The sequence below is a fragment of the Diceros bicornis genome, chromosome 28 (assembly GCF_020826845.1).
Source record: "Diceros bicornis minor isolate mBicDic1 chromosome 28, mDicBic1.mat.cur, whole genome shotgun sequence".
NCBI lineage: Eukaryota > Metazoa > Chordata > Mammalia > Perissodactyla > Rhinocerotidae > Diceros > Diceros bicornis.
Genome location: NC_080767.1, coordinates 4,459,361 through 4,591,365, shown reverse-complemented (window position 1 = coordinate 4,591,365; position 132,005 = coordinate 4,459,361). Strand labels below are relative to the sequence as shown.

Genomic DNA, 132,005 nt, shown 5'->3' with positions numbered 1-132,005 from the left:
CTCTGTCCTTTCAAGTCCTACCCATCCTTCGGGGTCTGTGGGTCCCTTCAACTTGCAGAGGCCCGACCTTTCCTGACCTTGGGGGCAGCGGTCACTATGCACCTGGCACTGCGAGACTTGGTCTCAGTCGTGGCTGCGCCCGCGTGAGAAGAGCCCTTGCACGAAGGTGTAGCCTGGGACGCCTGTGTGAGACTGCCCAAGGGCGCAGGAAACCCCGATGGAAGGAAGCTAATTTCAATAACTGCGCCCTGAAGGGAGCTGACTTGCTGATTATAAGGGTAGAATCTGCAATACCAATGGTTTCAGAAGTCCAGTGGGGCAACAGCAGGGCTGGGCACTGCCCTTTCTACTCCCTCCCCCTATGCCAGGTAAGTACTTTCAGACAGTGTTAGAGTGGGCCCCGCGGGCGGCCACTCTGAATCAAAAGGGACTTCTGGTGCTAGGTGGGGTTCTTACCCGTTCTGTTCAATTCTCTCTCCCACTTCGCCAACAAATCCCATTGAAGTGACCAAATGAACCCAGGAGGAAGAATTCCACACGGCCTCTAGAATCTCTAGAAGGCTATTTCCATGTAACCCAAACTTCAGGGCTTGAGCACAGTGGAGCCACTCTCTGCATGCAGAGGGAAGCCCATCTGGGGACCACCAAGTTTCACTCACACTCCTTGTACAGAGGTGAGGGCTGGAGGTGAGAGAGGGGCCCTAGAGTGGGTGGGGGACAAAATCCTAACTTAGAGGCATCTTTGGAGTCTGTGTCGGGTGGGACGCTGTGGACCTTAGAGCTGGCATTAGCAGCAGGCACGTGGAAGGGACAGCGTGCTGAATGGAGTTAGGGCAATGCCAAAGGCGACCCCTATCAAGGGCCGTGGGCTGGTTGGAGGGGGGTCACTGCCCAGCTGGTGCCCAGGCTGCAGACAGAGACAAGAGAAATGGCCACAGAGGTCAGCCGCAAAGAATGTTTGACCCAAGTTATTATTTCTTTATGTCCTATTTAAGAACTCCTTACCTACTCTGAGACTGAACATTTTCTATGTTTTCTTCCAGAAGTTTCACACTACTCTTACATTAATTATGGTGTATGGTGTGAGGTCAGGGTTGTGGTCCTCTCCCTCTCTTTTCTTCTTTGGCATATGAATATCAATTGCTCCAGCATCTAGAGGTTTATCAATGCAGTCAATCTCCATTATTTGTGGATTCTATATCTATGAATTCGCCTACTTGCTAAGATTTATATGTAACCCTGAAATCAATACTTGTGATGTTTTCATCATTCGAGGACATGCGCAGAGCAGTGAAAAATTTGAGTTGCCCAACACACAAGTTCCCAGCTGAGGTTGAACGAGGAGATGCTCTTCTTGTTTTAGTTCTCATACTGTAAACAAGTAGTCTACTTAGTCCCATGTTTGTGGGGTTTTTGTTCGTGGTGGTGATTTTGATGTTTAAAATGGTCCCCAAGTGTAGTGCTGAAGTGCTGTCTAGTGTTCCTAAGTGCAAGAAGGCTGCGATGGGCCTTATGGGGAAAATGTATGAGTTAGATTATCTTCTAATCTAAGAAGGTAACGTATGGCCGTGAGTCTGATGTTAATGAATCAACAATATATATTAAAATGTCTTTAAATAGAAGCACACATAGAACAAGGTTATTATTGATCAGTCAACCAGAAGGTTGTGACTAGAGGCTTGAAGGAACCTAGCCCTGCATTTCCCCTAGGAGCAATGGTCCAGGATTCGCTAGGTCAGTGTTCCTGGCAGTGTTCCTGATGGTTGATAGAACAGAACCGCCACAAATAATGAGAATCAGCTGTGCTACTACTGATCTCAAAAAACTAGCTTTTGGTTTCATTGATTTTCTCTATTGTTTTCCCATTTACTATTTCATTGATTTCTCTTTTTATATTTATTATTTTCTCTTCTGCTTCCTTTGGGTTCAGTTTGCTCTTCTTTCTCCAGTTTCTTCAGGTGGAAGCTGAGCTCGTTGATTTCAAGCCTTTCTTCTTTTCTGATACGAGCATTTAGTGCTACCAATTTGCCTCCAGGACTGTCTCTTCAGTAAGACTGTGTGTCACCAAATGTGGTATGTTGTTTTCATTTTCAGTCAGTTCAAAAGGATTTCTAATTTCCCTCATGATTTATTCTCTTGTGACTTATGGGTTCTGTAAGAATGTTGTTTAGTTTCCAGATATTTGGGAAATATCTTTTTGTTACTGATTCCCACTTTAATTCTGTGTGGACAGAGAATATACTTTGTATGATTTCAAATCCTTTCTTACATTTACTGTACTAAGAATTGTTTTATGGCCCAGAATATGGCTTATCTTGGTAAATATTCTGTCTGCACTTGAAAAGGTTGTGTGTTCCGTTGTTATTGGGTAGAATGTTCCATAAATGCCGATTAGATAAAGTTGGTTGATAGTGTTGTTCAAGTCTTTTGTATCCTTACTGATTTTCTGTCTACTTGTTCTATCAAATATTGAGAGAGGGATGTTGAAATCTTCAGCTATAAATGTAAATTTGTCTATTTCTTCTTTATATTCTAATCAGTTTTGCTTCATGTACTTTGAACCTTCTTATTTGGAGCATAAACATTGACAATTCTTATATCATTTTGATGAACTGACTCTTTTATCATTATGAAAGGATTCTATCTCTGCTAATATCCTTTCCTGTGAAATCTACTTTGTCAAATATTAATATAGTCATTCTGGCTTTCTTTTAATCAGTATTAGTATGTTCATCTAATTTCCATCCTTTAACTTTTTTTCCTTCTTTCAGCAACTCAGAAGACTACTGTTTTACATAGCAAAATACCATTTTGGCTTTATGTTTCATAGTATTATAGCTTTATTGGCTTAAAACTTGTATTTTGATGTATTTTATGTATATTGAGTAGTATAGAATTGGTGCACACATGCAATAAATGGATGCTTTTTGCTTTATTGCAACATTGTTCACACTAAATCCCTTGTAACTGAATGCTCTGTAAATATAAAAATACAAACTTGAAGTGACCAATGTGTGACCTTGGACAAGTTACTTGACTCAGCTTTCTCCTCTGTAAAATGGGGATGGTAAGAGTGTCTCCCTCGCAGGATGGTTGTGAAGAGAAACGAGCTAATAGTACCTAGAACAGTTCTTGGCACATAATAAGCACTACAGACATGTTTGTCACCACTCCATCCTTGACTTTTAACCTAGCTGTGTCTTTACATTACAAGTGGGCAGCTTGTAGTTGACAAGATGTAGCTGGGTCTTTCCTTTTATCCAGTCTGACAATATCTGTCTTTTAATTTGTGTTAAGACCTTTATATTGATAACATTATTTTCAAATTTCTATGGAATAAATATAAAAATTGACAAAATAGTAGGCCTTAAAGTAAACTGAGATAAATTCTTAAAAGTAGAAACTATTCAGTCAAATTTTCTGAACACAATGTAATAAAACTAAAACTTAGTAACAAAAAGTTAACTGAAAAATTTTGAACCATTTAGAAAAATTTTACAAATCCCTCTTAGAGCACTGAAAGGTGAAATCAAAGTGGATATTTAGAGATGAGTGACAATCAGAATACTGGGTCAAGAGCGTGGGGCAGGGACTTGAAGTCACGTGGCCCAAGTCCACGTTCTGGCTCTGCTGCCCACTCACTGTGATTCTGGTCACGTGCTGGAAACGAAGATAGTAATACCTACCTTAGAGGATCTTTTTTTAGATTAAATGAGACGATACTTTAAAAGCATTGTTTAAACATCACTTATTTTTGTGTGTATAATATTTTGCAGTCACAATTTAGATATGTAAAAAGGTAACTGTTTCTTTGTATAGATCAAACCCCAATTCTGCTGATGGCGGAAAACTTGCGCATTGAAGGAAACCCTACTAAGTCACATTTACTTTAGTCTCTCAGGGATAAATATTCAAGCAATCCAGAATCTTTCCCAGCCCCTCTCCACACCTCTGGGTCAGCTCCTCCAGACTCAGATTCTTGGGCAGGAGCATCTGTTGGGCTGAGCCAGGGTCACATGCCTTCACACAATTTTTCAGAAAGAGAACAGCGGGATGTCTGCACCCCTTCAGCTTCCGTAGAGAGGTACAGGATCTTTTACACTCAAATAGAGACTTCTCCACATGCTGAGCAGCCAAAACCCAGCAAATGTCTACCCTATCGCCCTTTTCAGAAGGGGGAATTTTGTTTTTCTCCTATGTCTGTTTCCCCAGAGAGTTCTACACTCCATGACTCAGCAGTTTTCAGTGTCTAAGCTCTTACATCATTATGAAGTCTTCCCCAAACTACGGCTTAAGATACAACTATGCTTTAAGCCCTTCAGGCTTTGGCTGTTGATCAGCAGTGGTTTTTGAATAAAAAATTCATTGTAATAGCTGCATGTGTGGAAGGCCATGGCAACTAGAAAAGTTGGGGAAAGAAAAAACCTGGCAGGAAATCTCCTTTTATCCTCTTATACTCTCTTTATTATTAGGAAATAATAATATTGTTAGGAAATGTATGGGATGCAGCCAAAGCTGTACTTAGAGGAAAATACACAGCGTAATAAATATGAGCATAAGCTTGAGTTAGACCTAGGTTCAAGATATCCCTGCTCTGCTACTTACCAGACATGTGACCTTGGAGAAATTATTTAATCTCCTCAAGCCTTAGTTGCATTAGCTGTAAAAGGTGTTAATAATACTATTTGCCTGATAGAGAGGTTGTGAGGATTGCAGGGGATAATTCATTCAAAACACTTTCGACTATGCTTGTGTGAAAGGAATCCTTGGACAACCTTGAGAAAGTGGTCCAGGAACGTTCTTGGTCATTCTTGGCCATTTGTCACATGACAGTTCTTCGAGTGGGAACTGTCAGTAGAAGGGCATGATACACAAGGCTCAAGCCGTTTTAGTCCCATGAGATAATAGATGTAAGATATAACCAAGCGTGGAGTGTTTTCTAGAGTTTACATTTTGCTGATTTGTAGTATAATATTCCTGTTAACACACAGACCAAGTTCATCTCTCAGTGCTCCAAATGAGAAAGAAAGTCTGTAGTTAGATGACATCACTGTCAATCTTGGATAAGCAAGAAGAAGGTAGGAAGGTAGAAGGGAGAGAAGTAGTCACCAGGTCGTGTCCATGGAGCTAAACCGTCGATGAGCCTCTTATTGACCCCCCTTCCTAAGAGAGGGGGCTCCTCTGACTCTCTGCCCAGAGCTTGGAAACCAGTAAGGAGAGACGCTTCACCATCAAAGGGTGGAGAAAAATGTGTAGATAGTGACTTATTGTTACTTAATGCTTCCTTGATTGAAAATAAAGGGACTTGAATGAAATCCCTTCCTGTTGATATCCCTTTGCTGTAGACTGAATATTTGTGTCCCTCTAAAATTCACATGTTGAACCCTAATCCCCATGTGATGGTATTGGGACAGGGGCTTTGAGAAGTGATAGGTCATGAGGGGGGAGTGCTCATGAACGGGATTAGTGCCTCTGTAAGAGGGACCCCAGAGAGCTTTCGGGCCTCTTTCCTCCTTGGGAGGACACGGCTAGAAGTTGGCAGTCTGCAACTTGGAAGAAAGCGCTCACCAGAACCCAACCATGCTACATCCTGATCTCGGACTTTCAACCTCTAGAACAGTGAGAAATAAATTTCTGTTGTTTATCAGCCACCCAGTCTACGATATTTTCTTATAGCAGCCCAAGCTGACTAAGACGTGTTTCTTAGAATTCTGAACCTTATGTTTACTGACTTATAAAAATAATCTATTACCTAATTTGGAGCCTGGAGGGAGAAGGCTCTCCCCTGATCTTTGACAAAAAAAGAAAATTCTTGGGGCAGGCCCCAGGGCGTAGTGGTTAAGTTAGGCACACTCCACTTCAGTGGCCCGGGGTTCACAGGTTCAGATCTTGGGCACAGACCTACACCACTCATCAAGCCATGCTGTGGCAGTGACCCACGTACAAAAAATAGAGGAAGATTGGCAATAGATGTTAGCTCAGGGGCAATCTTTCTCACCAGGAAAAAAAAAAAAAAAGAACCATAAACAAATATTGAACTCTGGTTAATGAATGAATGAATGCTGAGGTGTTTAGGGGTGAAATGTATTGATGTTTGCAACTTACTTTGAATTGCATACAAAAAATAAAACGGACTCAACTTACTTTGAAACACATAAAATAAGATTGATGGATAGAAGGAGAGACGGATAAATAGTGATCAAGTAAATATAGCAGAATGTTCATGTAGAATCTAGATGGTGAGTATATGCATTTTCACTTTAAAATTGTCTGTAGGTTTGAAATTTTCCATAATAAAGTGTTTAAAAGTTAATTGAATAAAGAAATTAATATAGATAAAAACAAATTATACATTAGGAACCAGAAAAGAACAGAATTTAAAAATATATCCTAAAGCTGCAAGACATATCAGATAGGTAAATCTCTACAAAATCAAATCAATAAAAAAGTTTGAAAGGAGAGAAAACTCAAATGTACCACAATTAGTAATGGAAAAGGGGGAATGTAATCTCTCTTTAGAAGTGTTCAGAAAACTAATATCGATGTCTCCACTAGTATTTTCCTGAATTGGTCAATTTTCTAGGAAAATACAAATTACTGATATTTATTTAAGATGAGAAAAAAACCCTAAATGAACCAATATAGCCATAAATAAAAGAAAAAGAAAAAGGAAATATCACTGCTTACCCAAATAGAGCTGGACCCAGATAGGTTTGCAGGCAAGTTCTATCAAACCTTTGAGAGACAGACGATTCTGGTACTATTTACATGTTCTAAAGCATAGAAAACCTCCTCCATTCATTTAATGAAGCTAGAATGATCCTGATTCCAAAACCTGAAAAATATGGCAAATACGAAAAACCAGAGTGCAACGTCATTTATGGATATAAATACCCAAATCCAAAATAAAACATCACCAAATTGTATCTGGCAGTGTATTGTTAGAATAATACCAAATAAAATTTATTTCAAGGGCATAAGGATGGTTCAATGTTAAGAAATATATTCACAATTTATAATATTAATAAGTCAAAGGAAAAATATAATGTAAACAAATGCTGAAAATATCTTTGATACAATTCAGTATCCATTACTGAGTTCTTAAAAGATCTCCTTTTTTTTTCCCTTAGCAGAATAAAGGGAAGCCTCCTGAAACAGACAGTGAAACATGTCATAGTTCAACATGTCCCGCTTAACAGTAAACCATGGCACACTCCCATTGAAGTCAAGAACATCATCGAGTTTCTTGCTGTCTCCACTGTTTCAACATTGTTCTGAGTTCCAGCCAGTACTAGGACAACAAAAAGAGATAAGAGGTATAGATGTTGGAAAAGGAGGAGCCAAGTTTTCATTATAGCATCTCCCTGGAAAAACCTAAGAAAACCCATTAAATTAATATAAAAAATTTAAATGATAGCCAGGTCCCAGAAAAATATTTTTGAAAGTCAGCTTTTCTACATAGCATCAATAAGCAGTTAGAAAATATCATGCGAGAAACACTGACAATAGTAACAACAACAACCCATTTTAAAAGCACCCAGGTATAGACTTATTTTGCTATAATAAATTCATTTTACTGTGAGGATTATATACCTTCCTCACATGTGACAGCCTGGGCTGTTTAGGAAGAAAATAAATACTCGCTATGAGGAGAGGTGCTTGCTCTTGGATGGCTCCTTGCTGATGGGGAAGGTAGCCGGATCCAGAGCGCCACCTTCCCCATTCATGGGGCCAGAGCCTGGTCCTCCACTTGCGAGCCGGCAAAGCCTGGCTTTGAACTGGTAAAGCCTGAACTAGCGCAGCCTATAGCTCTGCTCTAGTGGAAGCGCTGTAGCCTGAGGGCTGTGTTTGTGTAACCCAAGAAGGGGCAGAAGGCCTGAACTTCTCTCTGGGTCGTGGAGGAGTGGGGATTCTCAGGGAGCTAGGGAGAGACTCTGGAAAACATGGGTGTGAAGAAGGGCTAGGAGAGGAAGACGGAGAGGAACTGAGGTCAAGAAGGAAGGAGCGTTCAGTGGAACACCTCCAAAGGTTCAAACCAAGAGGTCTTCCCCATCTTGGGCGGGTGCCGGCATGAGTGGGCAGAGACCGTCACATCTCCTGGTCCTTACTCAGAGTTGCCCTGGCCTGCTGTGTCGGTATCTTCTTTTTGCTGCACTTCCTTCCCTAAATTGCCTCTCCGCCCTGCTCTCTGCCCGGAAGGCTGACCTGTATAGTTACCACGACAGGCTCCCTTGTCCTCTGGTTTCCTACCGGGTTCAGCAATGGGGGGAGACCCGGGAGGAGGGGAGGAAATGCCTGCTCCGTGCAGTGCTCTCCTTGGGTTCTGGTAACTACCTCACCACTCGGGGCTTAGCGGTGCTAACAGCCCCACCTTACATCTCACACCCTGCTCTCTTCCTGTGGTTTTTCACATCCTGCTCACACCTTTGTAAATAGCACCTTTAGTAAGCCTTCCTCAAATTATCCTAATTTGAGTGGGCCACTTGTTTACCTGCTGAGTCCTGACCAATATAAACCTTACCTGACTGCTCAGTAAAGCAACTGCTCACATCTCCAGCAGAGTTCGGTGGGAGATCGGTCAGGTGAAGACAGGTGAGCTGGCCCTCAGGAAGAGGACAGCACGTCGCCTGATTGCTTGGTGGGGCTCTCGCCAACATGGGGCTTCAACCTGTGAACCGTTAGGCAGGAAAGTGCCAACCAGCAGGCAGCTTCCCAAATATGAAACCAGGTTCTTGAACTTCCCCTCACAGGGCAGTGAGGCACCCACCTCCGCCCTCATGTGGACAGAGGAGGGACCCTGCCCCAATTAGATCAGAGAGATATAAGTACAGAGAAGGTTCTGGAAGGATTCTGTTCTGCACTCATTGGTAGAAACAGGGAGAGGAAGGTGCATTGTGGGCGAGTTTTTCCTTTGTTTATGTTTCCAGTATTTTGGGGAATGCACGTGTTATTTTTATAATAAGAAAACAATACAGCGAACTTCATTTTGGGAAAATGAAAGAGTGGGTGGAGTTGGAGGCAGGAGCGTTAGCATGCTTCCCCACGTGAAGGCTTCCTGCCTTCCCCTTACCCCCCACCAGCCTAACTTCCCGAGAACCTGACTCAACCCTAGACTTTGCATGTGCTCTCTGTGCACCATTTTGTGTGGGCCAGTGAGAGAACAAGGCGACAAGCACAGTGCAAACTCACAGAAAGTGCCAGAGAGCTGTGTCAGTTACTTTTATGATTCCTGTTGCTCCTTGGACCTGTCTGTCAGACCTCACCCAGCATGCCTGCCTTGTCAGCCTGACCTGACCTTGAACCTATTCCACTCTGCCCACCCCTGGTGTCCACCTTCGGGGAGCTCTCCTGCGTGGCTGGCTCCATCCCTGAGAAGCACTAATCCCGCCCAGCTGCCTTGTGCCGGGGAAAGCCCAGACCTGGCCTCAGGCCTTGGCTTTGCCCTGACTCGCTGTGTGACCTTGGGCTAGTACTTCTGCTCTCTGGGCCTGTTTCCCTCTGTACAAAGTGGAAATCCACCCCCAGCTCTGAGATTGCTGGACTGGGGAAAGGAATTTCCCTAGGAATGAGCTCTCTGCTCTCCCTTCCCCTCAGCCGGCAAAGCGCCCAACGCAGGCCCTTCCGCAGCTGGGAGAGAGGGAGGGAGGAGAAGGCTCCCGGAGCAGGGCCCTTGGAGAAGTGGAGCGCCCTCTGGGGGAGCATGTGGGTTTGGCTCCCACTAGCCCAGGGCTGAAGGAAAACGGTTAAATCCTATGAAGGGAAATAAAATGTCCTCTCCGGATTTTGTGTCAAGACCTGCAGTGTTGCTGGTGAGTTTAACTTTCTTCCGCAGTGGAGCTGAGGCAGACCCAGGCTGAACCCTGAGGGAGGGGCCGGGCTTCCCCTGGGCCTGGCCCCCAGCCTGGGTCAGTTCTTGTTTCCTCAGCAGAGTCGAGGATGTTCACAGGACCGGGAAAGGAAGCACAGCCTGAGCACAAGATGGGTGGATGATCTCGAAGGTCTCTCCTGACGCTGAAGTTGGACACACACGGTTCTCTGCACGCCAGAGCCACCCATGTCAGTCAGTAGGACTGGGAGGGAAGGGCAGGTGCTCTGGATGCTACTCTGGCCTGGCATTCAAGGCCAGCATGTCTAATCTGCCTTACACCTACCCTTGCCACCCCTTCCCAACTTGTCAGCTCCACTCTTCTACCACTGGGACAGCCCCAGAGTTGCCTACTTCTGTGCCTTGGCTCAAGCCGTACCCTCTACCTAGAACGCCTCTCCTCAAAGCTATCTGGAAGAGCCTCCCTGTTTCTACCAGGCCCAGCTCAAGTCAAACCCTGTCCAAGAAGCCTTCTGTCTTCTTGTTAGACTTTCTCTCCTCCTCCTCGCGCCTCCCGGGGCACGTCGTCGGCGCAATTAGATTACCTACTCCCGGCTTGTGCAGGCAAACCGGAGCCAAGGGCAACGCCACTCAGGAGCTCCTAGTTGACAGACCTTCTTACTAGAAACGAGCGTCCACAGCTTGTATTGAAGACATCCTAATGACTGTTAGTGACTGACGCCAACAGTGACAGCAGGCCAAGCTCACCGTCCTGGAGAAGTGAGCCTTGCCCGTGTATGGGGCAGAGACCATACCTCCTACGCCCTACTCTAGGCAATTAGAGCCACTCGTCTAGCCTGGGCTGAGGAGGCAGAAGAGGCCTTTGCGTTGCATATGGGACTGAAGTTTCAAAATAACCAGGAGAGAGGCCTGAGAAACGGAGCGAGGCTGTTCAAAGAACTGGAGGTAAGTAGTAAAGGTATGGAATCTGGCAGAGATGCTGTTGTGGGTTCCACCACCTACTGGAAGACAGGGGTCCATCTAGCACAGCTGGGGGCAGTTACTGGAAAAAGAAAACTGCTCATATTAGACTCTAATGAGTTGAGACAGCAGAAAACCTGGTTTTCTCTCGGGGCCGATGCTGCTGGGGGCCTTGGCCTTCTCACTTGCCTCCCGCACCTGGCGAGGTTTGTGCAGCAGCATGTGCAGTCCCCAACTAGCCGGCTACGGCCACCCTGCTCCCCGGGGCCAGTGACTGTCTGGCCGTGGGATCTGACCAAGGAGACACAGGGGCGACTGCTAGGGAATATTTTCCTTACTCAGAAGAGGCCCTGGCAGCAAACGGAGAAGCCACTGTGGCTCCCGTCCCCTTTCTTCTTGCTGAGAACACTGTGCTGGACCCTCATGTGGAGCTGAGGCAGCCCCACGAGACCACAAGGACAGAGCTGTGCTGTCTTTACCATGCACGTAAAAGGAACGCTCGGTGGCGTGAAGGACATGCATTTGCCGTCCTTGGCCTACAGACAAATGATTACTTAGGAGAGACCAACTGTGTAGTGTCATCCAGTGACAGTCAAGCGTCAAGCCCGGGTCCTGTCCTGGAGCCCCGGGGAAGCTTCCTGACAGAGCTGGCTCTGGAGCGAGGCCTCCAGGAGGCAGGCGGAATCTTCCCCAAGTTGGCTGCTGCTTCTCGCGCTGATTTAAATTTCCCGCACTCATCAGTCTCTCCTCTTTGTTGCCATGTTTGCTCTGGGTGTAACAATTACTTTACTGTTAGTCACTTTGGATGATCCCTTTTCAATAGGTCAGTTGTACAAAGCACCCAGTGGTTGTTACTGGGCTCTGGTGGATAGGATACATCTCTGGGTGTGCCCGGCCCGAGGGCAAGGCAGTGTTGTGTGCTCACAGGTTGAATTGGTTTGAGGGCTGATGGCCGCCTGTTGGGACGCACACTCCTCAGAGAACGCGTCCAGCAGAAGGCTTCTCCTCCGAACAGTCATTTCCTGTGAGAAATCCAGCCCACCTGGTTTAGGGGTGGCTGAAGCTCCCCTAACTTTCCTTCTCTGCTGCAGAGGTGCGCATGTGACCCAGGCCAGGCCCCTGACCCTCTTGGGGTCCATTCCTGCCCAATTACTTTCTGTAGTCTGCACAGGGAGCTGTTTCATCTGTTTTCTAGTATCTTGGTTTCATTACCCATGGCCATAGGAGCCTCTGAATCTCTCTCCCCCGCGCCGAGCCCCAGTTGTCTCCCACAGGCTCTCCATTCAAGGCCTCTACCAGCCTGACACACTTGGCCTCAGGAGGAATGCTGAAGAGCCATCCAGCAGGAGCCAGCCTGCGCTGATGCCGGGAAGCCACTGACAACCCGTCCAGGAGGCAGCCTGGGTGTGCTCAGCACGGCAACTGGCAAGTGAGGAGCTTGACCTCCCTGACCTGGGCTTGCTGGGCCCATAACCATCTTCGGGGTTCTCATGAGTGTGACCTCAGAGCAGTACAACCTTTAGATCTTTCTCTCCTTGATATACCCCTGGCCCCAAACCCAAGCACCTCTCTTGTTTCTCTGACTTCTTTCCCGGGCCATGAAACTTCCATTGCTTTTCTAATAAAAAATGTAGTCAGTCCTGGCTGTTGTCCTATCCTGATGAGAAAGGACCTCTGTGGTAGACTGTATTATTGTCCAAATACTCACAGTCCCTCCTCCAGCTCCTTCCCTGCCACCTCCCCTAACACACACACACACACACACACACACCCCAGAAGATTCAACATCCCTACGTTTTGAACTCAGGAGTGGCCAGTAAGACGTAGGCAGAAATGACAATGTCACTTCTGAGCAGAGACCTAAGGGCCAGTGTGGTTCTCTGCCTCTTTCCACCCCTTTGTGAGGACACTGCAGTGGGTCCTGGAGTGAAGATGGTGTAGAGAAGAAGTGCAGCTGGCCCACAGTGGACGTGTGACAGGAGCAAGGTGTGAGCCTCTGTTGTTGTCAGCCATGGAGGTTTTGGAGCCTTAGCCTCAGCTGATTGATAGAACCTCCCAGGCCCAGATCAACAGGCCCTCTGTCTCCGCAGTCCAAAGTCCTCTCTGCCCCAGGATGTACCCTGAAGCTGGAACATCGGGCCCAAGGCAGTGGGGAACAGAACTGCCTAGTCTGTTCCTGGGTCTCGGAGGGCCTGAAGCTCTCCTGGGCCTGAAGGCCTAAAGCTGGGGTCTTTGTACACTTTCTGCCACAGCCTGCCCTCTGGTCATGCCTAGGTCTGGTCTGACCAGCTCTCTCCCAGCTTCCCTGCTTTCCCAGGGCCCTGGGCTGGCAATAATAACATTCCCATAACTTCCTATTCCAGATCAGAGGACACAGCTCACCCAAGAGTGACCAGTGGTTTCATTTTAAATGTCCACATTGTTGGAAGTACACATAATTATATAAAAGTTATCTTTATTAAAATGGAAAAGCTTTCCAGTATCTTGCAGTGAAGACATTTATATAGAAAAAGCCACTGCAGCAAACAACGCTCCGTCAGCACTGAGATATTCTGAAAACTTTAAGTGCCCACTTTTACACAACATTTTGGTAAAATAAGCATATCCCTATATATTCCAGAGGCTACATACAATACTGAAAAAAATACTTCATGTAAAATCTAAGTTTAGGTGCATACAAACAAGAAGTATTACATTGAATAGCTTATTTCAAACTGTGAAACGCATTCGAAGAATTCAATTTCTTAGACAACATGCAAACATGTTCATACTTAGATTGACATTTGTAAATATATAAACCACAATTCTTTATAATTCTATATAAAAAAGAGAGAGAAGACTCATCTATACTGTGCATATCACAAAAAGCGAATGTGTCTTCATGAACGCAAAGTACTGGGTTAACACACACGATTGTCATTTTACAAACATGGCTATTCACCTTCTTCATAATAAAATAGATAAATCATGTATTATGTACATGAACTACTCATTATTTCACTTTTTGGCAATTATATAAGTAGCAGCAATTGGTTTAAAGATTGATGTTTAAAAACTCTAAATTTAGCTTGGATGAATACCAAAGAATATACATCTGGTTAATATAAAAATGCATAATGCAAGACACTTTGATGCGATGTAACTTTCTTTCACGAAAGTCACAGTAACCACATTAGTAACCACTGAGACTGTCACCATCTATCATTATGTGTCATTTAATCAGCTTGCTTTTGCTTAACACAACAGATGGGTTCCTGAATTAAATTTCTGTAAATTAAATTTGCCTGGTGATTTACATGATAATTTCAAAGATGCTTTATCTTTACTTCATACTCTAATAGCAGTGGCTCTTCCCTGTGGCCCCTAGCTTCAAGACAGAGTATGTAATTATCTGTAAAGCAAAATGTATACACTGGGGCACCTCAATACTTACAGGAATTCTGAAATGAAGTTTCTGTGATACGAAGCCCATAGTAAAGTGAGTTATCTTTCTAAAAAGGGATCATCTCATTTATCAGTGATTTTGAATTTGGTTTAGAGTAGGGGTCCCACCAAACAAGCAAAATGTAAATTGTAAGGCAGTGATCCAGCAGAAGGAGACATCCTCTTTTCATTAGTATTTGGAAGAATGTATTTTAACATTTGTAAAAACAAAACAAAAACCCTACTAATATTGGCAGATTAAAAAAATACTGTGTGGTGAAGAGAGGTGACAAGTGCGTTTACCTGGCCACTATTCAACTACAGACCAGCAGTCCTGTATGGTTTTCACAAGGCAGAAGAATTAGATGGAGGAACACTCTGCGCTTTTCATGGGCAGTCAGTTATGTGTCCAGAGCAAGTGCAAGGCGAGGCCCAGGCTGAGGAGGAAGAGGCAGAAGTGGCAGGGGGGTCTGGCCCCGATGCCAGCCGACGGCACGCTGCTGGAGACCTGTACCTGGGAAATGATGAGTGCTGAGAGAGGGACGTGGGATGCCAGAGCAGGGCTGTCGGAGTTGATAAGGGACTCGATCTTCTCTGCCTCTCTATTGCAGGCCTCAATCTGGAAGAGGAAAATCCGATTCTTTTAATATAAAACCACGGAACCCGTGAAAAGGTCAAGTCAGACAAATTCCACATAGATCCTGACATAGGGAGTATGCTCTCTCTGTCCTTTTCTTGGCTAAAGTCACATTTTACTATAGTCTTCATTTATTACACAAATAATAACAGCATCAATGAAAATCAAATCAGAAAAGAAATGATCCACAGTGCCACTGCCCTTTCCTGGTTCCACCATCCTGTTCTCCACTCGTCCACATTGAGACGTTGTCTTTCCATGGTTAAACAGTCATGGGAAAGGACTTCAATGCCTATTTAAACCTGAGGGTGAAAGCACTCAGACTTAATGAGCCTTCTCATTGTGCAGTTTACACCCGGCTTATCTCTACCCCCTCCTCTCAGCCCTCACCATTTCGATGCTGAAACTTGGGCCTATATGTGTGAGGCTCCATGCGCCTTCAGGTTGTGAGGAAGAAAACTCGGGGCCCACCAGACCAGCTCTGGCGGGCTCCCCCTCCCCAGTGGGAGCACAGCTCTCCGGAGACTGGAGTCTATTCTGGCTCTGTCACTGCATGACCTGTGCCAGTGCCTCCCCTCCCTGGGCTCAGCCCCCTCGTCTGTACGATGAGCAGGTCCTTCTGTCTCTGCACATTCTAAGTCACAGTATCTCAACCTCTCCCCTCTCCTGCTCCTTTGAATCCTGCTGTCAAAAGGGTACCTGCCCTCAGCCACCTGGAAAATGCTCCCCTGGTGTAGGTCTGTCCTTCAGAGCCTGCCTTGCATCTCTCCCGCCAAAGGGCCTCCATGTCCTCGCCACCTGGTCCTCCCCCAGTCCTGGTCTGTGCCCACCCCCTCCCAAGTCCACCAAACTTGACAGTGACAAGATGGCTGCACAACACGTGCTGAACCCCACCTGCAAAGCTTTTGGATAATGATCAACGGGAATAATCAGAATAACAATTTCTGACTCAATGCTGAAGTATCCAAATACGTCACACTGTGGGACAGACACATGCATGCGGATTTTCTGAAGTATTTCCAGAACTGTTATCGGCTTTTTGTTTGTTACCTAGAAAGAGAAAAAGGTTCTATTACCTGAGAAAAAGAAGAATTCCTTATTACTGCCAAAGCTGCCCTGCTCCCTTGCCTAAGGCAAGGAGGCTATTTTTTTTTGGTGAGGAAGAGTCGCCCTGAGCTGACATCTGTTGCCAATCTTCCTCTATTTTTGCTTGAGGAAGATTCGCCCTGAGCTGACATCTGTTGCCAATCTTCCTCTATTTTTGCTTGAGGAAGATTAGCCCTGAGCTAACATCTGTGCCTATCTTCCTCTATTTCGCACAGCATGGCTGACGAGTGGTCTAAGTCCATGCCCGGGATCTGAACCGGTGAACCTGGGCCGCCAAAGTGCAGTGCGCCAGACTTAACCACTACGCCATGGGGCCAGCCCCCCAAGGAGGCTCTTTTAACCAAGGAACTCCTAAGCGCAGGCCCCATAGGGCCCGGCCAGCTGAATGCCAAAGTCTGTTCCAATGGGCTTTGGCCTGACTGTGGGGCTTTGTAGCCTGGATAAATGCTCTCACCAGAAGTGCTTCTTTTTTTTTTTAAATAACGTGACTGTTCTGAGATGGAGGCCGCAGGGAAATGAAGTCCTCCTGTAAAAACACAGGTGTTTAAATCCAAATGGGGACAGTTCTCTAGGTTGTGGCAGCTGTTGTCTGGAGCCCTGTCTCCACAACAGCGAGCAGCACAAGCAGCGGCAAAGGGAAAGGAGGCAGAGCCTGGTGGGGAGGCGGCCGGCTCTGGATGCACTGGGCGGAGTGGGGCTTGGGTGGGCAGGCCACCTGGAAACCAGCGGGCATCTCCCAGTCTCTGGCTGCGTGGTTCTGCCTCCAGCTCCGACTCTGCTGACTGGGCCAGGAGGGGACCTTTCCTAAGAAAGGCTCAGGCTGGGATGTGCAGAGCAAGGTCACCACACAGCCAGGCTGCAGAGGAGAGGAGCACGGGATGGGGAGCAGACAGCCTGGGGTCAAACCCTAGCACTACTGGTTCTGAGCCGACAGCCTTGGGCATGTTGCTTCTCTGCAAACAGGTTTCTTCCTCTAAAAATGAGAAAACATCTTCTACTCTGTAGGATTACTGAGAGGTTTATCAATACGGTTTCAAGAGGACCTGGCATAGAAAGCAATTTACCTTAGCAATAGTATCCAGCTTTTCTTTGTCAAATAAAACTCTTAGCATCCCGGCACATAATGGGCAACAAGCACCTGTATAACAGAAACCATTTTATGTGTGTTCAGAACTAGAAACACGGAGAATTCAGCCGAGTTGGTGAAACTCCCAGCCCTTCTTTTTGTGCTCGGAGAGTTACAGCTGCCCTTCCTGATGATGCGCTTTTAGACGTGTTCCCCGGCCAACGGGTTTCAGAATCGACACGTGTACCAGAACCCTTCCTCCAGCCCTGCTCTCACCCTTCACCACTTCTCAGGGTGAGGCAGCTGTGCTGGAAGGCAGCACAGAGAGAGCTGGCCTTTCAGGAGATGTGAGGCTGAGACCCTGCCCTCCCTCAAAACTTGCTGTTCCATCCTGGGCAGGTGCTTTCCTGGCCCCTAGATTTCCTGTCTGCAAAAGCAGGGATTCCATGAGCGTTTGATTCTAACTTAATTTTAAGAATTATTTTACACTGTTAAAAAATGATAAGCAAGTATCAGAACATAGTCTCCAGGGGAAGGAGGCTTTGTTTTGCTCACTGCTGTGTCCCCAGTGCCCGGAAGAGTGTCTGGCACATAGCGGAAACTCAGTGAACTTTTGATGGATTCACAGACGGGGCCACCGCAGTGGAGTGCGCGCACCTAACCGCTTGCGCCACCGGGCAGCCCCTCGTTAACTTTACAATAAGTAAACATTATGCATTTGAGCTAATAATCATAATTTTAGTAATTAAATACTGCTTTATTTGTTTATATATTGGTGTTTGGTGTAAGATTTTGCCTGAAAAAAGTTCACTATATTGTTTTAAAATGGCGGGACCAGATGATGGCCAAGGTCATGCACAGCTTTGTAAGGTGACCCGGAATAACACATCTAATCAGCGTCAGGTCGAGTTAAGACTTCTTTTACACTGAGAAATGTACATAAACTAGTCAACTCTCTTCCCCGCAGTGACTCACGCTCTGGAGGCGGAGAAGCAAGTCTTCCCAAGCCACCCCCCCCCCCACACACGACTGCCAGCTTACCGGGTGGGATGACGGGTTTGCACTCAGTCGCTGAGAGCGAAGGACACTTCACCGCAGCACATTCGGAGACAGAACTGGACACTGAGAGGACCCCGACGGCCTGGCAGGGCCCGTGGTAATCGACCGCCACCCGGTCCGAGTAGGCGGCACACACGCTGCTGTAGGTCTCCCCATTGTGCCCGCAGACGGGCTCTGCGGCTCTGCAGAAGGGCTGAGGGCAAACAAATCACATTCAGCCTGGAAACCTCCAGGACGCACTTTTCCTAACCAAGAGCACACGGTAGAGCTCTCCCTATTTCCAGGGAGGAAAAAGGACACAGACATAAATTCTGGGGCCCCTCTTAATGAAGCTCCTGAGGTGGGCTGAACATGGCGGGGGCGCAATAGGACTGTCCCAAGATGAACTGAAGAGATTACTTTTCTCAGCCTCTTTGGGTCTCGGGTGTTCATTCCACGTGAACTGATACGAGATACAATGCCTCCCTCCAGACTTCCATTGTTCTGGAAACGCCTGTTTGAAGAAAACAAGATCCACCTTCCTGCAGATACGGAGGCTTTATCGTTTCTCGCTGGGTAGGGGATAAGGACAGGGTCAGTGGGGCAGACAGACTCTGGATCCGTCGGGCAGGGTAAGAATATGTAAGAGAAAAACTGTAGCCAGGAAGACGGAACAAGTGGGAAGAGGAGACTGGGATTCAGAGTAGCAGGTATCGAAGCAACCGGAACACAAGTCCTGAGAGGAAACAGCCTAGGGAGACAAGCCGAAGGGGTTTTCTGGCCACGAAGACCAGGGACGGAGAAGCAGTCGTGTCAGGTGTCAGCCGGTTGTGGCGGGGACGCTGGGCCCAAAGACGGGATCCCGGAAAGGGGCGGGGCCCGCACACGGATCAGTGGTGCGCGGGAAGCCTCAGGGGTGCTGTCCTTGCGGGTATTTTTAACACGAATACGGATTTTGCAACCTTAAAAGACTGAAGGATAAACTCACGTAAAAAGACATTAAGTCTTGGAGAAATTTTTGACCACTTTTCAGTACTGAGGGAGGGACTTCGGTGGGAATCGTGGGAAAAAACTCTTCTGGTTGTTTCAACTCGCATTCTTCCCGATTTCTTTTGCAATGAGGGCCCACAGAACTATGGGAAGAGAAAACGGTGCTGACTCGCGCCAGGGGTGTGAAACTTTACATTCTTTACTAAGAGTGGGCGACAAGAAGCCACTCTCCTCTCTTGCTTGTCCACTAGCTGTGCAGAGGTGCGCCCACTAGCCAGGGAGTCCTCCAAGGTGGAGGAAAAGTCAGTCTTGGGATGGCTCCCTGGGAGTGGGGACTGAGTTCTCTAGACAGGACAGGATTCACAAGCCCCGCAAACGGTCTGACTGCTGGGTCATGTGTAAAAGCCCACAAACCGATTTCATGCTCAGAGGACGTGGGTTTGTCAGCCAAACAACTGTACCTGGCACGGGCCTTTGTACAAGAGGCTTTTCCCTCTCTGGTACAAAGTGCAGAGGTTGCTGTGCTCCAGGTGGTTTGTGTCACACACAGGATCGCGGGCCTGGTCACAGGTGAGCTGTCTGGGCAAACACTCATGTTGGCTACATCCAAATTTATCAACAGTCGTCAGGCAGACTTGTGGTTTGGGTATGCATCTGAAAAACACGAACACAGCCCATCAACCAACGTCGGGAGGGAGTGTGGGGGGCCGGCAGGGCACCGACAAGGCACAGGAGGCTGAGGAGAAAGCAAGAGAGAAACTGGAAGCAGTCCCTGTCCCCAAGAGCTTCTGGAGAGTGGAGAGCCAAGCGTGCACATAAAGTAGGCTACCAGGTAGAAAACAACATCGATGCTCGTGAGAGTGAGTCCTTCCGTCCAGGAGCCTGGAGAAAGCCCCGGGAGGGGGTGGTGTCCTGGCTGGACCCTAGAGGTGGGGAGGGCCGCACAGGCCTGCCCGGCTGAGGGAGCTGCATGTGCAAAGGTGTGATGCTCAAGACCCTGTGGTGCTGGGGGAAGGGGCAGGGGACCAAAGAGCGGGAGCAAAGAATGCACGGGGTAAAAGCGTCACGAAATGAGGCCATTGGCGGGTGGGGGTCTGACGCTGGAGGCCTGGTAGTCAATAATAAATGAAGCATTTTCAGGGGCTTAATTTTCAACTTGGCCAATATGAGTCTATCTTAAGAGAAGGCTTCAGAGTGTGTGCTGAAAAGTTCAGGTGTCTGTGCTCACAGGCTAAGGACCGGATGCTGGCTGGTGGTGAATCGCCGAGAGAATGCCCCCCCATGAAGCTGGGTTTCCTGGTGATATCTGAACCTTGCTTCACTCCCAATTCCTGAACTCCTTCAGAAGGGTTAGGGATGATGCCCTTCTTTTCTTCTTTCTCTATTTTATTAAGGTCATATTGGTTTACAACATTGTGTAATTTCAGGTGTATGTTATTACATATCAGTTTCTGTATAGACAGCATTGTGCTCAACCACCAATAGTCTAGTTTTTCTCCATCACCATACATATGTGCCCCTTTACCCCTTTAGCCCACCTCCCCACCCCTTTCCCCTCTGGTAACGACTCATCTGTTCTCTTTATCCATGTGTTTGTTTGTCTTCCACATATGAGTGAAATCATACGGTGTTTTGTCTTTCTGTGTCGGGCTTATTTTGCTTGACATAATACCCTCAAGGTCCATCCAGGTTGTTGCAGATGAGACGATTTTGTCTCTTTTTATAGCCGAGTAGTATTCCATTGTATATATACGCCACATCTTCTCTATTCACTCATCAGTTGATGGGCACTTGGGTTGCTTCCACGTCTCGGCTGTTGTGAATAATGCTGCAATGAACATAGGGGTGCAGAGATCTTTTCGTATTGTTGATTTCATGTTCTTTGGATAAATACCCAGTAGTGGGATAGATGCCCTTCTTCTTTAGACTTTTCTGTCTCCCTCATTTCTATAAAGGGTATTTATAACTTTCTATAAGAAGATAAGACCTATTCAAATGTTCAGCTTTCACTGGGTATTTGAAATAATAGGATATACAAATCTTTGTCAAATAAAAGGAGAACAATATAGTAGCCAGCATTAGTTTAATTTCAAAGGAAATTACCTTTACTCTTTTTAGGGATAAGCCTCCTGCCCCGAAATGCCCACCACCATCATTACCACCATCTGTGGTCGCCTTTTCTGATGGGATTTAAAATTAGAATGCACTTAGTTATGGTTTTATGGAAATTCAAAACATTTGAACAGAAATAATGGAAAAGAATATTTAGAACTTCATTATCTATTAACATGAAAGGAATGAGAACCAAGAACATCAGGAGAAATTTGGTAATTTTGGCAGGAAAAACTTTATCAATATGAATATGTAAAAATAAGAGGATCAAGAGGAAAGGTTGAGAATTGGGGGGTAAATTAAAGTAAACACGATCAGGGCAGGGACCTTGTCTTGTTTACTGTTGTGTCCTAGTGTTCAGAAAGATGCCTGACACATCAATAGATATTTGATGATGAATACAATTTTATTCTTTAAACAATTATTTTTTGAACAGATAATACAAGCCCATGGTGAAACTGAAAAGATATAAAATCATATATGGTGAAAAATAAGTCTCCCTCCTACTCTATGTCCCAGCTACCTAGTTCCCTTCCCCAGAGGCAACCAGTATTACCAACTTCTTGTTTATTCTCCCAGAGATATTTTCTGTAAGTATAAGCATTTATATAAGCTGATTCAAAGAGTATGTGCATTTAAAATTTTGGTGGGCGTGGCCAAATTGCCCTCCATAGAGGATGTACCAATCCTCCCCTCAGCCCTTTCATATGGGAGTGCCTGTTTCCATACAATATGCTATCAAATTTTTTATCTTTGCCAATCTGGTAGATGGAAAATGGTACACAATTGCATTTTTTTTTGGTGAGGAAGATCAGCCCTGAGCTAACATCCATGCAGATCCTCCTCTTTTTGCTGAGGAAGACCGGCCCTGAGCTAATATCTATTGCCAATCCTCCTGCTTTTTTTTTCCCTTTTTCTCCCCAAAGCCCCAGTAGATAGTTGTTTGTCATAGTTGCACATCCTTCTAGTTGCTGTATGTGGGACGCGGCCTCAGCATGGCCGGACAAGCGGTGCGATGGTGCGCGCCCGGGATCCGAACCCCAGGCCTCCAGTAGCAGACTGCATGCACTCAACCGCTAAGCCACGGGGCCGGCTCCACAACTGTAGTTTTAACTTAATTTACATTTCTCTTAATATGAGGAAGGTTAAGCATTGTGGTGGATTGGCCAGATGTTCATCAAATTCATTTAATTTTCTTCCTGGGCACACATTTAGGTTACATTTCCGAGTCTCCCTGGCAGTAGTCAAGCAGTCACTTGTGGTCACGTGACAATGGAGTGTGGCTGGAAGTAGAGACGAAGGTCACTTTTAAACCTGGCCTACAAAGGTTCTCAAGAGCAACCTCCATCATCTCCCTTGTCTAATCTGCTGGCCAGATGCAGAAGATACAGAGGACTATGAGGCTGTAGGAGCTGGCCGAGTCACTAGATGGAAGGATCCTAAGTCTCTGAATCACCATGTGGAGAGCCATCTGCTGAACACCCAAACGGACTGTATTTAAACTTCTATTATGTTACAATACTGATATTTGGGAGTTTGTATACATAGAGTTTGTATACCACACATACATAGCTAGAGTTACTCACCCTGACTAATAAAAGCATCTTTTCAAGTGTTTAAGAATCATTTGTATTTCTTTTCCTACGTTTATGTCCTTGATCGATTTTTCTATTAGGATGTAGATCTTTGACCCTTTTTCTATCAGGTTGTCAACTTTTTTCGTATGGATTTGTAGGGGCTCTTTAGATTGCAAGGACATCAGCCCTTTCTCTGTGATATTCTTTCCAGTTTGTCATTTGTTTGTTACCATGCAGAAAATGTTCATGTCCAATGTAGCTGCATTTTTCCATCTTTTCTTTTATATTGGTTTTGTATTATACCCAGCAAGTCCTTCCCACTTTGAGATTTTATTGTTTTATTATAAAAGCAAGACAACCTTATCCAGAAACGTTAGCAAATAGAAGAAAACAAACAAATGAACAAATAAACAAATACCAAAACAACCCTCAATTCTACCTCCCAACACAACTATATTATCCTTTTGGCTTATTTCTTTATCCTTTTTTCTAATGGACAGCACCCATCTTCTTTCCATAGGAACTTTCTGGGCTTAGTTTTCATGGTATAAACTTTGCCAGATGGGCGACCAACTCTCTGCCATTTCTTTTAACACACGAGAAATCCCCCCACCCCCACCACCCCATACTGCGCCAGAGTTTTCAGGATGGAGAAGCAATAGCTTATTCCCCACAAAATCCTTCAGAAGGAAAGGACTCTGGCCCCTGGATGTGTCCTGCTCAGGTCTCTGAGGCAGCCAGTGAAAACTCCAGTTCTACAAGCCTGAAATCTGAGCGAGTCAGCAGGACCCTTGCCCTGCAGCCACACATACAGAAATCTATCATTAAGCCTAGGTCAGCTGTGCTCTGAGCTCATGAGGAAACTGCGGAGAAAGGGCCCCTAAACCAATAACTTCATATAACACTGAAGTTGCATTTCCAGAGATTTCTCCTGTCCAATCCCTAAAATGGAGGTAGGTCAGTAGAAGGAAATCTCCCATTACTATCAGGCATAAATAGCTAACAAGGTAAGAACACATCCATTTCTCTCGCCTCCTCTGCTCCCTCTCCCTTCCTCACGCTTTCTGTTTCAGTCTTACTGACCTGCTGCAAGCTTCTAGCCTGCACCACGCCATCTCCTCGTTTCCAGCAGCCGAGATCTTTGCTCCTGTTACTCTCTGCCTTCACCAACACCACCATTCCTCCACTGTAAACTTTGCCTGCAGTCTCCTCCTCGTCTTTCCGGCCGAGTGTCACATCCTCTAGAGGCTTTCCCAGGCCTCGTCCGGGCTGCCTCCACTGCTCCATTTCTGGGCCCTCAGTCACAGCACGTTACCAAGCAGCTTTACATGGCTCTTTCCCTCTAGACTCCAAACTCTTCAGGGCAGAGACCAAACTCTTCAGGGCAGAGACCTTCTTGATTCATCTTTGTATTTTCACTGTCTGGTCCACACTAGATGCTCAGTAGGTGCTGGTCTTCAGTTGAAAAAGATAAGGAGCCATTTGACTTACCTTTGGTTTTGGGGGCAGGGGTTAGGATTACAAGGATCCTTTGAGATGCATGATCCAAACTCAAATTGATGGTCTTGGAGGCCCACACAGCGAGCAATGCAGGCACTGGGGTAAGTGCGTCCGTTCTGCCCACACACGGGGACAAACTGCTCTGCACAGTTACAGGGCAGACCTGAAGAGAGGAGACAGCCTCAACGACGTGTGCTTGTGCATTCCCCTTCCCTCACATGTTCTAAGTCAGGCAAACCACTAACGATCACATGGAGGTCTCATGTTAAAAGAAAATTGTAAATTAAGTCAGGAAAACATCCCTCCACTCTCTGACAGTGTTTTTAAGGATGGCAAGCCTCTGAAAAGCCATTTGTCTGCATAATGGTGACAAGAAACGTTCACATATAGAGGTATATGGGGTCGCTATTCTGATTTATACCAGATTCAGCCTGAACTAAAGAAGCCTGACGTGTGGCTATCAAACATACATTGTACATCTGCTTTAACCATTGAGATAAGGATGCATTAAACATTATCTCAAAGTAAAAGAATGCACTCTCTGAAGATAAGAATGCATACTTCCCCTCTTATGAGGCCAGTATCAGTACTCCTGATGATAAAGCTTCCTTTCCTGGACATCAAGGTCATGTTGACCTGCTAATCTGGAACTAAATATCTCTTTGAAACTTTGATAAGTATGTATCCCGGGCCTGTTTGACGTATGTTCTTTGTTCTAAAAAGGTATAAAACTGTCCTGAAACCCACGCTTTTCTGACTGCTTTCTTCTTTTGTGCAGGCTGCCTTCCTGGGCTATAGTCCTCAGCTTGGTTCAAGTAAAATTCTCCTTCTCTCTCTCTCTCTCTATAGAATGGTTACTGGTTACTTGCAATGGTTATTCAACAATGGATTTCCTTTGTTCCACTTATTTCCAGCTAATTGATGGTCTCCAGACCTTGATCCCAGGGGTAGAGACCCCTATAAACAAAGGTATAGGTGAGAAAAGTAAAGAGTGTGATTCCCAATCTAGTATATCAAATCTAAATTTAGATGTTTGAAATCCGGCCTGGGGGATTTCTGGAATATTAAAGAGTAAGACCAAAAACAAGACAAAGAACAAAGGTTGTAGAGTCCTCACATAGGTTCTGTGGGAGATCAGAATTGGCCACCTCAAAATATGTCTCTTGGGGCCAGCCTGGTGGTGCAGCGGTTAAGTTCATGCACCCCGCTTCGGTGGCTGGGGTTCGCAGGTTCGGATCCCAGGCGTGGACCGATGCACCGCTTGTCAAGCCATGCTGTGGCGGCGTCCCATATAAGGTAGAGGAAGATGGACATGGATGTTAGCCCAGGGCCAATCTTCCTCAGCAAAATAGAGGAGCATTGGCAACAGATGTTAGCTCAGGGCTAATCTTCCTCACACACACGCATACAAAAATATGTCTCTTTACCTTGATTATTTTCTCTGAAGGACACTTGACCTTCCTCCCAAACTGCCTAAAAGAGATAGACTGGGAGGGTCCTTGCTAAGCCCATTCTTATCAAAGTTCTGTTTAAGGGAAATCTCCATTTGTAAAGGTATCTCTCTCTGTACCAGGAAGAAGGGGGGATGACTTTATCTCTAGAAACTCTTATCAGTGAGGAAGGCAAAGACTTAAATCTGCGTACTCTTTGTTTACTGTGATTTCTGGTAATCTCCCATAGTGACTGCCCCCCACCCCCAACATCCTCCTTTGCCTACCTGAATATGCTATTTAAGGTGAAAACCTCCATCATTTGTCTAGAAATTCAGTTTCCCTGGTCTCTCTCATGTATACATGTTATAAAGCTTTGTTTGATTTTCTCCTCCTATTCAGTCTCATGTCAATTTAATTTGTAGCCCAGCCAGAAAGGACCCAGAGTGGCAGAAGATACTCTTTCTCCCCTTTAGTTCCTTCCATCTCCTTAGGGAGGGGGAAGAACAAGAAGGTAACTTAGAAAATTACTGTAATTTTGAGACTTAAGAATTTTTATAAACATGTCTCTCTGAGTCATGTTTGCATGGGGGCACTATCTGAGTTCCAAGAAATGTGGAAGACTTTGTGGCCAGTAAAATCTCCTTAGAGTCTGCTAGCTAAACAGTCATTAACTTAATTTATCCCAAGACATGAGGGGCTACATACTACAGAGAAAAAGGGTCCTGCTAGTTGTAAAGTTCACCTTCCCACACATTTAGATATAAGTAAATAAAGAAATAAATAAAGTCTTCCATATACATCTTTAGCTCACTCCTCAGCCCCACATCATTCTATGGTTTCTCTAAGCAGAATGAATTGTCCATATCAGAGCAGAGCAGATCAGAGACAAGGACAATGACAACAACAAAGCAGCAGAGGCCGGTGCTCATGAGGGTGATGGGGATGGGATGGAGTTAGTCCTGCCTCTACTTCCCCATAAGTCTGCCACTTACTTATTTCTGATCTCCTTTTTATTTCCAGTGGGCTGGAGATACAAGGTTGGTAAATCCCTCTTCTGTTCTCCTCCCACCCCACTCCATGTGTAATACTAACTCCAGGGAAAAAGGAATCAGGTTGCTGCTGCAGCAGCATGAAATGGGGCAAGGGAAGCTATCTGGCTCCTCTTGACCCAGAACCAAAGGTATTTCTGGGAAAAAGTAGATACCAATTGATGCCAGTAGACTGTGCTGTTGCTGTTGGCAACTGTAGCTTCCTCTCAAGGGAAGAGCATCCCATCTCACCAGCTTTTCACTTACTGTAGCTGGTACCAGCATAATACCAGCAGCACAAAGCATAGGAAAGTCGAGAAAGTAGCATACTTGATTGATTATGGGTACCTAATGAACCAGTAAGCTAAGGTAGGTCAAGGAAGGTAGTGAGAAAAACACTAGAACAGATACAAACTTAGAAAATACACGGACATTTTAGACCATATTTAGCAGCTAGGGTAAATAGAGTATTTTAGCAGGTAGAAAAGTTCCTTTTAACTAAAACCATCCCAATCACTGGACCTGTTCTTTTTGGCTCATAGAATTCCAGAATATTGGGGCCAGCCCTGTGGCGTAGTGGATAAGCGCATGCGCTCCGCTGCTGGTGGCCTGGGTTTGGATCCCCGGTGCGCACCGATGCACTGCTAGTCAGGCCATGCTGTGGTGGCGTCCCATATAAAGTGGAGGAAGATGGCACAGATGTTAGCCCAGGGCCAGTCTTCCTCAGCAAAAAGAGGAGGACTGGCATGGACGTTAGCACAGAGCTGATCTTCCTCACAAAAAAAAAAAAAGAATTCCAGTATATTAGTGCTGAAAGGGCCCTAAGAAACCATTTAGTTGAATGCCTTCAATTCATAGAGGAGGAAACAGATCCAGAGAGGGGAAATATCACGCTCTCCGATTACGTGTATATTTTACCCTGTACATTTGCAGTTAAGGCAAGACTGGAGAAGCCGCCTTGAAGGGCAAAATAAATACAAAGGGATGATGGCCCATTGAGGACAGCTTCTGGGTGACCAGTTACCTGTGAAGGTGCGACGGTCATCTTCTGAACTGTGCTCACTGATGCACAGGCGGGTAGAACACACCAAATTGCCAGCAAAGCAAGAACAGACATTGCAGTCGATATTAAAGGATGTTCCATGACCTGAGAGAAAGAGAAATAAAATGTTGATCCATATCACATATTTATAAATAGAGCATAAACTAAAAATTTAATAGTTTAAAAAGTTTTAAAACAAATTTTCGAAAGATGGCTTTTGAATATACAAATTAGGGAGTTCAATCTGTAATATTTATATTTTCATATTTACCTCCCACCATATCCTTCCAGACCCCTAATTTGCTGGTCTCGCCACACTGCTCCCTATTCTCTGAGAATGTTTCTGGCTGCCCCTTCTGCCTCGAATGCTCTTCTCTTCCTTCTGGAACTTCACTCATCTCTCCAGGACCAGCCCTGATGCCATCTTTGGATCCCAGACTCTCCCAATGCCCTTGCAGGAATGACTAGCTCCTTGAAGAGCATTTGGTCTGCTCCCTTTTGTGGCTTAAATTCTCTCTCATCCTAGCATGTAAAGCATGACCTCAATCCCTCGCCCCAGTTTCAGCTCCCGAAGGCACTAGTATGTTCTTTTGTAGAGAACAGGCATTTAATCAGTGAAAGTTTATGGAAGGAATGGATTTGTTTACCCTCAGATATCTTCTGTGATACAAGGTACCTCCCTTACGTTTTAACTAAGTAGCATGTTGACTAAGAAATCAATATCTGACTTGCTCTAGGGCAGAAATTTGCAAGATGTTTTTAGCCAATAGCAACCTTCTTTCAAATAAGATCTCATACAGAAGAGTACATCAAGAGCCATAAGAAGCTGAACTACTCTGGTTAATGGGGTGGGGGATGGAGGTAGTGGTAAGGGTAGCAGAGTGAATAGGTGTGGGGAGTACATTTCAAGAGTGGCATTTTTTCAGTTTTTGAGGTCATATATTGACATGAACAGTTGTTAGGGCTATAAGTAAAAGATGGCTAAGGAAGAAGTGAGAAAGCAAGAGGCTAGACGTTTTGAGAAGGTGATCAAAGGGTGGCACCTTTTAAAAGGGGCTGGAAGTGCTCTCTTCCAGCCCCTAATGAACAGTGTCATTCCCATCCCCCAGTCTGCTCTCCATGATGTCAATACCTGAGTTTTACATCTGGTAAAGGGTTGCAAGGGAGAGAGAACAGTTGAGGAGCGGGTAGGGAGGAGTATACCTATGTTCTTGCCTGCAGAGGGCCAGGGATTTGGAGTCAAGGAGGCCTGGGACTGCCTGCTTTGGTCACTTACTGGCTAAGTGATCTCTCTGAGCATCAGCTTCCTCATAACAACACCTATATCAAAGAGCAACTGGAGGATTAAATGAGGTAATGCAGGCCAAGATTTAGCATAGCACTTGGCCCACAGTTAAGAGTTCAATAAGTATTAATTATTATTATCTATTAGTCCCTTCTTGAGGAGGGTTGTCATAAAGAGAATTCCTGTTGTAAAGACATAGATGGGCTTGTATTATCTATTACCATGTAATAAATCATCATAGAACACAGCACATCAAAATACCAAACATTTATTATTTCACACAGTTTCTGAAGGTCAGGAATCTGGGAGGGCTTCACTGGGTGGTTGTGACCCAGGAGCTCTCATGAGGCTGCAGTCAAGCTACAGGCAGGGGCTACAGCCACTGAAAGGTTGACAGGGGCAGGGTTATCCACTTTCAAGGTCATTCACATCGCTGCTGGCAGGAGGCCTCAGTTCCTTGCCACATGGGCCTCTCCAAAAGGTTGTTCAAGACATAGATGTTGGCATCCTCCAGAGTGAGTAATCCAAGAAAGAAAGAATGACCAAGACACAGGCATCATATCTTTCTAGTAACTATATTGAGATACAATTCAGATACCATACAATTCACCCATTGAAAGTGTACAGTTCAATGGCTTTTAGTATATTCACATAGTTGTGCATCCATCTCCACTATCAGTTTTAGGACATTTTCATCTTGACCCCAAAAGAAACTTTGCACCTTTGCTTAACCACTCCTCACTCCTCTCAGCTCCCCCAGCTCCAGGCAACCACTAATTTTCTACTTTCTAGCTCTATACATTTCCCTGTTATGAACAGTTCATAAAAATGGAATTATACAATATGTGGTCCTTTGTAACTAGCTTCTTTCACTTATCATAATATTTTCAAGGTTCATCCATGATGTAGCATGTATCAGTACTTCATTCTTTTTTATGGCTGAATAATATTCCATTGTATGGATATACCACTTTTATTCATCCATTTATCAGTTGATGGACATTTGAGCTATTTCCACTTCTCCACTATTACGTATAACTGCTATGAAAATTCATGTATGAGTTTATTTGTGCACATATGTTTTCATTTCTTGAGTATATATACCTATGAATGAAATTAATGGGTATATATTCCCAATATATATATTACTGGGTCATACAGCAACTCCATGTGTAATCATCTGAGAAACTGCCAGACTGTTTTCCAAAATGGTTGCACCATTTTACATCCTCACCAAATTGTGAAAGGTTCCAATTTTCCCACATCCTCACTAACATTTCTCATCCATCTTTTTACTGTAGGCATCCTACTGTGTGTGAAGTGGCATCTCATTGTAGTTCTGATTTTCATTTCACTGATGGCTAATAATATCGAGCACCTTTTTGGCCCTGTGTATATCTTCTCTGAAGAAACGTCTATTCAGATCCTTTATCCATCTTTTAATTGGGCTTTTTACCTTTCATTGTTGAGTTGTAAGACTTCTTTTACATTCTAATACGAGTTCCTTGTCAAATATGTGCTTTGCAAATATTTTCTCAATTTGTCTTTTCACTTTCTTCATGATGTTCTTTGAGGCCCAAAAGCATTTAATTTTGATGATGGTTATTTCTGTTTTTGGAGTAATATCTAAGAAATCATTCCCTAACCAAAGTCATAAAGACTTAACACTTACGTGAGACTGATAAAAGTTTTTTTAAAAATTCAAATTCAGGAATAAAAAAGGGATCACTGAAAACTCTAAAGACATTTTAAAGATCACAAGAGGGAGGAGAGAAGTCAAGATGGCGGCGTAGGCAGACTCTGAACTCACCTCCTCCTGTGGACGCAGCCAATTTAGGACACAGCCAATTTAAAACTACTCGTGGAAAAATTACCTGCGACAGAGCTGAAAACTGGATAAGAGGAACTCTTGCAACAAAGGACAATCCTAACAGAGGTGGAAGAGGTAGAAAAACTCTTCTGGAGAGAAAAAATGCCACCTTCACAAGACCCACCCTCACAATACGCAGTGCTTCACAGCCACCTGGGAGCAGCCCAAAGGTATGCAGCCCTCCCTGGAGGCGCGGGGCCCTGAGCGGGGGAGCGCCCCCCGCTGTGGGCATTTTGTGGACACAGCACAATCGAGACGAGTGGCATAATATCTGACTTTGCCTGCTACTAAAACATTGGAGAGTACCCCCAGAAAAGCTGGTTCACAAAGAAATTAAAACCGGCTCTTAAAGGGCCCATGCGCAAACTCACCCGTTTCAGAAAGCAACCTAAAATCACCAGAAAGGTGCACAGTGCTTTGGTGAAAAGAGACTCACCTGATAGGCTCTGAGTGCACTGCAATGAGGTGAGACCTCTCCAGGGACTGGGACACTGGCAGAGGCCATTGTTGTGGCCTGGTGTGGGCCTGCTGACACAGATGCCATTGGAGTTCTCCCTGGGGCCTGCTAGCCCAGGGTCGGCCCCACCCCCTAGAGCACCGATTTAATCCAGCTCAGCCAGGGCAGGCAGCCCACCCTAGAGACTGGCCCCACCCAACAACAAGCCCTCAGGCAACTTGTGGGCCTGCATAGATTGGTGACTGGATTCTCTGCAGCCTGGCCACTGAGCCCACTTCAGTGGGGCAGGGCGTGCACAAGGAGCAGGCAGAGAGTGTGAGGCGGTGGTGGAGTGTGTGGGGCTCCCGCCGTGGAGAGACTGGGTCTACTTCAGGAGGTCGGGGCGCGCACATGGGGCAGGACTGTGTTGACTGTGTGTGTGGACCTGTGGGCGGCGGGGCTTGTCAGCTGCAGAAGACTTGTGCTTTTCAAAGACCCACATAGGGGGTTTGCCCCACCTTCCAAAGCCTGAAACAATTGGGTACTCCCGTGCCTGAGGCCAGCCCCACCCAGCTGCAATCCTCAGAGAGCTGACAAGAGACTTAAAGGCTAGAGGCTTATAGAAATTGTAAGCCCCTGGTCCTAACAGCATGCCACACTGGGGGCCTACTCACTTAAAAGAAATACTGCAACACAAATGTGGTATTAGAACTTGCAGCCAACTGTGCTGGGGCTTCCCACACCCGATAAAGAGACTGAAGGGCCCACAACAACTACAAGCAGCTGAGCACTACAACAGCTGGCCAGGAGCATAACTCAGCCTCCCTGGGCGCCTAAAGGGAGAGCAAACATGCCACAACAGAAGGACACATGTAGCCCACATAGGGGTCACTCCTGGAACATTGAGAACTGAGGGAAGCACACTGCAGGACTCCTAAGGCATCACTTATATAAGGTCACCTATCCAAGATCAGGAGACGTAGCTGACCTCCCTAATACACAGACACAAGCACAGGGAAAGAGGCAAAATCAGGAGGCAAAGGAATACATTCCAAGTAAGGGAACAGGACAAAACCCCAGAAAAGGAACAAGGTGAAACAGAAATGAGCAACCTACCTGACAGAGAGTTCAAACAAAGAGTGTTAAGGATGCTCACTGATCTGGGGAGAAGAATAGATGAACTCAGTGAAAATGTCTACAAACAACTGTAAGATATAAAAAAGAACCAATCAGAAATGAATAATACAAGACTGGAAATGAAAAATAAACTAGAGGGACTCAAAAGCAGAGTAGAGGATACAGAAGAACGGATCGGCGAGCTGGATGAAAGACTAGAAGAAACTACCCAAGCTGAACAGGTGAAAGAAAAAAGAGTTAAAAAGAGTGAGGACAGTCTAAGGGACCACTGGGACAACATCAAGCTCACTAACATCTGTGTTATAGGTGTCCCAGAAGGAGAAGAGAGAGACAAAGGGGCAGAGAATCTATTTGATGAAATAACAGATGAAAACGTCCCTAACCTAAGGAAGGAAACAGACATTCAGGTACAGGAAGAGAGCCCCAAACAAGATAAACCCAAAGAGGCCCACACCAAGACACATCATAATCAAATGGCCAGAATTAAAGATAAAGACAGAATCCTAAAAGCCACAAGAGAAAGACAAGTTACATATAAAGGAAACCCCATAAGGCTATCAGCTGACTTCTCAGCAGAAACCTTACAGGCTAGAAGAGAGTGGCACGATATATTTAAAGTGCTAAAAGGAAGAAACTTACAGCCAAGAATACTCTAACCAGCAAGGTTATCATTCAAAATGGAAGGAGAGATAAAAAGTTTCCCAGACAAACAAAAATTAAAGGAGTTTGTCACCAAGAAACCAGTGCTACAAGAAATGTTAAAGGGACTGATTTAAGGGGAAAAGAGAAGACCACAAATTGGAAAAATTATCTATTTCCATGATAAGAGGGTAATGGATACAAATGCACAAAAAACGAGGTTAGATATGATATCAAAAACATAAAATGAGGGAGGAAGGGAGTTAAAGAGTAGAGCTTTCAGACAGAGGTCAAACTAAAGAGACCATCAATTCTGTATAGAGGACTGCTAAAACACTGAGAAAAAAAAAGTTAAAAAATGGCAGTAAGTACATACTTATCAATAGCTACTTTAAATGTCAATGGACTAAAAGCTCCAATTAAAAGGCATAGGGTGGCTGATTGGATAAAACAACAAGACCCATATATATGCTGCATACAAGAGACACACTTCAGGCCTAAAGACACTCACAAACTGAAAGTGAAGGGATGGAAAAAGATACTCCACGCAAATGGCAATGAAAAGAAAGCTGGGGTAGCAATACTCATATCAGACAAAATAGACTTTAAACAAAAACTGTAAAAAGAGACAAAGAAGGACATTACATAATGATCAAGGGAACAATCCAACAAGAGGATGTAACACTTGTAAATATCTACGCACCCAACGTAGGAGCACCTAAATATATAAAGCAATTATTAACAGACATAAAAAGAGAAATAGATAGTAACACAATAATAGTAGGGGACTTTAACACTCCACTTACACCAACGGATAGATCATCCAAACAGAAGATCAATCAGGAAACACTGGCCTTAAATGACACACTTGAACACATGGACCTAGTAGATATATACAGAGCATTCCAACCAAAAACCGAAGAATACACGTTCTTTTCAAATGCCCGTGGAACATTCTCCAGGATTGATCACACGTTAGGCCACAAAACAAGTCTCCATAAATTTAAGAAGACTGAAATAATACCAAGCATCTTTTCTGACCACAATGGTATGAAACTAGAAATCAACTATAGGAAGAAAATCAGAAAAGCCACAAACACGTGGAGATTAAACAAAATGCTACTGAACAACAATTGGGTCAACGAAGAAATCAAAGGAGAAATCAAAAAATACCTGGAAACAAATGAAAATGAAAATATGACATGCCAGAATTTATGGGATACAGCAAAAGCAGTTGTAAGAGGGAACATTATAGCAATACAGGGCTATCTCAACAAACAAGAAAAATCTCAAATAAACAATCTAACAATGCACCTAAAGGAACTGGAAAAAGAAGAACAAACAAAGCCCCAAATCAGTAGAAGAATGGAAATAAAAATCAGAGCAGAAATAAATGAAATAGAGACTAAAAAAACAATAGAAAAAATTAATAAAACCAAGAGGTGGTTCTTTGAAAACATAAACAAAATTGACAAACCTTTAGCTAGGACTCACCAAGAAAAAAAGAGAGAAGGCTCAAATAAGTAAAATGAGAAATGAAAGAAGAGAAATTACAACAGACACTTCAGAAATACAAAAGATTATAAGAGAATACTATGAAAAGCTATATGCCAACAAATTTGACAATCTGGAATAAATGGATAAAATCTTAGAATCATACAACCTTCCAAAACTGGATCAAGAAGAAGTAGAGAATTTGAATAGACTAATCACCAGTAAGGAGATTGAAACAGCAATCAAAAACCTCCCCCAAAATAAGAGTCCAGGACCAGACAGCTTCCCTGGTGACTTCTACCAAACATTCAAAGAAGACTTAATACCCATCCTTCTCAAACTTTCCAAAAAAGTTGAGGAGCAGGGAAGCTCCCTAACTCATTCTGCGAAGCCGACATTACCCTGATACCAAAACCAGACAAGGACAACACAAAAAAAAGAAAATTACAGGCCAATATCACTGATGAACATCGATGCAAAAATCCTCAACAAAATACTAGCAAATTGCATACAACAATACATTAAAAAGATTATACACCATGATCAAGTGGGATTTATTCCAGGTATTCAGGGATGGTTCAACATTTGCAAATCAATCAATGTAATACACCACATGAATAAAAAGAAGAATAAAAATCACATGATCATCTCAATAGATGCAGAGAAAGCATTTGACAAGATACAGCATCCATTTATGATAAAAACTCGGAATAAAATGGGTATAGAAGGAAAGTACCTCAACATAATAAAGGCCATATATGACAAACTCACAGCTAACATCACCCTCAATGGTGAAAACCTGAAAGCTATCCGTCTAAGAACAGGAACCAGACAAGGATGCCCACTCTCACCACTCCTATTTAACATAGTACTGGAAGTCATAGCCAGAGCAATCGGGCAAGAAAAAGAAATAAAAGGGATCCAAATTGGAAAAGAAGAAGGGAAACTCTCATTATTTGCAGATGACATGATTTTATATATAGAAAACCCTAAAGAATCCACCAGAAAACTTTTACAAGTAATAAACAAATACGGTAAAGTTGCAGGATACAAAATCAACATACAAAAATCAGTTGCATTTCTATACACTAACAACGAAGTAGCAGAAAGAGAAATTAAGAATACAATCCCATTTACAATTGTAACAAAAAGAATAAAATATCTAGGAATAAACTTAACCAAAGAGGTGAAAGATCTGTACACTGAAAACTATAAAACATTGCTGAAAGAAATTGAAGAAGACACAAAGAAATGGAAAGATATTCTGTGCTCTTTGATTGGAAGAATTAACATAGTTAAGATGTCCATACTTCCTAAGGCAATCTATATTTTCAGTGCAATCCCTATCAAAGTTCCAACAACATTTTTCACAGAAATAGAACAAAGAATCCTAAAATTTATACGGAACAACAAAAGACCCCAAATAGGTAAAGGAATCCTGATAAAAAAGGAACAAAGCTGGAGGTATCACACTCCCTGATTTCAAAATATACTGCAAAGCTATAGTAATCAAAAAAGCATGGTACTGGCACAAAAACAGACACACAGATCAATGGAATAGAATCAAAAGCCCAGAAATAAACCCACACATCTATGGACAGCTAATCTTTGACAGAGGAGCCAAGAACATACAATGGAGAAAAGAAAGTCTCTTCAACAAATGGTGCTGGGAAAACTGGACAGCCACATGCAAATAAATGAAAATAGACCCTTACCTTACACCATACACCATATACCATAATTAACTCAAAATGGATTAAAGACTTGAATGTAAGACCTGAAACTATGAAACTTCTAGAAGAAAACAGAGGCAGTACAGTCTTCGACATCGGGCTTAGCAACATATTTTCAAGCACCATGTCTGACCGGGCAAAAGAAACAACAGAAAAAATAAACAAATGGGACTACATCAAACTAAAAAGCTTCTGCACAGCAAAGGAAACCATGAACAAAATGAAAAGACAACTTACCAATTGGGAGAAGATATTTGCAAACCATACATCTGATAAGGGCTTAATCTCCAAAATATATAAAGAACTCGCGCATCTCAACAACAAAAAAACTAACAACCCAATTAAAAAATGGGCAAAAGACCTGAACAGACAATTCTCCAAAGAAGATATACAGATGGCCAACAGGCACATGAAAAGATGTTCAACATCATTAACTAGCAGGGAAATGCAAATCAAAACTACAATGAGATATCACCTCACGCCCGTCAGAATGGCTATAATTAACAAGACAGGAAACAACATGTGTTGGAGAGGATGTGGAGAGAAGGGAACTCTCATACACTGCTGGTGGGAGTGCAAACTGGTGCAGCCACTATGGAAAGCAGTATGGAGATTCCTCAAAAAATCAAGGATAGAACTACCATATGATCCAGCTATTCCACTGCTGGGTATTTATCCAAAGAACTTGAAAACACCAATGCATAAAGATACATGCACCCCTGTGTTCCTTGCAGCGCTATTCTTGGGCACTTGGAAGCAACCTAAGTGCCCATCAAGGGAGAATGGATAAAGAAGATGTTATATATATACACAATGGAATACTACTCAGCAATAAGAAACGATGAAATCCAGCCATTTGTGACAACATGGATGTACATTGAGGGTATCATGCAAAGTGAAATAAGTCAGAGGGAGAAGGTCAAATACCGTATGATCTCACTCATTAAGCAGTAGATAATAACAACAACAAACAAACACATAGAGACAGAGATTGGATTGGTGGTGACCAGAGGGGAAGGGGTGAGGGAGGAGGGTGAAAGGGATAATTCAGCACATGTGTGTGGTGATGGGTTGTAATTAGTATTTGGGTGGTGAACATGATGTAATCTATGCAGAAATAGAAGTATAATGTTGTACACCTGAAATTTATACAATGTTATAAACCAATGTTACTGCAATAAACAAAAAATTTTTAAAAAAAGATCACAAGAGGATACACAATTGTATATTAATAACTTTCAAAATTTAAATGAAATAGAGAAATTCCTAGAAAAGTACAACTTAAAAATAACATAAAGAGAAATAGCATTGAATATTCCTATAACTAGTAAAAACAATTTAATAAATTAAAAACTATCCCACAAATAAAACTCCATTGGCATCATTAGTGAAAATTCTAGTCTTCATAAATTCGTTCAGAGATTTTTAAAAAAGGATACACTCCTCAACTCATTTTATGGGAAGCATAACCTTAATACAAAACCCAATAAAGACAGTGAAAGAAAGGAAAATAACAGGCAAAGACATTGATGAATATAGTTAAAAAAACCGCGAATGGGAGTAAGATGGAGTAAGCACATTCCTCCTGGTCTTTCCCACTGAATGCAGCTACTAAACTTAGCCGGAATGCATGGAGCAGAAGCTATATGAGGACTCTGAATAGTAGACAGTGGCAGCAGAATTGAGGAAGACGACCAAACTATGAAGCGCTGAACTGGCAATGAGTTCACCATTTTTTATCCTCTGGTCCTCCTGCCACTTGGCCTCAGACATGGCATGGCTATGAAATGCATGGCAGAGTGGGCTAAGTAAACTTCTAGCTTTCCGGCTGGAGAACCAAAAAGAGGAGCCCCAGGGAACTGAATAGGACAAAGGAAATCACAGAGAGGGAGAAGCTTGGGAAAGGGACCCCATAAAATTGTTCACACTCTCCTGGTATCAGCCCTGAGCAGTACTTAGGTTGATCTGGTCTTAATCCACATACACAAGACTTGAAGAGCTGGATTTACCATCATCCATGTCCCAGACTGGCCACTGGCTGGCGCACACATGGGACAGATCTGAATACCATTGCAAAGTCTGAAACTTGAAATGAAATTCTAACCACAGCCCATAAAAGGTCAGTTGGAACTTACAGACTGAACCTAATCTGGTCAATTGCATACTAACACAAAAATATCAACATTCTTCATAGGATTTCATCAAGAGCCACAGTCCAGAATCTCATAGCATAATATTCAAAATGTGTAAGATTTAATCTAGAATTACTTCGCATATGAAGAACTATAAAAATCTCAACTCACAAACAAAAAGATAATTAACACACGTCAGTACCGAGATGACTCAGATTTTGGGATTATCTGACAAAGACTGTAAGCAGCTATTATAAAAATGCTCTAACAAATCATTGTAAACACCCTTGGAGCAAATGGAAAACTAGAAAGTTTCAGTAAGGAAATGGGAAAAATAAAGAATAACAAAATGGAAACATTAGAACTTGAAAATAAAATAAACTAGAAATTAAAAACTCACTGGATAGACCTCAAAGGAGAATGGAGATGACAGAGGTAAGAGTCAGTGAACAAAAAGATTGATTCATAGAAATTAGTCTGAACAACAATGAGGAAAATATAATGAAAAGAGCCCCAGGGACCTGTGGAACAATAAAAAAAAAAGTCCAACATTTGTTCCACTGCACTTCCAGAAAGAGAGGAGAAAGACTGCAGAGTCAGAAAAACATCTGAAGGAATAACAGTTGAAAACTTCCCAAATTCGCCGAAAGAGAGAAATCTACAGATTCAAAAAGCTCAGTGAACCCCAAACAAGATGAAGGTAATGGAATTTATACCCAAACACATAATAATACTGCTGAAAAGTACAGAAAATAAAAAAATCTTCAGCGGTCAGACAAAAATAACTTGTTACTGACAAAGAAACGATTTGAATGAATGCTGAATTCTCATTAGAAACCATGAAGGTCAGACAGAGGTGGCACAACATTTTTCAGGTGCTGAAAAAAAGAACTATGGAGCCATAATTTTATATCCCATGAAAATAACCTCCAGTAATGAAGATGAAATAAAGACACTCTCAGAAGAAGGAAAACTAAGAGAACTCAGGGCCAGCCAACATGCTCTAAGACAGTTGCTAAAGGAAGTTTTTCAGAGAAGGGAAATGACAGCAAATGGACACCTGGAACATCAGGAAAGAAAGAGGAGCAACAGAAATGACAAATATCTGGGCACATATAATGGACTATTCTTTTTCTCTTGAGTTCTTTAAAATATGCTTGATGTTTGAAGGCAAAAAAATGTAACAGGGTCTGCTGGGATTTTCCATGTGTAGATGTAATATATAAGCCCACTATCATATGAAGGGGAGGGTAAAGGGACTGAGATGGCAGTAAGGATTTTATATTCCACTTGAAGTAGTCAACTATTAATTTTAAACAGACTACAAAGTTCAGTATGTATATTGTAATCCCGAGAACAACCACTAAAGACTTTATACAAAGAGATATAGTCAAAATACAATAAATTATAATGGAACACTAAAAAATATACAAATAACCCGAAAGAAGGCAGAAAAGAGGGCAGAGGAATGAAAAAGAGGGGAAAAATGGAAAACAAATAATAAAATGGTAGACCTAAGTCCAAACATTAACAGTAATTGCATTAAATGTAACTGTTTAAAACACACCAATAAAAAGATCAGATGTTGTCAGAATGAATAACAAGACATGAACCAATTATATTCTGTCTACAAGAAACTCACTTCAAATATAATGATACAGATAGGTTCAAAGTAAAAGGATGAAAAAAGACACACCGTGCACTCAGAGTAGACTCAAAGCAAGGAAAATTACAAGGGATTAAGATGTGTATTACACAACGAAAAAAAGGTCAATTTACCAAGAAAATTACAATCCTAAATAAGTGTGTAAGTAACAAGAATGACCTCAACATACATGAAGGAAAAACGGACAGAACAGAAAGGAGAAACACACAAATCCACAATTATATTTGGGGACTTCAACACTCCTCTCATAGACTTCTATAGAATTTGTAGAAAGAAAATCAATAAGGATATAGAAGAAATGAAGAGCACCATCAACCAACTGGACCTAAATGGCATTTACAGGACACTCTATCCAACAATTGCCAAATGTACAGTTTTTTCCAGTGCACAGAGGGACATTCACCAAGATAGACCATGTCCTGGGTCATAAAACAAACCTTAACAAATTTAAAAGAATTGGAAAAAAGTAAAACGTATGTTCTCTGTCCACAACAGAATTAAAGTAGATATCACCAATAGAAAGATATAAGGAAAATTCCAAACCTTTGGAAATTATACGAAACACTTCTAAATGATCCACGAGTCAAAGAGGAAGTCTCGAGGGAAATTAGAAAATATTTTGAACTGAATGAATGAAAACACAAATATAAATTTTGTGAGATGTAGTTTAAGTCCTTTTCAGAGTAAAATTTATAGTATTAAATGCTTATATTATAAAAGAAGAAAGGTCTCAAGTAAATAAGTTTCCACCTTAAGAAACTGGAAAAGAAGAGCAATACAGGAAGAAATGAAACTGTCCCTATTTGCAGACGACAGGATTGTCTACACAGAAAAGTTCAAGAAATCTACCCAAAAAACTCCTAAAATTAATAAGTGAGTTTAGCAAAGTTGCAAGGTACATGATAAACACACAAAAAACAATCATATTTCTATGTACTATACAGAAATTCCTACAGTACTAGGAATGCATTTAGAAACTAATATTTAAAAAATACCATTCACAATACCTCCATCTAATAATTTTACAAACAAAAACCTAACTGAGAGCCAGCCCTGATGGCCTAGTGGTTAAAGTTTGACGCTCATGGCTTTGGCAGCCCAGGTTCACTTCCTGGTCACGGAACCACACCACCCGTCTGCCAGTTGCCATGCTGCAGCGGCCACTCACATAGAAGAATTAGAACGACTTACAACTAGGGTATACAACCATGTACTGGGGCTTTGGGGAGGATGAAAAAAAAAAAAAAGAGAAAGATTGGCAACAGACGTTAACTCAGGGCAAATCCTTCCCTCCAAAAAAAAAAAAAAAAAATTCTAAAAAAAACCCCATAACAATATATAGCAAATGGAATCCACTAATATTTTAAAGGAATTATATAATTACTGAGTCTAATAATTATATATATAAAAAATATATATTATACATTTACATAAAATATTAATACGCCATAGCAAAGTCAGGTTTATCCCAAGAATGGATGGAGGGTTTTACATTGACAAATTAATAAAAGTGACTTGTCCTATTAATAGATTAAAGGAGAAAACATGCTCATTTCAATAGATGCATAACATTCAATATCTATCACGATAAAAACTCAGTAAATTTGGAAAAGAGGAAACCTCCATAAAGAAAAAAAGAAGTCATTGTGTATTCATGATATAATTGTGTATATGGAAAGTACGGAAATATCTACAATAAATTATTAGAAAGTTCTTTACATATTCTGGATACAAGTCCTTTGCCAGATAGGTGATTTGCAAATATTTTCTTAAATCTGTGGCTTGTCCTTTCATCCTCTTAACAGTGTCTTTCCCATAGCAAAGTTTTTCATTTTGATGAGATCCAATTTATCAATTTTTTAATGGATCATGCTTTTGGTGTCATATCTAAGAAATCTTTGCTTAGCCCCAGATTGCAAAGATTTTCTCTATGTTTTCCTCTAGAAGTTTTATAGTTTCACATTTTACATTTACAGCAATGATTCCTTTGAGTGGAGTAAAGATATTTACCACATGTACAACCGATAATGGGTTCACATCCAGAATATCTAAAGATCTGCTACAATTTGCTAAAATCAAATTCAATATATAAAATTCTAAAATGTCAAGTACCTAGGAATAAATCTAACAAAAGTTGTGTGAGTCAAGCATAAAACTACAGAGTAAAGTATAAAACTTTAAGAGAAATTAAAGAAGACTCCCCAAAATGGAAAGATATACCATGTCCATGAAGTTTTAAAAATTGATATTGTAAATCAATGAAATTTCCCTAAATTGGTCTATAAATTCAGTGCAATCACAACCAAAATCCCAACAGGTTTTTTGTAGATCTTGACAAACTAATTCTAAACTGTACAGGCGATGATAAAGCTATAGTAACGGAGCCTGTGGTGTTGGCATAGCTCAGACAGACCAATGGAATAAGAGAGCTCACGAACACATCCACCTGTGTACGGACATGTGATTTACATCAAAGGTGGCACTGCAGAGAAGTGGGAAAATTGGTACTGGGACAATTATTTATCCATATAGGAAATTCATGACCTCTGAGTAGAGAAGATTTCTTCAAGTATCAAAGAGCATTAACCAAAAAGGAAAAGACAAATTGGACTAATTAAAATTAAAATATACCATTAAGAGTGAAAATGTGACCAAGGAACCAGGCAAAGAAAGTGTTACTGAGGATCTGATCAGTAACTAACATGGCCTGTCAAACTTTCTCAGACAGAAGAAACTATGTGTTCTGTTTTGCAGAAATTCATGTGCCCCCTTTGCAGATGTTGCTGTCTTGCAGAGAAACTTACACGTTTGCAGCAAGACCCCTGCAAAATGTTCCAGCTCCAAGCATCCGAAAGTTACCTTAAACTTATTAGCATCTTAAATTCTTCTCCTCTGGGAGGGTCCAAGCAGCCATTTTCAGATCATGAGATGTATGTAATAGCATGTTTACCTGCTATGCGTACCCCCTGAATGAGCACAGTTGTTACACAGTCGTTAAAAATAATCCTGTTATCCTCTGTTCTCTTGTGTATAAAGTCTCCACCAGCACTGAGCTGTGGGAGACCCTGCGTTTGGGAGAGCTCCCCAGTGTTCTCCATTGCTTGTGCCAGCAATAAACCTTTTCTTCACCTACTTCGCCTTGGTTGCTTTCCAGCTCTGCACTCACCAAGAGACGAACCCACTGAGTTTGGTTACAAAAAGGCAAGCCACAGAGTGGGAGAAGGTATTTTCCACATGTGTAACTGATAACAGGCTCACATCCAGAATATATTAAGAATTCCAACAAGTCAATAAGAGAGGACAGTCAATCAAATAGAAAAAAAAGAAAAGATTTCACAAAAGGAAATCCAAATGGCCAATAAACATGAAAAGATGCTTAACCTAACTATCAACCAAGAGAATACAAATTAAAACCACACAGAAGAAGTCAGACAATACCAAGTATTGGCAAGCATGTAGAGCAACAGGACTTCTCATATATTGCTGATGGCAATGGGAACTGGCATTATCACTTTGCAAATTAGTCTGGCATTATCTAGCAATGAAGACAGCAATTCCACTCCAAAGTATATGCCCTAGATAAACTTGAGTGCACGCGCACCAAGATATTCACAAGAATAGCATTATTTGTCCTTGCCCAAATTGGAAACAACCCAGGTGTCCTTCAACAGGATACTGGATAAATAAAATGACACATTCCTATGACAGAACACTATACAGAAGAGGAATGGAAACAACTACACCTACATACAACAACATGGAAAAATTGTGAAAACAAAATTTTGAGTGAAAGAAGCCAGACACAATTCATACCAAATTCTCTTATGTAAAGTTCAAAAACAGGACGAACTAATCTCTATATTCAAAATGCCTACTTAAATGGTAAAACTACACAAAAAAAAGCCAGGAACATATTATTGTAAAGGTCAGAGGGTAGAGAAGGGATTATACCCAGGAAGGGACCGCACAGGAGATTTTAGAGGTGTTGGCAATGTTCTATTTCTTGAACTCAATAGTGCTTATGTGGATATTTACAATATTTACAATAATTCGTTAAGCTACACAATTATGTATGGTCTCTTTTTCTTTTTTTGCTGAGGAAGATTAGCCCTTAGTTAACATCTGTGCCAATCTTCCCCTACTTTATATGTGGGTCGCCAGCCCAGTGTGGCTAACAAGTGGTGAAGACCCACACTTTGGATCCGAACCTGCGAACCTGGGCCCCCTAAGTGGATGCACCAAACTTAACCACTATGCCACAGGGCCAGCCCCTGTATGGTCATTTTTTATGTGTGTTATATTCATAATAAAAAAGGTTTAAAATATTTCCTTACAAGGCTGAATAAGTGTTGTAACCTACATGTGATATATTTACTTTTGTTCAAAGATGTAACAATGCCCTTTTAGAAGTAAATGTGGACTTTTTATGTCATCCTTTAAATGGTACAAAATAGGCACCTGGACACAGGAGAAGGGGAGCTCTTTCTCATTATGAGAGCGGTGAAAATGCAGAGAGGACATGCTTGATAGGGGATATTTCTAACATACTTGCAACAAAACTTGAATATTCTAATTCTAAGATAGATGGAGAGGTAGGAAGGCAGAGAGGCTTGTCATGATTCCACGGCCTGAATGAAATAATGCACTATGACCGTCAATGTTTCTGAGCCAGGCTCTCTTGGTTTTGTCCTCACAGAGCTCTTCCTCAGAAGGAATACTTTCGCTGGTAACAGTTGGGCACAGAAGAGGCTAGGTTATTAAACAACTGGCATAAAAAATAAGCTCATGAAAAGGTGCTCAACATCATTAGCCAGCGGGGAAATGCAAATCAAACCACAATGAGATGCCACTTCCTCCCACTGGGATGACTGTATTTGGAAAGACAGTAAGAAGTGTTGGTGAGGATGTAGAGAAATTGGAACTCTCCTACATTGCAGGTGGGAATGTAAAATGATGCAGCTGCTTTGGGAAACAGTCCGGCAGTTCCTCAAATGGCTAAACATAGAGTTACCATTTGAGCCAACAATTCTACTCCTAGGTATATACCCAAGAGAAATGAAAACATATGCGAACACAAAAACTTGTACCCGAATGTTCATAGATCATTATTCATAATAGCTGAGAAGTGGAAACAACCCAAATGTCCATCAACTGACAAAGTGATAAATAAAAGGTAGTACATCCACACTATGGGATATTATTTACGCATAAAAAGGAATGAAGTACCGGCACATGCTACGACACGGATGAACCTTGAAAGTATTATGCTAAGTGAAGGAAGCCATATAAAAGCACACATATTACATGATTGCATTTATATGAAATGTCTAGAATAGGCTGATCCAGAGAGATGGAGAGTAGATTAGTTGCTGTGTAGGGCTGGGAAGATGAGGGGGTTAGAGGGTGACAGCTAAGGGGTACAAGGTTTCTTTTCGGGGTAAAGAGAATGTTCTAAAATTTATTGTGGTAATGATTGTACAACTCTAAGAATATACTAAAAGACACTGAATTGTACACGTTCAATGGCTGAATTGTATGGTATGTGAATTATATCTCAATAAAGCTTTTAAAAATATACCATCATTCATCATGGTATTTAACATTTCTGAACAACCCAACTTGGACCAAGATACCCCTGTTTTTAACACCAGACTCCATACTTTAACAGAAACACTGCACAGATAAGACAGAAAAACACAACAAACTCTTCTTTGGATACTGATGTCTTCATGAAAGGAGGCTTCACTGGAGCCTCACTGACACATTTATACTCTTACGTGGCATCCTGGGGCAGTGCATCCTAGGAAGATTGTGGATGGGTAAAGTTTGCTCTGTGTCTGTGTGTGAAGTGTTTGAAAGATAACTTTGAAAGGGAAAGTGGGAAAAGAGAACTACAATGAAATCTCTAGGTATATTCTCAGGTAGATCAATTTTAGGGAAAAAGTTGAGTATCTGGAAACTGATTCCCTTAAAACCATGCAAGTCTGAACTTCCCTTGGAAGGCCTTCAGGTACCCAGTGTGAAGATCTGAGCTGTAGTTCAAAACTTTGTATTTCAAGACCATAATCTCTGCTATGAATTGATCAAGGTTCCCTAGCAGCAATGCCAAGAATTTGACTCTGACTCCTCCATTCAGCTGAGCCAGCCTCCTTGAGGTGACAAGCCCTGAATGCTTCAGCCTCATGGTCTAATTTTCACATGGGAAGAGCTTACGAAGGAAGAAGGAAGGAGGATCACATCAGCTAATATATCAAATTATGATCCCAGTATGCTGAGAAAAGGACAGAGAGGACAGAGTTGTCAGGAGACACTCTGGTGGCCTGGTGGGAACAGAGGTTGATCTGGAGCCAGAGAGCAGAGACAACTTGTAGGAAGCTCAACTGAGGAAAGAGATAGGCAGACAGCAAGAGGCAGACCTCAGAGCAGAGGAGCATTTACTTTCAGGATCGGAGAAACTTGAGAATATTTGTGGGATGAAGAGAAGAAATGAGCAAGGGGATGTGGAGACAGAGGGAACTGTGGAGTCTGAGAAGTTGTGAGGGGACAGGCTGAAGACACAGGGAGGCATCAGCTTTGAATCGTGGACGGACAGCTCTTCCTCTGAGGTGCTCAAGAGCAGAAGCTCTGCAGAGATTTTTAAAAATTTTTTTATTGATGTTTTAATAGTTTATAACATTGTGAAATTTTTGGTCGTACATTTTTGTTTGTCCATCAACATATATGTGTCTCCCTTCACCCCTTGTGCCCACCCTCTACCCCCACTGCCCCTGGTAACCACAATACAGTTTTCTCTGTCCATGTGTAGGTTTATATTCCACATATGCATGAGATCATACAGTGTTTGTCTTTCTCTTTCTGGCTTATTTCACTTAACATAATACCCTCCAGGCCAATCCATGTTGTTGCAAATGGGACAATTTTGTCTTTTTATATGGCTGAGTGGTATTCCATTGTATATATATATACCACATCTTCTTCATCCAATCATCAGTCGAGGGACACTTGGGTTGCTTCCACTTCTTGGCTATAGTGAATAATGCTGCAATGAACATAGGTTTGCATAAGTCTCTTTGGATTGTTGATTTCAGGTTCATTGGATAGATTCCCAGTAGTGGCATAGCTGGATTATAGGGTATTTCTATTTTTAATTCTTTGAGGAATCTCCATAGCGTTTGCCATATAGGCTGCACCAGTCTGCATTCCCACCAGCTGTGTATGAGGGTTCCTGTTTCTCCACATCCTCTCCAACATCTGCTGTTTTTTGTCTTGGTGATTGTAGCCATTCTAACAGGCAGGAGGTGATATCTTAGTGTTGTTTTGATTTGCATTTCCCTGATGATTAGTGATGTTGAACATCTTTTCATGTGCCTATTGGCCATCTGTATATCTTCTTTGGAGAAGTGTCTGTTCATTTCCTCTGCCCATTTTTTGACCAGGTTGTTTTTTGTGTTGTTCAGTTGTCTGAGTTTTTCATATATTATGGAGATTAACCCCTTGTCAGATATATATTTTGCAAATATTTTCTCCCAGCTGGTGGGTTGTCTGTTCATCTTGATTCTGGTTTCCTTTGTCTTGTAGAAGCTCCTTAATCTCATAAAGTCCTACTTGCTTATTTTTTCTTTAGTTTCCCTAGTCTGGGTAGGCATGTCATCCGAAAAGATTCCTTTATGACCAATGTCAAATAGTGGGTTCCCTATATTTTCTTCTACGAATTTTATAGTTTCAGGTCTCACCTTCAGGTCTTTGATCCATTTTGAGTTAATTTTTGTGAATGGCGATAGCAGATGGTCCACTTTCATTCTTTTGCATGTGGCTGTCCAGTTTTCCCAACACCGTTTACTGAAGAGACTTTCCTTTCTCCATTGTATGTTTTTAGCTCCTTTGTCGAAAATTAGCTGTCCGTATATGTGTGGTTTTATTTCTGGGCTTTCAATTCTGTTCCATTGATCTGTGTATCTGTTTTTGTACTAGTACGATGCTGTTTTGATTACTATTGCTTTGTAGTATGTTTTGAAGTCAGGGATTGTGATGCCTCCTGCTTTGTTCTTTTTTCTTAGGATTGCTTTAGCTATTCAGGGTCTTTTCTTGCCCCATATGGAATTTTAGTATTCTTTTTTCTATTTCCGTGAAGAATGTCATTGGGATTCTGATTGGGATTGCATTGAATCTGTATGTTGCTTTAGGTAATAGAGACATTTCAACTATGTTTATTCTTCCAATCCACGTGCATGGGATGTCTTTCCGTTTCTTTACGTCATCATCGATTTCTTTCAATAATGTCTTGTAATTTTCATCGCATAGGTCTTTCACCTCCTTGGTAAGATTTATTCCTAGATATTTTATTCTTTCTGATGCAATTGTAAATGGTATTATCTTTTTGAGCTCTCTTTCTGTTAGTTCGTTATTAGCATACAGAAATGCAACTGATTTTTGGATGTTGATTTTGTACCCTGCCACTTTGCTGTAGTTGTTGATTATTTCTAATAGTTTTCCAATGGATTCTTTAGGGTTTTCTATATATAAAATCATGTCGTCTGCAAATAGTGAGAGTTTCACTTCTTTCTTGCCTATTTGGATTCCTGTTATTCCTTTTTCTTGCCTAATTGCTCTGGCCAAAACCTCCAGTACTACGTTGAATAGGAGTGGTGAGAGTGGGGAGCCTTGTTTCATTCCTGTTCTCAGAGGGATGGCTTTCAGCCCTTCCCAATTAAGTATGATGTTGGCTGTGGGTTTGTCATAAACAACCTTTATTATGTTGAGGTACTTTCCTTCTATACCCATTTTGTTGAGAGTTTTTATCATAAATAGATGTTGGATCCTGTCAAATGCCTTCTCTGCATCTATTGAGATGACCATGTGGTTTTTATTCTTTGTTTTGTTGATGTGGTGTATCACGTTGATTGATTTGCAGATGTTGAACCATCCTGGCGTCCCTGGTATAAATCCAACTTGATCATGGTGTATCATCTTTTTAATGTATTGCTGTATTTGGTTTGCCAATATTTTGTTGAGGATTTTTGCATATATGTTCATCAGCAATATTGGTCTGTAATATTCCTTCTTTGTATTGTCTTTGTCTGGCTTTGGTATCAGGGTGAAGTTGGCCTCCTAGAATGAATTAGAAAGTGTTCCACCTTCCTATATTTCTTGGACTATTTGAGAAGGATGGGTATCAAATCTTCTTTGAATGTTTGGTAAAATTCACTGGAGAAGCCATCTGTTCCTGTACTTCTATTTTTTGAGAGGTTTTTGTTTACTGTTTCAATCTCTTTACTTGTGATTGGTCTATTCAGATTCTCCATTTCTTCTTGGTTCAGTTTTGGGAGGTTGTATGAGTCTAAGAATTTATCCATTTCTTCTAGATTGTCCAATGTGTTGGCATATAATTTCTCATAGTATTCTCTTATAATCCTTTGTATTTCTGTGGTATGCGTTGTAATTTCTCCTCTTTCATTTCTAATTTTATTTATTTGAGCCTTTTCTCTTTTTTTCTTAGTAAGCCTGGCTAAGGGTTTGTCAATTTTGTTTATCTTCTAAAAGAACCAACTCTTTGTTTCATTGATCCTTTCTACTGTTATTTTGGTCTCAATTTCATTTATTTCTGCTCTGATTTTTATTATTTCTCTCCTTCTGCTGACTTTGGGCTTTGTTTGTTCTTCTTTTTCCAGGTCTGTTAGGTGTAATTTAAGGTTGCTTATTTGGGCTTTTTCTTGTTTGTTAAGGTGGGCTTGTATCGCTTTGAGTTTCCCTCTCAGGACCGCTTTTGCTGCATCCCATATGATTTGGTATGGCATATTTTTTCGTTGGTTTCCAGATATTTTTTGATTTCTCCTTTAATTTCATCAATGATCCATTGGTTGTTCAGTAGCATGTTGTTTAGTCTCCACATTTTTGTCACTTTCCCAGTTTTTTTCTTGTAGTTCATTTCCAGTTTCATAGCATTATGGTCTGAAAAGATGCTTGTTATGATTTCAATCTTCTTAAATTTATTGAGGCTTGCTTTCTTTCCCAACATGTGGTCTATCCTTGAGAATGTTCCATGCGTGCTTGAGAAGAATGTGTAGTCAGCTGTTTTTGGATGGAGTGCTCTGTGTACGTCTACTAGGTCCATCTCGTCCAGTTTTTCATTTAAGTCCACTGTTTCTTTATTGACTTTTTGTCTGGATGATCTATCCATTGGTGTAAGTGGGGTACTAAGATCCCCTACTCTTACTGTGTTTTGTTAATGTCTCCTTTTAGGTTTGTTAATAGTTGCTTTATGTGCTTTGGTGCTCCTATGTTGGGTGCATATATATTTATAATTGATATGTCTTCTTGGTTGAGTGTCCCTTTTATCATATATTGCCCTTCTTTGTCTCTCTTAACCTGTTTCATCTTGAAGTCTACTTTGTCTGATATGAGTATGGCAACACCGGCTTTCTTTTGTTTGTCATTAGCTTGGAGTATTGTCTTCCATCCTTTCACTGAGCCTGTGCTCGTCTTTAGAGCTGAGATGTGTTTCCTGGAGGCAGCATATTGTTGGGTCTTGCTTTTTAATCCATCCTGCCACTCTGTATCTTTTGATTGGAGAGTTCAATCCATTTACATTTAGGGTAATTATTGATATATGAGGGCTTAATGTTGCTGTTTTGTCACTTATTTTCCAGTTCTTTTGCATTTGCTTTGTTTCTTGTCCCATTTGTTTCAGACTGCCAATTCAGTTTGGTTGTTCTGTCTTATGACTCTTCTAGTTTTCTCTTTGTTCATCATATGTGATTTTGTTTTGATTATTTGTTTAGTGGTTACCTTGAGGTTTGTATAAAACATCTTGTGTATGAGATAGTCCATTATCTGATGGCCTCTTATTTCCTTATACTAAGTGAATTCAATCTCTTTCCTCTTCCCCTTCTAAGTTTGTTCTTGTTATACCTTATTCTATCTTGTGTTGTGGGTATTTGTTTACAGTGATGAGGTTAAATTTATTTTTGGTGATTTCCTTCCTTTGATCTTTGATTTTGGTATTTAAGTGTTTACTAACCTATTCTAGTAAAGATCTACTATTTTTCTGATTTTGTCTACCTATTTTTCTCCTTGCTCCAAGCTTTGTATTTCCTTTCTCTTCTTTTTTCAGGCCTGAGGTGCTTCTTCAGTATTTCTTGTAGTGGGGGTCTTGTGGCCATGAACTGCCTTAGCTTTTGTTTATCTGGGAAAGTTACTATTTCTTCATCATATTTGAAGGCTATTTTTGCTGGATAGAGTATTCTTGGCTGAAAGTTTTTGTCTTTCAGTATTTTGAATATATCACTCCAGTCTCTCCTGGCCTGTGTAACGTTTCTGTTGAGAAATATGCTGAGACCCTGATGGGAGTTCCTTTGTACGCTATTTTTTGTTTTTGTCTAGCTGCCCTTAATATTGTTTCTTTGTCATTGACTTTAGCCAGTCTTACCACTATATGTCGTGGGGTGGGCCTTTGCCTGTTGACGTATTTAGGCGACCTATTGTCTTCACTTACTGGTATTTCCTGCTCCTTTCCCAGATTTGGGAAGTTCTCAGCTATTATTTCCTTGAATAGGCTCTCTGTTCCTCTTTCCCTCTCTTCTCCCTCAGGAATACCTGTAATTCTTATGTTACATTTCCTAATAGAGTCAGATAATTCTTGGAGACTTTCTTCATTTCTTTTGAGTCTTAGTTCTCTCTCCTCTTCCATCTGGAGCATATCGGTATTCCTATCCTCCATAATGCTAATTCTTTCCTCCATATTGTCAGCTCTGTTCTTTAAAGATTTCAGACTCCCCTTTATCTCCTCCATTGTGTTCTTCATCTCCATCAGCACTGACTGGTTTTCCTTTATGATTTCAATCTCTTTTGTGAAGAAATTCCTTATCTCATTGAATTGTTTGTCTGTGTTATCTTGTATTTGAGTTTTTTTATGACAGCTATTTTAAAATCTGTCATTTAGGTTATGGATTCCTGTGCCTTCAGGGTTGGTTTCTGGGTGCTTGTCATTTTCCTTCTGGTCTGGTGATTTTATGTACCTTTGCATTGTGGTTCCTATATTTGCTTTGTTTTTCCACATCCTGGAAATATCTGGTTGCAATTTCCACCCGCCACCACCATGTGGGGATTAAGGGCTGTGTAATCTGAGGCCTCCGCGCTCTCCCCCATCTGCTCGCTGTGATCGGCCAGACGCTTGGTCTTGCCTGGTTGGCTGAGCTTCAGTATCGGGCATGCTGGGAGGGGGAGGGGCTCTCTCTTTTGCCCACTGGTTTCCTGGTGTGGGGGGCTTCTCGCTCACCTGTTATCTGCTCTCCTGGGGTGCTCAGATGTTGATGACACCCCTGCAGCAGTTCTGAGTCCTCTCTCCCCACTTCCTCGGGGGGCCCCAGAACGTCCACTCTCAGATGTGCAGCAGTGTGAATCTTTCTGATCTTCCTTTTTGCTGTCTAGGAGTCCGTTGTTGGTCTATGACTGTTCCTTTTGTCGTATCTTATCAGGGGAAGAGTTTACGGGAAAGCTCACTCCGCCATGATGCTGACGTCACTCTCCAGAGAGATTTTTGGTGGACGTGGGATTATTTATGGAGCTCAGATGAACTGACTGTATTTCTCTGGAGTCCTGGTGCCAGAATGAGAGGTAAGGAGCTGAGAAAGAAGACAGGGGAAGAGTGGGACCCTGGGACACCTGAGAGGGTGGAGAACCAGCTATAGGGAATGGCCTCTGGAGTCAGTAAGAGGTGACTTAGAGGTCAGCTGAGCATGGTGGGGTGGGGATGGGGCAGCTGGGCTTATTTGCATGAATCTGCAAGACCCTGCTCTTCCAGCCGGCAGATGGCAGTGAGGTGAGCAGAGGAGGGGGCTGCCCAGGGCTGGAGCAGTGAGAAATGTGGGAGAAGTTCCAGGGGAGAGAGGGTCCACTGTGAAGTCCAAAGTCCTCGCCCAGAAGGATGAAAGTAAGACCTGGGCAGAGGGGCAGGCTTTGAAGAGAGAAGCCAGCCAACAGAGGTCAGGAAGACAAGGCTGAGCAGGTGAGCAGCACTGAGGGGGAAAAGGAAGAGGATGAAGCAGATTTGAACCCGGAGGACCTGTAAAGTGTCCTGCCTTGTCTAATAAGAGCCGTTAGCCTCCTGGGGCCTCGCGTATGTGGTTAGCCCAAACTGAGCTGTGCTGTAAGTGTAAAGTACACACTGGATTCCGAAGACTTAGCATGAGAAAAAGAATGTTAAGTATCGCATTAATAAATGTCTACATTGATTATTTGTTTCAGTGATGATATTTTGAAAATCTTGGTTTAAATAAAATATATTACTAAAATTAATTTCACCTGTTTCTTTATACCTTTTTAACATGACTACTAGGAAAATTTAAATTACACATGTGGCTTGCATAATATTCCTGTTGCAGGGCACTGACATAGATACTCCCTCCCAGGGACATGGATTGTCTGTGTCACACCTGTGGCCCCAGCACCTGGAACAGGGACCTGCACACAGAGGCCTCAGTGATGGTGTGTGTGTGTGAAGTGGAGGAGACAGTGAATTCATGATGAATGAGAGAACGGATGAATGAGGATTCTATATGCTGTTCCAGGACGTGGTCAGTTTCTTCTAAATTGCTGAGGACTATGTGTGAGTACACACATGACTGAAAGGGAAACAGAGAGTTGGAATTGAGGCAGGCTCACCAAGGCTTTGAAGGCAGGAGTCTCAAAGAGCATTTGATGGGACCTCACCTAATATAAGGGCCCAAGAGCCCGGACCCTTGCCTCATCCCTCTTTCTTTCCTTCTAAAAAAGTACTCCTGTAGCACTTTAATATTTGCCAGGGGCTCTCCTCGGCATTTTGCATGTACTGACTCATTTAAACTTCCCATCACTCTATGAGGTAGGCACTCTTATTGTCCCTCTTTTACAGATAAGGAAACTAAGGCACAGAGATGGTGAGTAACTCGCCCAGGATGACCCAGGAAGTGATGGAACTGGTATTTGAACCAGGCCATCTGTCCCCAGTGTCCATACCCCCAACTACTACACCCCCCGTCTCTCTTATCCTGTCATCTCGCCTCATCCCCAAGCTTCTCTCCAATAGAGAAATAGGTTTCTTTTTTCTCCCTTGACTGACCTCTCTTCCACCTCCAGTCCCTCAGACCTCATATTCCAGGAGAAAGTTCTCAATGAACCTTGCTCTCTGGAAACAATTGTGAGTAACCCCCCAAGTTCCCCAGAAATGAGTCACAAACACACACAGCTGCATGGTCGAATACAACAGCCAAGTAACTGCCTCCCCCATTCCCTCTGCCCCCACCCCTGAGCCTGGCCCACACCACCTTCTCCCTTCCCAGCCCAGGAGGCTCCTCTCCCAGACCTGGGATTGCCCCTCCCCGCCTTCCTGGGCAGACTTGAGGGAAGTGTGTGTTGGAGGATCCTGAGGCTTCACAGATCTAAGCAACTGCTTTACGTGTCAGTCTAGCAGATGCCTGCAAGGTGACTACAGGGGACAGAACAGGGGGTTTCCAGACACGACCTTGGCCAGTGCCTGGGAGATGCCTCAGTCCCACCCACCAGGGACTCCATTCCAACCTCGGTTTGGATCCCTCTAGTGACAGAGTAGTCCTGAGTTTCCAACCACTGGGAGCAGCCCCAGCCCACGATCTCCCCTTCAGGGCCAAACACAGACTGAAGCACTAAGAAAGAACCCACAGGCCATCTTCTTCTCTTTCTCTCTCTCATTAAATTGTGAAAAATAACGCACTCAATTATTCTCCCACTTAAAAACTGTTTTAATTTCTTTGAAGAACCTTGCAAGGTAGCTTGGCTAGACAGCAGGCGGAACAGTCCAGTGCTTCTGGTGGCGGGGGCAGGGTCTTCCACTGGCTTGTCTTTTTGTCCAGCAAGTAGGCGTTTGGATTGATGGTGTAGTCCCTTTTCTGAACATCACTGGCTGTGGTGACACCCCCAAATACAAACACCCTGCCATCTCCGATGGAGCATATAGCATGGGACTCATCCAGGGGGCAGCTGTTGGGTAAGAGAGGCACTGACGTGGTCATCTTCTTGGCTTTGATCTTCTGCAAGTTGATAACCACCCTGTGTCAGTGGCTGTGCATGCAGAGGATGTTGTCCTGATTGAAAGAGAGCAGGGGCCGATGGTTGAACTCAGTGGGGAGGGTGATACTCTGGACCACCTCCCCAGTGTTGGTGTCAAAGCAGTCCACTACCCTGACCCGGGAGATGTAGCCCTTCACCAAGTACCGACCAGTGATGATGTTAAGGTTCCAGTCACCCTTGGTGATCATGGCTGTGGCATACATAGGGATGCTCATCTTCCCTGCCAGGCACCAGGCCTCTTTGCACTCATCATAACGACAGATGTCAGAGACATACTGTCTTGGGGCAATGCTCCCACCCACTGAGTACAATGTCCCCCCACAAGTCACCACGGTGTAGAAGACAAGTCCAACTGGCAGGTCAGGCAACTTGGCCCACGAGTTGTTATCCATGTCATACCGCCAAGCTGTCTTCAGCCCTATAATCTGCTTATTGGTGGCACCAGAGACATAGATGTATCAACCAGCAAAGGTGGCACTAAGTGCTGCTGCCTGATAGGGCATCTCTGAGAGCTTCAACCACAGGTTCTCCTGGATGATATAGGCAAATACTCCATCACTGAACTTTCCCTGGGCCTTCTGGCCACCTAGGATGACCACCAACTCAAGCAGGGCTCCTTTCCGCTGGTGGCTCAGCAGGCTGGATGGCCTCCTCTGCTTTCGTTCATCAAGCACACTCTCAATCAGGGTTGTATGGGCTGAGCTGTTCTCCACGTTCCTCAACTTGTTGCTCACAAACATCAATATCTTATTGGAGATGGCATTAAGATTGATGTAATAAAAGAACTTCTTGAAACACTTCCCTCACTCATCCTTTCGGAAATACACCCAATTTAGGAGTGCACTGAGAGCCTGGTCCTCGTTGAGCACATGCAAGCTTTCATCTTGAAGCAGGCGGCCAAAGATGACAGAACAGCACATGAAGCCCTCAGGCATGGAGCCCTCAGGACTGGCCCAGTAGTGCAAGTTGTCGTGAATGCCAGAGTAGGCCAAGTCTGATATCTCTTTGAGCCCAAACAGCTCAGCCAAGACGAGGTAGCACAAGCAGTTGGCATGGCGAATGGACTTAATCAGGGCGTCACTGTAGTGGATTTGAACGTGTGGTGTGTTGAAATACTGGGCCCCACAAAGGAGCTCCTCCACGTTCTACTCCGAGAGCACCACCTTGCCGCTGGAGAAGCAGTCCAGGAGCTGGTCCATGGTGGCTGGATTCACACAGTTGGGGTCAAGGGTGACAAACAGCTCATTGTGGTCTTCACATCATCTCTGGAGATGAGGCTCTTCACTGCTGGAGAGACAGCAGCCAGCACACTGCGATGTGCAAAGAAGACATGGTGGTCCACAGTCAGGGCCATGTCCCACTACTCTTTGCATGTCCTCTGTTCATTCAGTTTCTGCAGCAGGAAGTTGTCATAGTTTTTCTTGATGAATATCAATTTCATGGTGCTTCTTGCTGGCTGAGGCAGAAGATCAGCAGTAGGTACTAGAGAAAAGACTTTCTCAGGGATTCAGACTGATGGTTGTTTGCAGAGCAGTTGATTGGGGAGGAGTGAAGGGTGGGAGAGAGGATGATGTCACAGAGGCAATGAGGTCATCACAATGCAGGTTCCCCTGAGGGCTTTCTCAGAGGCTCAGGGCCTTTCTCCCTTCTGATGGCTCCAACCTGACAAGGCCAGGTACCCTATCAGGACCTAGTGCCCAGGGCCCAAAGCTCAGGAGGAAACTCAGAGATGGGTTGTGACCTCCACCCAGGAACCTCAAAGCTCAGTTCAAGGCTGCTTCCGGAATGTCACAGCCTGTTGGACAGGGGGTGGTGTAAGGAGGGATAAGGGCAGGCTGGGGGAAGGAAAGAGATTATTAGATCATCCAGAAGAATCCTCCCATTGTACTGGAGGGAAACTGAGGCCCAGACAAGAGAAGGGACTTGCCCATGATCACACAGCCAGTTGGAAGTAGAGCAGGACCTGGAACCCAAGCCTTCTGTAACTTAGTACTCTGTCCATCCTTCCAGGAAGCTCCTCACTACTCAGCTTTCCCCAGCCTCTGATTCTCAGGCCTGGAAGTGCCTTTCTCTGCCAAGGTTCTGGCCATCAGAGAAGAAAGGCTCTGTCCTTTGGCTTCTGACCTTTGTGGCCACAGACACCAGTCTTCTTTAACATAGAGGGAGAGGTGGAGGCCACTCTCTGGAGCAGGGATGCTAGGGTTAGCATCCAGTGAGTGGGGATGGGAGGGCCTCTAAAGTCCTGATCATTTCAATTCCACGGCAAACTGGGACATCCTCTGCACATTTCCAAGTCTCTAGCTGTAAAAAGCTGGGGGCTGTGGGGATCAGCTCTCTCGATCAACTGTGGACTTGGACAGGTGGCTCAGACTCTCTACACCTCAGTTTCCTCATGTGCGAGATGGTAATAACAGTACCTGCTTCAAAGGTTGTTAAGAGTTTAGATGAGAAAATGACTAGAGAGTATTAGCACAGTTTGGCTCGTAGCAAATGTTCAATAAACGCTAGGTGCCATGTTGTTGTTCATGCCGTCGAATGGATTCGGACTCCTAGCCACCGTGTGTACAGTGGAGTGGAACCCTGCCCAGTCTTTTTTGCATGGTCCTCTCACCTTCCAGTGCTATATCAGACAATGCTCCGCTGCTATTCACAGGGTTTTCATGGCCAATTTATTCGGAATTGGGTAGTCAGGTCCTTCTTCCTAATCTGTCTTAGTCTGGACGTTCTGCTGAAACCTGTGCACCATGGTGACCCTGCTGGTATTTGAAATCTTGATGGCTTTCAGCATCACAGCAACATGCAGCTGCCACAGCATGACAACCGACAGATGGGTGGTGTGGTTCCGTGGTTCCCTGAGTGGGAAAAGAACCCAGGCTGATGGTGAAAGTGCTGAATCTTAACCACTAGACCCCCAGGGCTGGCTGCGTCCTATAAAGTATAGTTTGAAAAATACTGCCCTGAGTGTCTGAGTTGTAGACTTTACTCTCTGGTGAGAATCCATCCAATGTTCTTACTACAAAGTTAAGAAAACTAATCTCATATTAAAAGCAAAAAACAAATAAACATAGTTCAAGACTCACTTTTTCTTTTTCCTCCAACAATGCAAGACTTCTGAAGGTCTATACAGTGCATATCCATGCAGTTTTCTAAGAGTCCACTTTGTCCACATGAGCAAATTTTATAACAACCAACTTCCCCTGCAGATGATGGCACCTGAATTAGTGTCCCTTGACGGACGATAAAATCAGAGGCTTCTCCCAATTTGCAACCTGCACAAACAAAAATTACCTAAGAGAGATGATATTGTTTTATGACATTAGATATCCCTCACAGAAGGTCTTACAGGTTCTGTGTGGCTACTAAAGATTATGGAACAGAATTTCACCTAACTAAGGAGTTGCTTTGGTCACTGGTCAAAAGCATACCCTCTCAAATGAAAATTCCATGCTCTATTAGATGCTGGTGATTATGGACCTATACTCCAAAGTTAGCTCTAGTTCAGTATAAAAATGCTATAAGATACGTAGTTTTTTATTTCTTTGGGCTTATCGAAGATATTTAAAAATCACAGATATTTTTAAAATGGTGTTTTGAAACTGACTGTATTTTTAGAATAATCTTGGTCAGTAAAATTTTTAGTGATAGGATATAAACATACCTTAAATTCAAAGACAAGTTGAATACTTAATTGAGCTTAAGCAAAACCCATTCATTTCTGATTTTAACAAGATTTTTTATGACTCTATAGCTGATATGTTACAGTATTACACAAATATTATAGATGATCCTTTGAGACATCATGCTTATTTAATTTAATATTTTGTTCCTTTTTACTTCACACATATTTAAAATGTTGATTCTAACATGATAAATAAACATTTTCAATTGGGAAATAGATAAAAGGAAGCAAAATGTTGCCATGACTATATTCTATAGGGATCCACAAAGAGACCAAGACTATCAAAATTCTATGGGATAAAAACTTTTCAGCCTTAAAATCATATGCATTTCGGCACAACACTAATCTCTATGGAGATAATTACACATCCCACTGAGTATGCCATTTCTCCATATACTAAAGGAAAGAAAAGAAAAAACATCAACAATATGCAGTACGTTTTCTCAAACATTACACCCCGGAAGACAAAGTACAAAAAGCTGGCCCAAGGTTTTCTTTTCTTTTGTTGTCAAGAGCCCTGCAACTCATTATGAGAGTCTGGGTTTGGATTGATATTAGTTTATAATCTAAATGACTATTGAAAATTACATCTGCCTTTGTCTTTCTCTGCTTATATAAATAATACATGTTTATGGGAAAACCTCAAACATTACAGAAAAACATAATTTAGAAAATAAAGTCCCTTGCGATCTCATTCCAAAGATAACCCCTGTAAAGAAACACAAGCAGCACGTATCCACACTCATCCCACAGCCACACCCATCCCCCTCTTACCTTGAACACAAGAGTATGGCAGGCAGGGATCTCCAGATGGACACCCTCTCCGGTTTACCTCACAGAGCTCACTAGTGGGGCAAGGACTTGGGTTACAGGGATGAGTCACTTCTTCCACAATGTTACCTAAAGTACTTGGCCCTGCAAAACCAAAACCAAATCAGTTTAATCAACCCAAAAGAGTAACAGAGGCCTGTAAGTTATCTGAATTAATCATGTCTGGAATAAATGGAGAGCTTATGAGCATAAAGCGAGGCTTGATTCTAGTGAGCCATTAAAACACTCAGATTCTCTGATCACTTGCAAATTTAGCATAAACATACAGACATTCATTCACTTGTTTATTTACTGGGTACCCACAAAATACTGGGCAAGGTTCCAGGTACTGGAGATACAGTAATGAACAAAACAGACAAATCTCTAACACAGAGTTTACATTCTGGTCGAGAAATGAACAATAAATAGATTCTGCGTGTGTGTGTGTAAATAAAAGTCAGACAATGAAAAGCAGTATAAAGGGATAGAAAGTGACAGGTATATTTTGGATAGGGTGATCAAAGAGGTGCTTATGTCTAAGAGGGATAATTTAGCACATTTTACCGTAAGTGATCATAACTTATTATAGTAAGAAGGATCCTGTCCCATGACTGTATTTGTTAACTTGTGAAATAATGACCAAGGAAGAGTCTCACTTAATATAAAGCATATGTGATATTTAAACAGAGTATTGAAATTCAAACAAAAGCATTTCTTTAATTTTTCTCCCATTGAAATAATTTCCTTCTACATATATACTTGACAGATCTGATAGAGTCTAGGATTGTGAATATATTAGTTTTGCTTACTTGATTTTAGGCCAGACTCAGACTTAAGGCTAATAGAAGTAGGAGGGTTCTTGGAGTTCATCTCAACCAGCCCAGTCATTTTACAAATAGAGAACCTCAGGCTCAAAGAAGTGATCTGCTCAGAGTCACAGAGCTCTATATTCTAGTCTCACGCTCTCTTTTTCTCTATGCCGGTCACAAAGGCTAAGGGACATAGTCTGTTGGTCTTGATACAATGCGGCAGATGTAACTAGCTGCAAATCTAGCATCTACTCTTCTCTTCCTGCTTACTACTAGAACTCCAATTTTACTTAGGGTGGCAATGGGCCCACAGCTAACAAGATAATCTTTCCCAGTTTCCCTTACAGCTAGGGGGGTTTTCCCTTACACTAGGATATGGTGGCTAGAATTCCAGCAGCCACGCTGTGATGATAAAGTACACACAGTCACCCTGATGATGAGGAAGCCAAGCACTGAGGATGGTGGAGAAAGAAAAAGGAGCCTGGATTCCTGATGATGGAGCCACCATAACAGCCCTGGACTGTTTATTTCTGGGCTTTCTTTTACTTCTATCTGTTGTCCTGTTATTTGCAGTCAGACTTAACCCTGTCTGACACAGGAAGACAAAGCAAGTAGGAGCTGAATTCACTGTCTGCCTTTCCAGCCAGCTCAGGGCACTAACACCCCGTGGTGGCAGCCTAAATTCTTCCCTTAGCCTAACTGGTTGGTGTGCAGGGGTTCTACTTGTTATCCCCTGGTTTCCACCACACAGTCACCTCGCTGCCAGAAAGCTCAGCTTCAGGATCCCTCAGTGAGATCCCAACGTTTTCTTCTAGCTCTTGGCAGGAGTATTTCACAGACAGAAAAGTTCCATTTCATGTACTAACCCAGACCGTCATTCCTTACTCCCTATTTGGTGGGTGAGTCCAAGCCAGTGCCTCGCTCAGGTCCACTGATGTTCTGATGACAAACAGCTGAAGACTCCCTGGGGAAATTCTACTTCCGGGTCAAATCATGGCGAGGAGACGGCAACGATACGGAGCTGGTCATGAGAAGCCTGGCCCCTGGTTCACTGCTTAGAATTCCTGACTGACAAGAGTTCACTGCCTCCTCAGACTGATACGATAATCACTCCCACTTACATACCTCAGGACGACAATTCTTTCCTGGGCAGAAAAGGCCAAGCAAATAAGAGCCTGCAATTGAGACAGTATCCTTAAACCACATGTTCTCAAGGAGATGCTCAACCAAAGCAAACAAGAAGGGCAGAGATGGAAGGGAGACGTATTTAAAATCTAAACAAACAAAGAACTTACTGAGGTATGTATCCAAAGGTATACAACTCTCCAGGTCATCTGTAGGTGACAGCAGCTCACAAATACTTTCAGCTGTGTGGTCTTCAGGGAATTTGTTCTGGTCCCCACATTTCTTAAGAATCTCCACACAATCTGATCTTGAAAAGAAAAATACAAATTCAGTGTTCAAGAAACCTCCTCATGTTGTCTAGTCAATATCCATTCTGTTTCTGAAGATTTCCAGAAAGTGAGTTCTCAGAACTTAACAATGTTTCACAGTTGGTTAGGCGCAAGGACGGCACAAGAGAACAAGTTATAGTGGACCCCAGGCTGAACAGTAAGTAACGTATTACGCTATCAAAACATCCCTAACCTTCTCTTACCTGAGATCCAAAGGCCTTGCTCAAATTTTATGCTCATACTTACTGACACTACCATCAAGGTGGATTTTCAATGTCTTTGAAAGGAAATTAAACCAGGCTAGTCTGATTTGCTCTTTGCAAAATCATACATCCTTTCCTTCAGGACCTTATGCATACTTGCTTCTCCTTCTTCCCTCCCTCCCTTCCTCACTCCCTTCCTTTCTCTTTTTAAGTATCTTTTTAGTTATCAGCACTAAAGTGTTTGGTCTACAACAATCGGAAAGTCCACTACTTTAAAATTTTGTCAGTCTTCAGTAGGGATTTGACTCCTCTTCTGTAAGTCTTCTGAGCTAAGAGTCTATAAATTTCCCACTCGTTGCCTCTTGCTTATCACCCAGTAGTTACCCCTCATCTGTCCCCTCCTCAGGTCATCTCCAAGTCATGTCAGAGAATAGATGGGGACCCTGTTTAAGGTGGAACTAGTCTGCAATCAGTCATGGAGAGCCCAGCAGCACCGAGCCACACACCAACAACTTAAGGGCTAGATGTTGGCTTGGTTTTAGAAAAGCTTTGTGGGAAAAAAGATGCCTAAAGAGCAGTTGACATAGATTACTATGGAGCCGACACTTTTGGTTTCACCCACCACAGCAGCTTTCATCTCTCCTTTATCCTAGGTCTCCTGAGCAAACCACTCACAAAATGTTTGCTAGGAACAGGCCCTAAGGACTGTATTCACTACCTCCTTCACTCATCAAACATTTATAGAATACCTCTTGTGTGTCACGATTACGCTACCCTGCAGAGGAGAAAAAGGATACAAGGAAAAAAGGCACAAAGAAGAATGAGCTCCTCGAGGAGAGCAAAGTCTAACAGAATATAAGACAAATTAAAATATAAAAATAGAATTGCGCATTGAGGGTACTCAATAAATGTTTCTTGGACTAAGTTCCGTAAGAGAAGTACAAATAAAGGTCTATAGAAATTCATAGTATGGATAATTACTATCAGCTAGAGCAGTCTGGGAAGATTCCATAGGAATGACTGCTATCTGAGAGGGCTAAGAAGCACAGGCAGTGGGCAAGTGGAGGGGGGGGGAAGAGTATTTCAAGCAGAGGAGGAAAAAGTGGGAAAGCATTTGACATGTGGGGATGATGAGCAAAGGGAAGTGGTGGGAGGGAAAACTCTAAAGATAGGCTGTGAGTGGAGATCACAGAGGGTCTGACCCAAAACTGGAGAGTCACTATCACGAAAGAAACTTACTTGCAAATAACACTTCCCCGGGATTTACTATGACAAGGTTTAATCTGCAGTGAACAAGCTATTGCTTTCCACATTTCTGGCTGGCACTTTTTAATGTCAAGAACAGGTATGTTGATAAATGGCATCTTTATGCTTCCTTTTTCCCACAGCTTCATGTCGTTCATGGCTCCTTGATCTGACTGAGCATTACAACTCCGGAAAAGTTCTGTTGGCCTAAAGAGAAAAGAGGCCAGAAGGAATCAAGAGGCAATTATTTTCTAGAGAGAAGCAATGCATAAAATCCTGACATACTAATGCATCAGGAAAATCTGATTTTCTTAAAGAAGAAAGTGCATACAACTCATCAAAGGATATCGGCTTTGAACGTATGAAGATTCAATGTAGATGCTACCAATAAGATTCTGATAGCATGTTTTCTCTTCTGGGGGGGTGAGGGATATTAGCCCTGAACTAACATCTGTTGCCAGTCCTCCTCTTTTTGCTGAGGAAGATTGGCCCTGGGCTAACATCCATGCCCATCATCCTCTACTTTATATGGGATGCCGCCACAGCATGGCTTGATAAGTGGTATGTAGGTCAACGCCTGGGATCTGAACCTGTGAACCCCAGGCCGGGGAAGCAGAGCCCACGAACTCAACCATTACGCCACCAGGCTGGGCCCTCATGTTTTCTTTTTAACACAGATTTTTGTGAGGCAGTTAAAAACTTCAAAATGCTGTGGACAGGACTATCATCTCCACCCGTACCATTGTTTTCATTTCACAAAATAAATAAGCCCAAGTTTTTAAAATTGAGGTACAATTTATAAAAATAAAACGCACAGATTTTTTGGGTACAGTTTGATGTGATTTGACAAATGTGTACATCCGTATAAGCACACCCAAATCAATTAAGGAGCATTTCCATCACCTCAGAAAGTTCTCGTGTCCCCATCCAGTCAATGCCCTCCCTGCTGACTGCACCCCAGAGGCCACCACCATTCGTACTCATATTACCCTAGATTAATCTTACCTGTTCTAGAACTTCATATAAATGGAATCCTATTGTATGTACCCTTGGGGTCTGGTGTCTTCAGCTAAACAATCTTTTTGAGATTCACCCATGTTATGTATATAAATTGTTTGTTCATTTTTATTGTAGAGTAGTATTCCATTAATAAAAGTACCACAATTTGTTTATCCTAGCAGTTCTCAACCTTATTGATCTCAGGACCCATTTACACTCTTAAAATTATTGGGTTCTCAAAAAACTTCTGTTTATGTGGGTTAAATCCATCAATATCTATCATATATAACTCAAAACTGAGAGATTTTTAAAGTAGTTAAATCATTTAACTATTGATAATCATAATTCATTTAAAATGATAATATGCCCATTACATGTTATATAAATAATATTTTTATGAAAAATAACTATATTTTCCAAAACAAAACAAAAATCAGTGAGAAGGGTAGGACTGTTTTATAGTTTTGAACATCTCTTTCACATCTGTCTTCATAGAAGACAGCTGGATTTTCATACCTGCTCCTGCTGCATTCAATCTGTTGCTATATCACATCTGGAAAACTCCACTGTTCACTCTTGTGAGAATGAGAGTGAAAAAGGCAAATAACATTTTAGTGTTATTATAAAAATAATTTTGATCTCACGGGGTTTTGGGGACCATGGACCACACTTTGAGAAGACCGGTTTATTCACTCACCTGTTTGTAGACATTAAGGTTGTTTCCAGTTTTCATGTCTGTTTTCATGGCTACAAATGGGCATTTCTGGGTCATAACTTTCTAAGAAACTGCCAAACTGTTCTCCAAAGTGGTTATACCATTTTAGGCTCTCACCAGCAATGTATGAAAGTTCCGGTTGCTTTACATGCTGGTCAGTCTTTTAGTTGTAGCCATTCTATTAGCGTAGGTGGTATCCTTTTGGTTTTAATTTGCATTTTGCTAATAGCTACTTATGTTGAGCACTTTTCCATGCACTTAACTGGCCATTCGAATATCTTCTTTTATGAAGTGTCTTTCCAGTGTTTTGACTTTTTTTAAAAAGTTGTCTTTTTGCTATTGAGTTGTAAGAACTCTTTATATATTCTGAATATGTCTTTACATGTATTACAAATATTTTCTGCCAGTTTGTGGTTTGCCTTTTCGTTTTTTTTAATAGCCTCTTTTGATGAACAAAATTTTTTAATTTGTAAAATTTATTTATTTGAAGTATTTTATTGGGGTATAATTTACATACAATATAACCCACAGATCTCGACAGTTCAGTTCAGCAAGTCTTGAAAATTGTATTCATCCATGTAATCAAAACTCCAGACAAGACAAAGAATATTTCTATCACCTCATAAAGTTTCCTTATGCCCTCTTATCCCCTTCTACCAAAGGCAATGACTTTCTGATCTTTACCCTCAAAGATTACTTTTGCCTATTCTTGGACCTTATATATATGGAATTATAAAGAATGTATTTTGTGTCAGGCTTCTTTCACTCAACGTAAGAGTCATTCATGTTTTTGGCTTTAACAGCAGTTTGACTTTTTTTTCTTGGTGTGCACTATTCCATTGTTTGGGCACACCACAATATGTTCTTCCATTCCCGTCTTGGTGGATGTTTTATTTCTTTTTCTCCCAACTTTGCATTCTTATGAATAAGGCTTTTTTGGACCTATGTCCATACGAATAAGTCTTTTTTTGGGCATATGTTTCTTGGGTAAATGCTTCGGAATAGAATTGCTGAGTCATAGATTTAACTTTTTAAGAGACTGCAAGAAAACTCTCCACAGTGCTTCAACCCTCTTATACTCCCAGCAGCAAAGCATGAAAGAGCTACTTGCTTCATATGCTTGTCAGTCTTTTAATTTTAGCCATTCTAGTGGGTATGACCAGGTATCTCATTGAGGTTTTATTATTTGCATTCTGCATGGCTAATTACAATGAACTTTTTCATATATTTAAATGGCTATTTTTGAGGTCTTCTTTGGTGAAGGGTCCTTGAAAGTCTTTTGCCCACTTTTTCACTTGGGTTCTTTGATTTTTTTTTTTTTTAAGTATTTATTGATTTTTTTTTTTTTTTTTTTTTTGCAGGGAAAGATTTGCCCTGAGCTAACTAACACCTGTTGCCAATCTTTGTTCGACTTTTTATCATGAGGTTGTAGGAATTATTTATATATTCTAGATACAAGTCCTTTGTCAAATGTGCGTGTGTGTGCACATGTGATACATTGAACATTTTCTGATTGTGGCTTGCCTTTTCAAATTTTAAAGTGCCTTTTGGTGAACAAAAGTATTTACTGTTGAACTATAATTCATTAATTTTTTTCTTTATTAATTAGTGCATTTTGTGTCCTCTCCACAAAGTCTTCCCTACACCAAGGTTGTCAAGATGCTCCTATGTTTTCTTCCAGAAGCTTTATATTTTAGCTTTTATCTTTAGTTCTATGACCCATCTTGAACGAATTTTTGTGTATGGTGTGAGATAGAGGTTGAGGTTCTTTTTTTTCACACAGATATTCAGTCATTGCAGCATCATTTGTTGAACAGATGTTTCTTTTTGCATTGAACTGCCTTGCTACCTTTGTTGAAAATCATTCTTGCCTCTATTTTGTCCTATTAATCTATTTCTCTGAACTTATGCTAATATTACATTGTTTTAATTTCTGTTGCTTTATAATAAGTCTTGAAATCAGGTACTGTAAGTTCTCTAAATTTGTTGTTTTTTAAAAATTGTTTTAGCTATTCTAGGTCCTTTGTATTTTCATAGAAATTTTGGAATTAACCTGGCAATGTCTATTTTAAAAAGCCTGTTGGGATACTGATTGGGACTGCACTGAATCTGGAGATCACTTTTGGCAGAATTAACGTCTCACTGAATCTGGAGATCAGTTTTGGGAGAATTAACAACTTAACAATATGGAGTCTTCTAATCCATGAACATGGTACCTCTCTCTGTTTATTTGTTGTCTTTAATTTCTCTCTGCAAAGTTTTCTGGTTTTTAGTGTAGAGTTCTTGCACATCTTTTGTTAAATTTACCCCTAAGTATTTCATGTTTTTTGATGCAATGGTGTAAATTACTTTTTATAAATTTCATCTTCCAATTTTGTTGCTAATATACAGAAATACTACTGTCTTTTGTATATTAACCTTGTATCTTGTGACTTTGTTAAACTCAATGATTTAAGGGGAGTTTGTATGCAGATTTTGGAGCATCTCCTTTCGTGGTTCCCTCCTTTCTGGGATTTGCTGCTTCCATATCCAGCCACTTTGGCAGCCCCAACTCTGATCTCTAACTCCTCGGCCCAAGACTGCTGCTTTTTGCTTGAATTCTATAAGCCATGCAAGGGGACCGAGAGTGCCCAGGAAGGAAATACTGAATAAACATGGCTGTCATTCAGTGTAGTTTCATGAGATGTAGCTTTTGGTCACTTTCCAATGCCTTCAAAACAATCTTTTTTAATATTTTGTGCCGAGTTCATAATTGGTATTGGCAGGGGTGTTGGTCTGACACAAACTACTCCACCATGCCAGTAAGGCTAACACTCTGTCATCACTTGTAAAGATATCTCAACTTTTACTCAAAATAATAATCTGAATACTTTTAAGAGGATAGGACGTGTGTTAGCTTGAGGTAAACATCCTCTGAACTTCCTTCTGGCCCAAATGAATGATTCTCTTCTTTTTGCCCTCTTGATCTCCAGGCTGCAGCTCACAAAACCAGCCTCCTCTTCTTCAGTAATTCTCCTTCTCTGGCTTCTCTGATATGGCATTTTCTATGCTTCTGGATGCCCTTTTTCTTTTCTTCACTGCTTCTTTAGCCATTAATTCAGGTCTTGGCCCTTATTTTTCTTACCCTACTGAAGACCTTAGGAACATACCTATTCAAATTGCTTCTGTAAAGAAAATATTTTTGTATGAAATAGGGGACTCACTGAGTGGGAACCTCAACTAGTCTGCAGGTCTTTCACAGTAAACTGTCCACAAGAGGGCATCTGGATGACCAAATTGTTCAGTGATTTATTCTACAATGAATTGTTTCCACTGGTGGTGTAGTAGAAGGGAGACAGGAAGAATGGTAGACTAAAGGCAGAAGAGATTCTTCGAATTCTAGAAGCTTGAAGTATTTCTAGATTAGAAAGGATTTGGTTATAGTGCTTCCTTTCCCAGGGGTGATTTACCAGATGGAATATACCGTTTAAAGATGAAATCATAAAGAAATACTACTTCCTTTTAACTTGGCAGGAAGAAAATCAGAGTAAAGTGGTCTTTTCACTTATTTAAAAACAAGATAATTAATGATAAAAAATATTTCCATTCCATGTACAATAATTTGCTCCTACCTGTTGTTAAAATTAGTACAGTAAGTAAGGTTTCTACAGCCCAACTGACAAGGTTCCCGAACATCTGCTAAACAGGTCAACATGGACACTTCCACTGGATTATATTCACAAAAGCGATCAAACTCTTGCCAACTCTGTGTATTGCCCCAGCTCATGCTATAAAGTTTAGTGCACAGTTCCCTGAAACAAAAGCACAAATGGAGAAACATATAAACAAAAGCACAAATGCAGAAACATATGGATGAGCCAAATGAATAAATATTTGACTCGCATAAAATGCAAACTCTATGAACTCTAGTTTAGAATATAAATGAGAAAAAAAGTACAAAAACCAAAAGACTAAGATCTATCTCCTAGAATTTAGGGCCAGAAAAAGTGATTTTTCCATGAAAAAGTTAGCCTTCCCTTATCATCCATCTCTTTCCCTTTTGCCATGGTTGCTAGAAAGCTCAGTGCTAAATTTAATGTTTAATTATAGTATTTGTACATCCTTATTCTAAGCACAATTATTTCCCTCTATATATCTCATCTCTCTTCTACCTTTACTTAAAGTAAGGTAAAGCATACAGTTTTGCCTCCACAAAGATATATTCCACTATATTTATGTTCTAATCACAGTAGGCAAAACTGTGACATGGTCCTCAGACTTCTTTTTAGAAGCATTATAGACTTAGGGTTCACTAGTTTCTCCCTGAAAAACTATCCTAAAGCCACTCATATTCCTTAAGATATACCAAGATAGCCTACATAAAAAGGCTTATGAATTCCAAAGCTTCTATATACTATTATTGTATGTATGTATGCTTATTTTCAGTACTTGATGATTACAAAGCAACTCAAGAGCATGTATATAGCTAAAACGGTATCAGTACCATTTCTAAAGTGCTTTCACACATGATATTCATCAGGTTCATTTTTTAAATTTATAAATGCCATAAAAATGTAAAAAAAAAGTAATACAAGTAATACAAAATTTTAATACTACCAAAATATACAAAGTCACAAGTAAAAATTCTCCATGCCTGTCACATTTTATTTGACTCCCCCAAGTATCCCTATGAGGAGAGTATCTTTACTTCTGTTTGTTCATTCACTCTACCAGGCTTTACTGAGTGCCTATTTTGCATGGGGCCCTCTTGGAGGCACTGGACATGCAGTGGTGAATGAAAGAAACAATATTCCTGGCTCTCAATGGAGCTCACACATCATGGGGACGAGGAAGCTGAGATCAAGTTACATTAGATACCTTGATCTGGAAACCAGTCCTTTCTCTAGGCCTTAACTTTCTGTATGACCTTGGAAAGACTGTTTAACATCTCAGAGTTAGTTTTTTATATATAAACAGAAATTATACAAATTGAGACTAATCATAAGATGATACCAATCATTTTATAAGGTTTCACGAGGACAAAATAAGATGGAAGTGAAAGTATTCAGTAAACCATAAAACCTTACATCAAGAGGGCAAACAGTGTTTCTTACTGAAGTTCTTCTGGGATGACACAGCCATTCCAATCTCTAGGGACTACAGGGCATACAGTTTTTTGTGGACATTCAAAGAATTACTCAGTTTCCTTTCCATAAATACATTTATTAATTACTATCAGCAACCCAATTTCCTTAATTATAGGACCAACTTAACTTCTCTTTAAGCCTTTCTGTTAATTTTCTTTGGATATTTTCCAGATTTTTCATATTTTTGGTAAAGTTTGATGAGCTATTCTAGGCACAATTTTTTGGTAAAGGTCCATCCAATTTAGAAGCCACAGGAAAGACTGTTTCACTCCTGGTATATCATATTCATTTCAGGATATTCTAGTAATATGCAGTCCCTTTTCACTCAAAATATCCCTAATAAAGCAAACTTCTCTTTCACCTGTGTTCTAGTATGACCTTCTCTCCATTTATTCTTGTCTCTAGATTGTGTTTCCTCCATCCTATATTTGTATTGTTAATTTTTTATCCCTAAGTGTATCACCCAAATGAATGCCAATACACTGCTATCTAACTTTGGGTCTAAGTGTCAACCCAGGTTACTCACCAATCTATACAAAAGGTTGCTTAAGGTCAAAGTTTCATAATTTAACAAAGAAAATATCCCTTAAATGTCAGATAAAAATATCTTCTAAATTGTAAGCTTACTTAATGATAACCTTGAGGATAGAACCCATATCGCATCATCTTTAAATATTTATTGCCCTGCCAATGCTAATCCTCCATACTCCAAAACACAGTGCTTTTAGCACTCAATGTACAAAAACAATGATTTACGGACACATGAAGCTCAGTAAATACTTGCTGGATGAAAGAATGAAAGATTTTATATCTTCTAAACGCTTAAGTGTATACAGTGCAAGAAAATAACACATATTTGCCAGACTTAAAATCATCAATTAAAATGCTATTTTCTACTGGTTTTAATCAAGGAAATTGAGATACTGACCTACATGTTGAAGTATTTGCTTTAGAACAACAATGCAATTTAGCCCCATCGAGGCCTGTAGAGGGAGGAGGGTGTAGAGTGACTCCAGGGTGAACAGATTGTGAGCTTTCGAGAAAACACTGCCAAAGAGGATCCTGAGGCAAGGGCTGGGTCTTACAACCCTCGATGAGGCCATCCACAATCTCCATTTCTGTTTTCTTAGACATCAGAATTCTCTTGCAGGCATTTTGGCAAGCATGGTCTTCAGCTCTGTCACAGCAATATAAACCTACGTTTCAGAATATAAGTGACTTAATTAGCTGGTTTTACGTCATGCCCTGCTCAGAACAGAACACGGTGGTGTACTGGAAACCATTACTACTCTGAGTCAAATGTCAGTATCTGCAAGATACAGGGCCTACCAAATTCTCTCTCCATTACTTTGCAGTGTAGCAAATAAGCAAGGAGCTAAAGGTGGACTAGTATCTGTTACCAGAATTCACCACTGTCCCCAGTCATGAGACCTCTAGCACCATTCCTACATAAGTGAAAGGTCATCCTACACCTAACAAGCCCTCACATTCAAGGTATTTTATGTTCCTGGAAAAGGTATTGTAGATCAAACTGGAACTATTTCATGCTAGAAACGACTGCCGAAAAGGGATTTTGTTCTTGACATAATGAGAGAGATGACATTTTAATAGCAATAACCACAAACACCATATTTCATCACATCATGGGATATAAAGCTTTTAGAAATCTGTGCATATTAATTAATTTAAGTTGTAATTGAAATAATACAACAGCAAACTCTGACAAAATATCAGTTTGCTTCAGCCTTTAATTTTCTACAAAGAATCAGAAAGTAAAAGAACACTTTCAACCAGACTACAGAATTCAGAAGGGTTTCTTTGAGGTACTATTCTCAGGCGTCTTGACTTTTTAAGAAACCTATTCAGACATATCTGTTTGTAGCTTTCTTTTCCAGATTTCCTCTGTATTAGCACAGACATCTGAGATGGTTGTTCTTCTACCCTTAAAACATCGTTCTGCTGTTTTGGGAGCTGCTATCACCTAGGCTCCAGCAGCAGCAGCTCTGGGCAGCCTAATGTCAGTGAAGACAGATCTGCCTTTACAATGAATGAAGGCTGTTTGCGGCAAATGCTCTGTCCTCTGATCTTCATCACACAGCCACACCACAGAAGGTCGTAAGTCTGAGAGTTCTGCTTTACCTGCCGGCCAAACAAGGCACACAGCACTGCTTTTGAGTTTACAAAAACAGTATTTCACAGCCCAGCATAAATCAAAACATTGGCATCTGGCTTATAAATCTTATAAGTCTTTTGTCAGTTTGGTTAATTAGTGAGTTTTTAAAAGTTTGATCATCTCTAAATGAAGAACATCAATTATAAGACGTACAAAGCTGCAACACTGAAGACTCCATAAGGTGCAGCTTCATTAGGAGGCCTTGATTAAAAAAAGTTATCAGGATCTCTTCTCGTTTTTATGATATTTTTTTTTTTTTGCAGGGAGAGAGTCACGCTGAGCTAACACCTGTTGCCAATCTTCCTTTTTTTTTTCCCTCCCCAGAGCCCCAGTACATGGTGGTATATCCTAGTTGTAAGTCGTTCTAGTTCGTCTATGTGAGCCACCACCACAGCATGGCAACTGACAGATAGGTGGTGTGGTTCCGTGACCAGGAAGCAAACTCAGGCTGCCAAAGTGGTGAATGTCAAACATTAACCACTAGGTCATCAGGGCTAGCTCGATGATGTTTTTACTATAAAGTAATAACTGTTCATTAGTAAAAACTGAAACATTACAGATACATAAAATGTGGAACAAATAGGTATAGAACTAAAAATAAATATGTCATACTATACATTTAGTTCTGCAACTTGCTTTATTTGCTTAGTGTATCTTGGAATTCAATGTAAACATACTTGTTTATGTTGGTTGTATAGTGTTGTTATTATATACATATATGATTTATTGAATCAATTTTAATCAATACTCCATTGATGGATCTTTGGGTTATCTCTAATTTTTGTCTATTACCACCAATGTTGTAGGGAACATCCTTTATATTCATAGATACATTTTTGCAAATTCGTGAGTTTTCTTGAAGGACAAATTCTGAGAAACGGAATTGCTAGATTAAAAGATATGATTAATTTGAAATTCTCACAGTCAAAATTCAACTTCCCCCCAAAATATCCATACCACTGAATTCTCCCAGTGCCTGTTTCTTCATAGCTTTGACAGTTCCGTCTTTCTTGGCATCTTTTAGCTGTGACAGTAAAGTCCAAACAGCTAAATCTAAACACCAAAGGAAGTCTGGTGTTTCCCAAATGATCTGGACTACAGATATCTTCAAGAATTTACTTCCTTTTTACAAATTATTTTACCAAAGACCAAAATGAGAGGAAAGTGTAACTTTTTACTTACTATCTGTTGGGTTCCTCATTGGATAAGATTGGGTGTAATTGTTCACACAGTGTATTAATTGTGGACTAATAGAGGCACAATAGTTTTCCACTGCTTTGATCTGAGATGGGCCAGGGGAAGAGTCTGTTCGAAAAATGGCTTGACAGTATTCTCGGCAGTTTGTGTGATGGCCTGCATAACTGCAACAAACTGATCCCACTGAAGGAAGAAAAGGAGATGACATTGAAATGGAACCAGCTATTTGCTAACATTAAATCATCCCCATAATGCTGGAACAATGTGTGTCTTTTTGAATTTGAGAAATAAAACCATACCATAGAAGACAAGTATTGTCTTAAAATCACTCTTAAAACTTAAGATTTTTTACCATCTTAAAACTTAAAATCAACACTACTGGAGGCACAGCCATGGCGACATTCAGGTGCTCACTGGTATAAGAAAGTCACTATCCATCAACTTACAGTCTATAGTCCAGTGGGTCTCAGCAGGAGCAGTACCACCTCCCTGGGAGAATTTGAATGCATGTGGAAGTGTCTCTGGTGTTCATGGTGACTTGGGGGGCCACTGTTGGCTTTTAATGCGTGGGGGTGATGGCTACTGAATGCTCTGCAAAGCGCAGGACAGTCTCACACTACCAAAACTGTCTCCCCAAATGCCAATAGTGCCCATGTTGAGAACCACTAGAACAGCTTCTTTCCATGTTAGATTTGTGGAGATTTACAAACAAACAAAGCAAAGCAAAACAAACAAAACCAAAATAAAACAAAACCCAAAATGCCTCACATTTATACAAACTAAGAGATATCAGGATCATCTCATGAATTTGACAATTATACAACCGTATATCTTGAAACAAAACCCCAAAAGTTCTATAGTGTTTGAACATCTCCAAGAATACACCTAAACTGAAACAGTCTTCACCTCACAACTGATATGACCTGCTTGACCTGAAGAGTAAAACCCACATTTGAAATAAATATGATTCTGGACTTACATATTTTTATAAATCAAAGGGGACCGTTTATGGTATTTGGGCAGAGCTAGATAAGTGGCTAGGGGTGCAGATGGGGGATTTATAATGGAGAAGAGCAAGAGACTCCCACAGGAGAGGCTAAGGGGTCTGCAGGAAGCTGAAGGGAGCCAACGCAGAGGTATGGCAGGAAAAGGTTAAGAGAAAGGCAGGTAGGAAATCTCTGAAAATTATTAGAGATGGTTGTGGAGGAACCAGAATCAGGTTTCTGGTGAATTCCACAGACCAGGAATGAGCAGGGAATGCAGGCAACTTCCAGAAATAATGATAATGATAAAATCATATACAAATTAACGAAACTAGGACTGAACTGATGTAGGACAAGCCTCAGTTTCCTGGACCAGGAAACTGTTTCATACCTACTGCACCACCTAAGTTTTTGACTTGTAATTACTACCAAACTTACTGTGAGCATTGCTGAATTCTTCACTTTCAGCACAAAGAACAATTAATGGTTACATTTATCACTGTCAACCTCACTGAGGATAAACTGGGGGTTGGGGAGGGGATGCTGAGGACAGAAGAGATACAAGTGAGAACAGGAAGGATGCCTATCTTCTGATTCCCCCATTCTGCTGGCTTCTTCACCAGTATGGGGGGACATAAGATTACATGCCAGAGACTATCTGGGAAATCCTGAACTAAGCCCCAGTTAGAAAGGGTAGAAGACAAAGTACAGACAGCCAATATTTCTCATCACTTTGATACACCCCACTGCCAAGCTAATCTAAACAACTCCTTGTTCCTTGTTCCTCAGATGTGTTTCCCCATCGCTAACCATTCTCATTATTCCCTTCACCTGGAACGTCCTTCCTCCAGTCTCCACTGTTCATATCTTGTCCATCCTTCCAGGCCCAGCTCAGCTACCAAGTCACCTTTAGCACCCCTACAGGGTGTGATCCCTACTTCCTCTGAACTTCCACAGCCCTTTATCAGTCACGCTACCCCACATCCACTGTGTCCCAGCGTTCTTTGTGCACAGATTGTGTCCCCCACAGATGTGCGTCTGCCCCGCACAGAGCACGTAGTCAATGAACGTCTGCTGAATGAACTGAGAGGCAGCCCTCAGCAAGCGCTACACTGTGTCACGTGGGAGCGAGTACCTTCTGAAAGTGATCCTATTTATTCAAGTGGGGCACGCTCTCCTCTAGCACATCTAGCACTAGTAGCTGCTTTGTAAATCTGCAGTTAGGACAGGGGAATTGCTATAATTCAAGAATGGCCTGAACACTCCAGAGGAAAGAGCCTATCAGAATCCTGCTGTGTACATTACTTCCGATGGCTTACTGACAGCCTAAGTTATAACACCAGGGTCTTGGCAATATGTATAACAGCTAAATCACATTCTTTAAACTGTGTTTTGCTCTTTGGACTGCTAATATAATCATCAACAATATACTTACTTTCATTTCTGCTAATGCAACTGAAAAGAGCATTCTGTAAATTAAAGAAAAACAAACAAACAGACATTAACAACACATGGAATTTCTAATTTTATTCCACTTTATTGTTATATGGAAATCAAGATGTCAAACTATTTAATTCTTCTCTAAATCCAAGACTGAAAACAGACGTTATGAGATGGCATCCTGGTGAAAAGGGAAATCATCTTCCAACACACAGTGGGGATCAAGATTATCTCTCGAGCCATAAGCTGACTACATTAGAGCAATCAAGTTTATGTAAAGCTGTACCAATGTGTATATCTGGGGCAATTTACAATGTATTAACCTCAATGATTCCTTGTAGTATATAATAAAGGACATTTAGGGAAATATGTATTTCACATAACCACTGCATTTTAGAGCTGAAAGGACCTTAGAGATCATCTCTAACTGTTCTCAAACATGGCCATGCACTACAATCAGTTGGGCTTCCTAGGCCTTACCCTAGACTACACAATCAGAACCTGGGAGGGAAGCACAGAAATCTAAATTTTAAACAAGGCTTCAAAGATACTTCTTACGTAGCCACCCTGGGGCCAGAGATGGGGAATCTCACTTCCATTTTACAGACGAAGAAACCATTTCCTCAGCAGGGGAGAGACTGCCCCAGGTCACAGAGCAAGTCAAAAGCAGAGACTGAGACTAGAATTAGTGTTTCTAGAGCTCTTAGATCACTTAGATCAGATGTTTAGAAAACATCACACTAATTTAAGTCACTGTAGGAAAATAAGACGCAAACCAAGACAAAAAAAATTCCTTGTACAAAGCCATTTGGACATTCAGGGCATGTCGACTATGATTAATATTACTCACAAGTGGAAGAGAATGAATTCTTCAAAGAAATATTATGGGCATAAATAAAAGGTAGATGGAAATCAAGCGCAACCTTATTGTTGAATACAGATGATTGTGGCTTTTAATTGTAACTAACCCACAAGCCAGCTATGTGATCTGGATTTGTTAAAGGACCAGCTTCACTGACATTTAAAACCTACCTTCAAGTATCCCTCTATGTAGTTGTATGAAGCTGTACTGCATTCATTTTCTCCACTAAATAATATTTCATTGTAGGAATAAACCACACTTGATTTATCCATTTAAAGCAAAACAAAACAAAAACCCCAGGCTTCATAGATAAGGTGTTCACCCAGTATGAATTCTTTCTGCTAGAGATCTCATCAAACAATATAAATGTATTCACCCAGTATGAATTCTTTCTGCTAGAGATCTCACCAAACAATATAAAACTAGTGAAAATTAAATATTCTTGGTGTTTCTCTAATAGTGATCTCTCTTCATCCATCTTTGTTTGTGACTTTTCAGCTACTGGTTATAGATAGTCCTCTATTTTGATTCAATAGTTTCAGGAACAGTTTCCATAAAATGATCTAAATCAACATTAAAAAGCAATCTGCTACCAACTTTCCAGCCTCCTTCGATTGGGTGAATACAATTCTCATTGCCCTTCTCTTTCTTTTCTTTTTTTTTTTTTTTTTTTTTTTTGCTGAGAAGGATTCACCTTGAGCTAACATCTGTTGCCAATCTTTCTTTTTTTTTTTTTTTGGCTTGAGGAAGATTTGCCCTGAGCTAACATCTGTTGCCAATCTTCCTCTATTTTATACGTGGCTCGCTGCCACAGTATGGCTGATGAGTGGTGTAGGTCCGTGCCTGGGATCTGAACCCACAAACCCGGGCCACCAAATCAGAGCATGCCAAACTTTAACCACTACACCACAAGGCCACCCCAAGCCCTTCTCGTTCTCATAAGCTCATTTGTTCCTTTGGGTTTTGGCTTTTTTACTTGTACCTGAAGAAATGTGCTTATCTTGGTGGCTGTCCTGGGTTGCATTCCTGGTCTGACTTCCATTTTTGGTATTCTTCAATTTATGCTTAAAGTCTCTAGAGCAGTGGTTCTCAACAGGGGTGATTTTGCTTCCCGGGGGACATCTGGCAATGTCTGGAGACATTTTTGGTTGTCATAACTGGTGGGGGGGGGGGCGGGTGGCAGGAGCGTAAGTGCTACTGGCATCTAGTGTGTAAGAGGAGTTCAGAGATGCTGCTCAACAGACTACAATGCACAGGACAGCTCCCCACAATAAAGGATTATTCAGCCCCAAACGTCAACAGTGCCAAGGCTGAGAAACTCTGCTCTAGGGACTTACAAATTTGTCCAAGCTGGCTTTTTAAAAATTTGACCTTACAAATAAAAGAAGTATCACTCTGGGTCAGCCTTGTGGATCACGTAGCTTCAGAGAGAAGTACTAAAAAGACACAAAACCTGAAAAATGTCAGAGATCATCTAAACCAACTCCTTATTTGACAGGAGCCACAGACTGAGGCCTAGAAAGGAGAAATACTTAGGGACCCTAGCTTTCACCCACAAACAGGTAGGCAAACTATGGCACACAGGCCAAATCTTGCCCACTGCCTGTGACTGGTAAATAAAGTTTTATTGGAACACAGTCACACCCATTCATTTACATAGTGTATATGGCTACTTCACACTATGATGGTAGGTTGAGTAGACAGAGACCATATGGCCTGCAAGCCTAAAATATTTGCTATCCAACCCTTTACAGAAAAAGTTTGCCAACCCCTGATGTAGAAGAAGGGCACAGCTGTCTCCCTTGATGTCACATCCAGAGTTCAGAGATGTTCCCTAAGCATTTCTCATTTCTCTTAATGTTCATTGATAGACCTTGCATGCACAAGTTTACCCTCATTCGTTGAATAAAAACTTTTATATTTCCACATGGCAGCACCTCTAGTGTTAATAAACACTGTTTTTACATTTCTATCTTCATCTTAACCAATTTTAAGGTTTAAAAGAATGGCTCTTCATTCAAGTATACTGGTATTTGATGAATTCACCCATTCTCTGTTGCTTACTTTATACTCATCATTATTTCATAGACTCTAATCATAGCCCCCTATTTGATAAAAGATTCCTAACCTTAAGTAACTATACCTAGGTATAAACTATACCTTAGATAGTGATACCTAAGGTACAACCTTTTCACTTTTCTACCTTTTCACTGCTTAAATTATTGCTGATTCATTTGACAAGGCTTAAGACATGCATGTAATGAGTTACAGCATTAACTTAAAGTTTCTTCATTTCTTAAGACAGCCAATCTTGGGGTCTTAGTAAAGTCAATTTTCGTCTTTCAAATATCTGATCACCTTCTGGTGGCAAAAGCAGGATGGAACTGAGGGTTTACACTCACTTGTATGGAGCCTCTTTGGACCTTCTGCCACCAATACCACCCCCCTGTGCCTCCATATACCAGTTCCCTCACTCCACTCATCTTACTCTAGAAAGATCAAAATTATGGTGTTACTGAGGTCAGGATCTACCACAACCTCAGAGACCCAAAGAACATGTTAGGGTACTGGAGTTGAGAGGGTCCCAAGAGATCTTCCAATCCAAAAGCCTTCACTACACAGTTGGAAAGACAGACGTACACAGGAAGCGGAGGGCAGAGCGGGGCTAGAACCCAGACTGCTCGGCCACTGCTCTCCCAAGACGATACACTATAAGAAGACTTTGCATTATTTTTCTGAAAGCAGCCAAGGCAAGGATGAAATTATGTCCACAGAGTAACTATTTGAACAGTCTCCTATTTTTAAAATCAGCACTGTAAATTGTGGAAAAAAAAAAATTTTCTTGAGATTAATCTTATTTCCCCTTAAAAAATTTGATTATGAAGTCTTTCCTCGGGCAACTGCTTTCATTAACCAGTTCCCTGCCCTCCCCCCACTCCCACTGGTTTTACAGAACTGCAACAAGCCCTTCCACCTCATGCTGGAAGCAGGTACCTGTGGGCAAACCTGGCAGAACACGAAAATACAGAGTGACATGGAGGTCAAGGGTACCTATGTGATCCTTCCATGCCACACTGACCCTCCTTTTGGGGGGAAGAGCCATTGGGGTGCATCTGGGCAGTGGACTCTGCGGGTCCAACCTTTTTTTTTTAATTTTTTGTTTATTGCAGTAACATTGGTTTATAACATTGTATAAATTTCAGGTGTACATCATTATACTTCTATTTCTGCATAGATTACATCATGTTCACCACTCAAATACTGCTTACAACCCATCAACACACACATGTGCCGAATTATCCCTTTCGCCCTCATCCCTCACCCCTTCCCCTCTGGTCACCACCAATCCAATCTCTGTCTCTATGTGTTTGTTTGTTGTTGTTATTATCTACTGCTTAGTGAGTGAGATCATACGGTATTTGACCTTCTGCCTCTGACTTATTTCACTTTGCATGATACCCTCAATGTACATCCATGTTGTCACAAACGGCTGGATTTCATCGTTTCTTATTGATGAGTAGTATTCCATTGTGTATATATACCACATCTTTACCCACTCTCCCTTGATGGGCACTTAGGTTGCTTCCAAGTGCCCAAGAATAGCGCTGCAAGGAACACAGGGGTGCATGTATCTTTATGCATTGGTGTTTTCAAGTTCTTTGGATAAATACCCAGCAGTGGAATAGCTGGATCACATGGTACTTCTATCCTTGATTTTTTGAGGAATCTCCATACTGCTTTCCATAGTGGCTGCACCAGTTTGCACTCCCATCAGCAGTGTATGAGAGTTCCCTTCTCTCCACATCCTCTCCAACACGTTGTTTCCTGTCTTGTTAATTATAGCCATTCTGACGGGCGTGAGGTGATATCTCACTGTAGTTTTGATTTGCATTTCCCTGCTAGTTAATGATGTTGAACATCTTTTCATGTGCCTGTTGGCCATCTGTATATCTTCTTTGGAGAAATGTCTGTTCAGGTCTTTTGCCCATTTTTTAATTGGGTTGTTAGTTTTTTTTGTTGTTGAGATGCATGAGTTCTTTATATATTTTAGAGATTAACCCCTTATCAGATGTATAGTTTGCAAATATCTTCTCCCAATTGTTAGGTTGTCTTTTTGTTTTGTTGATGGTTTCCTTTGCTGTGCAGAAGCTTTTTAATTTGATGTAGTCCCATTGGGTTATTTTTTCTATTGTTTCTCTTGCCCGGTCAGACATGGTGCTTGAAAATATGTTGCTAAGACCGATGTCGAAGAGCGTACTGCCTATGTTTTCTTCTAGAAGTTTCATAGTTTCAAGTCTTACATTCAAGTCTTTAAGCCATTTTGAGTTAATTATGGTGTATGGTGTAAGGTAAGGGTCTATTTTCATTTATTTGCATGTGGCTGTCCAGTTTTCCCAGCACCATTTGTTGAAGAGACTTTCTTTTCTCCACTGTATGTTCTTGGCTCCTTTGTCGAAGATTACCTGTCCATAGATGTGTGGGTTTATTTCTGGGCTTTTGATTCTATTCCATTTAATTGTGTGTCTGTTTTTGTGCGAGTAAAATGCTGTTTTGGTTACTATAGCTTTGTAGTATATTTTGAAATCAGGGAGTGTGATACCTCCAGCTTTGTTCTTTTTTCTCAGGATTCCTTTAGCTATTCAGGGTCTTTTGTTGTTCCATACAAATTTTAGGATTCTTTGTTCTATTTCTGTGAAAAATGTTGTTGGAACTTTGATAGGGATTGCATTGAATCTATAGATGGCTTTAGGAAGTATGGACATCTTAACGATGTTAATTCTTCTAATCCAAGAGCACGGAATATCTTTCCATTTCTTTGTGTCTTCTTCAATTTCTTTCAGCAATGTTTTATAGTTTTCAGTGTACAGATCTTTCACCTCTTTGGTTAAGTTTATTCCTAGGTATTTTATTCTTTTTGTTGCAATTGTAAATGGGATAGTATTCTTAATTTCTCTTTCTGCTACTTCGTTGTTAGCGTATAGAAATGCAACTGATTTTTGTATGTTGATTTTGTATCCTGCAACTTTTACCGTATTCATTTATTACTTGTAAAAGTTTTCTGGTGGATTCTTTAGAGTTTTCTATATATAAACTCATGCCATCTGCAAATAGTGACAGTTTCACTTCTTCCTTTCCAATTTGGATCCCTTTTATTTCTTTTTCTTGCCCGATTGCTCTGGCTACGACTTCCAGTACTATGTTAAATAGGAGTGGTGACAGTCGGCATCCTTGCCTGGTTCTTGTTCTTAGAGGGACAGCTTTCAGTTTTTCACCATTGAGGATGATATTAGCTGTGAGTTTGTCATATATGGCCTTCATTATGTTCAGGTACATTCCTTCTATACCCATTTTATTCAGAGTTTTTATCATAAATGGATGCTGTATCTTGTCACATGCTTTCTCTGCATCTATTGAGATGATCATGTGATTTTTATTCTTCTTTTTATTAATGTGGTGTATTACGTTGATTGATTTGCGAATGTTGAACCATCCCTGAATACCTGGAATAAATCCCACTTGATCATGGTGTATAATCTTTTTAATGTATTGCTGTATGCGATTTGCTAGTATTTTGTTGAGGATTTTTGCATTGATGTTCATCAGTGATATTGGCCTGTAATTTTCTTTTTTTGTGTTGTCCTTGTCTGGTTTTGGTATCAGGGTAATGTCGGCTTCGTAGAATGAGTTAGGGAGCTTCCCCCTCTCCTCAATTTTTGGGAAGAGTTTGAGAAGGATACGTATTAAGTCTTCTTTGAACGTTTGGTAGAATTCACCAGGGAAGCCGCCTGGTCCTGGACTTTTATTCTTGGAGAGGTTTTTGATTACTGTTTCGATCTCCTTACTGGTGATTAGTCTATTCAAATTCTCTACTTCTTCTTGATTCAGTTTTGGAAGGTTGTATGATTCTAAGAATTTATCCATTTCTCCCAGATTGTCAAATTTGTTGGCATATAGCTTTTCATAGTATTCTCTTATAATCTTTGGTATTTCTGAGGTGTCTGTTGTAATTTCTCCTCTTTTATTTCTCATTTTCCTTATTTGACCCTTCTCTCTTTTTTTCTTGGTGACTCTAGCTAAAAGTTTGTCAATTTTGTTTATGTTTTCAAAGAACCAGCTCTTGGTTTTATTAATTTTTTCTATTGCTTTTTTGGTCTCTATTTCATTTATTTCTGCTCTGATTTTTATTATTTCCCTTCTTCTACTGATTTTGGGCTTTGTTTGTTCTTCTTTTTCCAGTTCCTTTAGATGCATTGTTAGATTGTTTATTTGAGATTTTTCTTGTTTGTTGAGATAGGCCTGTATTGCTATAAACTTCCCTCTTAGAACCGCTTTTGCTGTATCCCATAAATTCTGGCATGTCGTATTTTCATTTTCATTTCTCTCCAGGTATTTTTTGATTTCTTCTTTGATTTCTTCGTTGACGCAGTCGTTGTTCAGTAGCATTTTGTTTAATCTCCACGTATTTGTGGCTTTTCTGATTTTCTTCCTATAGTTGATTTCTAGTTTCATACCATTGTGGTCAGAAAAGATGCTTGGTATTATTTCAATCTTCTTAAATTTATGGAGACTTGTTTTGTGGCCTAATATGTGATCAATCCTGGAGAATGTTCCATGCACATTTGAAAAGAACGTGTATTCTTCGGTTTTTGGATGGAATGCTCCGTATACATCTACTAGGTCCATCTGTTCTAGTGTTTCATTTAAGGCCAATGTTTCCTTATTGATCTTCTGTTTGGATGATCTATCCGTTGGTGTAAGTGGAGTGTTAAAGTCCCCTACTATTATTGTGTTACTGTCTATTTCTGTTTTTATGTCTGTTAATAACTGCTTTATATATTTAGGTGCACCTACATTGGGTGTGTAGATATTTACAAGTGTTACGTCCTCTTGTTGGATTGTTCCCTTGATCGTCACGTAATGCCTTTCTTTGTCTCTTTTTACAGTTTTTGTTTTAAAGTCTATTTTGTCTGATATGAGTACTGCTACCCCAGCTTTCTTTTCATTGCCAATTGCATGGAGTATCTTTTTCCATCCCTTCACTTTCTGTTTGTGAGTGTCTTTAGGTCTGAAGTGTGTCTCTTGTATGAAGCATATATATGGGTCTTGTTGTTTTATCCAATCAGCCACCCTATGCCTTTTAATTGGAGCATTTAGTCCATTGACGTTTAAAGTAGCTATTGATAAGTATGTACTTACTCACATTTTTTAACTTATTTTTCCTCAGTGTTTTAGTAGTCCTTCTCTGTTCCTTTCTCCTTCTATACAGAATTGATGGTCTCTTTAGTTTGACCTCTGTCTCAAAGCTCTACTCTTTAACTCCCTTCCTCCCTCATTTTATGTTTTTGATATCATATCTAACCCCTTTGTGCATTTGTATGCATTACCCTCTTATCATGGAAATAGATAATTTTTCCAATTTGGGGTCTTCTCTTTTCCCCTTAAATCAGTCCCTTTAACATTTCTTGTAGCACTGGTTTCTTGGTGACAAACTCCTTTAATTTTTGCTTCTCTGGGAAATTTTTATCTCTCCTTCGATTTTGAATGATAGCCTTGCCAGGTAGAGTATTCTTGGCTGTAAGTTTTTTCCTTTTAGCACTTTAAATATATCATGCCACTCTCTTCTAGCCTGTAAGGTTTCTGCTGAGAAGTCAGCTGATAGCCTTATGGGGTTTCCTTTGTATGTAACTTGTCTTTCTCTTGCGGCTTTTAGGATTCTGTCTTTATCTTTAATTCTGGACATTTTGATTATGATGTGTCTTGGTTTGGGCCTCTTTGGGTTTATCTTGTTTGGGGCTCTCTGTGCTTCCTGTACTTGGATGTCTGTTTTGTCCCTTATGTTAGGGAAGTTTTCATCTATTATTTCTTGAAATAGATTCTCTGCCCCCTTGTCTCACTCTTCTCCTTCCGGGACCCCTATAACATGGATGTTAGTGCGCTTGATGTGGTCCCAGAGGTCCCTTAGACTGTCCTCACTCTTTTTAATTCTTTTCTCTTTCACCTGTTCCGCTTGGGTAGTTTTTTCTAGTCTTTCATCCAGCTCGCAGATCCGTTCTTCTGTATCCTCTACTCTGCTTTTGAGTCCCTCTAGTGAATTTTTCATTTCCAGTATTGTATTCTTCATTTCTGATTGGTTCTTTTTTATATCTTCCATTTCTTTGTTGACATTCTCACTGAGTTCATCTATTCTTCTCCCCAGATCAGTGAGCATCCTTAACACTCTTTGTTTGAACTCTCTGTCAGGTAGGTTGCTCATTTCTGTTTCACGTAGTTCCTTTTCTGGGGTTTTGTCTTGTTCCCTTACTTGGAATGTATTCCTTTGCCTCCTCATTTTGCCTCCTTCCCTGTGCTTGTGTCTACGTATTAGGTAGGTCAGCTACATATCCTGCTCTTGGATAGGTGACCTTATATAAGTGACGCCTTAAGAGGCCTGCAGTGTGCTTCCCTCAGTTCTCAATGTTCCAGGGGTGACCCCTATGTGGGCTACGTCTGTCCTTCTGTTGTGGCCTGTTTGCTCTCCCTGTAGGTGCCCAGGGAGGCCAAGTTATGCTCCTGGCCCGCTGTTGTAATGCTCAGCTGCTCTTAGTTGTTGTGGGCCCTTCAGTCTCTTTATCGGGTGTGGGAAGCCCCAGCACAGTTGGCTGCAAGTTCTAATACCACATTTGTGTTGCAGTATTTCTTTTAAGTGAGTAGGCCCCCAGCGTGGCATGCTGTTAGGCTCAGGGGCTTACAACTGCTATAAGCCTCCAGCCTTTAGGTCTCTTGTCAGCTCTCTGAGGATTGGGTGGGGCTGGCCTCAGGCATGGGAGCACCCAATTGTTTCAGGCTTTGGAAGGTGGGGCAAACCCCCTATGTGGGTCTTTGAGAAGCACAAGTCTTCTGCAGCTGACAAGCCCTGCTGCCCACAGGTCCACACACACAGTCAACACAGTCCTGCCCCGTGTGCTCACCTCGACCTCCTGAAGTGGACCTAGTCTCTCCACGGTGGGAGCCCCACACACTCCACCATCGCCCCACAGTCTCCACCCACTCCTTGTGCACGCCCTGCCCCGCTGAAGTGGGCTCAGTTGCCAGGCAGCAGAGAATCCAGTCACCAATCTATGCAGGCCCACAAGTTGCCTGAGGGCTTGTTGTTGGGTGGGGCCAGTCTCTAGGGTGGGCTCCCTGCCCTGGCTGAGCTGGATTAAATCAGTGCTCTAGTGGGTGGGGCAGACCCTGGGCTAGCAGGCCCCAGGGAGAACTCCAATGGCGTCTATGTCAGCACGCCCACAGCAGGCCACAACAATGGTCACTGCCAATGTCCCAGTCCCTGGAGAGGGCTCATCTCTCACCAAGATGCACTCAGGGCCTATTAGGTGAGTCTCTTTTCACCAAAGCACTGTGCACCTTTCTTTCTGGTGATTTTCGGTTGCTCCCTGAAACGGGTGAGTTTGCGTGTGGGCCCTTTAAGAGCCAGTTTTAATTTCTTTGTGAACCAGGTTTTCTGGGGGTACTCCCCAATGTTTTAGTAGCATGCAAAGTCACATATTACGCCACTCGTCTCGACTGTGCTGGGTCCACAAAATGCCCACAGCAGGGTTGCTCCCGGGCTCAGTGCCCCGTGCTCCCGGGCTCAGTGCCCCTGCGTACCTTTGGGCTGTTCCCGGTCAGCCGTGAGGCGCTGCGGTTTGTGAAGGCGGCGTTTTTCCTCTCCAGAAGGGACTTTCTGCCTCTTCCACCTCAATTAGGATTGTCCTTTGTTGCAGGAGTTCCTCTTATCCAGTTTTCAGTTCTGTCTCAGGGGTAATTTTTCGACGAGTAGCTGTAAATTGGCTGTGTCCCCGGGAGGAGCTGAGTTCAGAGTCTGCTTACACCGCCATCTTGACCCTGCCATCTGGTCCAACTTCTTGCTCAGAAGTTGGCTCTGCAGATGTACTTTCTGTCCCGGCCACACACTTTTCCACTTCAGGGAAGTGGCCCTTCTACTACTGGCTACTCCGGCTCCCTTTCCCTTTCTCACCAATGATGAGGACGATGAAAACTAAGCAAAAACTGATCACATGAATCTTGTAAAAACCACAACAACAGGTTTTAATTTTGGATATTTAGTCACTTCTGGAAAAAGATCCACAGGAGTACATTTTATAAACTGTTATCTAATGTTTCCGATTCCCAAGGCCACTAGTTAAAAGTAAAGGAGTTGCCCTGTTTCTAAGGCCTCACTAAATAAAATCTGTTTGCTTTTCACAGATGGACTGAAATTTCTCCCAATTTGAAGTCTTGCATTCACATGAGAAATCTAGTTCATCAAATGCTAAGTCGGAGAGATTAAATAATTGACCTTTAAAGCAGACATGTTTTTAAACCTCTCCAAGATGTTTTCTCCTGTTGTGGACACCACGGCTTTTAAGTCAAAAAGTCTAAGCGACTAGAATATGTAAAGGAGTTTAAAATCATGACATGGATATCACTAAACAAGTGATTCTTCAATTTCTTCAGCCTCCCAAATAATAAATGTTATTTCAATAGTTGGATAAAAATGAACACCCAAAATTGAAATAAGATTAATAGGTCTAGACTGCTCAAAGAAGTTTGCTCATTATCACCACAGAGCATCCAACCAGCTGGAAGCAAATTCCCTGGCAAGTAACATCTGCAGAGTAACACAAAGTCTAGAACAGAGCTTAACATGGAGGATGTGTTTGTGGTGGACTGACTGCAGTAACAGCCCCAACTGTTCACACTTCCCTGCATCTATTTCTCTCACACTAACTCTGGACTCCGCCATGCGATTTGCTTTGGTCAAGTGGACAGCGGCAGGCTTGAAGCAAGCAGAAACCTGCACACACACTTGCACGTTTCCACTTTCTCTCTTGAGCCTCTGCTACCACCATGGGACATGCGTGAGCTAGCCTGCTAGAGGGCTAGGAGAGACACGTGGCGGAGAGCTGAGCCGACCTAGCCAAGGGCATCCTAAGCAGCCAGGCCCAGGCTGACCTGCCAAATGGCAGATGCATGAGTGAGCCCAGCCAGAATCAGCTAAGCCTGGCCAGATCAGAACCACCTAGCTGGCCCTTAGATTCATGAGAAATAACAAATTGTTATTGTTTTAGGCTATGGAGCTTTGGGATGGTTTGCTACACAACATTATAGTGTAACAGAAACACTATTCAGTGCTTTCTCCACTTATTCAAAGAATGCCTAATTCAGACACTTACACAGGGTTTCCACATAAAACTGCTATTTACCGTGCAACAAAGAACCTTGTGTAATTCAGATGTCCAGAGAGGAAAAAATTTCTATTAAAAAATTCTATTTATAAAAATACTAAGTGTAGCACCTATTTACAGGCAACAAGGTTTTGTTTATTCTTTAAGTCTTACCTGCTCTGTGAAGACTTCCCATTACCCTGGGCAGGGTTTTTTCCTCCAGGCTTCAATGTGTCTTGTACAGACTTCTAGCAAAGTACTTGTCTCACTGCACTGTAATGGACTATTTGAATTTCCCTCTTCCCACAGACTAGACTATGAACTTGCTGCAGACGGTGGCTAAATCCTTTCATCTTTGCACCCTGAAAACAGTGCCTGATTCACATTAAATGTATTAGCTCTGTGTGTATCAGTTCAATGAATGCTGAGTAAATGAATGAATGACAGATGCCAAGACAATTGAGACACGGACTCTGCCCCAGGAACTGAGTTTAGTATTAAAAAGTGACATGTAAACAAAGTTACTCTATAAGGGGACAAATGCTATAATAATCATGTGAAATATTTAGAAGTAGCAATCAATTTATGTGTGTGGAGGGAAGAGGGCTGGGAAGGAAAGGTTTTAAAGAGGAACCATCTAAGCCAGAATTGGGGCCAAGGCTGCCAGTCGGATAGGGGTACTCATGTGCCCAGCTTTCGCAGGGGTGGTGATGGGGGTAGCTCTGATTTGTAATACTTGCTGATGTTTGTGGTGTAAATACCCCCATCATGTCGGCTTCCAAGTTAAAAGCTGGTTTGCACAATCCCTGAATATGTAACAGATCGGCTCTCCCCAGCTGGTGGGAACTGGCTGCAGCACACGACCAGACGGAATGACTGGCTGGATCCAGGGAGAGGGAATTCCAGGGAGAGCAAACAGGTCGTACAACCACAACTAACAAATAAAACACATGGCCCATCCGGGAAGTTACGAGTAGCAAGCTGCGAAAGGTAAAGGAGTCGGGCTAGATCGAGACAAGCTTGGTACAGCAGGCTGAGGAACGTGAATGTACCTGCAGGTGAGCCACTGAAGAGTTTAAGGAAGGGAGTGACATGACCACATCTGGTCTCCAAAGAGATCACCCCAGGAGAAGTGGAGACAGTAAATAAGAGGAGAAATTAGAGACAGGAAAGCTAGTCGGGCAGCTATCACAGCAGTCCAGAAAAGGGGGATAAAGGCCTGAGCTAAGGCAGTAAGTGAGGATCTGGAATGGAGACTGACTTAAGACATATTTTGGAGGCAAATTTTTAGGACTTGATAGCCACTTATTTGTGGGAGATGGTGAGAAGAGGAAAGAGTAGACAATACCTCTTAGGCTTTTAATTTATGTGCCTGGGAGAACTGTACTGGAACAACTAACCAAGAAATGTAAAAGAAATAAGTTTTTGTTTGGGGATGTGTACGTGTGTGGTGGTATGTAGCAGTAAGGTGGAAGGAAGAAGAGGTAGGGAGGGAACAATCAGCTTGGCTGATTTGAAATGCCGGTTGAACATCCAAAGTACACGAATCCAGTAGTGATTCAGGGGCTCAGAAAAAGACGTTAGCAAAGAAGATTCTGGAATTGTCATCACATAGAGGCAATTAAAGCTATGGGAATAGATGAGATTGCCTAGGGGGAAAACCTGGCCATTTACATTAGACAGGGTCACAGTCCAATTACACTTGATCAGATTTCCCTTTTGGGATCATCTCATTCAGATGACTTCTGAGAAGAATGGACTAGAGAGGAAATACACCAGCACAAAGAGATTAAATAGGAGTTATTCCTTTCCCAAATACAAAATATGACAAAAGAAAACAACACACAAATGGAACAGAATCAAGGTTTTATACTCCCTTAAGTCAGTACTGCAGGACCTAATAGGTTTCGCTCTTTTTGGAGCTCATCAGCTGCAGGTAACGGCTCAAGTCCACTCTGATGCAGCATAACTCTGTAGCATTTTACCATTTGCAAAGCCTCCCATTGACAGTCTTCTATTTACTATATCCTGACAATTTTCAGAGTTTCCTTAGCATTACCTAAAAGAAGCTTTACATTTAGGTCCTGAAGGCTTTGCTAGGGCAAAGTACCACACGATTCTTTTTGCTAAAATCCCCCAAAGCTGACTGTCCACAGTCTAAAAGAGGGTCTACTCTATTCTTGGAACCAGTGCAGCACAGACTCCATCACACTGGGGCATAGGAGGCCTCTAGCTGTCCAGAGAATCCTGCTGGTCCTGACACCTCTGCCCTCCTCTCTTTGTTTTTAGGGCTATTTTTTCATCCTTTTTCCTCTATGCTTCTGGTAGTAAATCTAGAATCAAGGTTAATTTGAGAAAAAAGGAACAAAATAAAATTAATACATGGAAATCTGTAAAGCAGAACATTTTATCATGACATTTCCTGAGGATACACTGTACAGCCCGTGTAGGCACACATAAACATGCACCAAACACAGCATCCAGGGCGAGGACCAAGCGCAGGAAAAGCCACCATCTGTGTTACAGGGGGCGGAGGAGGCTATACATACATATTTACACATATTTACTTTTATATGCATAAAATATCTCTGGTGACTTTAAAAACTGGGTGGCTGTAGTACAGAGGTGGGAAAGAGACTTTTTATCGTATACCACTTTTAATTTTGAACATGTGAATATTCAAAAACTAAAGTTTAACACATACCTGCACCTTCTCTTATGCACTTAGCTGTGTGTTGATAGGATGGTGCTGACAGAACCGATCCTGGAACTCACAAAGCCGACCATCCTTGTTTTTGTGGTTCTTAGAGCCTCTTTTTTAATATCCTCAGAGTCTTAATTTTATCTTAGCATTCTCACAGAACGAGAGCCCCAGGACAGAACATTATGTTAGTTTTGTCTGGCAACTGTTTAGTTTAAAACTTATAAATACCTTAAGATTAAAAAAAAAAGTGAGTCCTCACAAAAATATCTCTTACTGACTTTCCTTCATAGTTTCTCACCTCCCTTAATGAAATAACATCAAATAACTGGACTGAAGAAAGCTAGGAAAGAAAGGAGAGAACTGGAAATGATATTTCTGAAAAGAGTATAAAGAAAGCATAGGGAAGGATCTGTGAAAGAAGGAAGAAACAAGTAAAAATGTAAAAGCCTGATGACAAATTCGTAGCACTGTACTTCAGTGGCTCACACAGCAAATGGAAAGATTTATATTTATGACCATTACGTTAAGAGAATGGCAGGTAAGGCCTGATATAAAGGTAGGAAATGTATTTATGAACTGGAAACTAAAATGTGTCTCATCACTTTACTGCCATTGTCAGTCTCTGGAAATTCACCAGCCTCACATCATCTTGATGTTTATTCTAACATTCAAGGAAAAAAAAAATCTAAGAAAAAAAATAACTTTTTTTTTTAAATCACCATTTTGGTGGCTAGAAGAAAATGTTTTCACCAATTTGTAGACAAAGACTATATGCCAAAAGAATTACACTGTATGTCTCACACCTCACAGAAAACATGAATTAGTTTTTACTTTAGTTCTAATCAACCAGTGTGCACCACTATGGCTATACTGATGGTTTAGCCAGCACCTGTTCTGATCGTTGGTGCCTGTCATTCCAGTTGTTGGATATTTTGAATATCACCCCTGGTTCTAGCGTCACACATCCACGAACCCATGTGGCCTGACCAATACTTCTAGGGGGCTCAAGGACCAAGCCTGTGAAAATGCACAGAGAGCCTAGAACTGAGCACGCCTGTTATACTTGAACATGTCCCTATTGGAGTCATCAACCCACTGGTTGATTCTGGTAGCTCTAATTAAACAAGTGTGATTATGAAAGCAGTACTCTTAAGTACTGAAGGAAGTAATCTTTCTTAGGTATTGGTCAGGATAAGAGAACTGCAGAGTTGGGAAATCATTAGTCAAATCTCCTGTCCATTGCAGAAATCCCTTTCACAATATGTGAATCCAGTACGCCTTTGCTTGAACGTTTCCAGTGACAGGAAGCGCTCTTTTTCTTGGAATATCTCATCCCAACATTCTCACTACTGAATGGGTCTTCCTACTGAAATGTCAGATCAGTATCTGGCTCCTTCTCTTCTAGTTCCCTAAAGAAGCAATTTTCAAAACTCAGCTCTCTGCTTTTTTCTATACTTTCTCTTTCCTAGAGCTCTCTTTCACTCTCAAGGTCCAAGGGTTACTTCACGGTTGACCTTGGGCATTGTATCCTCCTCATCTTTAGTCCTGTATTCCTAACTACCTCTGAGATACGGATTTTTACATTTAAAAAGACCTAACACTCAATATACTTCAATTACTTTAAACTCCCTTCCCAATGTATATGCTATTGTTGCTGTGTGTTGGCTCTCTTTTTTAAACTCAATAATACATTATTGTTTTATACAATCGGTGTGTTTTAATTTAGTTACTTTGTATTTTCATCGTTCTCATTTTCTTTTGCATCTCAAATAACTGCAGATATTTTAGAACTTCCTTCAGAGAAGGACTTCTAGAAGGGGTCCAGTAATGGCAATTCTCTGTTTTTGTTGTCTGGAAATATCTTCATTTTTTCCCTCTTTCTTGAAAGCTATTTTTGCTGGATATGGAATTCTAGTTATTTTCTTTCAGAACAGTTTAGGTATCATTCCACTATCTCTAGCTTACTCTGTTGCTATTCAGATATCAGCTTTTGGTCTCCTTTGAAGGCAAGGTCTTTTTTTCTGTTTTCAAGATCTTTGGCTATGAATTATATCTGTGAGGTATGGATTTTTTTTGTTTTAATCCTGCTGGGGATTTGTTGGGCTTCTTTAAACATTGCCTCTGCATCATATTCTTTCTTCTTCTTCTAATATTCCAATTGGAACACTTTATCTATCCTCCACATCCCTTAAACTCTCTTTCAGCCTGTCCTTCTGTGCTGCTTTTCCATATAATTTCTTCAGTTCTATCTCCCAATTCACTAATAATTGCTTTTTATATTTCCCTGAACATCACCTCCTATCATCAATCCATCATAACAAATCCTGTGCGTGGATTCTGCCTTCAAATCTCTGATTTATTTCTGAATACTCGACTCTATTGCTATCATTCCAGTTCTGGGCACTGTCTGCTTTTAGCTAAATTGGGGGGGTTCAGGGGATCTAAAACTTAGCCTGCACACAACTAAGACTTCAAGCTTTCTAAAATATTAGACTTGTTATTTGTTATGTTGGTCTTCTATTACAGATTCATCATCTCCCTCTACTTAATAGCGAGTTGAGCCTCAAAATATCCCCTTTCCAGGATCTGGTCCCACTTTGCCTATCCAAGCACAGATTCTGAGGCCAAAATAGGCCTAGCTTCTTTTAGTCCCCTGCACAAGCCACGTGCATTTTTGCTAACATGCTTTTGATCCACAGTCTTCTTACCCAAATTATACCAATCCTTTCAGGCCTCTCTCTTTTGAAGTCTTCCCTGATAATTCCCAACACGCTTACTCTGCTTTCTGATTTCCCTGAGCCCTTGTGTGTGCAGTATATATTTTAATTATCTTCACTCAATTAGATACAATTCTTCAGTATTTGAAGTTAAGTTATAAGTGGCTTAACCAGAATTCTAACCTAGGTCTGAATCCAAGGTTTGTGCTCTTTCTAATATATAAAATGGCCTCTCAGTAGTCAATAAATACTTGTTGATTTGCATAAGAAAGAAACCAGATGCTATAAAATCAGACATAACAATGTTTTATATTTAACTGGTTTATCCTAGCTTGGTTGGAACAAAACAGAATCTTAAATGGCATTAAAATTTTTTAACTTTATTCATGTAAGTAAATTTCTTAGGGAATCCCCTCAAAAGGGATTTTACGTAGCTTACCAGTAAAGACAAACATTAGCTCCTCCAAATATAATTACTCACTCTCTGAATCTCTAATCAAATGACACAAAAACACAGTTCAGTGTAAATGCTAAGCCCTAAAACTGTAAGCCTGAAGGAAAAGGTCTAGAAGTTCACTCCAGGGACCACTCCAGTGTTAAGGAAAAGACACTAAAAGCCTAGTTTTATAAATTATTCTAATGTTCATAAACAACCAATCTAGTTAAAATGGGTTAGACTACACCAAACTTACCCAACTCACTTTATAACAAATAGCCATTATCTCTAGATTAGACTTCAACAATCATAAGAGTGACTATTATTTGGGGTTTATAACGCAGAACCCTCTTTCTGCATTAAAGTGTTCTCATCTCTCTTTCTATTTCTAAATAACATACAAAAAATCAAACTGAGTCTTGAATTATCTTGAATAATTTGTAGGGTCAGTTTTGTTTTTTTTTTTCTTGTGAGGAAGATTAGCCCTGAGCTAACATCCGATGCCAATCCTCCTCTTTTTGCTGAGGAAGATTGGCCCTGGGCTAATATCCGTGCCCATCTTCCTCTACTTTATATGGGACGCCGCCACAGCATGGCTTGACAAACGGTGCGTCAGTGTGCGCCCGGGGTCCGAACCTGCAAACCCCAGGCGGCTGAAGCGGAGCACATGAACTTAACCCCCAAGCTACCGGGCCAGCCCCTAGAGTCAGTTTTTAATATACATATATAGTATATTACAAGTATGTATTTTACATATATATGTAAAAGAACCCTCTTGGCGTATAGATTTTTGGAAAACAGTTGCTTAATTCTAGGCCAAACAAGGGAGGATAGTCCAGGAAAAGCAAACTACTCTTAGTATTTCTCTCATAGGACAGTGTTTATCTCTCTTACCTTTCCCGTCCCGGCCTTCATCAACACATACTGGCAGACTTCCTAGGGCAATGCAGAAATCCAGACAAGAGAAGGAAGCACACTAAAATAATGGAGGACAGGCTACAGGAGGTAGACAGTGTCAGACATCATGTGGGAGAAAAGAAGGAATTATCACAGTTAGCCACTTTGTTCAAGAGAAACTAAAACTAGTTATTTCAAAGGTAGAGAGATAAGAAAAAAAAGAAAGATCTTTTACTTCATTGTAGCAAGGCTCCTTCCAATAAAAACAGAAGAGAGTTGTAGTTAATTTGGAAATTTGTCTTCAGAGAAACAGATAAAACTTAGCAAATAGTAAAGAGATAAAAGATAAGATTTCTCTAATTAAAAAATATTAATCAAGAGAGACAAACCCTATAATTATAGGCTTTGAGAAAAGAAAAAAATTCAGAACCACAATCTAGAAGCAGTTAAGAGTTGTTCTGGCTTTCTTCTCCAAGAGAATACAGACTGTTAAAAGCAATAGGAATCCCAATGTTTATATATAAAAATGATGAATGAGGCATATGCACTTAAGTGTCCTTAATTACATGGTCTTACACTATGAAAAACAATAGCATCACATTTAACAACGGAGTTCCAGAAACTAAACAAAGGAGCCCCACTGAGGAGCTTTTTCACATCAGGGACAATCCTCTGTACATATTTGCATGATGTGAAATCCCTCCTCTACCCCTGACCTAGTAACTCCCCCATCTAGAGCCACAGTGCTTGAAATATGACCACTGGAAGACCAGAGTCCTTCAGATTTAATACAGCCTTTGTAATTTAGTACCTTGTTCCCCCAAATGCAAGACACTAGGAAAGTCTCGTTTCTTTCAATTAGAGGTAGTTTATAAAGATGGATACCTGGATGGGTCAAGGGATAGGAAAAGAGGCAAAAGAGAATATGGAACCTAAGACAAACTATTTTACAACCTTGGGTACAACCTTCCTTTGTTATGAAAACATTATAGGTTAAATCCTTTGTATACGTGATTTAGGCATTTCTTTAATATTAATGCTTAATTTCAACAAGTCAATTAAAGTCATAGCATTTCTAAAAAACATAAATGATATTTTTGCCATGGCTATATTTTCTGTAAAGTAAAAGGCAATGTATGTAAGAATGAATTCATTTTAAAAATTTAAGTGATTTTATCAATTCTGATAACATCTGAAGAGTCTATCCAAATTTATTAAATAAAACACATACCTCATATTCTTTTCTGCAAACTTTAGAAATATCATTTTTTGAAGATGCCTAAAAGACAACAAATTTCTCCATTAATTTATTATACATACTATTCAGTACAGGACAAAAAAGAACAAAAATTAATATAAGTATATGTTAATTCCTGGTATAGTATTCTTTTCTTTTTGCTGAGGAAGATTTGCCAATCTTCCTCTTTTTTGCTGAGGAAGATTAGCCCTGAGCTAATATCCATGGCTAGCCTTCCTCTACTTTGTATGTGGGTCACCGCCACATGGCCACTGAGGAGTGGTGTACATCCGCACCCAGGAATGGAACCTGGGCCACTGAAGCAGAGTGCGCCGAACTTAACCACTAGGCCACTGGTGCTGGCCCTACAGTATTCTTTATTTCACCAAGGAAAACCTTATGCTCAAATATTTAAGAGTTCCTAAATTACAACAAACAAATTTCACGCAATTTCTTTAAAACAAACAGCCCCAGAACCTACCTGATTTGCTAGAACTTCACTCTAACTTTAACGGCTTTAATCTCACAAAATAACACAGTCCTTTTGTTATTTCAGAAACTAGATGACTCTGAAGGAAATGTAAATCAGAGGACGTTTTTCTTTTAGCTGAATTCCACTTTGTAGCAAATTTTCTTGTGAAGCTCTGCCACGGCATTTATATTTTGGTTTTTCTTTAACCCTCCATATTCTAAATTCCCATACCTACTTTTTTTTTTTTAAGATTTTATTTATTTTTATTTTTTCCCCCCAAAGCCCCAGTAGATAGTTGTATGTCATAGTTGCACATCCTTCTAGTTGCTCTATGTGGGACGCGGCCTCAGCATGGCCGGAGAAGCGGTGCGTGGGTGCGCGCCCGGGATCTGAACCCCGGGCCGCCAGCAGCGGAGCGTGCGCACTTAACCGCTAAGCCACAGGGCCGGCCCTCCCATACCTACTTTTGAGCTAATTTCCTCAGAAAAAATCCATACATAATGGAGGGAACAACTAAAGAGGAAAAGGCTATGCCAAGTGATTAACAAAAGTTATTTTTACGTAATTCTCTTAACAAGTTTATGAAGAAGTATTATCCCTTCTACAGGTGAAGAAACTGACGCTCAGAGGAACAGAACTTGTTTACCTCATTTAAGTGTGTACTTTCTATAAACAAGCCAAAACAAACACGCTGAGGGCTGGTTATTCTCCCAGATGATATCAGTTTCCATTCAGAGACACAGTTCCGGAGCCATGGGCTCTGGTCCCTTGTTCTATTCCCTCCTGTTCTATCATCTGGGCTCATGCAATTCTGAACAGGCCAGCTGATGAGGATGGAGAGAGCGAGAAGCAGAATGGACTGGCAACTATTTTATGTCCCACCAGATCCATTATAGTTCAAATCCTCTGCAACTCAGCTACAGCTCAATGCCTGGAGGAGAAGAGCAGATGCTGGACTGTGTGCTGCCCCAAGAGTGTTGGTCAGGCTACACGGTCCAGTGGTCTGTATGAAAGTGAAGGTGACACCATGTCTCATATGCTCCCGTCCAGAGACCAGTCACTAGACAAAGAAAATAAAAGAAGGATTTCCAGTATGGTTTCTGGTCCATCTATATTTCCCAGTTAAGTCTATTTCTACCACTAGGAGTATGAGGAGCCAGGAGACCAGCTTTCCCACAGCACTCTGAGGAACCACCATGAAAATATACACAGTGAGGAAAAACTCAGGGGCCGAACCTGAACTGCACCAGAGAAGTCATAATTCACTGTAGGAGTCATGCTCACTTTAGGAACAGAGAAGGCATATAAGAATATGCTCAGGGTAAAACCATGATGAAAGACAGAAAGGAAGATGAAAGCAAAATAAGCCAACTGTGTCAAATGCTCTCATCCAAGCATACCCTAAACTTACATGAGCATCTGGAGTCATTCAGCATTGATTAAGCATGATCACAGGCAAAGTACAAAAGACCCTGATTCCTTTAATATTCTTTCTTTGTGCGGCAGAGAGAAGTTAAGAAAGAATAAGAGAAGGCTGACGGTCTCACATGCAGCAGCCATAACTGAAAAAGCGGCAAGTCTAAAAGGAAGTGGTCTATGCAAGAAATGCTAAATTTGCAGCTTTTACTGGTCACCTCTTCAAAGGTACGAACAACGTAGGCAAGGTCCAAGACACGCACAGCCAAAACTCAGACTGTACTCCATGCTGACGAAGAGCCCGACTGCCCAGTGTTACCTGCTTGCAGGCCTGCCGACACTCCAGGGTGATAGCCAGTTCACAGCAGCCTAGGCCAACCCAGCCATCAGACTTCTTAAACACACCTTAAAAACAAAACGTTCAAACGTTTGGGTCATAAGCAGTGACAAACACAAATAGCATGCCAAACTGGCTCATGGATGCCACTAAAAATCCAAGCAGGTGTCCACAGGAAAACCAGCTCAGACAGCAGGACCTCAAAATTGTAAGCCCTTCCTCTCACGCTTACTCCCAACGCTACCAGTCTTCTTAAGTCCCCCACGGCATAATTATCAGGTCTTTTGTTTTCTCTCTCTTCTCCCTGCCCACCCTGATCTTTCTTTAGGTCATTCTCACTCTTGGGTAGACAGCATCTCTGGAGGACGTGCAGGTAAAGGAAAGCAAGGAGAGGCCTTCCTCACCTCTAGACTGTGAATCAGAGGCAAAGATTCCAATTAACTTAACAAGCAAGCAAACAAAAAAGGGCATAAGTATTATTGTATTCAAAGTATTAGATACCTAGAAGACTATAAAACCTATGATGCTGTTTAAAAGCTGATATTTAGTAAACTGACAGGGACATCTCCGTGAGCCAGGACTGACTTTGATGGGTACACTTAATTATGGGGCAAAATCATCATGCCGGTTCAATTTATGCACAGCAGCTATTTCTCCAACCAAATTATTGTGATACCAAAAGGTGATAAAATTATAAAAAGTGTTCTAATGCATTTTTTAGATCCCTTTTTGCAATCATAAATGTCAATGAATGACTCCTAGGATAAAATTAGGAGATACAAGTAACGATTATGAAAAGAGAAAAGATTTATGCAAATTCTTCCTTCTCTCTCTTAGAAAATGCTTTATGCTGCTTCCATGTAATACACAGATCTGCAAATCCACACCTATATTAAATCAGATTATTATTTACATTTGAAAAACATGTCAGGGATTCCAGGCAATAGGTAACATAGTTCTCCAAATGAATCTAGGACTTAAAACAACAAATAGAAGCATTCTGTTAAAAAAAAACAAACAAACAAACAAAAGCAAACGAATGGCCCACAGATAGCTAAGCTCTCAAAATATAATTACAGACCACTCCAATTATTAAAACTGGCTAAAAATAAAATATCATAAGCATCTGTATCCCAACATGCTTTAAGGGTACAGAGGGCAACAGGCTCCCATCTAACCCCGTTGCCTAGAAGAGCTTCTCTAAATCTTTGCTGCTCGCTATTCAGAATCACTCACATTTCAGAAAGAATTTGAACGGAATCAATGTAGGTCATAAACTCTGTGAACTTTCATACCACAATGCAGTATATTGCTGTTTCCACAAATCCAGTGGCCTCTTACAAAATATCAAATTGTTCAACAAGCATTAATATTCACTGAGCCCCTCTTCTGTACAAGGCACTCTATTAGGTATCATGTGGGTGATGAAATAGATAAAATACATGATTAATCCCATTATGGAGATTACAGTTTGGTGGGAACATGTATACGTGCGTGCGTGCATGCATGTAACTCCAGGACACTAGATAGAGGGATAATTAGGAGAACAAGCCATTCCAAAAAGACAAATAGTCCAATTTGTTTGAAATGCAAACTTCAAACAGTGTGACAGCCTGTAGAGTTCAGAGATACATAAGATATACTCCCTTATTCCAAGGCACTGGCTGTAACAAGGCCTGGAAAATGAGCTTTAATCCTAGGAGACCATGAATGCTAGGCTAGGGAACTGGGGCCTTATTCTGATGGAAGTGGCTATCCCCTGCAGGATTTTTTTTTAAAGGAGGTGGGGAGGACAGCTACAATGTGTTGAAATACCAGTTACAAAGTTATTACAATATTCTACTCCACAAGTGTAATAATAAAGGTTTGAACTAGGAGTAGAGAAGACATATGCAAGACTTTACAAGGGGAGAGTCAATGGAGCTAAAAAGAAAAGGCAATCAAGGTAACTTGAGGGTTTCCACAAGAAAGACAGTTATAAGAGGAGTTTGGTTTTAGATTTGCACTTCAGACACCACCTGGATGCAGAGATCCAGGTGGAGACATCTAGAAGTCAGGAACAATGACTTGGATTTGAAAGTTATCTTCCCAGAGCTGATTAGTTATCAGCTCTGGGAAGGAATGCCATTACCAGAGTGAGTGTGGACAGAGAAGGAAAGAGGACGCACATAGAAATAACATGGTCCTTATGGGGGCAGGGGAGACGAAAAAGGTAAGAGAGGACAAGGTCAGGAGGCCAAGGAGGTAGGTAGTGGTCAATAATATCAAGTGTTGCAGGGAAGTTAAACAGATTAAATACTGAGAAAAAGTCATAAGATCCAGGAATCAAGAGATCCTGTGATCTTTCAAAGACCAGTTTCAACAGAAGAGTACAAGTGGAGACAAGAGTACAGTGACGAATTGAGTGAAGGAGAATAAATTATACATTTGAAAATTTGGGTGCCTACAGGAAGGAGAAGAAAGAAACTTAAGGGTATTCATTAAGTTATAGGACTATGACACAGATTGTACAATCACAAAATAAGTTTTTAAAAAGAAAGTGCTATATGTTATACTTCTATTGCTTACCTGGCAAAGATGAATTCATACAACTCCAAATTTCAACCTAAAATTGTAATCACCAAAAGGCTTTTATGTAGGTAACCAGTTCCTAAATACAACAATTAAATTCTACAGAAATTACATACAGCTAATTTCATTATGTTTGTCTCTATACAGTCAATGTTCTAGGACTATATGAGTATCAATCAGCTATTCAGAGAAAAAAAAATAAAACTGAGATGCAAAAATATTGCTTGCTCTTTTCCCATCTTCCCATCTAAGAGCACTAGGGATGAGTCTGGTTACTCAGGATGCTTACTGGAATCACTGTTTCCAAGCGCAAAGACAAAAGTGTCTGTAGAGTGACTAAAGGAACATGTGTCAGTCAGAACTGTTTGATCAGCAATTTTTCCCCCCTCTCATAGTGCAAGCTGCCATATGTAAAGAGGCTCTCTCATGCAAGCTCAGACTTTCTTAGACTGGACCATGAGCATCCCAAACACTGAGGACAGCCCAAGCATAAGAGACATTTCACGTTACATGATTCAGACAGGCAAGCAATATATCTACAGTATACCAGCAAATGGGAAGATAAGAATAATGAGAAGCACACATTTTCCCTTGTCCCAAATTGAACTTTTCAAAATCAAAATAAATATAAGATTTAGTTATTACGGTTTTCATAAAATTGTCAAAATAAAATAATAAGTAAAATTCCAAATTCCAGATAAGCTATCATAATGAAATTTAAAGACTGGAATACATTTGTATTTAATATTGTTTTTATACTACATCAGAGAATAAATAATAAAAGATGAAATACAATATTCCATCTAGCAATTTGTGTGAGGATCTTTGTAAGGTACCTACTTAAATCTAACATTTTACTTTGACCACAAACTCCAATCACATTGAAAAATTTACTAAATCTAAAAGTAACTGATCTGATGGCTTCATTTAGACAAAACCTTCCATAGTTAAGTTAAACAAGACCTACCATTGTCTCAGGGCAATAATCTGGGGCTCGCTGTAACAGATGTTTTAGTCGGGATTCACTTTTTGAGGAGAATATCTATTTGACAAAAAAAAAAAGCTTTTGTGGCATTTTTTCATAAGAAATAAGAAGAGGTAAAATTTATTATCCTCTAGATTTATCAGTTGTCTAGAATATTTTCCAACTTCCTTTTATAAATGGAAAGCCTTTGGAAAGATCTAAATTAAGCTGAGGTAACATTTCTTAAAAGGTTCGTTAGTTTGGCAAATAGTCAAGAAAGTCCAAATATAGCAAGTCTAGACCCTTTCCCAACGACCAAAAACAGAGAAAACCAGGCTCCCAACCTGTTAGAGAACAGGGGAGAAAAAGAAAAGAAGAAAACAGAAAATGAAGAAAAAACGATAAATTTATTCTAAACTGTTCTACAAACTGCTTTTAGTCAACTAACCACAATCAAAAACAGACTATGTCATATCCTTGATATTGGTGAAGAACAAATTTGTGACTAGCCTTATGGCATAAACTTCTCCATAAAATGCCATAAAATAGAGACAAAGCCATTTTTTAATAAAGATGCCAAGGAGCTAACAAGTTCACTCACTAGACTAACTGGCTCATTTCCAAATAGGACTTTTTAAAAATTAATGCAATTACACTTTGATGTCTCAGTAAATTAGAAATTAATTGGTAATTTACAAATTAGAAATCATTACATATATCAGAGCTTCATGGTTACCTGCAAATAGTCAAGACTATAAAACACATGAATGCTAAGAATAATGAAAAAGCATTTATCTCCAGTTAGTTTTAGCAGCCATTTTTCTCCAGAACTACCAACTATAATAAGTGAAGACAGATAGAATATCACCATTTTGCAACCCCTAGTGAATTAATGCATTTAGGCAATTATCAACAATGACTGCTAACATCACCAAAAGAGATATCCAGACACAATACCATTTATGAGCAAGACTTGCCAAACAAACAAACAAAACAAAAACAAACCTAACCTGAATCTGATCAAGCCTCTGAATTTGTCTCATAAGATAGCTGCTAGCCATGTGAAACTATTTAGATTTAAACTTAAATCAATTAAAATTAAATAAAACTTAAAAATCAGTTCCTCAATCTTTTTAATCACATTTCAAGTGTTCACTTGGCACACGTGGCTAGTGGCTACCATATTGGAACACAGATCACACAGATATAGAATATTTTCATTACTATGTATCGGACAGCTCAGCTCTAAATCTACCTATCAATCACTAAGAAATATGGAGGAAAGAGGAACACATTAAATGATACCACGGGGATGCAAACAGTATGATTCAGACTATGAGAAACTCTACAGGATAAATAACCAGATTTATTCATCAAATAAATCTCAAGGAGAAACCCATAGGTCAAAAGATAGTTAAAAGACATATAACCAATTCCAATGCATATATCTCACCTGGATCTTGATTTAAACTAAAAAAAAAAAAACCAAAACATGAAACAATTAAGAAATTTAAAAAATAACTAGGTATTTGAATATTACATTTTTAAAGAATTGATAATAGTATTGTGGCTATTTTTTTTGAACAAGTACTTATAACTTACAGATACAAACTGAAAATTTATGGATCAAATGATATGACAATTGGGATTTGCTTCAATATAAATTTGCCTCAACATAATGGGGGGGAGGAATGGATGAGAGTATAAATGAAACACAAGTGGCCTCGACTTAATCATGTTTAAGCTGAATATGGGGGTTTATTATACTTTTCTTTACCTTTGTATATATTTGAAAATTCACATTATAAAAAGATAAAAAGAAGAAAGAAAAGAAAAATAAATGGAAAAAGAATGACGAAAGGCAAGAAAGAATGAAAAAGAGACAGACAGACAGACAGAAAGCACACAACATCGTTAGTGGAATGGGAAGAAGCATAGTGAGGGCTATGCTTTCACCAGTCCCCTCTTCCCTCAACTCCGTCTCTTCACAAAACAGAAACAAACAAACAAAAGCAAAAAACCCACAAGTACTTGCAACAGTTTAGAACAGTGGAGAGAACAATGAACTGAGCAACCTACTTGGCCTTAGCCTGGCGGTTAAAAGCATGAACTTGGTAATAAAACACATTTGGGTTTGAGTCCCTGCTCCTCAAGTTACTGCCGTGGTGACCTTGGCAAGTTATTTAACTTTTCTATACCTCAATTTCCTCACCTATAAAATGCAAATAATAACATTATCTCCCTCAAGGACCTGGTGTGAGAATTAAATTAAATAATGTATGTAAAGGAGCTGGTACATAGGGAAAAAATAAAATAAAAATTTGCTGCCCAGGTTCCATTTCTTGAATAGCTAACAAGCAAAACTAAGAAGTTAGACAATCTATCAGGTCTCTTTTGTGTCTAAAATGATGATTCCAGAAAGTAGAATGAATTAAACTGAGAAACATAGAGTTATTAGGAATACATTTAGCTTAAAGAAGGCAGCATGTATATACTTTCAGATAATAAGGAAGACTTCAACATAAGCAGTTACTTTTCTCACTAAACAATGGGTAATCACACCTAAAAGAAAGATGAATGCTTCCCCAGAATATACAGTATGATTATACAAACCATCTCAGAGCAAAAAATTTAGTAACCAAACCTGTACCTCATTAAAGGCAGAAATAATCAGATCACAGGGCTGACAATCCGGATCTTGGGAGGTATTGTAACCCATACTTACCTCCTCCCTCTGCCAGAATTCATTTCCCTTTGTCTTCAAACAAGCAAAGGCCTCTCATCTTGAAACAAATCTTCATTTCCTGCCCTGACTTACTGACTTCAACTAATATCCTACTTTTTCCTTTCACTGCATCCATTTCTTCACCAAACAACTTGCAAATATTCACTGACCACCTTCCACAGACAAGGGCAAGGGTACGACAAAGAGGAATAAGACACAATCTCTACATTCAAAGAATCCATATTATAGTTTGGAAGAAAGATATATAAAAACTGAGTACATTTTTGTAAGTCTGAAATGTTACATAATAAATTTAAATTAAAAAAAAATGTTTTAAATCCCTGCAGAATGCCTTTTAGTCCCACCACTCCAGTCAACCTAGAAATATTGATTGAGAGTTTTGAGTGTTAGGCACTATTCTAAGCCCTGGGGGAGTCAGCATAAACAAAACAAACAAAAGTCCCTGCTCTAGAACATCTTCCCTAACAGCCTTTTTTTTAAAACTCAGGGCTTTTTCTCAATTCTCAAATTCCTTGACTTTATCTGGCATCTGACACCTTATTTTGTTGAGGATAATAAAATGCTGGCCCTGACTTCTTATCTAAATTCAAATTCATTTTTTTTTAAGTGTACAAATTCAGTAGCATTTAGTACTTTTTTTTTTTAACTTTTTTATTGAGTGCATAATGCTTTATAACATTGCGTAATTTCAGGTGTATATTATTATTTATCCATTTCGGTATAGACTGCATCGCCCTCACCACTAATAGTCTAATTTTTACCTGTCACCATATATATGAGCCCCTTTACCCCTTTCGCTGACCCCCAACGCCCCTCCCCTCTGGTAACCACTATATTTTCTCGTTATCAATGTTTGTTTATCTTCCATATATGAGTGAAATCATGCGGTGTTTGTCTTTCTCTGCCTGGCTTATTTCACTTAATATCCTCAAGGTCCATACATGTTGTTGCAAATAGGACGATTTTGTCTTTTTTTTTACAGCTGAATAGTATTCCATAGTATATATATATATATACCACATCTTCTTTATCCATTCACCAGTCGATGGACACTTGGGTTGCTTCCACATCTTGGCTATTGTGAGTAGTGCTGCAATGCACATAGGGGTGCATAAGTCTCTTTGAATTGTAGATTTCAAGTTCTTTGGATAAATACCAAGTAGTAGGATAGCTGGATCATATGGTATTTCTATTTTTAATTTTTTGAGAAATCTCCATACTGTTTTCCATAGTGGCTGTACCAGTTTGCATTCCCGCCAGCAGTGTATAAGGGTTTCCTTTTCTCCACATCGAATTTTTTTCTTAGTAATTATAGCCATTCTAACAGGTGTAAGATGATATCTTATTGTAGTTTTGATAAGCATTAGTGATGTTGAACATCTTTTCGTGTGCCTGTTGGTCATCTATATATCTTCTTTGGAAAAATGTCTATTCATATCCTCTGCCCATTTTTTGACCAGGTTGTTTTTATTTTTGTTGTTGAGTTGTATGAGGTCTTTACATATTTTGGAAATTAACCCCTTGTCGGATATATGATTTGCAAAATTTTCTCCACTTGGTAGGCTTATTGTCTTGTTCCTGGCTTCCTTTGCCTTGCAGAACCTCTTTAATCTGATGTAGTCCCATTTGTTTATTTTTTCTTTTGTTTCCCATGCCCGAGTATACACGGTATTCAAAAAGATGCTACTGGGGGCTGGCCTGGTGGTGAAAGCAATTAAGTGTGTGTGCTCTGCTGTGGTGGCCTGGGGTTCGCTGGTTCGCATCCTGGGCATGCACCAACGCACTGCTTGGCAAGCCATGCTGTGGCAGCGTCCCATATAAAGTGCAGACAGGTGGGCACACATGTTAGCCCAGGGCCGGTCTTCCTCAGCAAAAAAAAAGGAGGATTGGCAGATGTTAGCACAGGGCTGATCTCCTCACAAAAAAAAAAAAAAAAAGATGCTGCTAAGACTGATGTCAAAGAGTGTACTGCCTATATTTTCTTCTAGGAGTTTGATGGTTTCAGGTCTTACATTCAAGTCTTTAATCCATTTTGAATTAATTTTTGTGTATGGTGTAAGACAATGGTCTACTTTCATTCTTTGGCATGTGGCTGTCCAGTTTTCCCAACACCATTTATTGGAGAGACTTTCCTTACTCCATTGTATGTGCTCGGCTCCTTTATCGAAGAGTAGCTGTCCACAGATGTGTGGTTTTATCTCTGGGCTTTCCATTCTGTTCTATTGATTTGTGTGTGTATTTTTGTACCAGTACCACGCTGTTTTGATTACTATAGCTTTGTAGTATATTTTGAAGTCAGGGATTGTGATGCCTCCAGCTTTCTTCTTTTTTCTCAGGATTGTTTTAGCTATTCGGGGTCTTCTGTTGTTCCACATAAATTTTAGGATTCTTCGTTTTATTTCTGTGAAGAACGTCATTGCAATTCTGATTGGGATTACACTGAATCTGTAGATGACTTTAGGTAATATGGACATTTTAACTATGTTTATTCTTCCAATTCATGTGCATGGAATATGTTTCCACTTCTTTATGTCATCTTCGGTTTCTTTCAATTATGTCTTATAGTTTTCAGTGTATAGATCTTTCACCTCCTTGGTTAAATTTATTCCTAGGTATTTTATTCTTTTGCTGTGATTGTAAATGGGATTGTATTCTTGACTTCTCTTTCCGCTAGTTCATTACCAGTGTATAGAAATCCAACTGATTTTTGTAAGTTGATTTTGTACCCTACAACTTTGCTGTGGTTGTTGATTATTTCTAATAGCTTTCTGGTAGATTCTTTAGGGGTTTCAATATATAGGATCATGTCCTCTGCAAACAGCGAGAGTTTCACTCCTTCCTTTCCAATTTGGATACCTTTTATTTCTTTTTCTTGCCTAACTGCTCTGGTCAAAACCTCCAGTACTATGTTGAATAGGAGTGGTGAGAGTGGGTACCCTTGTCTTGTTCCTGTTCTTAGAGGGATGGCTTTTGGTTTTTCGCCATTGAGTATGATGTTGGCTGTGGGTTTGTCATATATGGCATTTATTATGTTGAGGTACTTTCCTTCTATACCTATTTTATTGAGAGTTTTTATCATAAATGGATGTTGGACCTTGTCAAATGCTTTCTCTGTGTCTACTGAGATGATCATGTGATTTTTACTCCTCATTTTGTTAATGTGGGTATATTACACTGATTGATTTGCGGATGCTGAACCATCCCGGTGTCCCTGGTATAAGTCCCACTTGATCATGGTGTATGATCTTTTTACTGTATTGCTGTATTCGGTTTGACAATATTGTGTTGAGGATTTTTAGATTTATCTTCATCAGTGATATTGGCCTGTAATTTTCCTTCTTTGTGTTGCCCTTGTCTGGTTTTGGGTGATGCTGGCCTTGTAGAATGAGTTAGGAAGGCTTCTGTCATCTCCAATTTTTTGGAATAGTTTGAGAAGGACAGGTATTAAATGTTCTTTGAACGTCTTGTAGAATTCCCCAGAGAAGCCATCTGGTCCTGGACTTTTTTTTTGGGGGAGGTTTTTGATTACTTTTCCAACTCTTTACTTGTAACTGGTCTATCCAGATTCTCTATTTCTTCTTGATTCAGTTTTGGGAGGCTGTATGAGTCTTAGAATTTATCCATTTCTTCTATATTGTGTAATTTGCTGGCATAGAGTTTTTCATAGTATTCTCTTAAAATCCTTTGCATTTCTGTGGTATCCGTTGTAATTTCTCCTCTTTCATTTCTAATTTTTTTGAGCCTTCTTTTTTTCTTAGTGAGTCTGGCAAAGGGTTTGTCAATTTTGTTTATCTTCCCAATAACCAGCTCTTAGTTTCATTGATCCTTTCTACTGTTTGTGTGTGTGTGTGTGTGTGTCTCTATTTCATTTATTTCTGCTCTAATTTTTACTACTTCCCTCCTTCTACTGACTTTGGGTTTTGTTTGTTCTTATTTTTTCTAGTTCTGTTAGGTGTAGTTTAAGATTACTTATTTGAGATTTTTCTTCTTTGTTGAGGTGGGCCTGTATTGCTATGAATTTCCCTCTTAGAATAGCTTTTGCTCCATCCCATAAGAGTTGGTATGATGTATTTTCATTTGTCTCCAGGTATTTTTTGATTTCTCCTTTGATTTCCTCATTGATCCAATGGTTGTTCAGTAGCATGTTGTTTAGTCTCCACATATTTGTGACTTTCCCAGCTTTTTTCTTGTAGTTGATTTCTAGTTTCATAGCAGTGTGGTCAGAAAAGATGCTTGATATGATTTCAATCTTCTTAAATTTACTGAGGCTTGCCTTGTTTCCCAACATTGGTCTATCTTTCAGAATGTTCCAAGTGTACTTGAGAAGAATGTGTATCCTGTGGTTTTGGGATGGAGTATTCTATATATATCTATTAAGTCCATGTGGTCTAGTATTTCAGTTAAGGACACTGTTTCCTTGTTGACTCTCTGTCTGGATGATCTATCCATTGATGTAAGTGGTGTGTTGAGGTCCCCTACTATTATTGTGTTGCTGTTAATTTCTCCCTTTAGGTCTGTTAATAGTTGCTTTATACACTTTGGTGCTCCTGTGTTAGGTGCATATATATTTATAAGTGTTATGTCCTCTTGGTGGAATGTCCCTTTTCTCATTATATATTGCCCCTCTTTGTCTCTCATTGCCTTTTTTATCTTGAAGTCTCCTTTATCTGATATAAGTATGGCAACATCTGCTTTCTTTTGCCTGCCGTTTGCTTGGAGTATCATCTTCCATCCCTTCACTCTGAGCCTGTGTTTGTCTTTAGAGCTGAGATGTGTTTCCTGAAAGCCGTATATTGTTGGGTCTTGTTTTTTAATCCATCCAGCCACTCTGTGTCTTTTCATTGGAGAATTCAATCCACTTACATTTAGTGTGATTAATGATATATGTGGGCTTAATTCTGCCATTTTATCTCTTGTTTTCGAGTTGTTCTATATTTCCCTAGTTTCTCTTCCCTTGTATTTCTGACTGCCATTTCAGTTTGGTGGTTTTCTGTGATGCTTTTCTCAATTTTCTCTTTATTTACGATTTGTGTCTCTGCCTGATTTTTTGTTTAGTGGTTACCATGAGGTTTGTATAAAAGATCTCATAGATGAGATAGTCCATTTTCTGATAGCCTCTTATCTCCTTTAGCCTAAGCAGGTTCCATTCCTTTCCTTTTTCCCTTCTAAGTTATTGTTGTCACAAACTATTCTGTTTTGTGTTGTGAGTTTGTGATTAAAATGAAGTGTTTATAGTTATTTTTGATGCTTTCCTTCTCTTTATCTTTTATGTTATAATTAAGTGTTTGCTATCCTGTTCTGATAGAGAGCTGCAATTTTCTGATTTTGTCTTTCTGTTTATCTCCTTGCTCAAGGCTTTGTAAACCTTTGCCTTTTTGCTTCAGGTACGAGGGCATCCTTGATCATTTCTCCTAAGGGAGGTCTAGAACTCCCTCAGCTTCTGTTTATCTGGGCAAGTTTTTATTTCCCCATCGGATCTGAAGGATAGTTTCACTGAATAGAGTATTCTTGGCTGAAAGTTTTTGTCTTTCAGTATTTTGAATACATCATTCCAATCTCTCCTAGCCTATAAGGTTTCTGCTGAGAAATCCGCTGAAAGCCTGATAGGGGTTCATTTGTAGATTATTCTCTTCTGCCTTGCTGCCCTTAATATTTTTTCTTTGTCATTGACTTTTGCCAGTTTTACTAATATATGCCTTGGAGAACGTCTTTTTGCATTGATGTAATTAGGAGTTTTATGGGCTTCATATACTTGTAAGTTCACTTTCTTCCCAAGGTTTGGGAAGTTCTCAGATATTATTTCTTTGAACAAGCTCTCTGCTCCTTTTCCCCACTTTTCTCCCTCTGGAATACCTATAATCTTTAAGTTGCATTCCCTAATTGAGTCGGATATTTCTCGAAGAGTTTCTTCATTCTTTTTTAAGTCTTAGCTCTCTTTCCTCCTCCACCTGAAGAATTTCTATATTTCCATTCTCTAAATTACTAACTCTGTCCTCCATAATGTCAGTTCTGTTTTTAAGGTTTCTATATTGTTTTTTATCTCATTCATTGTGTCCTTCACCTCCAGAATTTCCATTTGGTTTTTATTTTTTAAGAGTTTCAATCTCTTTGGTGAAGCATTCCTTCTGCTCATTAATTTTATTCCTGAGTTCAGTGAACTGTCTTTCTGAGTTTTCTTATAACGCGTTGAGCTTCTTTATGACAACTACTTTGAATTCTGACATTTAAATTGTAAATTTCTGTGACTTCAGGATTGGTTTCAGAAGACTTCTCATTTTCCTTCCGCTCTTGGGTGTTAATGTAGTTCTTCACGGTGTTTGATGAAGTGATCCTTTGCCAGTGTATAGTGGTAGTATCAGGTAACAGATTCCATCAGCCACCTCTGCGGCGGGGGCAGCAGCTGTGTTTTCTGAACCCGCCACGTCTGCTGGAAGTTGTGCTGATACGGCTCGTCTGCTTTTGCCCATTGGCCACAGCCACTTGGTGGGTCACACATGCACACGCAGGCACTCTGGTACGGATCCCCTGCCTTGCCTGGGGATTGGCTGAGCTGGTGTGCTATGCAGGAGGGGAGGGGAGGGGCACTTTCTTTCGCACGTGCAGGCCACCCTGCACTCAAAGGCAGTTCACCTGGGCTGCTGCACTTGGTGGGGGCACCTACATGGTAGCTGAGCTGCACCACTTGGTATGGAGCATTCTTGTGGGCACAGGTGCAACGCCAAAAGCATTCTTGCACAGGCCTGCCTGCTCCCTCTCAGAGTTGTGCACCAGCTGCTGCATGAGGACCTGCGACCTAGATCGCTCCTGCTGGGGATGGGGAGGGGATGTGCTCACTTCCTTCCACTGCTTCCCAAGGATCCAGTATCCCCACCTTCAGACATAGGGATGCGTGCATCTCTCAGACATCCTCTTGTGTTTTGTAGGGAATCCTCTGTTGGTTAATGAATGGCCAGTTTGGTTGTAACTTAGTGAGGAGAGAGACTAAGGGAACAGCTCACTCTGCCATGATGCTGACGTCACCTGCATTTCTAAATTCAAATTCTAAAAGCTTTAATTCCAAATCTCCAATTGTCTTCACATGGTGGTTTTCACTGATGATTCAGCAACTTGCCTTCCTCCCAAACCAAATCTTTTTCCCAACCTCCCACAGCCATCAGGGGTACTACCACTCACTCCAACTCAAAACTTAAATGTCTTCAGGACTCCACCCTTTCTTCATTTGCTAGTGGCTGAAAAAATAAGGATTCCTTGCTCCAGGTATTTCCTTTCATTGAGTGAGCTCTCCCGGTGTGAGCAGCCCGGGCTTTCTCCACATCACTCACTCGCACTCCCTGTGACTGGAATGATTGACTTACCTGAGTCGTGAGTTTGGTAGGAGAAAGTGAACAAATGTAACCCAGCCATTACCTCTCCTCCTCTGGGACTAAGTCTAATTCTGCACTGTAGTATGTACCTGGAGATAAAAGTTACATTCAACGTTCATGTAACTAGTAATAAAAGTAGTATTTGGGGCCCTATCTGCCTTATTTCTTTGCTTTATTTCTCAGTTAGTTAAGAACTTGGTCAGAAAAGAATGTTCTTTATTAGGGTAACTATAGTATTCACTTAATTTGCTAAGTTACAGAATTTCTAACATTTCAGATGTTAAGCAATTAGACCTTGCCTGCCGCAGGTACCTCATAAAAATCATTCACCCTGTGGAACACCAGTGGGAAAAACATGAGGAAACAAAGCAAAAAGTCAGGAAAGCAGTGCTTCCAAAAGGAGCAGAGCTACTTTAAAAGCTTCCTAGGTGACACCATCAAGGGGCTAGTTTTGCTTTTAAAAGCTATTGTTCTGGCAATAAATCTGTGCAAAACAATTTGCTATAGTGTTTCAACACAAATTCTCCAACAGCTCTTTATACGACCTGAGTCACTGTCTTGTTTATAATTAGAGAGCCTCTTGCAAAACCCTGCTAAATTCATAATATTGTTTGAGAGTTTTAATCCCAGTTAGGCAGCTCTCTTCCCTTAAGGAAGTGACAAAATCCACATTATTATTTGAAAACTCCTCTAAAAGTTGATTGAAGCCATTCATTCTCAAGTGCTAAAGCTCAAACAATACCACCAAGATGATGAAAGAAAAGTAAGACTTTATGAACAGGTATTGTCTCAGTGGAATTTGTCTAATAAGGCTCAATGAGAAAAATTCAAACTTAGGGAAAAGTTTCAAAAGTAGTACAATGAATACCCACATAGTCTTTATCTGGATTCACCCACTATTAACATTTTGCAACATTTGGTTTAACTCTATCTACATATACATATATTATTATTACTACTATTTTGATGAAACATTTTAGAATTCATTACAGACATGATCATTCACTCCTAAGTTCCAGCAGGTATCTCCTAAGAACAAGGACACCATCCTACCTAACCACAATACAATCACCAAACACAGGATCACAGCATTGATACAATATTATTACAGTCCATACTCAAATTTCACCAATTTATCCCAATAATGCCCTTTACAGAAATCTTTTTTTTTATTCCAGGATCACGCAGTACATTTAGTTGTCATGACTCTCTAGTTTCCTTTCTGTTCCATTACTGGTGATGTGAACTCATCACTTGGTTAAGGTGCTGTCCAACAGATTTCTCCAAAGCAATTACACTTAATAAACAGTTATATAACGAACAGCCTCTACAATTATTACATCAGCTTACCTGTTCACACACATCACGGCACATTTGGTTATCCTTTGAATGATTACAGCACAATGCACCTACGGAGAAAAAATACACACCTGATGTTGCCCACTGTTAAACAGACATGATGATTAATAAATCAGATAGTTACATATTTTAACTCGGCAAACCTTTACTGCGCATCTATTACAAGCCAAGGACAGTGTTAGGTTTGAGGATGTGTTCCTGCCCTCAAGAAGCTTGCAGTCTAATAGGGAAGACTGTCATGTAATAATAATAGCTACTGTGTACTGTGTACTTTCTATGTGCCAGAATTTTATTAAGTTTGCTTTATGCATTATCTCATTCCATCCTTACAATTACACTATGGAGTATATTCTATTATTATACATATAACATAAGGTTAAATGATAAAAAGATAGTGAATTTTGTTTTGGACATGTTATATTTAAGGTTCCTATAGGACATCCTGATGGAAATTCCAGTAAAGTCAGAAACCCAAGCCTGGATTGCAGGTAAAGCCAAGCCTAAAGACCCAAATTCGGAAGTCATCAGCATAAAGGAGATATATGGAAATGAATGACATGGCTTAGGGAGAGTTTCTAGTGAGAAGTGAATGCAGCACCAAATTCTAAAGAACAGCAACATCTGAGACATGGCAAGAAACAAGGAAAGAGACTGGGATGGAACAGTCAGAGCAGTAGGTCAACCACAAAAGAATGGCATCATGGAAGAGGGAGTAGTTAGTATCACACACCAGAACAGTCAGGTTAGATTGAAGACTTAAAAAAGGAAATGGATTTACTAATTAGGAAGCCTAATTAGTGACTCAGTGACCTTCACAAGTTACTTTCTGTGGAGCTGGTAGAAGTGAATGACATTAAGGAGTAAACCAGAGGCAAGGAAATATAAACAGCAAATATAGGTTCTCAAAGTCTGGCAGTGATGGGAGGGAAAAAGAGAGTGGTAGGTACAGCAAGATGCAGGATCAAGGGAAGATTTTTTCCCCCTTTTATTAAAGTGGCCTTTGTCCCTGATTCCTGGGAGGGAGACTCTAAATCCTTGGAATTTCCTGAGTAATAGGAGTGTCTTTGTTATGCTAATGAGGAGATCCATTGTCTCACTCAGATAGTTTTAGGATGGGGACTGGCCATGCCAGAAAGACCAGCCACGTGATTAGAGTTGGGGCTTTGAGCCACATGATATCAGCCTGACCCCCAACCTCCAGCAAGACCGGGGGACTGGAGATTGAGTTCAACCACATGGCCAATAATTCAATCAATCATGCCTATGTGATAAATCCCAATATAAACTCTAGATACTGAAGCTCAATGGACCTTTCCTAGTTGGTGAAGACACTGATGTGCCAGGAGGGGGATGCACACTGATTCCACGAGGAGAGGATGTAACTGTGGGCCCTCCAGGACCAGTTCCACTGACCCCATCTTATCAACAGAGTGATTAAGAATTGCCTTTCAGAAAATTTGCAAAGTCACATAGCCTGAGCATGCACAGAAGAAATCTTGACCTGAAATGACCTCAAAACCAAAGAGTCTCCTCCCTACAAACCAAAGGACCGGCACATGACCTGAACTTAAAAATCAGACTCTTATCAGAAGAAGGAGTCCATCATTCCAGAAGATCCAGTGTTAAAATTCCTTCCCCACCTTAGAACCTCATCATAAATGTTTAGAGCCTTATCATGAACGTTTAGAACCTTGCCATAAATGCTTGAAGCCCACCAATCAAAACCTGTCCTGCCAGCATTTCCACATGCCAGCCTGTTCTCCCTAACCCCTTAAATTTCAAATCCTGAATCAGGGAGGCAGATCTGAGGGCACACGCCCCCCGTCTCCCTGCAGATGGATCTCACAGAATAAAGCTGATCTCTTGTCCCAAAGGCTGACGCTGTAATTAAGTGGCTTGTTTACGTGCATTGGGCAAGAGAACTCCAATTTTGTGTAGTAACAAGGGCACAAAAGCTCTGCATTTCCTCCCAGACCTTGCCCCGTGTGTCTCTTCATTTGGCTGGTCCTCCTGATTTATATCCTTTATAATAAAACTGTAATCACACCCTGAGTTCTGAGTCATTCTAGTGAATTACCAATTCCGAGAGGGTCATGGGAAGCCTGGGTTTATGGCCAGTTGGTTAGAAGTGTGGGTGGCCTGGGGATTCTCAGGCTGTGGCTGATGTTTGGAGTTAAGAGCAGTCTTGTTGGGGACCATGCTCTTTAACTTGTGGGGTCTGTTCTAACTCTGGGTGGTTAGTGCCAGAACTGAATTGCCATACACCCAGGTGTGGCTGAAACAAAATACAGAGAAATGAGGTGATTGCTGGAAAGGGATGTGGGTTCAAGAAAAAGCATTGTGTTTGGGGCTAGGGATATAATAGTGAATCAATGTTATGTTGTCTGACTTCAGCCAGGCTACAGTCTGATGATAGAACAAAGTCTAGACAAGAGGAAAGGATATACGGACACTGATAAATTTAGAGGGAAGTTGACAATCTCCATTTTCTCAGTGAAATAGAGATTGGGTCTGAAAATATAAAGCATTGAGATAGGGTTGGGGGCTTGAGCTGAAATTGTATAGGTCTGGAACAGCCACTTTTGAGAAGAGAAATGGGCCAACTATAGACATGTTTCTCAAACTTGTGCTCTATGAAACACTGTTCCATGAGTTGTTAATATCTATCCCTCAAGATAAAATCTTTCATGTTCAAATAAATTGGGAAACGAAGAATTAAAAAAAGTTAAAGAGAGGGGCTGGCCCCATGGCATACTGGTTAAAGTTTGGTGCACTCCACTTCGGCAGCCTGGGTTCGTGGGTTCTGATCCTGGGTGCAGACCTACACCACTCGTCAGTTATGCTGTGGCAGCGACCCACGTACAACATAGAAGACTGGCACAGATGTTAGCTCAGGGCTAATCTTCCTCAGGCAAAAAAAAAAAAAAAAAGAGGACGATTGGCAACAGATGTTAGCTCAGGGCCAGTCTTCCTCAGCAAAAAAAAAAAAAAGTTAAACAGAATTCTTTACTGGAGAATTTCATGAAGGCTTTAATATGTTAATATGTATTATTATCTCCTAAAAAAGGATCTAAGTAGACAAATTTCTCAGAGCACAGAACACTTTCTTTATGCCACTTATTAATATCTCAGAATGCCAGACTGAGAAATATCAAATTAGAGAAAAAGGAAAAATGTTGTCAAGTAGCATTATGGGCCCAGAGAAATTCATCACTTGGCTATAGAGATAATTAGCAGGGGCATATTACTATTCCAGAGTGTAGGTGACTAGAAAAGAGATATAGCTGGATTTATCAGGGGCTGTCTAGACTGGCAAGTCAAAAGAGACAAGGAGATGAAAATATTACATTTCAGGCAGCTAGACTGATACAATAGTTTAAAATATATATTTGCAACATAATCTTCTCTTCAAATAAAATCTATACAATTTCAGCATACAAATTAGATGAAAACAGAACTTTTTTGATTGAAGGTAGGATTGGCACTGGGGAAAAATGAATAAATAAATAAATGAATAAAAGAAATCCTCTTTAGATCTTACCAACAAGCCTTCTAAGTTTGAAACTGGAAATTGTTTCTCCATAAAACAATGACAGGGCTTATGACATTATTGGCATATTACTACAGTTTGGTTTCATAAAAGACTACTGTGGAGCTGGCTTTCTAATACTATTTCTATGGGAAAAGGTGTCTTGAAGTCCTAAACATTTGACTTAAAAATTCTGAAGAACATATAAAAATTTTGCTAAGTTTCAGAAGAAAAAAAAAAGTTCCTTGCTTGTAAGCCTGTAGTTACTTTCTTAGAAGCTCTAATCCGAGGGAGGGCCCAATCACTCATGAGGCTTTCCCATGACACTCCTTATCCCCTGCAATGCCACACCACGTTACCCCCATTTCTAAGATTCTGTTCTTCTGTCCCCAGCCTCACTAGAATAAGGAGAGCAGTGGGGGGGGGGGGGATTCCTGTGTGATATTGACGTGCTTTTTTGAAATGCTCTAGAAGCTGCCACCTTCTACTATTCTCTACACAAAGGTCATATGCACAGAAAATCCAGCTGATCATGAGCAAAGATAACTCAAGATAACATATGGGCCCAACAAACACAGGCTTAGCAAAGAGTAAACAGGCAGACAAAAGTCTGATTTGGGCCTCTGGATTTTTGAAACACAGTTTCTTGGAGCTAAGGTCTATTTAGAAAAGAAACATAAAACATGTTATAATTAAAACTCCAATAACAATGGGAGGTTTCATAAAAATATAAAAGTCTATTTTTTTTCCTATTTAATGATGAAGGTAAAATTTATAGTGGAGTGACTCTCAAAGTTAAATTTTTTAAATAATTATTTTTTTCATTAAGAAACCCCAAAATTTGGAATATAAGAAGAAAAATGATCTAGACTCCCACTGTTCTGCCAGAACCTGTGTTGACATTTTGACATATTTCCTTCTAGTCTTTCCAAAAGCCTTCTGATAGTTCTGACAAAATGGGATTAAAGAGGGGAGCCTGAAGTCTTCTGGTAATAACTCCCTTCTCCGTCTCAACCAAGCACTCCTCTGCAACAGCACGTCCTCCCTTGAGAGGACTGCCACCCTCCATGAACAGGCTGGGGTCCTATGCTCCATCACATCTTCCACACTCTACTCTTATCCTTAGCCATTATTATATTAGTGCATATTTTTCTTCCTTTGAAACAAACACTCATTAGAATCTTTAACACTGCACATTTTTCAAGAAATAAATGTCTACAAATAGACATCAATTCATATGTCTTCATTAAGAATGGGGGGGAAGGGATTCAAATGCAATTACTGTGGCAATTAAAGGTCTTTGTCTTTTTTAGTGCTATTAAAATGGATTAATTGGGTCATTCAACTATTTGAGTGCAAAAAAATTCTCTGAGGCCTAATGTTTTATACAAGAGAAGATAACGAATTCTAGAATTCTAGAAATGTTTTGTTTTTATAATTTGATTCTAATTTCTTGTTCTTCAAGAAAAACAGTTTAAAACTGCTTATTTCTCCTAAAATGGAATTGAACAGATAAAGATAAATTACTTCAAAATAAAACTTGATATTGACATAATGGACATAAAAAGCACAGGTGTTATCCTCATTAAAGACACAGTGTTATGTTTTGCATTCTTATTCCAAGAGTCTGTAATTATAAAATTAATAAAAACCAAAAACTGATTACTAAAGGCCATGTATGTCGGGTTTAAGAAGGTATCAGTGTAACCTAGAACTATGCAAGCAAAATTATCCAATAATTAGAACCCTGAAGGTTTGGCTGCTGGTTTGGGTCACATGAAAGCAGTAAAGACAGGCAAGTAAGCAGGAAGCACATGCTCCAGCCACAACGGAAAAGTGCAACTTCTAAGACCAATCAGCATTTAAAAAAACCAATACAGGGGCCGGCCCGGTGGCGCAAGCGGTTAAGTGCACGCGCTCTGCTGCGGCGGCCTGGGGTTCGCTGGTTCGGATCCCGGGCGCGCACCGACGCACTGCTTGGCAAGCCATGCTGTGGCGGCGTCCCATATAAAGTGGAGGAAGATGGGCACAGATGTTAGCCCAGGGCCGTCTTCCTCAGCAAAAAAAAAAAAAAAAAAAGAGGAGGATTGGCGGATGTTAGCACAGGGCTGATCTCCTCACACACACAAAAAAAAAAAACCAATACACACCAAAACCAATACACACCCTAATCAAAACTAAAATATTCATATAATTACAGGATTTTTGAAGTTAAAAGGGATTTTGCCACAGAAGCCTCCCAAAAGCTATAATTCAATTTGGTTAATGAAGAGCCACTCTTGTTTTCTTTTCTAAAGAAAATAAAGATTTCCTCTAATTAACGTCTTTGTAAAGAATTACTAAAACAGAATACATATACGAAACATATATATAATATATCCTACACTATTGAGAAGGAAAAAACTAATCTGAGCTGATACTGGAAAAAGGTCATTCTAAATAAAAAAAGATGTTAATAAAAAATCTGATCTTACTTTTAATCAAATTTTTATTTTCAAAACAGCCTGGAAATTGACATTCACTTTAAAAACATTTAAATGACAACTGCATTAAGTTATAAATGCATTCTTGCAACTGTCACATATAGCCCTTTAAAAAATATACACGTGGGGGCTGGCCCGGTGGCGCAAGCGGTTAAGTGCGCGCGCTCCGCTGCGGCGGCCCGGGGTTCGCTGGTTCGGATCCCGGGCGCGCACCGACGCACTGCTTGGTAAGCCATGCTGTGGCGGTGTCCCATATAAAGTGGAGGAAGATGGGCACCGATGTTAGCCCAGGGCCGTCTTCCTCAGCAAAAAAAAGGAGGATTGGTGGATGTTAGCTGAGGGCTGATCTCCTCACAAAAAAAAAAAAAAAAAAAAAAAAAAAAAAAAAAAAAAAAAAATATACACGTGTTTGTATGTATACACATAAAATATATCATCAGCCAAGGAAGAGCCAAACAGTAAAATGATTATTCATATACTCACCACCTGGATTCAACATTGCTAACATCCTGTCACACTGCTTTAACTATCTATCTAGATAGATATATATTTTGGTTTTTTCCTGAATCATTTGCAAATTACAGATATCCTCTCCACGGCCTGTCCCATACTGCACTGCTGCAACAGCCAATTATATTCATTTGATTCTATTACCAATATGACTGCCAGATTAATTTTTTTAATAGACCTTTCATGAAGTCATTCTTCTAGTCAAGGGCCTACAATGGCTTCCTGCTATTCCAATTCTAAATTCTCCAAGTCTTCTTCTCACCTTCCCTTCACTGACCTTCCATTATTTTCTAACAAGGAAAGCCTACATTCACCTTGAACACAGCCTTCTGCCTGGAGGCTTAGTGCCCTCTTCCTGCTGACCTAAATCCCAAACAGCTTTCAAAGCTTAAATCCCATCTCAACTCTTAGGAAGCCTTTCTTAGCCAACAACCCCGAGCCATGTTGTTTTTACTCTTTAAGGTCATACTATTCTGGTCAGAACTGGAAACTAACACCTAACTCTTCCCTAATCATGTCATGTGTGTACTTGTGGTTTCCCCGGATTGACTATAAACTTCTTGTGCCCATTTAGCACAGTGCTCAGCTCAAAAAATTTTATTTATTGGTTAGCACATAATAATTTCCTAGTTATACAAAGCCTTATCATATGAAAAAAAGGACAAGACGTTTTATTGCTCTCACTGTGCCACTTCAGTGCCACATTTCATATGGTGACCAACCCACAATTCAGCAAACATCATGAGTTTTGGGCCTAGGCCAGAAGACAAATAGGACTCAATCACACGCTCAGGCACAGAGCTATGCAGCCAGCTGGTGCTGGGCCCTGCAGCTATAAGGTCAAGATGAGCTGGGGCTGGGGAAGCTGAAGTTTATGGTGGGGCAGAAACCATGAGTTAAGAGGAAGTCGGCTGGTGGAGAGAGATGCACAGAGAAAAGTTATAGGTAGAGAGAGACTGTCTCTAAAAGTTGTCTTGATCCTGGCAGCTTTCCACTTCCCACAGCAGTCCCTGGGCTCGTGCTGTGCTGAATTTCCTACCCTTGGATTTCCATGCGCTTCCCTGTTAGATGCTACGTAACAGCCCCCTAATCCCGAGCTACCTTGGTTTCCGTTCCTTTGGGAGTCAAAAGACCCTGAACGCGACAATCATCATTATGAAACAACTGAAGCAAATGACTCTCCAGGCCCTCCTCTCAGATGCTAATAACCAGTATTCTGGGGTAATTCCCTTCCCCACTCTATGCTGGAGACCTCCCATCTATGAAACAAGATATCTAAAAGTAGGAACTTCTGGCTCCCAATGGTAAATTCCCATGGTCAGAATGTTTCTCTTAAACTACACTAACTCTTGTAATACAAGAGTCCCCCATATTATGTGCTATATACTTGACTAAACCATATGATTTTTCCTCAAATACATTCTTCAGATTTACAATATAAATGGATATGTACTAACATAACTACATAATATTAGCAATGTAGATATTATACATTTTTTGGTGACAGTTAACGTCTGAATTTCCCACTAAACCATAAACTCCATGAAAGCAGGGACCATATCTGTTTTTGCTTACCACTTTATATCTAGTGCCTATCATGGTGTCTGGCACTATTAACAGCTTAACAAATATTTGCTGAATGGATTACTGACAGGTATAAAATCCAGTTGCTTAAGCAGCGGACGTGGGGCAGTTATTCCTAAAATCCATCTTAAACATACACACAAATGGAACTTATGGGGCTGGCCTGGTGGCGTAGTGGTTAAGTTCGCACACTCCGCTTCAGCGGCCTGGGGTTCACAGGTTCAAATCCCAGGTAGGGACCTACGCACTACTTATCAAGCCATGCTGTGGCAGGCGTCCCACATATAAAGTAGAGGAAGATGGGCATGGATCATGCTGTGGCAGGCGTCCCACATATAAAGTAGAGGAAGATGGGCATGGATGTTAGCCCAGGGCCAATCTTCCTCAGCAAAGAGAGGAGGATTGGCAACAGATGTTAGCTCAGAGCTAATCTTCTAACCAAAAAAAAAAAAAAGGAACTTCTGCTTCTTTTCACTTGTCAAACTTCCCCCCACTCCCCACCCCAACCTGCTCCTCCCCATCTTCCTGAACTCAGTAAATGGCATCATTTTTTACTAAGTTACTCAAAGTAAAAATCTATGAGTAATCTTTAATTTCTCCTTCCCTCACTTCCTACATCAATCCATCAGCAATGCATCTTGAATCTCTCCTCTTCTATCTCTACCACCACTCTACTCTGAGTCACCATTATCTCCTGCTTCAACTGCTGCAAAGAACTTCTGGTCACCCTGCTTTTACTCCCACCCCACTACAATCACTTTTTTTCACTCAGCAGCAGGGCCATCTAAAACATAAATCAAAGCACACATCTCTTACCTAAAAGTCTATTGGTTTTTATCTGTACACAAAATGAAATCTACAATCCTCATGTGGCTTTTTGCAAGGCTCAGCACCCCCCAGTCCTAGCCTGCTCTCCTGTACACTATGTGGCAACCACACCGACCACCTGCTCCTTCTTGCTTCAGTGCCTGTGCACTGCCTGGTCCCCAGCCCTGTCTTTCCTAAGGACAGCACCATCACAAGCCTTCAGATCTTGGTTCTGAACTTTACCTTCTCAAAGAGGCCTCTCTTGTCATCACTATGCAAAAAACCACTCCCCCTCCACTCACACAATTCTCCACGTTGTCATCTGGTTTCCGTCAAGGCATATTTATTCCTACCAGAAATCATTTTATTTATCTGCTGATTGTCTATCTCTCCTCCACTAGAATGTAAGCTCCTCGAGAGCAGCAACCCTGCACCTAGAACAGCGTCTGACATATAATAAGCGCTCAATAAATACTTTTTTGTGTGTGTGAGATCAGCCCTGTGCTAACATCTGTCAATCCTCCTCTGTTTTTTTTTGCTGAGCAAGACTGGCCCTGGGCTAACATCCGTGCCCATCTTCCTCCACTTTATATGGGACACCGCCACAGCATGGCTCGCCAAGCAGTGCATCGTGCACACTCGGGATCCGAACCGGCGAACCCCGGGTCGCCGCAGCGCAGCGCCCACACTTAACCGCTTGCACCACCAGGCCGGCCCCTCAATAAATACTTTTTTTTAATAAACAAACCCTGTGGTATCTGTTTTGCTCTTTCAAAAACCACATTTACAAACATATAAAAACCACCTCCTTGACATTGTCTCACTTCTATAAGTGGCACATGGTGAAAAGTATGATTAATGAAAGATTGCTTCAGTGTACGGATATAAGAAAGGAACTTTTAGCAGCATACCACAATAAACTGTTATATCTGGTCTATCACCAATCCCAGCTCTTTCTACAGTGTGGGCCAAGACCCTCCTTTGGGAAGAGAATCTGCTTCTTATTACTTTCCTCCAGATAGGCGCTGCTTTTTCTAACTTAAAATTCATTACATTCTTTTTCAGGATTCTAGGCTGACTATTACATAATTCCTCAAATGTCAACTTATTGAAACCCAGCCCCTAATGTTACATCTTTCCCTCTTCCGTACCATTACAAAACATCTTAAACAGAAACAGAGCTACTATCAGGGGCCAGGCCACACAGATCCTGGGACTGCAGCATAAGGTCCCATCCCACCCTCCTGAGGGAACACTAGAAGTGTTTTGGGCTTTTCCTCCCACCCCAGGGGGATGTCGTCTCTCTCACTCCGTGCACCCACAGCCGTTCATCTCTTCTGGTAGCTTCTGCCTTGAATTCGAGCTGCTTGTGTCCTGCTGTACCCACCCCCTGGGCCGAGAGCTCCTCCTAAAGCCCAGCACGTGGGAGACCCTCCACGAGCACCGCACCGTTCCCCGTCCACCCCCGGTTCAAGCCTCAGGAGCAAGAACAGAAGCCTCCTCCAGCCCGGCGGGCTTCCCATGTCAGGTCTCCCGCCGCAGCCCAGCGCCGTCTGGGACGAGCGCACCCCGGCGGCGGCAGAACCGGACTCGGGGGGCAGCCCGTTCCCCCGAGACGCACCCGGCAGGCCGGCGCAGCGCCCAGCGCCCGCCGCGGCCTCTCCCCACCCAGGGACGGTCAAGTCACAGCAACCGCCAGGGCGGCGGGGGCGGCCGCGCGTCCGGAATCCCACCCCGCCGCGGCGATCCCGGGCGGAGGCACGTCACCCTCTGACAGAGACCCGAGCCGGGGCCCTGTCCGGAGGGTGACAGAGCGAGGCCTCGCACCCGGGGCGCCGCTCCCAGCTCAGCAGATCTGCGGGGCAGGGAGCGCGAGGGTGGGGGTTCCTCGCCCGTCCCGCCTCAGCACCGCCCCCTGCCCGCCGGGACCTCGGGACCCGGGGTCACCCGACGTGGCGCCCCGGGGGTCGCGTGCAACCCGCCCCTGCCCGCCGGGACCTCGGGACCCAGGGTCACCCGACGTGGCCGCCCCGGGGGTCGCGCGCACCCCGCCCCTGCCCGGTGGGACCTCGGGACCCGGGGTCACCCGACGCGGCGCCCCGGGGGTCGCGCGCACCCCGCCCCTGCCCGGTGGGACGTCGGGACCCGGGGTCACCCGACGCGGCGGCCCGGGGGTCGCGCGCACCCCGCCCCTGCCCGCCGGGACCTCGGGACCCGGGGTCACCCGACGTGGCGCCCCGGGGGTCGCGCGCACCCCGCCCCTGCCGGCCGGGACCTCGTGACCCAGGGTCACCCGACGTGTCCGCCCCGGCGGTCGCGCGCACCCCGCCCCCTGCCCGCGCCATCTTGGAGCGTTGAGGCGGCCGCGCCGGACGCTCCGAACCACCGCTCCGGCAGTCACTCACCCGCACTGCCCGGGACCAGGCCCCCTGCCCCCTCCGCGACCCCCGCCACGCCCAGGAGAAGCAGCAGCGCGCCTCGCAAGGAACCCCGGACCGCGCCCATGTCCGGCCCGGGTCCGGAGCCGCGGGACGCTATCCCCCGACCGGCCGCCGCTGCTGCCCGCGATGCCCCGCCCCTGCGCCCGAGGCCTTCGGTGATTGGCTGCCGCGCGCCCGGGCCCCGCCCCTCAGCCGCCCGGAGCTTCCAAAACCTGCGGGGGGCGGGACCCTGCTCGGACTCCGGCTCTTTGTTAGGGATCGGCTGTGTGGGGGTTTCCACAGCCCAGTCCAGCAGCCAGCGTTCTCGAAGAGGAGAACAGGATGGCAGAGCTGCAAGGGCCCTTAGAGTGTCTCTGCCACCTCCCGAGGTTTGCAGATGCGGTCACTGGGGCTCGCAGAGGAGACTGACCTGGCCAGGGTCTCACTGCAAGTTCGCCTGAGAACTAGGGCGTGGTCCAAGGCTGAACCAAAGGGCCTTCTCCCTTTCACATACCCGCAGTGATCCTCTTAATATCCTTTCTGCCCAGACGCTGCCTCACACTCAAAGGAGGCGTGTCTCCTGGGACAACTGGGCCTCCCCTAAAATTTGGGGCTCTGCCGCAGACACGGTCCCCTCACAAGGGCCCGAGGCAGGGATTCGCCGCCGAGGCTCTTTGGCACCTGTAGTCTCAATGTGTCTTTGCTGTCCTATTAAGTCCCTATTCTTACCAGGAAAAGCTAGGGGGAGGAATGCTTGTGTATCTTGACATGGAGAGCCTTGAATGTCAGGTTGAGTTTAGACTTAGTTTAAGAGACGATTTGGAGGTGGGGCCCCACTCCACCCCTGAGCCCCGAAGCTACTGTGGGGAAGGTTTGAGAGGGTCCGCTGGCTGTCAAAGCTCGCTGTCTCTCTCCCCCCCTCCCCCTCCCCTTCTCTCTCTCTGTTCTTGAATTAATATCGTTTTTCTCTCCCCTCCCTTTTTAAAACAGCATAACCATAGTTAAAATTTTTAAATTCCTTAAGATCATTAAATATCCAGTAAGTGTTTGCTTTTCCTCGTTATCTCATAATTTCCTTTTACAGTTTTTCAAGTTCCTACCAAAGTCCATATACTGAAGTTGGTTTGTATGTCTTTTTTTTTTTTAATTTTATTTATTTATTTTTTTCCCCCAAAGCCCCAGTAGATAGTTGTATGTCATAGCTGCACATCCTTCTACTCGCTGTATGTGGGACGCGGCCTCAGCATTGCCAGAGAAGCGGTGCGTCAGTGCACGCCTGGGATCCGAACCCCGGCCACCAGCAGTGGAGCGCGCGCACCTAACTGCTAAGCCACGGGGCCGGCCCGGTTTGTATGTCTTTTACATCTCTATCTATTCTGTCTTTTAAGTTCACGAGAGGAAAACATGAATAAATTATGATAATCCTAAAAATCCTAAAACATCTGCTCTGAAGATGCTCTCTTGCTTCAAACGCTCTGAGAGGCCACCTCTTTTCTTACAGGATGGAATGATGTACAGTTATTTAACACGGTGTCAGAGGTTCTTAGCAAGTGGACCCAACCACTTTCTCCAGCTTCCTCTCCACACCCTCCCTGCACCCCTGCCACCATCCTTTCAGATCCTCTTACCTTCTTCCAGGCCTCTTCGTTGCTTTCAGCCCCCTCTCACAACATGTGTCTCCTCTGCCCAGAATTCCCCAATTCTTGTGGTAACTCGGCTCAGCTGAGGGAACTGATGGTTGCTCTGAGCCCAGCTGGGCACTGGAAGTACCTGAGCAGGAAATGACCTCTGCATAAGGTGATCAACACATCTTGCTTTGCCTGGCACTGTCCTAGTTTTAAAACTGAAAGTCCCATGTCCCAGGAACTTTATTAGTACCAGGCAAAATGGAACAGTGGTCTCCTTAGCTCTCTGCACCTCAGAAAATGTCATAAGGGAAGCCTGTAAGGGGGCTACCATATGGAAAAATGGGGTCAGACAGGCAATAGATACCACTCTGAAGGTAATGGGTTAGGTGAACTGATTGCAATCTTAGTTTCATACATTCTATGGGTTTTGACAAATGTGTAATGGCATGTATCCACCAGTATTGTTTTTACTTTTTTAAATGTGGCTATTAGAAAAGTTAAAATTACATATGTGGTTCACTTCGCGGCTCCCACTATATTTCTATTCTACAGTACTGTGTGATTATTTTTTATTCTAGACAAAGCTTAGTGGTTAGGGATCAGTATGGCACTTTTAAAATGTTACTCACCAATGATTGTGTCCTGAGTGCAAAAGAATCTTTCTGTATTTTAGATAAATAAAACCCACCAAATCTTTTGATTTGTGTTTATGTGGTATCATTTCTCCATCATTTTACTTTTAACTTGTTTCTTTATATTTAAACTAGATTTCTTTTTTTTCCATTTTCCTTCCTTCCTTCCTTCCTGCTTTCCTTCCTTCCTTCCTTTTCTTTGAGGAGGACTAGCCCTGAGCTAACATCCGATGCCAATCCTCCCCTTTTTTCTTGAGGAAGAGCGGCCCTGAGCTAACATCCATGCCCATCTTCCTCTACTTTATATGGGACGCCACCACAGCATGGCTTACCAAGCAGTGCATCAGTGCGCGCCTGGGATCCGAACCTGCGAACCCTGGGCCGCGAAGTGGAGTGCGTGCACTTAACTGCTTCCGCCACAGGGCCGGTGCCTCTATTTTCTTTTTTTAAATTTAGGTCACATTGGTTTATAACATTATATAAATTCAGGTATACATCATTATATTTCAACTTCTGTATAGACTACGTCGTGTTCACCACCAAAAGTCTAGTCGCCATCTGTCACCGTAGACGTGTGCTTTTACCTCTTTCACCCTCTCCACCCCTTCCCCTCTGGTGAGCACCAATCTGTTCTCTGTATCTATGTGTTTGTCATCGGTGTTTTATCTTCCACGTGAGTGAAATTATATGGTATTTGGCTTTCTCCACCTGACTTACTTTGCTTAGCATAATACCCTCAAGATCCATCCACATTGTCACAAATGGCACGATTTTGTCTTTTTTTATGGCTGAGTAGTATTCCATTGTGTATATACCACATCTTCTTTATCCATTCATCCATTGATGGGCACTTAGGTTGTTTCCACATCTTGGCTATTGTGAATAATGCTGCATTGAACGTAGGGGTGCATATATCTTTTTGAATTAGTGTTTCATGTTCTTTGGATAAATACCCAGAAGTGGAATAGCTGGATCATATGGTAGTTCTAGTCTTAATTTTTCAAGAAATTTCCATACTGTTTTCCATAGTGGCTGCACCAGTTTACATTCCCATGTTGCCTTTTCTCCACATCCTCTCCAACACTTATTATGTCTTGTCTTTTTAATAAGAGCCATTCTGATGGACATGAAGTGATATCTCATTATAGTTTTGATTTGCATTTCCCTAATAATTAGTGATGTTGAACGTCTTTTCATGTGCTTGTTGTCCATCTGTATATCTTCTTTGGAAAAATGTCTGCTCAGATCCTCTGCCCATTTTTCAATTGGGTTGTTTGTTTTTTTGTTGTTGAGTTGTATGAGTTCTTTATCTATTTTGGATATTAACCCTTTATTGGATATATGATTTGCAAATATCTTCTCCCAATTGGTAGGTTGTCTTTTTATTTTGTTGATGGTTTCTTTTGCCATGTAAAGTAGGTTTCTTGTAGAAATCATATAGTTGGTTGCTTTGTTTCTTTTTAATCTAATCTGAGAATATCTGTCTTTTAATATCTGTCTTTTAAGTGTTTAGACCACTTAGATTTAATAGAATTATGGACATGGTTGAGTTTACTATCTTGAGCTACTATCTTGCTATTTGTTTTCTATTTGCTCCATTTTCTTTTTTCCATTTTCTACTTTTCCTTTTTTCCTACCTTCTTTTGAAGTAATAGAGTACTATTTTTACGATTTCATTTTCTCACCTCTGTTGGCTTTTAGCTCTACCTCTTTGTTTTATTTTTCAGTAGATACTCTAGGGTTCGTAGCATACATTTTAACTTATTGTAGTCTAACTTCAAATAATAGTTATCACTTCCTGTAAAACATAAGAACATGACAACAGTGTACTTCCCTCCACTTCTCGTCTTTTGTGCTAATGTCATACATTTGCTTCTACACACTGTTAGTATTTTGCTTCAAATAGTCAATTATTTTTTAAAAAATTATAAGAAGAGATGATAAAATGTCTTTTATGTTTACCTACACATTAAGCATTTCTGATGCTCCTCATTCCTTTATGTAGATCCAGATTTCTCTCTGGCATCATTTTCCTACTGCCTGAAGTCCTTCTTTTCCCAGGTCCAGTCTTCCTTGGCAAAAAGAGGAAGATTGGCATCAGATGTTAGCTCAGGGCTGATCTTCCTCACCAAAAAAAAAAAAGTCCTTCTTTTATTTAACGTTTCTTATAATGCCAGTCTACTGGCAATAAATGCTCTCAACTTTTGTTTGTCTGAAAAACAGTTTTATTTTGCCTTCACTTTTGAAAGATATTTTCCCTGGATATAGAGTTCTAGGTTGACATATTTTTTCTTTTTCAACACTTGAAAGATGTCATTCAATTGTCTTCTGGCTTGCATAATTTATGATAAAAAGTCTTCTGTAATTCTCATCTGCATTTCTCTGGGTAATTTGTCCCCTCTGTCTGCTTTAAAGTTTTTGGGGTTTTGTTTTTTAACCACTGTTTTCAGCAATTTGATTGTAATGTGCTTTGGTGTGGTTCTTTTTGCGTTCCTCCTGTTTGGGGTATGTCGAGCTTCTGGGACCTGCAGATTGTGTTTCCTTTCCATCAGATTTGGAAAAATTTTGGCCACTAATTCCTGAAAGCTTTTTCTGCCACCTCTGACCTCTACCTTTGAGATTCTAATTAAATGTATTTAGATCAGTCGCCAAGTCTCTGTTCTTTTTTTCTTTTTTTCAGGCTTTTTTCTTGTCTGTGCTTCATTTTGGATAGTTTCTATTGCTACATATTCAGGTTCACTCTTCTTTCCTCTGCAGTATATCGTCTCCTCTTAATTCTTTCCAGTGTATTTTCATTTTGATATATTTTTGGTCTACAGAAATTCCCTTTGTGTCTTTTTATATCTTAATTTCCCTCCTCATTATATTAATGTTTTCATTTATATCCTTGAACATATTTGTAAAAGCTAATTTAATGTCCATGTCTAGTTCTGTGATCTCTGTATGTTTCTATTGATTGATTTTTTTCTTGATTATTAGTCGTATTTTCCTGCTTCTTTCCATGCTGGGCAAGTTTTGATTGTGTGCCATACTTGTGAATTTTATATTTGGAGTGCTGAAATTTTTTTGTGGGTGTGTATTCCTTTAAAGAATGTTAGACTTTGTTCTTGCATGCAGTTAAGTTACTTGTGGATCTGCTGAGATTACCCATTTGTTTATTCAATATGACCATATTTTCCTTTAAGTACTTTAGTATATGTATAAAAAGTGCTTTAAAGTCCTTGTCTGCTAATGCCAACGTCTGGGTAATCTTGGCAATGATTTCTATTGACTGTTTTTAATTTACATAATTGGTTACATTTTCCCATTTTTTCACCTGTCTAGTAAAGTTCCACTTTTTGCTGGACCTAGAACATGCTCTTTACATAAGGGCACAGTCTCCACTCCTAAGGTATGGCTGTCACTTCAGCAGAAAAATGGAAACTATAAAAATAGAACCAGGGGGCTGCCTGGTAACATAGTGGTTAAGTGCACGGGCTCTGCTTTGGTGGCCTGGGGTTTGCAGGTTCGGATTGTGGGCGCCCACTGACACACTGCTCGTCAAGCCATGTGGTGGCAGTGTGCATAGTCCCATATAAAGTAGAGGAAGATGGGCACGGATGTTAGCCCAGGGCCAATCTTCCTCAGAAAAAAGAGGAAAATTGGCATTGGATGTTAGCTCAAGGCTAATCTTCCTCACACACACAAAAAAAGGAACCAAATGGAAATTCTAGACCTATAAGTAAAGTACAATATGTGGATTAAAAATTCAACACACTGAAAATGGTGGAAGAAAGAATTGCTGAACTTGCTAGATCAACAAAAATTGTCCAATCTAAAGAACAGGGAAAAATATGTTGAAAGAAAATGAACAGATCTTCAGTGACTTGTGGGACTATATCAAGAGGTCTCATGTATGTGTAATTGGAGTCCAAGAAGGAGAGGAGAAAGAATGGAACAGAAAAAATTGAAAGAATATAGCTGAAATTCCCCAAATTTGGTGAAAAACATCAACTTTCAGATCCAAAAAGCTTAGTGTACCCCAAGCAGGATAAATACAAAGAAAACTTCAATCTAGACACATACAAGTCAAACTGCTGGAAATTAAAGACAATGAGAAAATCTTGAAATAAACCAGAGGAAAAACGACAGATTAAATACAAGAAAATGATGATACAGATTAGGGCTAAAATTCATCAGACGCAATGGAGGCCACTTTTACCCACCCCTGCTGCTACCACCCTGTCTTGACATGAGTGCAGCTATGTTTGGCCACTCCATTAACCTGCAGCCACGAGCACACAAAGAAATACAAAAGCTGCTTTCTGCGTGGTGGGAACTGGCCCTTCTCCCATGGAGATAGTTGCAATGTGTAAAAATTTCAAGGCCCTTTGGGCGCCGCAGCCTGGGACAGACTGGCCATCTGTGCCGGGCTGGGACGATAACCAGGGTAAACAATGCATGTACACAACTGCCAGGCTGGGATGATAGCCAGGGGGCTCAGTGCACGTGCATCACTAATAACCATTTGTGCATGAAAACACTGAATGCTTACTCTATAAACTCTGTAACTGCTTATATAAACTGCTGAACACCGAGGCCTGGTGAGAGTTCCACCTGTGGAAGGGACGCCTTGCCCAGGACATGTGATTCCCACCCAGCTGTGTCATTGACAGGACTCTCCCGGCAGTGGGGCATGGATGTTGTGAGTAATTGATTTATTGTGAAGTAATTGATCTGATGTGTTCTCTTTTCAGTCAACCTGGTATTTCTCTTTCCAGTTGATTTGTGTCATTTCCCTTCAGTTGATCTGGTGTTTCCCTTTCCGATCAATCTGATGTTTTTCCCTCTTATTATATGACCAATTTGAATCTGCTGCTATCTCAGCTGATCTGGTGTTTCCCCTTCCGATGGAGCTGATGTTTTTCCCTCTTATTATTTGACCTATTCGGATCTGTTTGCAGACTATTGCCTTTACTATCCTCTATATAATAGAATATACCTTCAGTCCATTTGTTTGGAGTGGAAAGTTTCTTTTACGTCTCCAATTGAATCCCGGAACCTCTCATAACACACCCTAGTCCAAACCACCCGCATCTCTTGCCTGGAATATTGCAATA

General features: G+C 41.3%; 1 protein-coding gene, 1 long non-coding RNA gene and 1 pseudogene across 7 annotated transcripts; all 3 read right to left on the bottom strand.

Annotated features, from left to right (window-relative positions):
- Positions 1–6,936: 6,936 nt before the first annotated feature.
- Positions 6,937–8,992, bottom strand: LOC131393650 (uncharacterized). Of its 2 annotated transcripts, none has more exons than XR_009215946.1 (2): positions 8,522–8,992; positions 6,937–7,291 (listed from the first exon to the last, which is right to left on the bottom strand). It is a non-coding gene; the product is annotated as an uncharacterized LOC131393650 (long non-coding RNA). The 2 variants fall into 2 exon arrangements; XR_009215947.1 differs by lacking the exon at positions 8,522–8,992 and adding an exon at positions 8,206–8,464.
- Positions 8,993–13,226: 4,234 nt separating this feature from the next.
- RECK (reversion inducing cysteine rich protein with kazal motifs) lies at positions 13,227–124,774 on the bottom strand. Of its 5 annotated transcripts, none has more exons than XM_058523511.1 (21): positions 124,632–124,774; positions 113,305–113,363; positions 101,848–101,922; positions 100,878–100,914; positions 98,292–98,377; positions 96,079–96,126; positions 76,041–76,074; positions 73,608–73,805; positions 71,181–71,448; positions 68,738–68,917; positions 63,407–63,619; positions 61,806–61,942; positions 59,666–59,806; positions 58,293–58,481; positions 27,722–27,844; positions 24,228–24,399; positions 19,509–19,701; positions 18,061–18,271; positions 17,018–17,091; positions 15,741–15,896; positions 13,227–14,828 (listed from the first exon to the last, which is right to left on the bottom strand). In XM_058523511.1, exons 1-21 carry the CDS (start codon positions 124,729–124,731, stop codon positions 14,607–14,609), a joined length of 2,916 nt encoding a protein of 971 aa, XP_058379494.1. In that variant the 5' UTR covers positions 124,732–124,774; the 3' UTR covers positions 13,227–14,606. The 5 variants fall into 5 exon arrangements, with proteins under 5 accessions (XP_058379494.1, XP_058379495.1, XP_058379497.1 ...); XM_058523512.1 differs by lacking the exon at positions 124,632–124,774 and adding an exon at positions 116,069–116,222; XM_058523514.1 differs by lacking the exon at positions 124,632–124,774 and adding an exon at positions 111,946–112,043 and having other exon boundaries at positions 113,305–114,521.
- Positions 54,834–57,815, bottom strand: LOC131393095 (calicin-like; annotated as a pseudogene).
- Positions 124,775–132,005: the final 7,231 nt, after the last annotated feature.

Excerpts from the sequence above, each read along its gene's own strand:
- RECK (XM_058523511.1), bottom strand. The coding sequence starts at position 124,731 with ATGGGCGCGGTCCGGGGTTCCTTGCGAGGCGCGCTGCTGCTTCTCCTG. Across the intron at positions 58,482-59,665 it reads GCCATACTCTTGTGTTCAAG|GTTGCAAATTGGGAGAAGCC; the intron begins GTAAGAGGGGGA and ends TTGTTTGTGCAG. Across the intron at positions 27,845-58,292 it reads TGTTGGAGGAAAAAGAAAAA|GTCATGGAACATCCTTTAAT; the intron begins GTGAGTCTTGAA and ends TCTTTCTCTCAG.